The sequence below is a fragment of the Ranitomeya variabilis genome, chromosome 5, assembly GCF_051348905.1.
Source record: "Ranitomeya variabilis isolate aRanVar5 chromosome 5, aRanVar5.hap1, whole genome shotgun sequence".
Lineage (NCBI taxonomy): Eukaryota > Metazoa > Chordata > Amphibia > Anura > Dendrobatidae > Ranitomeya > Ranitomeya variabilis.
In genome coordinates this window covers 278,666,482-278,810,660 of record NC_135236.1, presented here as the reverse complement: position 1 = coordinate 278,810,660, position 144,179 = coordinate 278,666,482, and positions in this window count along the sequence as shown.

Here is a 144,179-nt window from a genome sequence, read left to right as displayed (position 1 = left end):
GGTTATATGGAGTTGGATATCGGGACTGTTCTGCAAAACAGAAGACATTATGAACTTTCCTTTGTTTGGGAGCTGAACTGAAAGAAGGAGGAATTCTTGGGGGGACGTTCTTCATATATAAATTTTAAATTATATTTTTTTGTTATTTTCACTGGTTTTTAATTTATGTTGCTATTTATACACTTCACTGTAACTTAATGGATTGTTGCTTTTTTTAACATATTTTCCAGATTAATGTCTGGATATTTATTATAGTCACTTATGCACTTTATTATATGGACTTATATGTGCCATATGCTTGGCTTTATGCACCTTTATAATAGACGTATAGGTCACGTTTGTATGTTTATCATTATCCCTAGTTGGCACTTAGTGACCTTCTCTAGACTGTATATCTAGATTTTGGTTTATTTTGCACTTGGTTTATTTCATTATATTTACCTTTAAGGACTTTTAATTATACCGGGCAGTCAATGACGTTAGAGGTATTGGTCGCCCGTATTTACCTTTTAGTATAGATGCACGTCTCTGATATGATTTCTCCCTGATCCCTGTTGGGGTTAGTTCTAAGGTTTATATTCTGACACATAGTCATACCCTCAAAATTGTATCAAGGTATATGAATTGCTGATTTAATTTAGGTGCGGGATTATGCCTGAGAATAAGCCTGGATATCCCGGTGAATGTGTGCCCTATATGCGCACGCGTAATACTTATTCGGATTTCCATGGCAACAGTACCATGGATCTGTGGACACTAGACGCTTACCGCACGCAGGCGCATTGGCTTTTGGGTACTTCCGGGTCGGGCAGCATAGACTTCCGGGTATTTTGGCACAAGCAGTGCGCATGCGCTATTCCGCGTACCCGACACTGCTTAATCTCCATGGCGTCTACACGGTGTGCGGTGCGGATGTATACTGGTACCACAGGCGGTTTTCCGCCCACACACGTGCCGCACAATCACGCCATTGGAGATTGCACTATTTTATGTGTGGGATGCAGATGCGCATGCGCCAATTAAAACCTTATGTCCAACTCCCTATAAATGGTGCAGCTGCAACTAAACACCTCTATTATCTCCCCTTTGAGAAAGCCATCGTGCGAAACGCGCGCCAGGGGTAGTGGGAAGGCAACACACAGACCGTGACCAACTATGGGTAAGTTTTCATTGGGTGGAAGCTATTGGTTATACTAATTCATGGTTATGGAGTACACGGAGAGGGCTATGTTCCCTTTGAGACTTTTTCCCTATATTTAATATATTGTATCATACCATCACAGACTCATCCAGGTCAGATTCGGTAGTGTGTCCTATCTCTTAGTGTACTGGTTGTTTTCCTCCTGTCCGCATGCTGGAATTCTGTTTCATGTATTCTGCCATGCTGTTGTATTTTACTTACACTATATATTTGTTGTATTTTTCAATAAAATTCATTGTTTTCTTTATGATATTGAGTATCTATATTCCTTTAGTTCGCTAGTATATGAGATGTTCCCTTGGGAGTGATGCTCCTTTAGATCTATTTTTGATATTGGGAGAGTTTTTTTGGATGATTTAACATGCTCTCGGCCATTTATAGATGCTTATTGATTATTGTATGTATCAATACAATCATCAAGAATATTATTTAAAGTGCAAGTAGTGACAACAAACCACTAAAAATAACAACAATGATTAACCCCCCTCCTCTCTTTTTTTCTTTTTTCTTTCTTCTTCTTTTTCGATGTTCAAAAGAATAGGAGCGCCACAATTGAACAAGAAAACGGTCCGTGTCCAATCATCCGTCGATGTCCTTTCCAAATGGGGAAAACGACAAGCAGGAACGCCATGAAGGAAAAAGGTAACTAAATATAAATAATAATCAAAATACAAAAAAATTAAAAACCAGTAAAGACACACAAACAACACTAATTTAAAAAGGAGAAATCAGATTTAAATCTACAAGAAGGAACTAAAACTCAGATGTTCATTTAGGCCCGCTGGAGCGATCGTATTTAGTACCGCTATCCAGCGGCATTCTCTTTGGGCCAGCTTCTGTTTTGCATCCCCACCTCTAATGCCCACCCTAATCCTATCAATACCCCAGGCTTTCAATTCCTTGGGGTCACATTTATGATATTTATGGAAATGTCTGGGTATAGGTTTCAGACTACTGACGTCTTTCACTTCACGTGCCGCTTGTATGTCTCTCACATGTTCGCGTATGCGAACACGCAGCTCTCTTGACGTCAACCCCACATAAATGAGTCTACACGTGCAGGTGGCGTAATAGACAACATGAGTTGTACTACATGTGATGTATTCATTTATTCGGAAATTACGCCTACCATCCGATGATTCGAATGTAAATGCTCTGACCAGATTCTTACAGGCTAGGCAGTCTCCACAAGGGAAGAAACCATTTCTTGGTTTGCCTGCCTGAAATGGGGATGGTGACTTGGCCATGTAATGACTGTGCACAAGTATGTCTCTGACATTATTACTCCTGCGCGCAGTCATACGGGGTTGGTCGGACAAGGCCTTTCCCAGAAGGTAATCAGTGGTTAAAATTTGCCAATGTTTTTTAAGGATACACCGCATCTCATTCCATTTATGGTTATACGTGGATATAAACCTTGGTTGGTCATCCACACCATTTCTCTGCGTCTTACTCCTCACAGCAAGGAGGTCATTCCTGCTGGACCTTTTTGCCCTCAGATAACCCTTTTTGATTGTTCGACCACTATACCCACGCTGTCGGAAACGCTCCCCAAGGTCCACAGCCTGTCTCTCAAACAAGGTGTCAGAGGCACAGATCCTCCGAGCCCGAAGGAACTGTCCTATGGGGATAGCCTTGATTGTGGAGGGTGGATGGGACGAGGTTGAATGCAACAGTGCATTAACAGATGTTTTCTTCCGGTACATGTCCGTATAGATATATCCATTTTCTTGTACTTTTAATGTTATATCCAAAAAAGAGATCTCACTGTCATGAAAAGTGTAGGTGAGCCTGATGTTGGAGTCATTGTTGTTCAATCCCGACATAAAAGTATGTAGTTCCAGGACAGGGCCATGCCAGATGAACAGGACGTCATCTGTATATCTGAACCACCCCAAAATTTGGGGGGCGGACTGTGCGCCACCCTGAAACAACTCACGCTCCCAGAATCCGAGAAATAAATTTGCGTAGGACGGCGCACAGGCCGCCCCCATGGCAGTGCCCTGTCTCTGGAGAAAAAAAACGATCCTTAAAAACAAAAAAATTGTGTGTCAGGATGAACTCCAGTAACTCCAACACAAGCTCACGTACATCCGGATCCAAATTGCTGGATTCTAAAAAGAATCTTGCAGCCCTCATCCCATCCACATGGCGGATGCTGGTATACAAAGATTCAACATCCGCCGTGACCAAAATCATGTCCTTCTCCACAACCGGGCCATCCACCCGTCTCAGGACGTCCGTTGTGTCCCTGACATAGGAGGGCAAAGTCTCAACCTGTGGTTTTAAATAGTACTCGATGAACTTACAACTTGCATCGCAAAGCCCTCCTATGCCAGAGACAATCGGACGTCCTGGGGGGGAGAGAGGATCTTTGTGGACCTTGGGGAGTAAATAAAAAGTGGGTATCACTGGATACTGGACCAGTAAACCACCCAGAGTCTTTTTATTGATGATCCCCCTTTCAAAAGCCATCTCCAATATGTTTTGTAATTGGATCTGGAATCTCGGAAGGTGGTTCTGTAGTAGTGGGGTATATGTGTCTCGATTCCTAAGCTGTCTAAAAGATGTGGGATGATGTGGTTATAAAACCAGCGGATAAAGGGGGAAATGTGGTCATCTGGCCTGTGGAGAGGTACGAGAAGGAAGCTTTTAGACAGCTTAGGAATCGAGACACATATACCCAACTACTACAGAACCCCCTTCCGAGATTCCAGATCCAATTACAAAACATATTGGAGATGGCTTTTGAAAGGGGGATGATCAATAAAAAGACTCTGGGTGGTTTACTGGTCCAGTATCCAGTGATACCCACTTTTTATTTACTCCCCAAGGTCCACAAAGATCCTCTCTTCCCCCCAGGACGTCCGATTGTCTCTGGCATAGGAGGGCTTTGCGATGCAAGTTGTAAGTTCATCGAGTACTATTTAAAACCACAGGTTGAGACTTTGCCCTCCTATGTCAGGGACACGACGGACGTCCTGAGACGGGTGGATGGCCTGGTTGTGGAGAAGGACATGATTTTGGTCACGGCGGATGTTGAATCTTTGTATACCAGCATCCGCCATGTGGATGGGATGAGGACTGCAAGATTTTTTTTAGAATCCAGCAATTTGGATCCGGATGTACGTGAGCTTGTGTTGGAGTTACTAGAGTTCATCCTGACACACAATTTTTTTGTTTTTAAGGATCGTTTTTTTCTCCAGAGACAGGGCACTGCCATGGGGGCGGCCTGTGCGCCGTCCTACGCAAATTTATTTCTCGGATTCTGGGAGCGTGAGTTGTTTCAGGGTGGCGCACAGTCTGCCCCCCAAATTTTGGGGTGGTTCAGATATACAGATGACGTCCTGTTCATCTGGCATGGCCCTGTCCTGGAACTACATACTTTTATGTCGGGATTGAACAACAATGACTCCAACATCAGGCTCACCTACACTTTTCATGACAGTGAGATCTCTTTTTTGGATATAACATTAAAAGTACAAGAAAATGGATATATCTATACGGACATGTACCGGAAGAAAACATCTGTTAATGCACTGTTGCATTCAACCTCGTCCCATCCACCCTCCACAATCAAGGCTATCCCCATAGGACAGTTCCTTCGGGCTCGGAGGATCTGTGCCTCTGACACCTTGTTTGAGAGACAGGCTGTGGACCTTGGGGAGCGTTTCCGACAGCGTGGGTATAGTGGTCGAACAATCAAAAAGGGTTATCTGAGGGCAAAAAGGTCCAGCAGGAATGACCTCCTTGCTGTGAGGAGTAAGACGCAGAGAAATGGTGTGGATGACCAACCAAGGTTTATATCCACGTATAACCATAAATGGAATGAGATGCGGTGTATCCTTAAAAAACATTGGCAAATTTTAACCACTGATCCCCTTCTGGGAAAGGCCTTGTCCGACCAACCCCGTATGACTGCGCGCAGGAGTAATAATGTCAGAGACATACTTGTGCACAGTCATTACGTGGCCAAGTCACCATCCCCATTTCAGGCAGGCAAACCAAGAAATGGTTTCTTCCCTTGTGGAGACTGCCTAGCCTGTAAGAATCTGGTCAGAGCATTTACATTCGAATCATCGGATGGTAGGCGTAATTTCCGAATAAATGAATACATCACATGTAGTACAACTCATGTTGTCTATTACGCCACCTGCACGTGTAGACTCATTTATGTGGGGTTGACGTCAAGAGAGCTGCGTGTTCGCATACGCGAACATGTGAGAGACATACAAGCGGCACGTGAAGTGAAAGACGTCAGTAGTCTGAAACCTATACCCAGACATTTCCATAAATATCATAAATGTGACCCCAAGGAATTGAAAGCTGGGGTATTGATAGGATTAGGGTGGGCATTAGAGGTGGGGATGCAAAACAGAAGCTGGCCCAAAGAGAATGCCGCTGGATAGCGGTACTAAATACGATCGCTCCAGCGGGCCTAAATGAACATCTGAGTTTTAGTTCCTTCTTGTAGATTTAAATCTGATTTCTCCTTTTTAAATTAGTGTTGTTTGTGTGTCTTTACTGGTTTTTAATTTTTTTGTATTTTGATTATTATTTATATTTAGTTACCTTTTTCCTTCATGGCGTTCCTGCTTGTCGTTTTCCCCATTTGGAAAGGACATCGACGGATGATTGGACACGGACCGTTTTCTTGTTCAATTGTGGCGCTCCTATTCTTTTGAACATCGAAAAAAAAGAAGAAAGAAAAAAGAAAAAAAGAGAGGAGGGGGGTTAATTATTGTTGTTATTTTTAGTGGTTTGTTGTCACTACTTGCACTTTAAATAATATTCTTGATGATTGTATTGAAATAGCTTTTTGGTAATAATTGTTACCTTTTTATGTATAGCTATTTTTATAGGTTTACATAGTAATAGGTTTACACGGTATCCGTTTTTTTGCATGGTATTTATTGCACTTTTTTCGTGATTGGATTAGCTATTGCTTTGTGGATTCACATGTTTTGTGTGTTTTTTCTATGCTTCTTTCACATTTTTTTACTTTTATACATTTATATATATTTTATTATATATTTTTATATGGTGGGATGAGCCGCCCTTACACTGTCTTTTTTGGTTTCATATGTTTTATGATAGGTTGAATCTGGCCTTTTATATGCACTTAATTAATATAATATATGTATATTTAGGTTTTTACTATTTATTAATCTTTAAATAAGTCTTCTCTCTTTTGTAAGTATTGAGCGCATTAGCAATAGAATGGTGTTTTTTGAGTCCTGTCTTTATATTAGATGTCTTATAATATTCTACCTTTTTATACTTCCTCCCCCTTCTTTTTCCATCTAAATGGTTTTACCGGGTGGATTGTGCGATGGTAATGGGGAGGTTTTTTGACAAATGAGAATCTACTTAGCTGGGTCCACTGTGCGCATGCTCGGCGTTGTTTTTGGTCCCGGGGCATTATGGGCGGCGCCCGTGGATGACGCCTGCGGTTCAGTGATGTCAGTGCGACGGCGCTCTGGACCGCGGCGCCATCTTGGATGCCGCCTGTGATGCGGTGCCTGGCTTAATGACGCCTGAGCATGCGCCGGTACAGGTGGACCGGAGCGTTCCATTATTGGGGTTAGGATAAATAGCAGCGCCGGACACTAGACAGCACCGCCCCCTGACGAAGCCGACACGAAACGCGCGTTGGGGCAACGGTGCTGTCCAGGTCTGACGCCATTCCTGTGGTAAGTGCATGGGGTCGGGTTTTTTGATTATTCAGCACTTGAGTGTCAGCCTATGTACAGGGCTGCACGGTCTGTTACATACGATCCAACATATGTCCCTGTGCGTTGGTACAAATTTTGCATTATGCACGTGACTTGTTATTTATATATGGCGTTGGCAATGGACAGCACCGGCCGTCTGGTCTGTGCTACCCAACTTAATTGAATTTATGTAATATGTATTTATGTGTTGTGATTTGTTTGCTCTTGTCATCTGTGTTATTTATTTAATAAAATTCGGTAGATTTTTCTTGGACATATACTCCAATTTCCTTTTTTTGGTCTGTTTAGCAGAGGTGAGAGAAGATTTAAAAGCGAGTGTTGCTTGTCTGAATACAGTGAAGTCATCTTGCGAGTGTGTTTTCTTCCAACGCCGCTCCGCAACCCTGGACACTTGCTGGAGCTTTTTAGTGGTGTTACTGTGCCAAGGTTGTCTATTGATACGTCACACTCTGCCATGGATGAGAGGGGCAACCGTGTCAATAGCTGATGCAAGAGTGGCATTGTAGAAAGCAGTGGCAGTGTCTGTGTCATGGAGTGAGGATATGGATGCCAGTGGTAGGATGGAGTCAGAGAGTGTGTGGGTGTCTAGATGTGCAAGGTTTCTGTAGGGGTGTGCATGTTGCTGGACATGGATGACCGGTGAGGAGGACAGGGATGAGAATGTGAGCAGATGGTGGTCGGATAGAGGGAGAGGTGTCATGATCTCAATGGCAAGAGATCATAGCATCAGCATATATAGGAACTAGCCCTTGGAAGATGGAAACTGAGCTGACCATGAACTAAACCTAACGCACAACTAGCAGTGGCCGGGTAGCATGCCTACGTTGATTCTAGATGCCCAGCACCAGCCGGAGGACTAAATAAAGCTAGCAGAGGAAAATATTAGTCCTAGCTCACCTCTAGAGAAATACCCCGAAAGGAGACAGAGGCCCCCCACATGTATTGGCGGTGAATCAAGATGAAATAACAAACGTAGTATGAAAATAGGTTTAGCAAATTTGAGGTCCACTTACTACATAGCAGAAGACAGAAAGGACACTTTCATGGTCAGCTGAAAACCCTATCAAAACACCATCCAGAAATTACTTTAAAACTCTGGCATTAACTCATAACACCAGAGTGGCAATTCCTGTTCACAAGAGCTTTCCAGACACAGTAACGAAACTACAGCTGTGAACTGGAACAAAAATGCAAAAACAAACATGGACAAGAGTCCAACTTATCTAGTAGTTGTCTAGGAGCAGGAACAAGCACAGAGAGGCTTCTGATAACATTGTTGACCGGCAAGCAACTAACAGAGCAGCAAGGTTATATAGCGACTCCCACATCTTGATGGGAACAGGTGAACAGAGAAGATGAAGACACCAGTTCAATTCCACCAGTGGCCACCGGGGGAGCCCAGAATCCAAATTCACAACAGTACCCCCCCCTCAAGGAGGGGGCACCGAACCCTCACCAGAACCACCAGGGCGATCAGGATGGGCCCTATAAAAGGCACGAACCAGATCAGAGGCATGAACATCAGATGCATTCACCCAAGAATTATCCTCCTGGCCGTATCCCTTCCACTTGACCAGATACTGGAGTCTCCGTCTGGAAACACGAGAGTCTAAGATTTTCTCCACCACGTACTCCAACTCACCCTCAACCAACACCGGAGCAGGAGGCTCAACGGAAGGCACAACCGGTACCTCATACCTGCGCAATAATGACCGATGAAAAACGTTATGAATAGAAAAGGATGCAGGGAGGTCCAAACGGAAGGAAACAGGGTTAAGAATCTCCAATATCTTATATGGGCCGATGAACCGAGGCTTAAACTTAGGAGAAGAGACCCTCATAGGGACAAAACGAGAAGACAACCACACCAAATCCCCAACACAAAGCCGAGGACCAACACGACGGTGGCGGTTGGCAAAAAGCTGAGTCTTCTCCTGGGACAACCTCAAATTGTCCACCACCTGCCCCCAGATCTGATGCAATCTCTCCACCACAGCATCCACTCCAGGACAATCCGAAGATTCCACCTGACCAGAGGAAAATCGAGGATGAAACCCCGAATTACAGAAAAACGGGGACACCAAAGTGGCAGAGCTGGCCCGATTATTGAGAGCAAACTCCGCCAATGGCAAAAAAGCAACCCAATCATCCTGGTCAGCAGACACAAAACACCTCAGATATGTCTCCAGGGTCTGATTAATCCGCTCGGTCTGGCCATTCGTCTGAGGATGGAAAGCGGACGAAAAAGATAAATCTATGCCCATCCTAGCACAGAATGCCCGCCAAAATCTAGACACGAATTGGGTCCCTCTGTCAGAAACGATATTCTCAGGAATACCATGCAAACGAACAACATTTTGAAAAAACAGAGGAACCAACTCGGAAGAAGAAGGCAACTTGGGCAGAGGAACCAAATGGACCATCTTAGAGAAACGGTCACACACCACCCAGATGACAGACATCTTCTGAGAAACAGGCAGATCCGAAATAAAATCCATCGAGATGTGCGTCCAAGGCCTCTTAGGAATAGGCAAGGGCAACAACAATCCACTAGCCCGAGAACAACAAGGCTTGGCCCGAGCACAAACGTCACAAGACTGCACAAAGCCTCGCACATCTCGTGACAGGGAAGGCCACCAGAAGGACCTTGCCACCAAATCCCTGGAACCAAAAATGCCAGGATGACCTGCCAACGCAGAAGAATGAACCTCAGAGATGACTCTACTGGTCCAATCATCAGGAACAAACAGTTTATCAGGTGGGCAACGATCAGGTCTATCCGCCTGAAACTCCTGCAAGGCCCGCCGCAGGTCTGGAGAAACGGCTGACAATACCACTCCATCCTTAAGGATACCTGTGGGCTCAGAGTTACCAGGCGAGTCAGGCTCAAAACTCCTAGAAAGGGCATCCGTCTTAACATTCTTAGAACCCGGTAGGTATGACACCACAAAATTAAACCGAGAGAAAAATAATGACCAGCGCGCCTGTCTAGGATTCAGGCGCCTGGCGGTCTCAAGATAAATCAAATTTTTGTGGTCAGTCAATACCACCACCTGATGTCTGGCCCCCTCAAGCCAATGGCGCCACTCCTCAAAAGCCCACTTCATGGCCAAAAGCTCCCGATTCCCAACATCATAATTCCGCTCAGCGGGCGAAAATTTACGGGAAAAGAAGGCACAAGGCCTCATCACGGAGCAGTCAGAACTTTTCTGCGACAACACTGCCCCAGCTCCGATCTCAGAAGCGTCGACCTCAACCTGAAAAGGTAGAGCAACATCAGGCTGCCGCAACACAGGGGCAGAGGAAAAACGGCGCTTAAGCTCCCGAAAGGCCTCCACAGCATCAGGGGACCAATCAGCAACATCAGCACCCTTCTTAGTCAAATCGGTCAATGGCTTAGCAATATCCGAAAAACCAGCAATAAATCGACGATAAAAGTTAGCAAAGCCCAAAAATTTCTGAAGACTCTTAAGAGAAGAGGGCTGCGTCCAATCACAAATAGCTTGAACCTTGACAGGATCCATTTCAATGGAAGAGGGGGAAAAATATATCCCAAAAAGGAAATCCTCTGTACCCCAAAAACACACTTAGAACCCTTCACACACAAAGAATTAGACCGCAAAACCTGAAAAACCCTCCTGACTTGCTGGACATGAGAGTCCCAGTCATCCGAAAAAATCAGAATATCATCCAGATACACAATCATAAATTTATCCAAATAATCGCGAAAAATATCATGCATAAAGGACTGGAAAACTGACGGAGCATTTGAAAGACCAAAAGGCATCACTAAATACTCAAAGTGGCCCTCGGGCGTATTAAATGCGGTTTTCCACTCATCCCCCTGCCTGATTCGCACCAAATTATACGCCCCACGAAGGTCAATCTTAGAGAACCACTTGGCCCCCTTTATGCGAGCAAACAAATCAGTCAGCAACGGCAATGGGTATTGATATTTAACAGTGATTTTATTCAAAAGCCGATAATCAATACATGGTCTCAAAGAGCCGTCTTTTTTTGACACAAAGAAAAAACCGGCTCCTAAGGGAGATGACGATGGACGAATATGTCCCTTTTCCAAGGACTCCTTTATATATTCACGCATAGCAGCATGTTCAGGCACAGACAGATTAAATAAACGACCCTTTGGGTATTTACTACCCGGGATTAAATCTATGGCACAATCGCACTCTCGGTGAGGAGGTAACGAACCAAGCTTGGATTCTTCAAAGACGTCACCATAGTCAGACAGGAACTCAGGAATTTCAGAGGGAATAGATGATGAAATGGAAACCACAGGTACATCCCCATGAGCCCCCTTACATCCCCAGCTCAACACAGACATAGCTTTCCAGTCGAGGACTGGGTTGTGAGATTGCAGCCAAGGCAATCCTAGCACCAAATCATCATGTAGATTATACAGCACCAGAAAGCGAATAATCTCCTGGTGATCGGGATTAATACGCATAGTTACTTGTGTCCAGTATTGTGGTTTATTATTAGCCAATGGGGTGGAGTCAATCCCCTTCAGAGGAATGGGAGTCTCCAAAGGCTCTAAATCATACCCACAGCGTTTGGCAAAGGACCAATCCATAAGACTCAAAGCGGCGCCAGAGTCGACATAGGCGTCCGTGGTAATAGATGACAAAGAGCAAATCAGGGTCACAGATAGAATAAACTTAGACGGTAAGGTGCAAATGGAAACAGATTTACCAAGCTTTTTAGTGCGCTTAGAGCATGCTGATATAACATGAGTAGAATCACCACAATAGAAACACAACCCATTTTTCCGTCTAAAATTCTGCCGCTCGCTTCGGGACAGAATTCTATCACACTGCATACTCTCTGGCGATTTCTCAGTGGACACCGCCAGATGGTGCACTGGTTTGCGCTCCCGCAAACGCCTATCGATCTGAATAGCCATTGTCATGGACTCATTCAGACCCGCAGGCACAGGGAACCCCACCATAACGTCCTTAATGGCATCAGAGAGACCCTCTCTGAAAGTCGCCGCCAGGGCGCACTCATTCCACTGAGTAAGCACAGACCATTTACGGAATCTTTGGCAGTAAATTTCCGCTTCATCTTGCCCCTGAGATAGGGACATCAAAGTTTTTTCTGCCTGAAGCTCCAAATGAGGTTCGTCATAAAGCAACCCCAAGGCCAGAAAAAACGCATCCACATTGAGCAACGCAGGATCCCCTGGTGTCAATGAAAAAGCCCAGTCTTGAGGGTCGCCCCGGAGCAAGGAAATCACAATCCTGACCTGCTGTGCAGGATCTCCGGCAGAGCGAGATTTCAGGGACAAAAATAATTTGCAATTATTTCGAAAATTCTGAAACCCAGATCTATTCCCCGAGAAAAATTCCGGCAAAGGAATTCTCGGCTCAGATACAGGTGCATGACAAACAAAATCTTGCAAATTTTGTACCTTCGTGGCGAGATTATTCAAACCTGCAGTTACACTCTGAAGATCCATTGCAAACAGGTGGACACAGAGCCATTCAAAGGAGAGAAAAAAAAAAAAAAAAATTTCAGCAGACTACTTATTACTCTCCTTTCTCAGCCAAGGATTTTAACCCTTTAGTGGGCCGGTCAAACTGTCATGATCTCAATGGCAAGAGATCATAGCATCAGCATATATAGGAACTAGCCCTTGGAAGATGGAAACTGAGCTGACCATGAACTAAACCTAACGCACAACTAGCAGTGGCCGGGTAGCATGCCTACGTTGATTCTAGATGCCCAGCACCAGCCGGAGGACTAAATAAAGCTAGCAGAGGAAAATATTAGTCCTAGCTCACCTCTAGAGAAATACCCCGAAAGGAGACAGAGGCCCCCCACATGTATTGGCGGTGAATCAAGATGAAATAACAAACGTAGTATGAAAATAGGTTTAGCAAATTTGAGGTCCACTTACTACATAGCAGAAGACAGAAAGGACACTTTCATGGTCAGCTGAAAACCCTATCAAAACACCATCCAGAAATTACTTTAAAACTCTGGCATTAACTCATAACACCAGAGTGGCAATTCCTGTTCACAAGAGCTTTCCAGACACAGTAACGAAACTACAGCTGTGAACTGGAACAAAAATGCAAAAACAAACATGGACAAGAGTCCAACTTATCTAGTAGTTGTCTAGGAGCAGGAACAAGCACAGAGAGGCTTCTGATAACATTGTTGACCGGCAAGCAACTAACAGAGCAGCAAGGTTATATAGCGACTCCCACATCTTGATGGGAACAGGTGAACAGAGAAGATGAAGACACCAGTTCAATTCCACCAGTGGCCACCGGGGGAGCCCAGAATCCAAATTCACAACAGAGAGGGGAGGTGGTGAAGTTAGATAGAGAGCAGAGACAGGTGAATACCAGGCCTAGTGTATGCCCGTCTGTGTGGGTGGCTGTGGAGGACTGTTGAGTAAGTCCAAAGGATGAGGTAAGGGACAGAAGTTTGGAGGCTGTTGACTGAAGGGTATCAATGGGGATGTTGAAGTCACCCATGATGATGGTGAGAATATCAGCAGAGAGAAAGTGAAGAAGCCAGGTGGAGAATTGGTCAATAAAGGCAGTGGCTGGGCCTGGAGGTCGGTAGATGACGGCCACTTGGAGGCTGGAGGGAGAGTAGATGCGGACACGGTCTGTTACATACGACCCAACATATGTCCCTGTGCCTTGGTACAAATTTTGCATTATGCACGTGACTTGTTATTTATATATGGCGTTGGCAATGGACAGCACCGGCCGTCTGGTCTGTGCCTCCCCCCTTAATTGAATTTATGTAATACAGGTCCTTCTCAAAAAATTAGCATATAGTGTTAAATTTCATTATTTACCATAATGTAATGATTACAATTAAACTTTCATATATTATAGATTCATTATCCACCAACTGAAATTTGTCAGGTCTTTTATTGTTTTAATACTGATGATTTTGGCATACAACTCCTGATAACCCAAAAAACCTGTCTCAATAAATTAGCATATTTCACCCGACCAATCAAATAAAAGTGTTTTTTAATACCAAACAAAAAAAACATCAAATAATAATGTTCAGTTATGCACTCAATACTTGGTCGGGAATCCTTTGGCAGAAATGACTGCTTCAATGCGGCGTGGCATGGAGGCAATCAGCCTGTGACACTGCTGAGATGTTATGGAGGCCCAGGATGCTTCAATAGCGGCCTTAAGCTCATCCAGAGTGTTGGGTCTTGCGTCTCTCAACTCTCTCTTCACAATATCCCACAGATTCTCTATGGGGTTCAGGTCAGGAGAGTTGGCAGGCCAATTGAGCACAGTAATACCAAGGTCAGTAAACCATTTACCAGTGGTTTTGGCACTGTGAGCAGGTGCCAGGTCGTGCTGAAAAATGAAATCTTCATCTCCATAAAGCATTTCAGCCGAAGGAAGCATGAAGTGCTCCAAAATCTCCTGATAGCTAGCTGCATTGACCCTGCCCTTGATGAAACACAGTGGACCAACACCAGCAGCTGACATGGCACCCCACACCATCACTGACTGTGGGTACTTGACACTGGACTTCAGGCATTTTGGCATTTCCTTCTCCCCAGTCTTCCTCCAGACTCTGGCACCTTGATTTCCGAATGACATGCAAAATTTGCTTTCATCAGAAAAAAGTACTTGGGACCACTTAGCAACAGTCCAGTGCTGCTTCTCTGTAGCCCATTTCCTGCACACGCCTGTGCACGGTGGCTCTGGATGTTTCCACACCAGACTCAGTCCACTGCTTCCTCAGGTTCCCCAAGGTCTGGAATCGGTCCTTCTCCACAATCTTCCTCAGGGTCCGGTCACCTCTTCTCGTTGTACAGCGTTTTCTGCCACATTGTTTCCTTCCAACAGACTTACCATTGAGGTGCCTTGATACAGCACTCTGGGAACAGCCTATTTGTTGAGAAATTTCTTTCTGGGTCTTACCCTCTTGCTTGAGGGTGCCTTCTTGACATCTGTCAGGTCGCTAGTCTTACCCATGATGGGGGTTTTGAGTAATGAACCAGGCAGGGAGTTTTTAAAAGCCTCAGGTATCTTTTGCATGTGTTTAGAGTTAATTAGTTGATTCAGAAGATTAGGGTAATAGGTCATTTAGAGAACCTTTTCTTGATATGCTAATTTATTGAGACAGGTTTTTTGGGTTATCAGGAGTTGTATGCCAAAATCATCAGTATTAAAACAATAAAAGACCTGACAAATTTCAGTTGGTGGATAATGAATCTATAATATATGAAAGTTTAATTGTAATCATTACATTATGGTAAATAATGAAATTTAACACTATATGCTAATTTTTTGAGAAGGACCTGTATGTATTTATGTGTTGTGATTTGTTTGCTCTTGTCATCTGTGTTATTTATTTAATAAAATTCGGTAGATTTTTCTTGGACATATACTCCAATTTCCTTTTTTTGGTCTATAATGTGGTAGGAGTGTCCTCTTTTCAATCATTGGTGTTCCTCCCTACTTATATGCTCCCCCACTGGGGTTGTGAGCAATGTGGGTGAACTATAAACGGTTACTTTTCTTCTTGGGTTTGTTCTATTATATTATCCTCTGCTAAACAGGCCTACTTCACAACCCTCATATCTTCCCTATCCTACAACCCCAAACAGTTATTCAAAACCTTTAACTCCCTTCTCCGACCCCCACTGCCCCCTCCAACCTCCCTCATCTCTGCTGAGGACTTTGCCACACACTTTAAAAATAAGATCGACCAGACAAGGCAAGTCTTTATTGTTCAACCACCACAACCCCTTTGTATACCAGACCAATGCCCAAACCCCATAACCTCCCTATCCAACATCACTGAAGGGGGGTTTAATTGTCTCCTCTCCATATCGCAACTCACCACCTGTGCGCTCGACCCCATCCCATCCCACCTCCTCCCCAACCTTACCTCCACACTTATCCCATCCCTAACCCACCTGTTCAACCTATCACTAACTTCTGGCACCTTCCCTTCTGCGTTCAAACATGCCACAATCACGCCTATCCTTAAAAAGCCAACCCTCGATCCAACTGCTATGTCCAGCTATTGCCCAATATCGCTGCTCCCATTTGCTTCCAAACTCCTGGAGCAGCACGTCCACGCTGAACTTTCCTCCCACCTCTCATCTAACTTGTTGTTCGACAATCTACAACCTGGTTTCCGCTCCCATCACTCAACTGAGACTGCCCTGACCAAAATCACTAATGACCTACTTACCGCCAAAGCTACTGGACAATACTCTGTACTCCTCCTTCTAGACCTGTCATCTGCTTTCGACACAGTTGACCACTGCCTCCTACTACAGATCCTCTCCTCCTTTGGCATCAAAGACCTCGCCCTATCCTGGATCGCCTCGTACCTTTCCAACCGCACATTCAACATCTCCCACTCCCACACTACCTCCTCATCCCACCCTCTCTCTGTTGGAGTCCCCCAAGGCTCTGTTCTAGGGCCCCTACTCTTCTCAATCTATACACTTGGCTTGGGACAACTCATAAAGTCCCATGGATTCCAGTACCACCTCTATGCTGATGACACTCAGATCTACCTCTCTGGCTCAGACATCACCGCTCTGCTGTCCAGAATCCCAGAGTGCCTATCAGCCATATCCTCCTTCTTCTCCTCTCGCTTCCTCAAACTCAATGTGGACAAATCTGAACTCATCATCTTTCCTCCATCCCACAGATCTTCTTTACCTGACCTATCTATCGCAATCAATGACATCACGCTTTCCCCCGTACCGGAAGTCCGCTGCCTCGGAGTAACCTTCGACTCTACCCTGTCCTTCAAACCGCACATCCAAGCTCTTTCTACCTCCTGTCACCTCCAGCTCAAAAGTATCTCCAGAATTCATCCTTTCCTCAACCTTCAATATACTAAAATGCTTGTGCATGCCCTCATCATCTCCTGCCTTGATTACTGCAACATCCTTTTCTGCAGCCTCCCTGCTAACACCCTTGCACCTCTCCAGTCCATCCTTAACTCTGCTACCCGACTAATCCATCTCTCTCCTCGCTACTCCTCCGCTTCCCCCTTGTGCAAATCTCTTCACTGGCTCCCATTCCCTCAGCATATCCAGTTAAAATTACTAATACTGACCTACAAAGCCATCCATAACCTGTCTCCTCCATATATCTCTGAACTAATCTCCCGATATCTTCCCTCACCTAATCTCCGGTCCTCCCAAGACCTCCTTCTCTCCTCCACACTTATTTGCTCCTCATCCAATCACCTCCAAGACTTCTCCCGAATATCCCCCATCCTCTGGAACTCTCTGCCCAAACATGTCCGACTGTCAACCACATTTGGACCATTCAGATGGAACCTGAAAACTCATCTCTTCAGGAAAGCCTACAGCCTGCACTGACCCCGCTGCCTCCTCATCACTACCGAAGCTACCGCCTCACCAACATCGGAGCTCCTGCAACCCCCAACCTACCATCTCTTTCCCCATAATCCTGCAGAATGTAAGCCCGCAAGGGCAGGGTCCTCGCCCCTCTGTATCAGTCTGTCATTGTTAGTTTGTTTACTGTAAGTGATATCTGTAACTTGTATGTAACCCCTTCTCATATACAGCACCATGGAATCAATGGTGCTATATAAATAAATAATAATAATAATAATAATAGGGGGCGAGAAGAGGAGGTGGTACGGAGACGGTGAGTGGGAGACACTGAATGTTGCATCTCCTCGTACTTAACAGACAAGACAAAGGGCCAAGTCGGTAATGTCAACAGATCAGAAAGTCTGTAGTAAGAGAGAATAGTCCACTGTGTCAAAGACAGATGTCAGGTCCTGCAGAAGGAGGAGGACAAACCCGCGTCATTTTCATTTGGTGGTTAGTAGGTCATTGGTGACTTTAGTCAGGGCAGTTTAAGTGGAATGGTGTGATCTGAAGCCAGATTGTAAGCGGTCAAAGAGGAAGCAAGAGGAGAGATGGGAGGACAGTTCAAAATGGATGTTTTGTTCCAGTAGTTTGGACTAGGGTTGAGCGACTTTTATTTTTATAGGATCGGGTCGGGTTTCACGAAACCCGACTTTCTCAAAAGTCGGGTCGAGTGAAATTGGCCGATCCTATAAAAAAGTCGGGGTTGGGGTCGGCCGAAACACGAAACCCAATGCAGTGCAATGGGATACTATGGTTCCCAGGGTCTGAAGGAGAGGAAACTCTCCTTCAGGCCCTGGGATCCATATTAATGTGTAAAATAAAGAATCAAAATAAAAAATATTGATATACTCACCATCGGATGCACCCTGGTACTAAACGGCAGCCTTCCTTCCTAAGGATGAGCGCGTGAATGACCTGCGCCTGCAGGGCGCGTCCGAGGGTGAATATATTCCTATTAGGTATATACTCACCCTCGGACGCGCCCTGCTTCTTTCCGGCAGCCTTCCTTCCTAAGAATGAGCGCGTGAAGGACCTTAGATGACGTCGCGGCTTGTGATTGGTCGCGTGACCGCCCATGTGACCGCTTGCGACTAGGGTTGAGCGAAACGGGTCGGCAATTTTCAGAAGTCGCCGACTTTTGGCAAAGTCGGGTTTCATGAAATGGAATTCCGATACCGATTCCCGATATGTTTAAGATATCGGGAATTGGTATCGGAATTCAGATTTAAGTGTAAAATAAAGAATTAAAATAAAAAATATCGCCATACTTACCATCTGATGCGCCCTGGTACTAAGCGGGAACCTTCCTTCCTTAGAATCAGCCTTCCAGGACCTTGCGGTGACGTCGCGGTGACGTCGCGGCTTGTGATTGGTCGCGCGACCGCCCATGTGACCGCTCGCGCGACCAATCAAAAGCCGCGACGTCACCGTGACGTCACCGAAGGTCCTGGAAGGGCTGATTCTTAGGAAGGAAGGCTGCCGGAAAGAAGCAGGGCGCGTCCGAGGGTGAGTATATACCTAATAGGAATATACTCACCCTCGGCTTCTTTCCGGCAGCCTTCCTTCCTAAGAATCAGCCCTTCCAGGACCTTCGGTGATGTCGCGGCTTGTGATTGGTCGCGCGAGCGGTCACATGGGCGGCCGCGCGACCAATCACAAGCCGCGACGTCACCGCGACGTCACCGCAAGGTCCTGGAAGGCTGATTCTAAGGAAGGAAGGTTCCCACTTAGTACCAGGGCGCATCAGATGGTAAGTATGGCGATATTTTTTATTTTAATTCTTTATTTTACACTTAAATATGGATCCCAGGGCCTGAGGGAGAGTTTCCGCTCCTTCAGACCCTGGGAACCATTGGAAACCCAATGCACTGCATTGGGTTTCGAGTTTCGGCCGACCCCGACCCCGACTTTTTTATAGGATCGGCCGATTTCACTCGACCCGACTTTTGAAAAAGTCACGTTTCGTGAAACCCGACCCGATCCTATAAATGTAAAGGTTGCTCAACCCTACTTGCGACCAATCACAAGCCGCGACGTCACCGCAGGTCATTCACGCGCTCATCCTTAGGAAGGAAGGCTGCTGTTTAGTACCAGGGCGCGTCCGAGGGTGAGTATATCAATATTTTTTATTTTGATTCTTTATTTAACACTTAAATATGGATTCCGATACCGATTCCCGATATCGCAAACATATCGGAACTCGGTATCGGAATTCGATACCAGATTCAGAAGATCGCTGACCTCATGGCTGACCCTACACAGGGGTCGGGTCGGGTTTCATGAAACCCAACTTTGCCAAAAGTCGGCGACTTCTGAAAATGTCCGACCCGTTTCACTCAACCCTAGTTTGGACGCATAGGGGAGAAATGCTATGGGGCGATAGCAAGACACAGAGGATGGGTCAAGGGTGGGCTTTTTGAGGATGAGGTTGATAGAGGTATGTTTCAATCAGGATGGAAGAAACCATTTGTCAGTGACAGGTTGAAGAGGTGGGTTACGCTTGTGATGAAGATTGTGGTAAAGTTTGAATGAGGTGGGACGTTATTGTGTCAAGTTCACAGGTGGTGAGGCAAAGTGTTGAGATGAGAGGAGAGGGAGGTGGTGCTGGTGGATGCAAGAGAGAATTGAAAGTATTGAATAGCTGTTTAGGGTTGTGAGACAGGTATGATATGAGGGATGAGGAGTCAGTTTGTTTTGTTGCAGTGAGCAATTGCACAGCATTTTTACAACTCCTGTTACTGGACGGGCAACTCTGCTCCCTTCCTTTGGCAGCCATACAGCTGTACACTTGGTAGATGAGAGTCAGAAATAACATGAGCTCCATTAGATGGCAAGCACTGCATCAAGTGGCCTCTGCTTCTCTTCCTCCACCTCAACATCACACACAGTACAGTCCTCAGTGGTGGCATTCCAATTACCCTTTTTCACCCCCACATGACAACTCTCCAAGCATCCAACTGACTGTTGGGAACCAGAGATGGCTGAGTTTGCAGATCTATTCACATATTGTATGCCATGGGCAAAGGAAGTGTACTCTAAAGATTCACAGAGTCAAGTGGAGGAAATCATCTGCACCAATATCCAAATTTTTTTTCTGTTTAATTCATGACAAAGTTTTGTCAAAGCATAAACTACACCCTCTTCAACAGACGTTAACCCCTTTGGGTGAAGGTTATCCATTTGTGATGAAACTCATATACTTGAGGCGCCCGTGGACTATACTGTGCTGTCAAAGCAGGAAGAGGATGAGGGTGACTCTCAGGGTGAGGAGTGGGAGAACAGAGTGGATGGCGATGAGGTAGTAGATCACACTTGGTGTAAACCAAGAGGCATTCAGCTGAGTAGCTCAGCAGAGGAGGAGGAGGAGAAAGATGAGGACGTTACATAGACATATTATGCAACCACGACAACCAATACATCCTGAGCCCCAACTCCACAGCCCAGCTGTCTGTAGACAGCAGCTTTCGCAGTTCTGCAGTTGCCTATCTTGGGTCTTTTTTTCAGACTGGCAAAATTCTACAAAATCACGTTAGCTGTCAACTTTTTTAAAAAAATGACCTAGTAGAGTAAAAAAAATGAAATAACTTCAGTACTACATGCATGAACTGGCACATGTGCGATCAACATGCTTTAATCTGGAAATGTCACGTGTGCTAAAATGCAGACTAGTGGGCATTGCCAACCACCATCCAACCCACCAACCACATCATCTGATTCTTCCTCCTCCCTCACTGTGACAAGTGTTGTCACACATGTCTCTGGCTGAAGAACCTCCACTTGTTTACCCCCTACAGTTGGGGTGACTGAGAGCCTGTCAGCTGATATGGAATTATTATTATTATTATTATTATTATTTATTTATTTATATAGCACCATTGATTCCATGGTGCTGTACATGAGAAGGGGTTACATACAAATTACAGATATCACGTACATTAAGCAAACTAACAATTACAGACTGATACAGAGGGGCGAGGTCCCTGCCTTTGCAAGCTTATATTCTACAGGATGGTGGGGAAGGAGACAATAGGTTAAGGGTTGCAGCAGCTCTGGTGTTGGTGATGCGGTAGCGATAGTGGCGAGGAGGCATTGGGGTCAGTGCAGGCTGTAAGCTTTCCTGAAGAGGTGGGTTTTCAGTTTCCGTCTGAAGGATCCGAATGTGGTTGATAGTCAGACGTGTTGGGGCAAATTCAAAGGAATGGGGATATTCAGGAGAAATCTTGGAGGCAGTTGGGTGAGGAGCTAATAAGTGTGGAGGAGAGAAGGAGGTCTTGGGAGGACCTGAGATTACATGAGGGAAGATATAGGGAGATTAGTTCAGAGATATGGAGGAGACAGGTTATGGATGGCTTTGTAGGTCAGTATTAGTAATTTGAACTGGATACGCTGAGGGAATGAGAGCCAGTGAAGAGATTTGCAGAGGGGGGAAGTTGAGAAGTAGCGAGGAGAGACATGAATTAGTCGGGCAGCAGAGTTAAGGATGGACTGGAGAGATGCAAGGGTGTTAGCAGGGAGGCCACAGAAAAGGATGTTGCAGTAGTCGAGGCGGAAGATGATGAAGGCATGCACAAGCATTTTAGTATATTGAGGGTTGAGGAAAGGACAGATTCTGGAGGCAACAGGAGGTGGAAAGAGTTTGGATATGCGGTTTGAAGGACAGGTCAGAGTCAGGTCAGAGTCATGGGATACTCCGATGCAGTGGACTTCCGGTAGGGGGGAAAGTGTGATGTCGTTAATTGCAATAGATAGGTCAAGTAAGGTAAATCTATTAGATGGAAGAAAGATAATGAGTTCAGATTTGTCCACATTGAGTTTGAGGAAGCGAGAGGAGAAGAAGGAGGATATGGCTGATTGACACTACAGGATTCTGGACAGCAGAGAGGTGACATCTGGGCCAGAGAGGTAGATCTGAGTGTCATCAGCATAAAGGTTGTTCTGGAATCCATGGGACTTTATGAGTTGTCCCATGCCAAGTGTATAGATTGCTCAGTAAGGGTCATTGAACAGAGCCTTGTGGGACTCCAACAGATAGAGGGTGGGATGAGGAGGTAGTGTGGGAGTAGGAGACACTGAATGTGCTTTTGGAAAGGTATGAGGAGATCCAGGATAGGGTGAGGTCTTTTGATGCCAAAAGAAGAGAGTATCTGTAGTTGGAGGCAGTGGTCAACTGTGTCAAATGCAGAGGACAGGTCTAGGAGGAGGATTATAGAGTATTGTCCGTTAGCTTGGACATACCTGCTGTTTTTTACTCATCTTACATACCAAGCACACCCCAGCTTTCTCAATCCACTGTAACATCCCCGCCTGCACCTCTATCACAGTCCAATAGCTTTTCATGTTCACCCCACTTCACCATGTGTCAGCACAGCAGCAAACCCTCATTTGTGCAGTTGTGCTCACATAAAAAATTCTTTCCTCCTACACATGGCAAAGCTAACAGCTTAATCTACACCATCTTCAATCTACTAATAATTTCCTTTATTTATGTATCACAAACACAATCTGCATAGCTTTACAAGTCAGCAGTTCATATAAAACAGTTGAAATTACTAAGTTTAAGATAATCAAACAATTAAAGCAAAATAATGATGACCCTGCTCTTCAGAGCTTACAATCTACAATGAGGTGGGGGTGACACAAAGCACAGGTACTTATTTACAATGATGGTACAACCATCTTGAGGAATGGGGCATAGATAAAGACAGCATGAGCCTTTTCGGTACATTTGAGTTTGATGGCAAATTATGTTCAGAAAAATAGAGAATAGGCATTATACTGTATATAAAATTACTTTGATTAGGGAACATTATAGGCTGCCCTAAACAGGTGGGTTCATATGGAGCACTTAAAAATGTCTAAGTTGTGGTTATACTCCTAATTTCATGGGGGATAAAGGGTAAGAGGTGAATCATCTAAATAGGAGATTGAACTGAACCGGACAAATTAGAGATCAGGGATATGTGTCTCAGAGTTTGAAAGTTGTGAGAAGCCACAAGAATTGGCTAGAGATAGAATTTGGGATGCAGTTGGGGAGGTGGAGCTGTTGAAGTCTCCCAGGATAAGGGTTGTCAATTCTGAAGACATGAAGTGTGGACACAAAGCATAAAAGTGGTCAAGAAAGTGGGTGGGTCAGCCTGGGGGTCCATATATGACTGCGACTAGAATGGCGTTCAATCAGCCTGTATTTATGTATTGGGTTAAAAGCAGGATTGGTGTTGGCAGTGAGGAGTCTAGGGTTATCGTGGAGTTAGCGGTGATCGTGCGGCAGGATATACACATATTCCATTTGTTCTAATCTGGACGTCGATAAGCCGTACACTCACTATTACTTTTCTGAGAACTAATTCTTAAGAACAACCTGCGGCCTCCTCGGATGATTCGTCACCCAATCGTGACATTGTCTGGATAATAGATGCCAGCTGAGAGCTATTCACTTCAAAGATCACAGCACTTGTTTCTGTATGACTCATGACCTGTGACTATTGTATGGCCACTCCAATCTGCCGAAATGAAGTCATTCCACCTTATGGTCACAGATGTTTTCTGAAGGCTGATGGCCGTCGCAGTCCCCCCAGTACCAGTTGCCCAGTCACCATTACTTCTCTAAGAAAGATGTGCTTGCGCTACAGAAACAAGTCGCAGACAACATCACCCGTTTCCTGAAAAATTCGATGTCTGTCAGGGTGCATTTCAACAATGACACCTGGACAAGCAAGCATGGACAGGGGAATTACATCTCGATGACTGGGAACTGGGTGACTCTGGTGGCTGTAGGAGCAGTCGGGGAAGGGGCTACTCCACAAGTCTTGCAATCCCCAAGGCTCACAGGGCACTTGGGGGTGGAGAAATAAACCACTACACACCATAAGATGGATAACTAAACTACTAGACAACAGGGGTTGGAGAACTAAACTACTAAACAGCTTGTGTTGGAGAACTAAACTAGTACAAACCAGCGGATGGAGAACTAAGGCAGTAGACACCAATGTGTCTCTAGACAGCAAGTCTTGAAATCTCCAGGGCTTGTGGAACAAACCTCTGTATGTAACAGTTCCTGCAGTGCTTCTGCCTCCTCCACCTCCTCTAGGGCCTCCACCTGCGCCCTCAACCCCTGGATTAATTAAACACACATTCCAACACTGCAGCAAGAATCCCTCCCCCACCTCTGTACTGCACAACCAGGGCTCACTGTAATCAGGCAGTGTTTACAAGAATATACATTAGAGTTCGCAGTCATACAGAGCAACAGTTGTGGACAGCTATCATGCCGATTTGGATCAATGGCTGTGTACACTGAAATTTGAGCCAGGGAAGGCAGTGTGTGATAGTGGTGCAAACTTGGTGGCAGCCCTATGCCGGGCCAACCTTACACACTGTCACTAACGTGGTTTGTGGAACCACTGTGCCACCCACCGCGGAGAGCCTGGGGGACGTGCCTAAGTGACCACCAGACTGTTGACTAGAGCCTCTGATGGCGAGGTTAGTCTTGGCTCACGATGAATGCCAAGTGCCACTCCAGGCACAGCAGCTGGACCCAGAAGGACAGACTGGATGGAGCAGCAGGTAGAGTTTGCATCAGAGTGCAGTAGGCAGAGTTCGTATCAGAGTGCAACAAACAGACTTCGTATCAGAGTGCAGCAGACACTGTTCGTATCAGAGTGCAGCAGGCACAGTTTGTATCAGAGTGCAGCAGGCAGAGTCTGCATTAGAGTACAGCACACAGGATATGCACCAGAGTGCAGCAGGGACTGGTATGCAACCTTACACAACATAGACACCTCCCCAGTGGGGAAGAAGCAATATATGCATAATGTCCCACAGCCATTAGCTAGGGAGGAAATAGTAAGCTCAAGTGCTGGCCCTTAAAGAGGGTGGGAGTGCACATATGTCCTAAAGACATGGCTGAGGGCCTGCTGGAAGCATGCAGAGTATGGGGAAGGGAAAACTGACTGCATCACGGGTGAGTGAAGTGACACGCCGGAGACCCTGTCTGTCAGAGCAGAGATCTGGCGTGGTGCTAACACACACATGCCTTTCATGGCTTGCATCCTCAACCTGATGGCACAGCAATTCCTTCGCTTCTGTCTCAGCCTGGATGCACTGCTGCAGAAACCAATATCGTGCTGACTTCCACCATTCCACTTCAGTTGGTATAGAGATATGTTGGACTACCAGTTAACTGGTTGATATACGATATGACCACACTGTGGAATTAAACTCCGTGCACGATGCAGCAACTCTGGCAGCAGCACCGAGACCTGGTGCAGTATTACATTTTTCATAGCCTGGCACAATGCAGAATAGACGTGATGCAATTCACACTTGTGTAGTTGAAACAGATGAAGAACCTCTGCATCCTTCTGCACATTTTCTTAATGGCTACTAAGATGGTTAGCGATGATGTTGCCGTCTTCAGTATTCCTATTACTGTCATCTACATGCTGGAGCACACTTTAAAAAGTGTGGGTGAGAAGGTGGTGGTTGTCCTAGGGGAAAAGAAAGAAGCAGAGGAGGATACCTTAAGGGTTAACAATATCTATAAGTTCAGGTCTATTGCCTCACAGAAGTTTGCCATGGAAGGAACAAATTGAGAGGGACCATAAAAAGGACGAGAAGGAAAAGGTAATGGACGCGCAACAGTTAAGAAAACAAGACGATAATGATTCCCTCTATGTTGTCCGTGGTTGCCAGAAGGGGATGGAGGAAGATAGCTTGAGTGTTATCCCGCCACCTACACACTGTAGAGTTAGAACTCATGAAAGAGACCGGCCCATGAGTGCCTTCTTTCAGCATTATCTGCAACATGATGGACTAGATGGACTTAAAGTCTTCCTTCAACCTTAATAACTATGTTACTATGATTGTTACCCATATACTTATGATTCTAAATAGTGCTGACTACTGGGTTGCCAGTGTTCTCTATCCACAATACAAAAGTAAATTTTGCCAGTTGCTTCCCCCATGGAAAGGGACGCACCCTTGCTGCAGTATCAAAACATGCTGGATGACAATCTTGACAGTGGTTTTCCCCAACAGTGATTGGTCTCACCAGCTGCCTGTCATGGCTGCCGCGACCAATCAGCGACGGCCACAGTCCGATTAGACCCTCCCTACTCCCCTGCAGTGCCCAGCGCCCGCTCCATACTCGCCGCAGTCATGGCTCACACAGGGTTAATGCCAGCGGTAACGGACCGCGTTATGCCGCGGGTAACTCACTCCGTTACCGCCGCTATTTACCCTGTGTGACCAAGTTTTTACTATTGAGGCTGCCTATGCAGCCTCAATAGTAAAAACATCTAATGTTATAAATAAAAAAAAAATAAAAAATCATTATATACTCACCTTCCGCCGCCTTTCCCGCTCCTCGCGACGCTCCGGTGACCGGTACATGCAAGCAGCAGATTCCGGTGCTAAGGATGGTGTGCGACAAGGACCTGCCATGACTTCACGTGTTGTGAAATTGGATTTTGGGCTCCCCCGGTGGCCACTGGTGGAATTGAACTGGTGTGCATCATCCCCTCTGTTCACCTGTTTCCATCAGGATGTGGGAGTCGCTATTTAACCTTGCTCCTCTGTCACTTCCATGCCGGTCAACATTGTAATCAGAAGCCTTTCTGTGCATGTTCCTGCTTCTAGACAACTCCCAGCTAAGTTGGACTTTAGTCCTCGTTTGTTTTTGCATTTTGTTCCAGTTCACAGCTGTAGTTTCGTTTCTGTGTCTGGAAAGCTCTTGTGATCTGAAATTGCCACTCTGATGTTATGAGTTAATACTAGAGTCTTAAAGTAATTTCAGGATGGTATTTTGATAGGGTTTTCAGCTGACCATGAAAGTGCCCTTTCTGTCTTCCTGCTATCTAGTAAGCGGACCTCAATTTTGCTAAACCTATTTTCATACTACGTTTGTCATTTTCATCTAAAATCACCGCCAATATATGTGGGGGCCTCTGTCTGCCTATCGGGGAAATTTCTCTAGAGGTGAGCCAGGACTATATTTTCCTCTGCCAGGATTAGTTAGTCCTCCGGCCGGCGCTGGGCGTCTAGGGATAAAAACGTAGGCAACGCTACCCGGCTACTGTTAGTTGTGCGGCAGGTTTAGTTCATGGTCAGTTTAGTTTCCATCCTTCCAAGAGCTAGTACTTATGTTTGCCGGGCTATGTTCTCTTGCCATTGAGAACCATAACAGTTTGACCGGCCAAAAAGGGTTAAATTAATTGACAGAGAAAGGAGAGAAAAGAGAAGTCTGCTGAAGATTTTTTTTTTTTTTTTCCCCTTCCCTTCAGTTCTGAGTGTGCTTGTAATTGAATCTCTTGCAAGTCTGCCTATATTGCAGCCTTTCTCTCTCGCTCTCTCCTTCTAATCCTGGAATGGCTCTGTGTTCACCTGTTTAAAATGGATATTCAGAGTTTAGCTGCAGGTTTGAATAATCTCACCACGAAAGTTCAAAATTTACAAGATTTTGTTGTTCATGTTCCTATATCTGAACCTAGAATTCCTTTGCCTGAATTTTTCTCGGGGAATAGATCTTGCTTTCAAAATTTCAAAAATAATTGCAAGTTGTTTTTGTCCCTGAAATCTCGCTCTGCTGGAGATCCTGCTCAGCAGGTCAGGATTGTGATTTCCTTGCTCCGGGGCGACCCTCAGGATTGGGCTTTTGCATTGGCTCCAGGGGATCCTGCGTTGCTCAATGTGGATGCGTTTTTTCTGGCCTTGGGGTTGCTTTATGAGGAACCTCAGTTAGAGCTTCAGGCGGAAAAGGCCTTGATGTCCCTATCTCAGGGGCAAGACGAAGCTGAAATATACTGCCAGAAATTCCGTAAATGGGCTGTGCTTACTCAGTGGAATGAGTGCGCCCTGGCGGCGAATTTCAGAGAGGGTCTCTCTGATGCCATTAAGGATGTTATGGTGGGGTTCCCTGTGCCTGCGGGTCTGAATGAGTCCATGACAATGGCTATCCAGATCGATAGGCGTCTGCGGGAGCGCAAACCTGTGCACCATTTGGCGGTGTCTACTGAGAAGACGCCAGAGAATATGCAATGTGATAGAATTCTGTCCAGAAGTGAACGGCAGAATTTAAGATGAAAAAATGGGTTGTGCTTCTATTGCGGTGATTCAACTCATGTTATATAAGCATGCTCTAAGCGTACTAAGAAGCTTGATAAGTCTGTTTCAATTGGCACTTTACAGTCTAAGTTTATTCTATCTGTGACCCTGATTTGTTCTTTATCATCTATTACCGCGGATGCCTATGTCGACTCTGGCGCCGCTTTGAGTCTTATGGATTGGTCCTTTGCCAAACGCTGTGGGTATGATTTGGAGCCTCTTGAAACTCCTATACCCCTGAAGGGGATTGACTCCACCCCATTGGCTAGTAATAAACCACAATACTGGACACAAGTAACTATGCAGATTAATCCGGATCATCAGGAGATTATTCGCTTTCTTGTGCTGTATAACCTACATGATGTGTTGGTGCTTGGATTGCCATGGCTGCAATCTCATAACCCAGTCCTTGACTGGAAAGCTATGTCTGTGTTAAGCTGGGGATGTAAGGGGACGCATGGGGACGTACCTGTGGTTTCCATTTCATCATCTATTCCCTCTGAGATTCCTGAATTCTTGACTGAATATCGTGACGTTTTTGAAGAACCTAAGCTTGGTTCATTACCTCCGCACCGGGAGTGCGATTGTGCCATAGATTTGATTCCGGGTAGTAAATACCCTAAGGGTCGTTTATTTAATCTGTCTGTGCCTGAACATGCTGCTATGCGAGAATATATAAAGGAGTCCTTGGAAAAGGGACATATTCGTCCTTCGTCATCTCCCTTAGGAGACGGTTTTTTCTTTGTGGCTAAGAAAGATGGCTCTTTGAGACCGTGTATTGATTATCGGCTTTTGAATAAAATCACGGTTAAATATCAATATCCGTTGCCACTGCTGACTGATTTGTTTGCTCGCATAAAGGGGGCCAAGTGGTTCTCTAAGATAGATCTCCGTGGGGCGTATAATTTGGTGCGAATTAAGCAGGGGGATGAGTGGAAGACCGCATTTAATACGCCCGAGGGCCACTTTGAGTATTTGGTGATGCCTTTTGGTCTTTCAAATGCCCCTTCAGTCTTTCAGTCCTTTATGCATGACATTTTCCGTGATTATTTGGATAAATTTATGATTGTGTATCTGGATGATATTTAGATTTTTTCGGATGACTGGGACTCTCATGTCCAGCAGGTCAGGAGGGTTTTTCAGGTTTTGCGGTCTAATTCCTTGTGTGTGAAGGGTTCTAAGTGCGTTTTTGGGGTTCAAAAGATTTCCTTTTTGGGATATATTTTTTCCCCCTCTTCCATCGAGATGGATCCTGTCAAGGTTCAGGCTATTTGTGATTGGACGCAACCCTCTTCTCTTAAGAGTCTTCAGAAATTTTTGGGCTTTGCTAACTTTTATCGTCGATTTATTGCTGGTTTTTCTGATGTTGTTAAACCATTGACTGATTTGACTAAGAAGGGTGCTGATGTTGCTGATTGGTCCCCTGCTGCTGTGGAGGCCTTTCGGGAGCTTAAGCGCCGCTTTTCTTCCGCCCCTGTGTTGCGTCAGCCTGATGTTGCTCTTCCTTTTCAGGTTGAGGTCGACGCTTCTGAAATCGGAGCTGGGGCGGTTTTGTCGCAGAGAAGTTCCGATTGCTCCGTGATGAGACCTTGTGCTTTTTTCTCACGTAAATTTTCGCCCGCCGAGCGGAATTATGATGTTGGGAATCGGGAGCTTTTGGCCATGAAGTGGGCTTTTGAGGAGTGGCGTCATTGGCTTGAGGGGGCTAGACATCAGGTGGTGGTGTTGACTGACCACAAAAATCTGATTTATCTTGAGTCCGCCAGACGCCTGAATCCTAGACAGGCGCGCTGGTCGTTGTTTTTCTCTCGGTTTAATTTTGTGGTGTCCTACCTGCCGGGTTCTAAGAATGTTAAGGCGGATGCCCTTTCTAGGAGTTTTGAGCCTGACTCCCCTGGTAACTCTGAACCTACAGGTATCCTTAAGGATGGAGTGATATTGTCTGCCGTTTCTCCAGACCTGCGGCGGGCCTTGCAGGAGTTTCAGGCGGATAGACCTGATCGTTGCCCACCTGGTAGACTGTTTGTTCCTGATGATTGGACCAGTAAAGTCATTTCTGCGGTTCATTCTTCTGCGTTGACAGGTCATCCTGGAATCTTTGGTACCAGTGATTTGGTGGCAAGGTCCTTCTGGTGGCCTTCCCTGTCTCGAGATGTGCGAGGCTTTGTGCAGTCTTGTGACGTTTGTGCTCGGGCCAAGCCTTGTTGTTCTCGGGCTAGTGGATTGTTGTTGCCCTTGCCTATCCCGAAGAGGCCCTGGACGCACATCTCGATGGATTTTATTTCGGATCTTCCTGTTTCTCAGAAGATGTCTGTCATCTGGGTGGTGTGTGACCGTTTCTCTAAGATGGTCCATTTGGTTCCCCTGCCTAAGTTGCCTTCTTCTTCCGAGTTGGTTCCTCTGTTTTTTCAAAATGTGGTCCGTTTGCATGGTATTCCGGAGAATATCGTTTCTGACAGAGGAACCCAATTCGTGTCTAGATTTTGGCGAGCATTCTGTGCTAGGATGGGCATAGATTTGTCTTTCTCGTCTGCTTTCCATCCTCAGACAAATGGCCAGACCGAGCGGACGAATCAGACCTTGGAGACATATTTGAGGTGTTTTGTGTCTGCAGATCAGGATGATTGGGTTGCTTTTTTGCCTTTAGCGGAGTTTGCCCTCAATAATTGGGCCAGCTCTGCCACCTTGGTGTCTCCTTTTTTCTGTAATTCGGGGTTTCATCCTCGATTTTCTTCTGGTCAGGTGGAATCTTCGGATTGTCCTGGAGTGGATGCTGTGGTGGTTGCATCAGATTTGGGGGCAGGTAGTGGACAATTTGAAGTTGTCCCAGGAGAAGACTCAGCTTTTTGCCAACCGCCGGCGTCGGGTTGGTCCTCGGCTTTGTGTTGGGGACTTGGTGTGGTTGTCTTCTCGTTTTGTCCCTATGAGGGTTTCTTCTCCTAAGTTTAAGCCTCGGTTCATCGGCCCGTACAAGATATTGGAGATTCTTAACCCTGTGTCCTTCCGTTTGGACCTCCCTGCATCTTTTTCTATTCATAATGTTTTTCATCGGTCATTGTTGCGCAGGTATGAGGTACCGGTTGTGCCTTCCGTTGAGCCTCCTGCTCCGGTGTTGGTTGAGGGCGAGTTGGAGTATGTTGTGGAAAAAATCTTGGACTCCCGTGTTTCCAGACGGAAACTCCAGTATCTGGTCAAATGGAAGGGATACGGTCAGGAGGATAATTCTTGGGTGACTGCCTCTGATGTTCATGCCTCCGATCTGGTCCGTGCCTTTCATGGGGCTCATCCTGATCGCCCTGGTGGTTCTGGTGAGGGTTCGGTGCCCCCTCCTTGAGGGGGGGGGTACTGTTGTGAAATTGGATTTTGGGCTCCCCCGGTGGCCACTGGTGGAATTGAACTGGTGTGCATCATCCCCTCTGTTCACCTGTTTCCATCAGGATGTGGGAGTCGCTATTTAACCTTGCTCCTCTGTCACTTCCATGCCGGTCAACATTGTAATCAGAAGCCTTTCTGTGCATGTTCCTGCTGCTAGACAACTCCCAGCTAAGTTGGACTTTAGTCCTCGTTTGTTTTTGCATTTTGTTCCAGTTCACAGCTGTAGTTTCGTTTCTGTGTCTGGAAAGCTCTTGTGATCTGAAATTGCCACTCTGATGTTATGAGTTAATACTAGAGTCTTAAAGTAATTTCAGGATGGTATTTTGATAGGGTTTTCAGCTGACCATGAAAGTGCCCTTTCTGTCTTCCTGCTATCTAGTAAGCGGACCTCAATTTTGCTAAACCTATTTTCATACTACGTTTGTCATTTTCATCTAAAATCACCGCCAATATATGTGGGGGCCTCTGTCTGCCTATCGGGGAAATTTCTCTAGAGGTGAGCCAGGACTATATTTTCCTCTGCCAGGATTAGTTAGTCCTCCGGCCGGCGCTCGGCGTCTAGGGATAAAAACGTAGGCAACGCTACCCGGCTACTGTTAGTTGTGCGGCAGGTTTAGTTCATGGTCAGTTTAGTTTCCATCCTTCCAAGAGCTAGTACTTATGTTTGCCGGGCTATGTTCTCTTGCCATTGAGAACCATAACAGTCACGGTCATGTGACCGCGACGTCATCACACCCTGGGACCGGAAGCTGCCGCCTGCACCGCACGCAGGTGACAGAATTACAAGGGTACCCTCGGAAGGTGAGTATATGTTTATTTTTTATTTTTTAACCTGTGACATACGTGGCTCTGTGCTGTATACTACGTCGCTATGCAATATACTACGTGGCTCTGTGGTGTATACTACGTAACTAGGGAACATACTACGTCACTGGGCAATATACTACGTGACTTGGCAATATACTACGTGGCTGGGCAATATACTACGTCACTGGGCAATATACTACGTCACTGGGCAATATACTAAGTAACTAGGCAATATACTACGTGGCTCTGTGCTGTATACTACATCGCTGTGCAATATACTACGTGGCTCTGTGCTGTATACTACATCACTGGGCAATATACTACGTAACTGGGCAATATACTACGTGGCTGGGCAATATACTATGTCACTGGGCAATATACTACGTAACTGGGCAATATACTACGTCACTGGGCAATATACTAAGTAACTGGGCAATATACTACGTGGCTCTGTGCTGTATACTACATCGCTGTGCAATATACTACGTGGCTCTGTGCTGTATACTACGTCACTGGGCAATATACTATGTAACTGGGCAATATACTACGTGGCTGGGCAATATACTATGTCACTGGGCAATATACTACGTAACTGGGCAATATATTGTCACTGCACAATATACTATGTCACTGGGCAATATACTACGTCACTGGGCAATATACTATGTAACTGGGCAATATACTATGTGGCTGGGCAATATACTACGTGGCTGGGCAATACACTACGTCACTGGGCAATATACTACGTCACTGGGCAATATACTACATCACTGGGCAATATACTATGTCACTGGGCAATATACTACGTCACTGGGCAATATACTATGTAACTGGGCAATATACTATGTGGCTGGGCAATATACTACGTGGCTGGGCAATATATTACGTGGACATGCATATTCTAGAATACCCGATGCGTTAGAATCGGGCCACCATCTAGTAAGTGATAACCCCCCCCAAATTGAAAGTGATGCTCAGCCACACTCAGGTGGCACACATATCAGTTTCGTAGATTACTGTTGTCCGAAAAATGTAAAGGTAGTAACATGAGTGGAGGGCTGCCGATATTGGAGACCTACTGCTACAGGCAAGACACATAAAGGAGACCCAACGTGGAGTCCACACATTTACAAAATATTATTTGCACACACCCACAAAGTGACATCAATTTCACCACAGTAGAAATAGTTTAATAGGAACCGACAGGCCTTCCACTACATCCAACCCAGCAAATGAACCAGGAGTGTTCACATTTTAAAAACTTAGTGGCAGACACCAACAAAGTGGCATCAATTTTAACACAGTACAAATATTATAATAGGGACCTACAAGTCTTCCACTGCAACAACCCAACAGATGGACACCCAAGCAGGATTGTTGACATTTTCACAAATTAGTGTTAACATCTCCAGTAGCAGCAACAGCAACAGCAAGCACATAAGCACGACTAAAGATATTAGAGACTGCAATTACACCAGAACAAAACTACAACATCCAGTAACAGAAGTTGTCAATTGTCTTTGGATAGTATGTCACATTCACTAGTGTTTTCAGAAACATAAACACCTACCCCACATACACCTTGAACACCAAGCCTAATCCCCCTTTCACTACGACCTTGCTTTTTCCCAGTCATGTTGCTCAGATAGTGTGCTAGGAGCACACCATTAGCAACTAAAAAATAGATTTTTTTACACTGCACAACCTCTGCACACAGCTGAATTTCAGGGGCACAAAATTAGAAGGTGAAATATGGCATGATTTATCATGTTACTCACAGAAGAAAGAAATGTTTCAGTGTGGACGAGACCTGTATGACAAAGAAGAGCTACTCCAAAAAATTTCAGAGAGATTTCCCCTACTGTATGAAATTAGTAATAGATTTTTTTTCTGGTGTGGATGAGGCCTGTATACCACTGACTACATGTGCCAAACAATTTGTATGTAAGATGTCCCCTACTGTATTACGTTAGTAACAGAATAATTTTGGGGGCTTGTCGATGAGGCCTGTATAACATAGACTAGATGCTCAAAACAATTTCAAACTGAGATCTCTTCTACTGAATCATGTTAGCAACATAAACAAAATTATTTTTAGTGTACATGCTGCTCATAACATGCAGGTTTGCTGCAGAAAATGTCGTTACATGAACTGATTAGGAAAAGGGCCATAACAACGGTGGGAATGAGATCGGACAACAGGATCAATAACAGGGTGGCTATGGGAGGCACGAGATCCAGGATCCAACCTACAATGATTGCTCATTTACCTAACACCAATTACCAGAGAACGTTTGATTCTCATCAGAAGATAGGTGTAACAGATGCACGTCTCAAGCTAGGCAGTAAAGATGCCACATTTACCTAGTGAAAAAATAAGATTAAGTATGCTATACTCATGCATGGAGCACAATAGAAGCAGTGCACAACACACTTGTAGGACATGTGCTTTAATGGCTTTGTCTCTGGACCTCAGTAATGGCAAATAAAATGCTGGAAGGTAAGTTTAACAACCACACTGGACACTAGCTAGCTACACTATCTGAAGACTGCTATGCAACCACCTAGATAACTAGCTAAAATCTTGCTGCTATCAGTGCCAACATCAGGATCACAGGCTGTTACAGTGTCAAAATGGCACTATTTATATGGAGAGGGTCATGTGATTTCAGCAGCCAATTACACAAGCCGTTGTGTTAGGACTTTGTGGGTGTTTCCTGCACCCTGATTGGCTAGCCGCAATGTGCACACATAAAGCTACATAAAAAAATACTGTTAACAAGAATGCCATTCCTCTGAGCGCTGCAAACCCCCTCCCCTCATCAAACACAAGCCAAACGCTCATGATACACCACTATTATGGTTTCTAAAGTGCTGAAAATACTTTTGTGGCAACGCAAATATTTTCCTGCACTTTTTACCGAATGTTACCGATTTTATAAAATGTTGCTCTTTTTTTCGATCACGAATCCGAATGTGCCATATTTGTGCAGAATTCATGTTTGGAGATCGTTTTCTGAACAAATTCGCTCATCGCTATTCCACAGGTCAACGCTCTGGATATTTGTTTGGCCTCTGGAGCCTACGTTATTGCCATTTCCATCGGGCTGCTTTTGCCTTACATTGAGGATCAGGTGACTGCGGAGGTGAATCCTAATGGGTTGAGACATCATATCTGTGAAGTCCGATGTTGAGGATCCAGAAGCCCCTAGTTAAAAAGGGGGTACTGTCACGATTCATTTTTGGATTTGTGGCAACTCTGGCTCTGCTATAATTTAAATGTAGTTTTTTTCTTTTCAGGCCAGCAAAGGTTAATGTCAGTTTCCTTGCTGGCAGCTGCTTTGCTGCTAGTTAGCTGATGTGGTTGGTGACCACTTCCACCATTTTTTAAAAAGTCACGTGATGCATCAGATAACTGTCGGTGATAGAGTAATCTATGATGATCAGCAGGAGTAAAGAGCTCTCTGGTTTCAGTGATGAATCTGCTGTTTTCATGGAGTTCATGGTTCTGGTGCCTTATTCTCTGCTGTGTGGTGCTTTACAGCAGGGACAATGTTATGTACTGCTTTCCCTTTTTCTGTTTCTCTTGTTGTTGTCCCTCTTCCTGTGTTGTTCACCATCTGCAGCGGTGATGCTAGCATCCTTGCTGGCCAGTGCACTAGGCAGGGATTAGTGAGGTGACAATCAGGGACTAGGCACGTGATGACGGTGGGGAGAAGGACCCCCTTAGGGCATTAGGGGAGTTGAGGGACAGGCTCAGGTTGTAGTTCCCTATGGTTAGGGCCTTCCTCACCCCATTCCATCCCGTTTTTGGTACTTGTTCTGTCGTGTGCTGGACCAAACTGTGTCGGTTGTAACAGGGGACATGACTGTAGAAAGATTTGTGAGTGAGCTTCAACTCCTATACTAATTGCTGTCTATATTTGTGCAAATGTAATTAGGCTGGGTGTTTGACATTTTAGAATTAGTAGCCTGTCTGTGTGCTTGGTGTTTTATTGTTTGGATGGTGGGGTTTATGAAGAGATGTCATTTCCTGTCTGTTTCTTCCGACCTACCCATTTTCTTGTTTTACGGTGCAACTGCTTATTTGCTATGTATTTGATATTTTACTTGATTAATTGATTTATGCATCATTGAATCTCTTATTTATCTATTTTCTTCTTTTTTAACATATGCTATCTTGTAATTTTGAGAACATCATGAAGGGCAATTATTCAACCATTGTTTGCTAAAGGTTTCATCCACAGGAGTCATTTTTCTCTCCTGAGTGTTAAAGGACAGTCCTTCCTGAGTTGGAGGCTATGATCCTTTTAAAGAAATTTGCTTGATTTCTTCTTTAAATTTATATTTCAGGCCAATAAAAAATACATACATTAAAAAAGTTATAATCAAAGTTTATTTAAATGAAAACAGCTTGGTTTAGGATGCTGCTTTTGAGGAGTTAATATAGAATATGGCGGGAGGTTATGTTGGGCTCATTTTAATTAATAGTATCTGTTAAACAATGGAGGTGAATGGGTTGAGTGATGGTGGCTCACCAACAGCTGATTGGTGTGGTTCTACATGCAGTACCCGGCCACATCTACTATTCTGTTGATGGGGCTGTGCTCTAAGCTCGTAACTGAGCAGTTCCAGCCTCCGCCGACACCGGGAAAAGTTGATTGGTGAGGGTCCCAGATATCCTAAGAATAGGCCATCAATGTTAAAGTCCTATACAACCCCTTTGTTTGCTGTCTGCTAGTGACTGAATGCCAAGCAGCTGGGGGATCTGATGGTATCTGTGAATCTCAGAAAATATTTACCTAGCATTTTACCTGAGTCTTAGGGCCCCTTCACACTGGTCGATTCTGCTATGATTACGACGCATTTGCGTCATATTCGACATCGCAGTACGAGCTCGTAGCCAGCGGTCACACTCTACGATGTTAACGCTTTTTCTGACGTAGTTGCGATGTGAACGTCACGCGTCGCAATCGTACGCTACCCTTCACACCGCCATAGTCCTACGACTCCGAGCGTGACGTATTACCAGCATGGGCGTGCTAAAACGTCACGCCCAATCAGGAGACAGGTATGCGGAAGCCCAACCCACGTAGTCGCATTACGAGCTCGTATGACCGCCGTCACATACTACGATTTCGACCGCCACAGCGAGACATTTACGACGAAAGAAAGTTCTGCTCTTTCTTTCACATCGTACGATGCTGGGCTGCGTCGCAAATCGTAACACCATGTCACACTTTGCAACCTCGGAACGAGGACGGATAAACGTCACAAATCGAACGCTCGTTCAGACTTTGATTGCACAGTGTGAAGGGGCCCTTAATGTGATTGTCATAGCGGTTTAACCCCTGAACGACTGCTGATATGCATAAAAACGGTGGTCATTATGGGTACTTATTCTCTCATTGCCATTTTAAAAATAATGGGAATAACGGAATAGTGCTGCTGAGCTGCTGCAATTCCCACTGGTTGTCAGCTGTACATGATAGCTGACACCCTGCAGTATCGGACCCCCCTTAGTAACCATCGTACCTCCAAAATGAGAATCACGGATCCCGATGATTACAATGGTACTCTGAAGTCATATGATTGTGGCTGTGTCAGTCAGTCACTGACAGTATGAGACAAGTGATCAAAATTAAAATTATCAAAATTAAAATTATACATGTCCCACAGTGGGAATATATAAAAAGTGAAAAAGGGGTAAAATAAAACATGTAAAAAGTTTTGCCACTCGAAACGCAGGGTTTGTGATAGAGCAAAAATAAACAAGTATTGATGTACTCAGGAGAAAATACACATCAAATTTTAGGGTCCATTTTTTCCTGCTACCCTTGTGAAAATAAAAAAATTGAGGCTAAAATAAAAAATTTTATGGGTAAAATGTGATTTATTTATTTTCACAGCTCTACGTTATAAACGTCTGTCAAGCACCTGGAAGTTCAACATGTTCACTACACATCTAGATACATCTAGATAAATTACTGAAGGGGCATAGTTTCCAAAATGGTGTTACTTGTGGGGGGGTTTCCACTGTTTAGACACATTGGTTGCTCTCCAAATGCGACATGGCATCCACTTTCAATTCCAGCCATTTTTGTCTTCAAAAAGTCGAACAGTGCTACCTCCCTTACGAGACATGCTGTGCGCCCAAACAGTGGATTTTCCTCACATATTGGGAATCGGCATACTCAGGCGAAATTGCACAACAAAATTTTGGGGTCTAGTTTTCTTGTAACCTTTGTGAAAATAACAAATTTGGAGTTAAAGTAAAAAAAATATTGAAAAAAGTTCATTGTTCATTTTTTTCTTTCCACAGTGCTTTCACTCCTGTGAAGCATCGGAAAGGTTACAAAACTTCTTGAATGTGGTTTTGAGTAGAGATGAGCAAACCTTCCAAGGTTCGGTTCGGTTAGCCAAACAATCCGAAGTTCGCCGAATGTACCCCCGAACCCCATTAAATTCTATGGGAGGCAAAACCAAATGCGTAGACAACACCTTAAGGGGTGACAAAAAGCTTTACAAACAGCTCAAATTAGGGGCAGATAGCTGAAAGTGGAATCAACTGACCCACAGTAGAAATTTGCTAATGGCACAGCAGCAGTCAGCATGAGCCACGCATGAGGTGTCAGGGTCTGGGCCAGCATTTACAGCTTTAAATTGAAGTTTCAATTAAGACCTGGTAGCTAAAGAAGCAGTCTAAGCCTTCTTTTCAGGAAGCCCTGATACCTCTTGCAGCAGCTCATTTTTTTTTCCAGCCACACTCAGGTGGCACAGACATCAGTTTCATAGTGTACTATTGGTAGAAAATGTAGGGAAATTAACATAGGAAGTTGTCTGATCAATTGACCCACAGCAGAACATTTTATAATGGCACAACAGCAGTCAGCCATGGGCTGTGCATGAGGTATTAGGGTCTGGGCCAGCATTTAGAGCTTTGAATTGAAGTTTCAATTAAGACCTGGTGGTAAAGGGAATGGTGTAAGTGTTCTTTGCTGGGAGCCCTGATACCTCATGACACAGTTCAAGTTTCATTTTCCCCCAGCCACACTCAGGTGGCACAAACATAAGTTTCATAGAATATTATTCATAGAAAAATATAAGGATTTTAACACAGGTAGTTGAGTGAAAGTAAGTGCAGGCTTGCTGGTCTTAGAGCCCTACTGCTAAAGGCAACACATGTGAAGGAGACCCAGCTTGGATCCTCCATATTTAAAAAAAATTATTATCACAGACCAGAAAAAGTATAATGTGCCTCTAACACACATTCCACTACAAGAAACCCACCAGATGGATAACCAACGTGAAGTTTCAACATTTCAAAAAATTATTGTCACACACCAGTAAAGTGGCATCAATTTCCACAGAATAGAAACAGTATAATAGGCCTCTGACTCCCCTTCGACTACAGACAACCCATCTGATAGAGACCCAACTTTGAGTTTCCACATTTCAAAAAAATTGTATGTAATATCAGCAGCAGTAGCAAGAGAAGGCACAGAAGACACCACAAAGATGGCACAGACGGCAATAGCGAGAGATCAATGCATGACAATGAAAACAACACTATTGCCTAGTCTGCCCATTTTGTGACTGGGGTGCAGAAGTCAATAAATGTTCATGACTTGATAATTTTGATGAATTTTAGGTGGTCTGCACATTCTGTGTATGCGCATCTCCATCTGTACGCAACTAGCAGCGCTGAAGACACGTTCTAAAAGAACGCTGGCTGCCAGGCATGACAAAACCTTCAAGGCATAATGGGTAAACTCAGGCCACTCTTCCATTTTTTAAGATCAAAATGCAGAAATGTCTAAATTCCCCCTGATGGCATTGATATTGAGCTTGAGATACTCCTGCATCATCCTCTCCAGTCATTCACAAGGTGTCAGACTTGTACTCTGCTCTGCTGATACATGGGCTAGTCTAAAAAATTTGTGAAATAACAAACAGAAATTGTTTATGCCTCTTACACTGCTGCTGCTGTTTTTGCGGTGAGACCTTCACATTCTTGGGGTTGGACATCTAGAACTGCGATACACACTGGGCGCCTCACTGCTGTCTTGGGAAAACCACTCTTAAGATTGTCTACATGCATGTTTTGATACTCCAGCATGAGCACATCCATTTTCAGGGGGGTGAAGCAAAATTTACTTTTGCACCGTGGATCTAACAGAGTGGCAATCCAGTGGTCAGCACTATTTCTAACCATAAAAATATGAGCATCATTTTGAAGATAGTGCAGCAAGAAGGTGCTCATGTGTCAGCCACTTCCATGAGGTTCAAGTCCTTAGTGTGTTGGTGGCAGAGTAACAGTCAAGGATGCTTCCTCCATTATTTACCGCCAATCACAGACAACAGACATCTCCTGACTGTCGCAAGCCAATCACCTCTTCCTCCTCATCCTCAATTTGGTCCGCAGCTCTATCACCTTCACTAACAATTTGTCTGATACCTTGAGCCTCCCTTGATCGCTGTAATCCACCCTTCCATGGCACCCTCCTGTGCACCGACAGTCTGCAACTTAGAAATATTGTTATCCCTTCCACATCCTCCTCTGCTTTCACCTATTCCTTTGGGACCACCACCTCATCTTTCAGATTATTCAAAGAGTGCTTCAGAATGTAGATGACCGGAATAGTGATGTTGATGATGGCATCTTCAGCGCTAACCACCTTAGTAGCTGTTTTCAAACTGTGCAGAAGTCAAACATCTGTGCCCACTCCGCAAGTGTGATTTGATTTGCAACACATCTTTACTGCGTTGGCCCATGCTATTTAAAAGGATATACTGCACAAGGGCTCATCACTGCTACCACAGATGTTGCCACATGTGCAGAGTGGAATTCTACTATATTGGAACATCACAAATCAAACGGTTAACCGGTAGGACAAAATACCTCTGTAGTGATGCAAGTCAATGACTGGCGGGGTTCAATCATCAGAAGTGAGCACATAGCAACCATGCTTTCCACTGCAGAGCATCCAGGCCAGGATAGTGGTGGAAAAATTGCTGTACTACTAGGTTGAGAATGTGATCCATACAAGGTACATGTGTGAGATTGCCCCGGGGCAGGGCACCTCCAGATTTGCACCGCTATCGCACCTGGCTTTACCCGGCTCCAAATTCATTGCTCAAACTCGGCCTGGATATCTGTCCACCACTCTTGGACTGAGATCTTCAAGGCATATTCATTTTAACAGTACCTGATTTCGGTAAGCCCTGGCTGCACAGTACATAGGTGTGGGGGTTCTCTCTGCACTGTTGGGACGCGTGTCTCATTAAGGGGAAGGTTCAGGGCACAGGTGGAGGCCCTAGAGGAGGTGGAGGAGCCAGAAGAAGTAGAGACAGAATTAGATAGATTTTTCCTGCAAGCCTTCAGGATTTCAAGACTTATGGAGAAGCCCCTTGACCACCTGCCCCCACATCCATCAGAGTCATCCAGTGCCCAGACAGCTAGATATATCACCCCTGGCCATGTTTGCTCATCCAGGTGCCAGTGATGTTGATGATTTTTTCAGGGAATGGGTGATGTTGTCTGCAACATTGTGGTGTAGCACAAGCACAGCTTTCTTAGAGAAGTAAAGGCAACTGGGCAATTGGTACTGGGGGACTGCAAATGCATCAATGTTCGGAAACCGTCTGTATACACCAGGCAGAAAGGCAGCATTTCTGTGGCCAACAGATTGGAGATGGTGGAGTTCATGCTCTTAGCTTTGCCATGTGTAGGAAGATACATTCTTTTATGTGACCACAACTGCTTGACCAAGGGATGGCTGCTGTGCTGAGAGCGTGGAGTAGGGTGAACAGGATAAACTGCTGGACTGTGAGTGTGGTGCAGGTGTAAATATTATGCAGAAATGTACACACATTAAGTTATTAAAGAAAAAATAAATAAATAAAAAGAGCACTCTGCAGCTACTCTGACCTAGACACACCTCTTCCCTCTTTAAAAAACATTCCCCCTCTCGTCATACAGCACCATTAGCCTAGACAAAGTCAAAACAAAACTGTTAGTGGAAACACAATCATTTACTGATCTTTGACTGAATTTGGCCAACTTGTGTGTGATGCTTGTGTGTGAAAACACGAATCCGATTGTGATAGTTTCATGCCGAATTTGAGATTGGTGAAAGTTTTCCGAACAAGTTCACTCATCTCTAGTTTTGAGCACTTTGAGCGGTGCAGTTTTTAGAATGGTGTCTATTTGGGTATTTTCTGTCATATAGGCCCCCCAAAGTCACTTCAAATGTGGTGTTGTCCCTAAAAAAATAGTTTTGTAAATTTTGCTGGAAAAATGAGAAATTGCTGATCAACCTTTAAATCTTCTAACTTCTGTGATGCAGTGACCCCTGTTACAGGTAGGGGGTGCTGCTTGGTGTCCCCAGAATACGCATGGAGACGTATTGAGGCCATAGGAATGCATGGCAGTCACAGGCATAACTATGGTGATGAGACAAAGTCCTACATTATTGTGAATGGCCGGTATGTGTGTCGCAGAGGAAGATACTCTGCATGGTCAGCCTGAAGTAAGGTTGTTCTGGGACCTGTAGTCCTACAAGTAATTGTGTTGTTGTAGAGGGAGGCTGGCAAGGCAAGTGCTGAGAGCTGGGCGGGTCGAACTAGCCACACACACACCAGCCACCTATGGGAGTAGTTCCAAGTATGTAATGTGACCAGGGTGTGGGTCACATGGTTCCTGTGTATGGACCTGAATGGATCTTAGCTGGAAGGTCTTGTGAAAGGAAAGGCCTGGGTGTTGGGAGGTCCAGAGTGGGGACCGGATTCCTGAATAGCACCTGGTGAGGCCATGATCCTGAGTGGCCTAGGTGTTGGGAGGTCCAGAGTGGGGACCGATCCCTGAAGAGCATGAGGTGAGGCCAAGGACTTGCAGAGCCGGTGACGGCTACTGTGTTGGGGAAGCTACTGTCCTTCGATGAGTCTGGAACCGACTGGGGTATGCCTGTCAGGCAAGTTGGTGATCCCCGTAAGGCAGCTTTCCCAGGGAGAGAGGACTGACAAGGAGTCAGCAGGTGGAGCAGGAGCTCCCGTAAGGTACCTACACCGACTGTTGGTGCTTATTATGTTCTATGAACTGTGCGGTCACTCACGGCGTCTGGTCAGAGGAGGACCAGCGTGTTTGGGTGCCACAGACTGATGATGTGAAACTTAATGTCATGTCCTGATACAGTGTGTAATGGACTGTTCATTGTACGGTTTATGACTCTTTAATAAACCGCATAGACTGTTATGTGCAAAAAGTATTCCTGTGTACTTTGAATCCCGTTGCTAAGCGAGTATTCCCCAACCAGTTAGTGAGTGCTATCTCACACTTTCTAAAAAATATATATATTTTTTCAAAACTGATGCATATGTAAAGTAGATATGTGGGAAATGTAACTAATTAGCTATTTTGTGTGACATAACTTTCTAATTTAAGGGCATAAGAGTTACAATTGGAAAATTGCATCTTTTTTTAATTTTCGCCAAATTTCCATTATTTTCACACATAAACACAAGTGATATCGAAAAATGTTACAAGTATTATGAAGTACAATACGTCATGAGAAAATATTCTCAGAATCAGTGGGATCCGTTAAAGTGTTCCATTGTTATTACCAGACAAAGTGACACTGGTCAGATTTCAAAAATTTGGTCTGGTCATTAAGATCAAAATTGGCTCGGTCACTAAGGGGTTAAATAAAGTCATTTGACACCAAAATAATATGTTGTGTATTTCATTCTTTTTGGATCATAGGTGTTAGGGGTCGAGTTCCCGCCTCTGCACAGGGGGAATCTCGGGCCATCTCTGCTGCGGTCTCCCATTCTTCTCCTGCCGCAGCGGAGACGTCGGTCCCAGCGTCTTGCTCAGTCCCACTCTGTACAAAGAGTTACTGCTGCTTTTCCTGCTTCTGCCATTGAAGTCAGTGCTCGGCAGCGGTGAGCAGACGCTTCTGGGACTAAGTCCTGCTTTTCTCGTTCTGAGCATGCCCTGAGTAAGATCTCTCAGTGGGGATCGAGGGTCACATGGTCAGACACTGCCGCTAAGTCCATTGGTCCTTTCAGGAAGGTCCTGTAGGTGCTAGGACTAAGTCCTGCTCTGCACACACTGAGCATGCCCAGGGCAAGATCTCTCAGTGGAGATCTAGGGTCACATGCTCAGATATGGCAGTCTCTCATTGGTCCTTCTAGGAAGGTCTTTTACTTGCTGCAGCTATATAAGGCTCGCATGGCCGCACGGCCATGCGCTAGTATCAAATCTGTTATGTGCATGCGCCAGTGTGGTCACATTTATGTGTGTTCAGGGACTCGGCTGAAATAAGCCCCTAGAATGCCGGCACCTCCGGCGAGGAGATTGTGTGCGTGGATTTAGGGCCCCGGCTGAAATAAGCCCCTAGAATAGCGGCTCCTCCGGTGAGGAGATTGTATGTTTGCATGACCACAGACTGCCTTCAACTCGGCAGTTAGCTGTGAACTCTTGTGGGGTTAACAGGGCACAGCGTCTTGTTTCCGTGCGACTCTGTGAAGTAACAGAGTTCGCTTAAACCGCCATATAGTGCCATCATTTGCTAGCAGCAGGTTCCTCCTGCACGGTGGACCCCGGGCTGCGAACGCACCAATAAAAACATCTATATTTAATCAGTGCATTCCGCTAGCCCTAACAATAGGTAATTTATATTACATTATAAACGTAGTGTAACGGACGTAGTGTATATGGACTTTTCCAAAGCTTTTGATGCGGTGCCACACAAAAGGTTGTTACATAAAATGAGAGTAATGGGGATAGGGGAAAATATGTGTAAGTGGGTTGAGAGCTGGCTCAGGGATAGGAAACAAAGGGTGGTTATTAATGGAGCACACTCGGACTGGGTTGCGGTTAGCAGTGGGGTACCACAGGGGTCGGTATTGGGCCCTCTTCTTTTTAACATATTTATTAATGACCTTGTAGGGGGCATTCAGAGTAGAATTTCAATATTTGCAGATGACACTAAACCCTGCAGGGTAATCAATACAGGGGAGGACAATTTTATATTACAGGATGATTTATGTAAACTAGAAGCTTGGGCTGATAAATGGCAAATGAGCTTTAATGGGGATAAATGTAAGGTCATGCACTTGGGTAGAAGTAATAAGATGTATAACTATGTGCTTAATTCTAAAACTCTGGGCAAAACCGTCAATGAAAAAGACCTGGGTATATGGGTGGATGACAAACTCATATTCAGTGGCCAGTGTCAGGCAGCTGCTACAAAGGCAAATAAAATAATGGGATGTATTAAAAGAGGCATAGATGCTCATGAGGAGAACATAATTTTACCTCTATACAAGTCACTAGTTCGACCACACTTACAATACTGTGCACAGTTCTGGTCTCCGGTGTATAAGAAAGACATAGCTGAACTGGAGCGGGTGCAGAGAAGAGCGACCAAGGTTATTAGAGGACTGGGGGGTCTGCAATACCAAGATAGGTTATTACACTTGGGGCTATTTAGTTTGGAAAAACGAAGACTAAGGGGTGATCTTATTTTAATGTATAAATATATGAGGGGACAGTACAAAGACCTTTCTGATGATCTTTTTAATCATAGACCTGAGACAGGGACAAGGGGGCATCCTCTACGTCTGGAGGAAAAAAGGTTTAAGCATAATAACAGACGCGGATTCTTTACTGTAAGAGCAGTGAGACTATGGAACTCTCTGCCGTATGATGTTGTAATGAGTGATTCATTAATTAAATTTAAGAGGGGAATGGATGCCTTTCTGGAAAAGTATAATGTTACAGGGTATATACACTAGATTCCTTGATAAGGCGTTGATCCAGGGAACTAGTCTGATTGCCGTATGTGGAGTCGGGAAGGAATTTTTTTCCCCATGGTGGAGTTACTCTTTGCCACATGGTTTTTTTTTTGCCTTCCTCTGGATCAACATGTTAGGGCATGTTAGGTTAGGCTATGGGTTGAACTAGATGGACTTACAGTATTCCTTCAACCTTAATAACTATGTAACTATGTAACTATATCATGTACTAATGAGTCAAGGTCTATCCAATATCCAGTAATCATGTCATGAAACAAGTCAGGAAGTCATACTACTGTGTGAAAATCAAAGAGTTGTAATGCAAACTTGATCAAAGCAGGACAGCACAGTCACGCCACATGTAAAAAAAATAATGTAGGCCAATGAAGTTAGGAGTACATTATTTCCTTATCCTTAACAGAGACAGAGAGTGGAAAATTAGTAATATTTGGCAATATTACATTGCAAGTTAGAAAGCTATTTTGATTGATAACATTTAGTTGCATAATTTCTAAACTGGAGGGGTGCCTCCTCACAACCTCAGATGCTGAAGAGTCAATTCACCAAATCAAAGGCCCTTCTGATGAAACGGACTTTTCCTCTGAATTGAATGAATACTAAGTAACATATGTTGTATTGGTAGTTATGGCTTTTTTTAAAAAAAAATGTTTTAATACAAAAGGACTGTGAAGCAACAACAAAAAATACACAAAGTTTTCCTGTAACACAAAATAAAGTTACCGGTTGCTGAATTATTGGCTGTCACTTTTCTGTCTAATGCTGGAAATACTGAGCTATGTTGACTGGAATAAAAAATTTTCTATGTGTCCTTTGTGAGGAAATCAATCTTGGAGGCAGACTGGTTCATGTCTTCACACGACATGCTGTTTCAGGATTTATTCTGATTCTTGGAAACACGACGGTCAGCTTAACTCAAAACTGTACTTGTGATCAGCTAAAGGTTAGAAAGTTAAAGAATAACGGTTTCGCCATTTTGCATGTCATTTCATTACTGGTTTAGTAATTCTATGAAAGTAGCTTGATTGTATGAGCTTCCACGTTTTACTGTTTCTTTTTTTTATGCAGCTACACATAATCCTTGAATAAACCTTCATACATTATTATTGATGTAAAAATTTCTGCTATATGTCAGCCAGCAGGCACAGTAGTTTGTAGAAATAGCTGTGTACTGTTTAATATTTTGTAGGTTGCACCAAAGGCAGAAATGTGCTTTATGAAACTATAAATATCCCAGTTTGTTTGGAGATGTTATGATAGACTTTTTGTAAAATATACCTCCTCTTGCACTCCATTTCACAGCTTACATATATACCATATATACTCGAGTATAAGCCGACCCGAGTCTCAGCCGACCCCCCTAATTTTGCCACAAAAACTGGGAAAACTTAATGACTTGAGTATAAGCCTAGGGAGGGAAATGCAGCAGCTACTGGTAAATTTCAAAAATAAAAACTGATACCAATAAAAGTAAAATTAATTGAGACATCAGTAGGTTAAGTGTTTTTGAATATCCATATTTTATCGGGAGCCCCATATAATGCTCCATACAGTTCATCATGGGCCCCATAAGATGCTTCATACAAAATACACCCCATAAGATGCTCCATATAAAAATATGCCCAATATTAAAATGTGCCCCATATAATGCTGCATAAATGTTAATAATGGCCCCATAAGATGCTCCATAGAAACATTTGCCCCATACTGTGCTGCATAAAGGTTGATGGCCCCATAAGATGCTCCATAGATTATGCCCCATAAGATGCTCCATAGATTATGCCCCATAAGATGCTCCTTAGATTATGCCCCATAAGATGCTCCTTAGATTATGCCCCATAAGATGCTCCATAGATTATGCCCCATAAGATGCTCCACACATTATGCCCCATAAGATGCTCCATAGAAACATTTGCCCCATACTGTGCTGCATAAAGTTTGATGGCCCCATAAGATGCTCCATAGATTATGCCCCATAAGATGTTCCTTAGATTATGCCCCATAAGATGCTCCATAGATTATGCCCCATAAGATGCTCCACACATTATGCCCCATAAGATGCTCCATAGATTATGCCCCATAAAATGCACCATACATTATGCCTCATAAGATGCTCCATAGATTATGCCCCATAAAATGCTCCACACATTATGCCCCATAAGATGCTCCATAGATTGTGCCCCATACATTATTCCCCATTAGATGCTCCATACACTATGCCCCATAAGATGCTCCATACATTAAGCACCATAAGATGCTCCACACATTATGCCCCATAAGATGCTCCACACATTATGCCCCATATGCTGTTGCTGCGATTAAAATAAAAAAATCACCTACTCACCTGTCGTCGCTCAGGCCCCCGGCACTTGCGATATTCACCTTCCCCGTTCCACCGCTGCGCGCCGCTCTGTCTTCCATCCTCCACAGTGACTGTTCAGGTAGGGGGTGGCACGCACACTAACTACGTCATCGCGCCCTCTGACCTGAACAGTCACAGCCAGAGGGCAGACGACAGAGCGGCGCGCAGCGGTGGAACGGGGTCAAGTGAATATCGCGCAATGCTCACCTTCCCCGTCATACTCACCTGCTCCCGGTGACCTCCCTGGTAGCATCTCACTGTCAGATGGTCTCCGGGAGCCGGAGGCATCTTCCTCTGTTCAGCGGTCACGTACCGCTCATTAAAGTAATGAATATGCGTCCATATTCATTACTTTAATGAGCGGTACCACGTGACCGCTGAACACAGGAAGAGCTGCCCAGAGACAATCGGACATGCAGGGACCGTGCCAGGAGCAGGTGAGTATGTGACAGTCCCTGCTCCCCCTCCCCCGCCGACCCCCTGGGGCAACAACTCGAGTATAAGCCGAGAGGGGCACTTTCAGCCAAAAAAAGTGGGCTGAAAATCTTAGCTTACACTCAAGTATATACGGTAATTCAATTTGTTAATAGGGGAGTGGTAAATAAATTGCCTTATTGATCCTGTACTCTTCCTGATTTGCATGTGATATTATAGTCTAAAAATGCCTTTGCAGTACTTGCATGAAATGCTGCAGGTTTTAGGCTGAAATTTCCTAGATTTCCTTACTGTTTCAAAGTGGGGTTGTTCTGGCAATTTACTTTCTCGCATGGTGGCTCAGTGGTTAGCACTGCAGCCTTGCAATGTTGGGGTCCTGGGTTCAAATCCCACCAAGGACAACATATGAAAGGAGTTTGTATGTTCTCCCCCTGTTCGCATGGGTTTCATCCAACACTCCAAAGACATACTGATAGCGAGTTTAAATTGTGAGCTCTAATGGGGAGAGCAATGACTATATACAGGTGCTTCTCACAAAATTAGAAGGTTGCATGTGCACCTTTTTCTACCACATTTTTTCTTTCCACTCAACTATCCATCAATATGCTTGGATACAGCACTTTGTGAACAGTCTCTCTAGCAATGCCCTTTTTTGGCTTACCCTCCTTGTGGAGTGTGTCAATGACTGCCTTCTGGACATCTGTGAAGTCAGCAGTCTTCCCCATGATTGTGGAGCCTACTGACATAGACTAAGGTTCCTTTTTAAACATTTAGGAATTTTGTGAGAAGCACCTTTATGTAAAGCATTTAACCCCTTTCTGACATCAGACATACTATCCCGTCGAGGTGGGGTGGGCCCGTGTGACCACCAACGGGATAGTACATCCAGTGCGATCGACCGCGTTCATGGGGGGAGCGCGGCCGATCGCAGCCGGGTGTCAGCTAACTATCACAGCTGACATCAGGCACTATGTTCCAGGAGCGGTCACGGACCGCCCCCGGCACATTAATCCCCGGCACACTGCGATCAAACATGATCGCAGTGTTCCGGCAGTGTAGGGAAGCATCGCGCAGGGAGGGGGCTCCCTGTGGGCTTCCCTGAGACCCCCGAAGCAACGCTATGTAATCGCATTGCTCCGAGGGTCTCTTACCTCCTCCTCCCTGCAGCAGGCCCGGATCCAAGATGGCCGCGGCATCCGGTTCCAGCAGGGAGGTGGCTTCACTGCACCTGCTCAGAGCAGGCGCCGGGAAGCCTCCTGGAGTTGTGCACTTCAGATCGGCGATCTTATACTATAACATCATTGGGGCAATGTTAGAGTGTAAAAAAAAAAAATTCACATGTGTAAAAAAAAAAAAATTCCAAAAAAAAAATGCAAAAAAAAATATATATATTGTTCCTACAAATACATTTCATTATCTAAATAAAAAAAATAAAAATAAAAGTACACATATTTAGTATCTCCACGTCCGTAGCGACCCGACCTATAAAACTGTCCCACAAGTTAACCCCTTCAGTGAACGCCGTAAAAAAAAACGAGGCAAAAAACAACGCTTTATTATCATACCGCCAAATAAAAAGTGGAATAACACGCGATCAAAAAGACGGATATAAATAACCATGGTACCGCTGAAAACGTCATCTTGTCCTGCAAAAAACAAGCCATGATATAGCATCATCAAAGAAAAAATAAAAAAATTATAGTCCTCAGAATAAAGTGATGCAAAAATAATTATTTTTTCTATAAAATAGTTTTTATCGTATAAAAGCACCAAAACATAAAAAAATGATATAAATGAGGTATCGTTGTAATCGTACTGACCCGAAGAATAAAACTGCTTTATGCATTTTACCAAACGCGGAACGGTATAAACGCCTCCTCCAAAAGAAATTCCTGAATAGCTGGTTTTTGGTCATTCTGCCTCACAAAAATTGGAATAAAAAGCGATCAAAAAATGTCACGTGCCCGAAAATGTTACAAATAAAAATGGCAAATCATCTCGCAAAAAACAAGACCTCACATGACTCTGTGGACCAAAATATGGAAAAATTATAGCTCTCAAAATGTGGTAACGCAAAAAATATTCTTTGCAATAAAAAGCGTCTTTCAGTGTGTGATGGCTGCCAATCATAAAAATTCGCTAAAAAACCCACTATAAAAGAAAATAAAACCCCCCTTCATCACCCCCTTAGTAAGCGAAAAATTTTAAAAGTCAAAAAAATGTATTCATTTCCATTTTCCCATTAGGGTTAGGGCTAGGGTTAGGGTTAGGGCTAGGGTTAGGGTTAGGGCTAGGGTTAGGGCTAGGGTTAGGGTTAGGGTTAGGGCTAGGGTTAGGGTTAGAGCTAGTGTTAGGGCTAGGGTTAGGGTTAGGGCTAGGGTTAAGGCTACAGTTAGGGTTGGGGATAAAGTTAGGGTTAGGTTGGGGCTAAAGTTAGGGTTACGGTTTGGATTACATATACAGTTGGGATTAGGGTTGGGATTAGAGTTAGGGGTGTGTCAGGATTAGGGGTGTGGTTAGGGTTACCTTTGGGATTAGGGTTAGGGATGTGTTTGGATTAGGGTTTCAGTTATAATTGGGGGGTGTTCACTGTTTAGGCACATCAGGGGCTCTCCAAACGCGACATGGCATCCGATCTCAATTCCAGCCAATTCTGCGTTGAAAAAGTAAAACAGTGCTCCTTCCCTTCCGAGGTCTCCCGTGCACCCAAACAGGGGTTTACCCCAACATATGGGGTATCAGCATACTCAGGACACATTGGACAACAACTTTTAAAGTCCAATTTCTTCTCTTACCCTTGGGAAAATAAAAAATTGGGGGCGAAAATATCATTTTTGTGAAAAAATATGATTTTTTTATTTTTATGGCTCTGCATTATAAACTTCTGTGAAGCACTTGGTGGATCAAAGTGCTCACCACACACCTAGATAAGTTCCTTAGGGGGTCTACTTTTCAAAATGGTGTCACTTGGGGGGTTTCAATGTTCAGGCACATCAGTGGCTCTCCAAACACAACATGGCGTCCCATCTCAATTCCAGCCAATTTTGCATTGAAAAGTCAAACGGCGCTCCTTCCCTTCCGAGCTCTCCCATGCGCCCAAACAGTGGTTTACCCCCACATATTGGGTATCAGCGTACTCAGGACAAATTGTACAACAACTTTTAAAGTCCAATTTCTTCTCTTACCCTTGGGAAAATAAAAAATTGGGGGCGAAAAATCATTTTTGTGAAAAAATATGATTTTTTTAATTTTATGGCTCTGCATTATAAGCTTCTGTGAATCACTTAATGGGTCAAAGTGCTCACCACACATCTGGATAAGTTCCTTAGGGGGTCTACTTTCCAAAATGATGTCACTTATGGGGGTTTCAATGTTTAGGCACATCAGGGGCTCTCCAAACGCGACATGGCATCCGATCTCAATTCCAGCCAATTCTGCGTTGAAAAAGTAAAACAGTGCTCCTTCCCTTCCGAGGTCTCCCGTGCACCCAAACAGGGGTTTACCCCAACATATGGGGTATCAACATACTCAGGACACATTGGACAACAACTTTTCGGGTCCAATTTCTCCTGTTACCCTTGGGAAAATACAAAACTGGGGGCTAAAAAATAATTTTTGTGGAAAAAAAAGATTTTTTATTTTCACGGCTCTGCGTTATAAACTGTAGTGAAACACTTGGGGGTTCAAAGTTCTCACAACACATCTAGATAAGTTCCTTGAGGGGTCTAGTTTCCAATATGGGGTCACTTGTGGGGGGTTTCTACTGCTAAGGTACATTAGGGGCTCTGCAAATGCAATGTGATGCCTGCAGACCAATCCATCTAAGTCTGCATTCCAAATGACGCTCCTTCCCTTCCGAGCTCTGCCATGCGCTCAAACGGTGGTTCCCCCCACATATGGTGTATCAGCATACTCAGGACAAATTGGACAACAACTTATGGGGTCTAATTTTAACTGTTTCTCTTGCAAAAATACAAAACTGGGGGCTAAAAAATAATTTTTGTGGAAAAAAAAGGATTTTTTATTTTCATGGCTCTGCGTTATAAACTGTAGTGAAACACTTGGGGGTTCAAAGTTCTCACAAAACATCTAGATAAGTTCCTTGCGGGGTCTATTTTCCAATATGGGGTCACTTGTGGGGGGTTTCTACTGTTTAGGTACATTAGGGGCTCTGCAAATGCAATGTGACGCCTGCAGACCAATCCATCTAAGTCTGCATTCCAAATGACGCTCCTTCCCTTCCAAGCTCTGCCATGCGCTCAAACGGTGGTTCCCCCACACATATGGGGTATCAGGGTACTCAGGACAAATTGGACAACAACTTTTGGGGTCTAATTTTAACTGTTACCCTTGGAAAAATACAAAACTGGGGGCTAAAAAATAATTTTTGTGGAAAAAAAATATTTTTATTTTCACGGCTCTGCGTTATGAACTATAGTGAAACACTTGGGGGTTGAAAGCTCTCACAACACATCTAGATGAGTTCCTTAGGGAGTCTACTTTCCAAAATGGTTTCACTTGGGGGGGGTTTCAATGTATAGGCACATCAGTGGCTCTCCAAACGCAACATGGCGTCCCATCTCAATTCCTGTCAATTTTGCATTGAAACGTCAAATGGCGCTACTTCCCTTCCGAGCTCTCCCATGCGCCCAAACAGTGGTTTACCCCCATATATGGGGTATCAGTTTACTCAGGACAAATTGAAAAACAACTTTTGGAGTCCAATTTCTTCACTTACCCTTGGGAAAATAAAAAATTGGGGGCGAAAATATCATTTTTGTGAAAAAATATGATTTTTTTATTTTTACGGCTCTGCATTATAAACTTCTGTGAAGCACTTGGTGGATCAAAGTGCTCACCACACACCTAGATAAGTTCCTTAGGGGGTCTACTTTTCAAAATGGTGTCACTTGGGGGGTTTCAATGTTCAGGCACATCAGTGGCTCTCCAAACACAACATGGCGTCCCATCTCAATTCCAGCCAATTTTGCATTGAAAAGTCAAACGGCGCTCCTTCCCTTCCGAGCTCTCCCATGCGCCCAAACAGTGGTTTACCCCCACATATTGGGTATCAGCGTACTCAGGACAAATTGTACAACAACTTTTAAAGTCCAATTTCTTCTCTTACCCTTGGGAAAATAAAAAATTGGGGGCGAAAAATCATTTTTGTGAAAAAATATGATTTTTTTAATTTTATGGCTCTGCATTATAAGCTTCTGTGAATCACTTAATGGGTCAAAGTGCTCACCACACATCTGGATAAGTTCCTTAGGGGGTCTACTTTCCAAAATGATGTCACTTGTGGGGGTTTCAATGTTTAGGCACATCAGGGGCTCTCCAAACGCGACATGGCATCCGATCTCAATTCCAGCCAATTCTGCGTTGAAAAAGTAAAACAGTGCTCCTTCCCTTCCGAGGTCTCCCGTGCACCCAAACAGGGGTTTACCCCAACATATGGGGTATCAACATACTCAGGACACATTGGACAACAACTTTTCGGGTCCAATTTCTCCTGTTACCCTTGGGAAAATACAAAACTGGGGGCTAAAAAATAATTTTTGTGGAAAAAAAAGATTTTTTATTTTCACGGCTCTGCGTTATAAACTGTAGTGAAACACTTGGGGGTTCAAAGTTCTCACAACACATCTAGATAAGTTCCTTGAGGGGTCTAGTTTCCAATATGGGGTCACTTGTGGGGGGTTTCTACTGTTTAGGTACATTAGGGGCTCTGCAAATGCAATGTGACGCCTGCAGACCAATCCATCTAAGTCTGCATTCCAAATGACGCTCCTTCCCTTCCAAGCTCTGCCATGTGCTCAAACGGTGGTTCCCCCACACATATGGGGTATCAGGGTACTCAGAACAAATTGGACAACAACTTTTGGGGTCTAATTTTAACTGTTACCCTTGGAAAAATACAAAACTGGGGGCTAAAAAATAATTTTTGTGGAAAAAAAATATTTTTATTTTCACGGCTCTGCGTTATGAACTATAGTGAAACACTTGGGGGTTGAAAGCTCTCACAACACATCTAGATGAGTTCCTTAGGGGGTCTACTTTCCAAAATGGTTTCACTTGTGGGGGGTTTCAATGTTTAGGCACATCAGTGGCTCTCCAAACGCAACATGGCGTCCCATCTCAATTCCTGTCAATTTTGCATTGAAACGTCAAATGGCGCTACTTCCCTTCCGAGCTCTCCCATGCGCCCAAACAGTGGTTTACCCCCACATATGGGGTATCAGCGTACTCAGGACAAATTGTACAACAACTTTTGGAGTCCAATTTCTTCTCTTACCCTTGGGAAAATAAAAAATTGGGGGCGAAAAATCATTTTTGTGAAAAAATATGATTTTTTTATTTTTATGGCTCTGCATTATAAGCTTCTGTGAATCACTTAATGGGTCAAAGTGCTCACCACACATCTGGATAAGTTCCTTAGGGGGTCTACTTTCCAAAATGATGTCACTTGTGGGGGTTTCAATGTTTAGGCACATCAGGGGCTCTCCAAACGCGACATGGCATCCGATCTCAATTCCAGCCAATTCTGCGTTGAAAAAGTAAAACAGTGCTCCTTCCCTTCCGAGGTCTCCCGTGCACCCAAACAGGGGTTTACCCCAACATATGGGGTATCAACATACTCAGGACACATTGGACAACAACTTTTCGGGTCCAATTTCTCCTGTTACCCTTGGGAAAATACAAAACTGGGGGCTAAAAAATAATTTTTGTGGAAAAAAAAGATTTTTTATTTTAACGGCTCTGCGTTATAAACTGTAGTGAAACACTTGGGGGTTCAAAGTTCTCACAACACATCTAGATAAGTTCCTTGAGGGGTCTAGTTTCCAATATGGGGTCACTTGTGGGGGGTTTCTACTGCTAAGGTACATTAGGGGCTCTGCAAATGCAATGTGATGCCTGCAGACCAATCCATCTAAGTCTGCATTCCAAATGACGCTCCTTCCCTTCCGAGCTCTGCCATGCGCTCAAACGGTGGTTCCCCCCACATATGGTGTATCAGCATACTCAGGACAAATTGGACAACAACTTATGGGGTCTAATTTTAACTGTTTCTCTTGAAAAATACAAAACTGGGGGCTAAAAAATAATTTTTGTGGAAAAAAAAGGATTTTTTATTTTCACGGCTCTGCGTTATAAACTGTAGTGAAACACTTGGGGGTTCAAAGTTCTCACAACACATCTAGATAAGTTCCTTGGGGGGTCTAGTTTCCAATATGGGGTCACTTGTTGGGGGTTTCTACTGTTTAGGTACATTAGGGGCTCTGCAAATGCAATGTGACGCCTGCAGACCAATCCATCTAAGTCTGCATTCCAAATGACGCTCCTTCCCTTCCAAGCTCTGCCATGCGCTCAAACGGTGGTTCCCCCACACATATGGGGTATCAGGGTACTCAGGACAAATTGGACAACAACTTTTGGGGTCTAATTTTAACTGTTACCCTTGGAAAAATACAAAACTGGGGGCTAAAAAATAATTTTTGTGGAAAAAAAATATTTTTATTTTCACGGCTCTGCGTTATGAACTATAGTGAAACACTTGGGGGTTGAAAGCTCTCACAACACATCTAGATGAGTTCCTTAGGGAGTCTACTTTCCAAAATGGTTTCACTTGGGGGGGGTTTCAATGTTTAGGCACATCAGTGGCTCTCCAAACGCAACATGGCGTCCCATCTCAATTCCTGTCAATTTTGCATTGAAACGTCAAATGGCGCTACTTCCCTTCCGAGCTCTCCCATGCGCCCAAACAGTGGTTTACCCCCACATATGGGGTATCAGTTTACTCAGGACAAATTGAAAAACAACTTTTGGAGTCCAATTTCTTCTCTTACCCTTGGGAAAATAAAAAATTGGGGGCGAAAATATCATTTTTGTGAAAAAATATGATTTTTTTATTTTTACGGCTCTGCATTATAAACTTCTGTGAAGCACTTGGTGGATCAAAGTGCTCACCACACACCTAGATAAGTTCCTTAGGGGGTCTACTTTTCAAAATGGTGTCACTTGGGGGGTTTCAATGTTCAGACACATCAGTGGCTCTCCAAACACAACATGGCGTCCCATCTCAATTCCAGCCAATTTTGCATTGAAAAGTCAAACGGCGCTCCTTCCCTTCCGAGCTCTCCCATGCGCCCAAACAGTGGTTTACCCCCACATATTGGGTATCAGCGTACTCAGGACAAATTGTACAACAACTTTTAAAGTCCAATTTCTTCTCTTACCCTTGGGAAAATAAAAAATTGGGGGCGAAAAATCATTTTTGTGAAAAAATATGATTTTTTTAATTTTATGGCTCTGCATTATAAGCTTCTGTGAATCACTTAATGGGTCAAAGTGCTCACCACACATCTGGATAAGTTCCTTAGGGGGTCTACTTTCCAAAATGATGTCACTTGTGGGGGTTTCAATGTTTAGGCACATCAGGGGCTCTCCAAACGCGACATGGCATCCGATCTCAATTCCAGCCAATTCTGCGTTGAAAAAGTAAAACAGTGCTCCTTCCCTTCCGAGGTCTCCCGTGCACCCAAACAGGGGTTTACCCCAACATATGGGGTATCAACATACTCAGGACACATTGGACAACAACTTTTCGGGTCCAATTTCTCCTGTTACCCTTGGGAAAATACAAAACTGGGGGCTAAAAAATAATTTTTGTGGAAAAAAAAGATTTTTTATTTTCACGGCTCTGCGTTATAAACTGTAGTGAAACACTTGGGGGTTCAAAGTTCTCACAACACATCTAGATAAGTTCCTTGAGGGGTCTAGTTTCCAATATGGGGTCACTTGTGGGGGGTTTCTACTGTTTAGGTACATTAGGGGCTCTGCAAATGCAATGTGACGCCTGCAGACCAATCCATCTAAGTCTGCATTCCAAATGACGCTCCTTCCCTTCCAAGCTCTGCCATGTGCTCAAACGGTGGTTCCCCCACACATATGGGGTATCAGGGTACTCAGAACAAATTGGACAACAACTTTTGGGGTCTAATTTTAACTGTTACCCTTGGAAAAATACAAAACTGGGGGCTAAAAAATAATTTTTGTGGAAAAAAAATATTTTTATTTTCACGGCTCTGCGTTATGAACTATAGTGAAACACTTGGGGGTTGAAAGCTCTCACAACACATCTAGATGAGTTCCTTAGGGGGTCTACTTTCCAAAATGGTTTCACTTGTGGGGGGTTTCAATGTTTAGGCACATCAGTGGCTCTCCAAACGCAACATGGCGTCCCATCTCAATTCCTGTCAATTTTGCATTGAAACGTCAAATGGCGCTACTTCCCTTCCGAGCTCTCCCATGCGCCCAAACAGTGGTTTACCCCCACATATGGGGTATCAGCGTACTCAGGACAAATTGTACAACAACTTTTGGAGTCCAATTTCTTCTCTTACCCTTGGGAAAATAAAAAATTGGGGGCGAAAAATCATTTTTGTGAAAAAATATGATTTTTTTATTTTTATGGCTCTGCATTATAAGCTTCTGTGAATCACTTAATGGGTCAAAGTGCTCACCACACATCTGGATAAGTTCCTTAGGGGGTCTACTTTCCAAAATGATGTCACTTGTGGGGGTTTCAATGTTTAGGCACATCAGGGGCTCTCCAAACGCGACATGGCATCCGATCTCAATTCCAGCCAATTCTGCGTTGAAAAAGTAAAACAGTGCTCCTTCCTTTCCGAGGTCTCCCGTGCACCCAAACAGGGGTTTACCCCAACATATGGGGTATCAACATACTCAGGACACATTGGACAACAACTTTTCGGGTCCAATTTCTCCTGTTACCCTTGGGAAAATACAAAACTGGGGGCTAAAAAATAATTTTTGTGGAAAAAAAAGATTTTTTATTTTCACGGCTCTGCGTTATAAACTGTACTGAAACACTTGGGGGTTCAAAGTTCTCACAACACATCTAGATAAGTTCCTTGAGGGGTCTAGTTTCCAATATGGGGTCACTTGTGGGGGGTTTCTACTGTTTAGGTACATTAGGGGCTCTGCAAATGCAATGTGACGCCTGCAGACCAATCCATCTAAGTCTGCATTCCAAATGACGCTCCTTCCCTTCCAAGCTCTGCCATGCGCTCAAACGGTGGTTCCCCCACACATATGGGGTATCAGGGTACTCAGGACAAATTGGACAACAACTTTTGGGGTCTAATTTTAACTGTTACCCTTGGAAAAATACAAAACTGGGGGCTAAAAAATAATTTTTGTGGAAAAAAAATATTTTTATTTTCACGGCTCTGCGTTATGAACTATAGTGAAACACTTGGGGGTTGAAAGCTCTCACAACACATCTAGATGAGTTCCTTAGGGAGTCTACTTTCCAAAATGGTTTCACTTGGGGGGGGTTTCAATGTTTAGGCACATCAGTGGCTCTCCAAACGCAACATGGCGTCCCATCTCAATTCCTGTCAATTTTGCATTGAAACGTCAAATGGCGCTACTTCCCTTCCGAGCTCTCCCATGCGCCCAAACAGTGGTTTACCCCCACATATGGGGTATCAGCGTACTCAGGACAAATTGTACAACAACTTTTGGAGTCCAATTTCTTCTCTTACCCTTGGGAAAATAAAAAATTGGGGGCGAAAAATCATTTTTGTGAAAAAATATGATTTTTTTATTTTTATGGCTCTGCATTATAAGCTTCTGTGAATCACTTAATGGGTCAAAGTGCTCACCACACATCTGGATAAGTTCCTTAGGGGGTCTACTTTCCAAAATGATGTCACTTGTGGGGGTTTCAATGTTTAGGCACATCAGGGGCTCTCCAAACGCGACATGGCATCCGATCTCAATTCCAGCCAATTCTGCGTTGAAAAAGTAAAACAGTGCTCCTTCCCTTCCGAGGTCTCCCGTGCACCCAAACAGGGGTTTACCCCAACATATGGGGTATCAACATACTCAGGACACATTGGACAACAACTTTTCGGGTCCAATTTCTCCTGTTACCCTTGGGAAAATACAAAACTGGGGGCTAAAAAATAATTTTTGTGGAAAAAAAAGATTTTTTATTTTCACGGCTCTGCGTTATAAACTGTAGTGAAACACTTGGGGGTTCAAAGTTCTCACAACACATCTAGATAAGTTCCTTGAGGGGTCTAGTTTCCAATATGGGGTCACTTGTGGGGGGTTTCTACTGCTAAGGTACATTAGGGGCTCTGCAAATGCAATGTGATGCCTGCAGACCAATCCATCTAAGTCTGCATTCCAAATGACGCTCCTTCCCTTCCGAGCTCTGCCATGCGCTCAAACGGTGGTTCCCCCCACATATGGTGTATCAGCATACTCAGGACAAATTGGACAACAACTTATGGGGTCTAATTTTAACTGTTTCTCTTGAAAAATACAAAACTGGGGGCTAAAAAATAATTTTTGTGGAAAAAAAGGATTTTTTATTTTCACGGCTCTGCGTTATAAACTGTAGTGAAACACTTGGGGGTTCAAAGTTCTCACAACACATCTAGATAAGTTCCTTGGGGGGTCTAGTTTCCAATATGGGGTCACTTGTTGGGGGTTTCTACTGTTTAGGTACATTAGGGGCTCTGCAAATGCAATGTGACGCCTGCAGACCAATCCATCTAAGTCTGCATTCCAAATGACGCTCCTTCCCTTCCAAGCTCTGCCATGTGCTCAAACGGTGGTTCCCCCACACATATGGGGTATCAGGGTACTCAGGACAAATTGGACAACTTTTGGGGTCTAATTTTAACTGTTACCCTTGGAAAAATACAAAACTGGGGGCTAAAAAATAATTTTTGTGGAAAAAAAATATTTTTATTTTCACGGCTCTGCGTTATGAACTATAGTGAAACACTTGGGGGTTGAAAGCTCTCACAACACATCTAGATGAGTTCCTTAGGGGGTCTACTTTCCAAAATGGTTTCACTTGTGGGGGGTTTCAATGTTTAGGCACATCAGTGGCTCTCCAAACGCAACATGGCGTCCCATCTCAATTCCTGTCAATTTTGCATTGAAACGTCAAATGGCGCTACTTCCCTTCCGAGCTCTCCCATGCGCCCAAACAGTGGTTTACCCCCACATATGGGGTATCAGCGTACTCAGGACAAATTGTACAACAACTTTTGGAGTCCAATTTCTTCTCTTACCCTTGGGAAAATAAAAAATTGGGGGCGAAAAATCATTTTTGTGAAAAAATATGATTTTTTTATTTTTATGGCTCTGCATTATAAGCTTCTGTGAATCACTTAATGGGTCAAAGTGCTCACCACACATCTGGATAAGTTCCTTAGGGGGTCTACTTTCCAAAATGATGTCACTTGTGGGGGTTTCAATGTTTAGGCACATCAGGGGCTCTCCAAACGCAACATGGCATCCCATCTCAATTCCAGTCAATTTTGCATTGAAAAGTCAAATGGTGCTCCTTCGCTTCCAAGCTCTCCCATGCACCCAAACAGTGGTTTACCCCCACATATGGGGTATCGACGTGCTCAGGACAAATTGTGCAACAACTTTTGGGGTCAATTTTTTCCTGTTACCCTTGGTAAAATAAAACAAATTAGAGCTGAAGTAAATTTTTTGTGAAAAAAAGTTAAATGTTCATTTTTATTTAAACATTCCAAAATTTCCTGTGAAACACCTGAAGGGTTAATAAACTTCTTGAATGTGGTTTTGAGTACCTTGAGGGGTGAAGTTTTTAGAATGGTGTCACACTTGGTTATTTTCTATCATATAGACCCCTCAAAATGACTTAAAATGAGATGTGGTCCCTAAAAAAATGGTGTAAAAATGAGAAATTGCGTGTCAAATTTTAACCCTTATAACTCCCTAACAAAAAAAATTTTGGTTCCACAATTATGCTGATGTAAAGTAGACATGTGGGAAATGTTATTTACTAAGTATTTTGTGTGACATATCTTTGTGATTTTATTGCATAAAAATTCAAAGTTGGAAAATTGCAACATTTTCAAAATTTTCGCCAAATTTCCATTTTTTCACAAATAAACGCAGGTAATATCAAAGAAATGTTATCACTATCATGAAGTAAAATATGTCACGAGAAAAGAATGTCAGAATCACCAGGATCCGTTGAAGTGTTCCAGAGTTAAAACCTCATAAAGGGACAGTGGTCAGAATTGTAAAAATTGGCCCGGTCATTAACGTGCAAACCACCCTTGGGGGTAAAGGGGTTAATCTTAATGATGCCAGATGTATATTTAGACTATTGCTCATATAAACATTGACTCTTGAATTGATGTTTGTGAATGGTTGAATGGCCATTATTTACTGATTATATCAGCTCCTACAGTTTATTGTGCTGCCATCCTTGGAGGGCAGGGATGCAGGGTTATTGAACAATTGATGTTTGCAAATATGTTGATTACCCATAGTATAAGTCCATGTAGCTTGTTGGCCTGCAACAATGAAGGAAAAACTATGAAAATTGATTAAATACTCAACAATGAGAGTATTGTTTCAGTATTTAATGAAAGTTTTTCATTATATGTGTGGCTATCATACCCCAAGACGAACCCCCGTTATTCCCATGGGGGGGGAAACGCATTGGGCACTGTTTTGGCATGTTGCTACTTAGGAATAGATCCTAACTGGGGCCAGAAATTTTGATGGGGATCCCTGCTAGTCTTTAATTGATTTTTCGCACTGTGCACTTTTTTGCTATATTAGTCCCATTATGGAAGATGTCTGACTGGGACACAGATAGTTGGGGATCCCTATGTTGTTTATGCCATTGAGACAATGATATATGATTATTGCATCCTGTCTACCCGCATCTATTATTGAGTTATCTGTCCTAACTAGGGTCGGTCATTTTTAATGTTGAGCATTCCGATACCGCAAGTATCGGGTATCGGCCGATACTTGCGGTATCGGAATTCCGATACCGAGATCCGATACTTTTGTGGTATCGGGAATCAGAATCGGAAGTTCCCAGTGTATGGTTCCCAGGGTCTGAAGGAGAGGAAACTCTCCTTCAGGCCCTGGGATCCATATCCATGTAAAAAATAAAGAATTAAAATAAAAAATAGGGATATACTCACCCTCTGACGTGCCCTGGTAGTAACCGGCAGCCTGCTTTGCTTAAAATGAGCGCGTTCAGCACCTTCCATGATGTCACGGCTTCTGATTGGTCGCGTGCCGCTCATGTGACCACCACGCGACCAATCACAAGCCGTGACGTCATTCTCAGGTCCTGAATTCCTAATTCTAGGAATTTAGGACCTGAGAATGACGTCACGGCTTGTGATTGGTCGCCTGGCGGTCACATGAGCGGCACGTGACCAATCAGAAGCCATGACGTCATGGAAGGCCCTAAACGCGCTCATTTTAAGCAAAGAAGGCTGCCGGTTAACAGCGGTGAGGTGCAGGGGCCTCCGGAGAGGTGAGTATATCAATATTTTTTATTTTAATTCTTTATTTTACACATTAATATGGATCCCAGGGCCTGAAGGAGAGTTTCCTCTCCTTCAGACCCTGGGAGCCATCAGGATACCTTCCGATACTTGGTGTCCCATTGACTTGTATTGGTATCGGGTATCAGTATCGGCGATATCTGATACTTTTCGGGTATCGGCCGATACTATCCGATACCGATACTTTCAAGTATAGGACGGTATCGCTCAACACTAGTCATTTTCATAAATCGGTGACTTTTAGGCAAAGTCGGGTTTCATGAAACCCGAACCGATCCTAGTGTGGGATCGGCCATGCGGTACACGATCAGAGCGCCAAAGTCGCGTTTCATATGACGCTGTCACCACCGTTTTTATCCAATGAAGGAGGACGCAGAGTGTGGGCAGCGTGAGGACATAGGTCTCGGTCCCCACCATCTTAGAGAAGGGCATGGCAGTGATTGGCTTGCTGTCTGTGGCATCACAGGGGCTATAAAGGGGCGAGCACGCCGACTGCCATCTTACTTCTGCCGATCTGAGCATAGGGAGAGGTGTTGCTGCAGTTAGTCAGAAGCAGGGACAGAGTTAGGGAGGAAATATAAACCCCCAAACCGCTTGTGCTGGAGCGATTTTCACTGTCCCACACCACCTTTTTGTGCAGGGACAGTGGAGGTCATATTGTAGTGCAGCAGCTGCATAGCTGTGTGCACGGTGCTGTGCAAACCATCTGCTTTTTTAAAAGCAAAATTCCTGTTGCTCCTTTCTGCACAGTTACCTATCTTGTTTATTTGTCCACATTTTTATGTTCAGCAGTCCTTTTTATTGCTGCCATACTTGTCCTGAGCTCATTGTAGGGAGCTTCCTATTTTTTTTTTTTTTTAATAATTATTCCAGCCACTTTCTGGCACGTTCATAGTGTTGTGTTATACCACTGGGCCAGAGTTGTGGTTCTGTGTCTCCCCCCAAAAAAAAGGGAGATTAGAATTTGCACACAGTGTATATTCTGCTGTACTGCTAGTGTGTCGTATATATCAGGCAGCCACTTTCTGCCACGTTCATAGTTTACTGTTATACCACAGGGCCAGAGTTGGGGTTCTGTGTCTTCCCCCCCAAAAAAAGGGAGATTAAAATTCGCACACAGTGTATATTCTGCTGTACTGCTAGTGTGTCATATATATCAGGCATCCACTTTCTGCCACGTTCATAGTTTACTGTTATACCACAGGGCCAGAGTTGGGGTTCTGTGTCTTCCCCCCCAAAAAAAGGGAGATTAAAATTCGCACACAGTGTATATTCTGCTGTACTGCTAGTGTGTCGTATATATCAGGCAGCCACTTTCTGCCACGTTCATAGTTTACTGTTATACCACAGGGCCAGAGTTGAGGTTCTGTGTCTTCCCCCCCAAAAAAAGGGAGATTAAAATTTGCACACAGTGTATATTCTGCTGTACTGCTAGTGTGTCGTATATATCAGGCAGCCACTTTCTGCCGCGTTCATAGTTTACTGTTATACCACAGGGCCAGAGTTGTGGTTCTGTGTCTTCCCCCCCAAAAAAAGGGAGATTAAAATTCACACACAGTGTATATTCTGCTGTACTGCTAGTGTGTCGTATATATCAGGCAGCCACTTCCTGCCGCGTTCATAGTTTACTGTTATACCACAGGGCCAGAGTTGGGGTTCTGTGTCTTCCCCCCCCAAAAAAGGGAGATTAAAATTCGCACACAGTGTATATTCTGCTGTACTGCTAGTGTGTCGTATATATCAGGCAGCCACTTTCTGCTGCATTCATAGTTTACTGTTATACCACAGGGCCAGAGTTGGGGTTCTGTGTCTTCCCCTCCAAAAAAAGGGAGATTAAAATTCGCACACAGTGTATATTCTGCTGTACTGCTAGTGTCGTATATATCAGGCAGCCACTTTCTGCCACGTTCATAGTTTACTGTTATACCACAGGGCCAGAGTTGGGGTTCTGTGTCTTCCCCCCCAATAAAAGGGAGATTAAAATTCGCACACAGTGTATATTCTGCTGTACTGCTAGTGTGTCCTATATATCAGGCAGCCACTTTCTGCCACGTTCATAGTTTACTGTTATACCACAGGGCCAGAGTTGGGGTTCTGTGTCTCCCCCCCCAAAATGAGGAAGTCTGGTGGAAGAGGGCATGGGCGGGGGTTGTCAGCTGGTACTGATGGTGGTGCTGCATCTGGTGGTAGTGGCAAAAGCACAGTAGCACCTAACGCTGGAGGTGTTGAGCCTGCGTCATCGTCTGGCTACACAAGGCCTGAAAGGCTCCCTTACCTGGGAGTAGGAAAACAGCCTTTAAAGCCGGAGCAGCAGGAAAAAGTTTTGGCTTTCCTTGCTGACTCAGCCTCTAGCTCTTTGGCCTCCTCTTCCCAAAGTTCAAAATGTCACACTAGCCAGTCGTCAGTGGATGCTCCCGGTCAGGAACAAGACGTTTCCTTGTGTCCTTCTCCCAAACCAAAAGTGAAGGATGCGTCAGGTGACACTACACGTTACTCCATGGAACTCTTTCCACATACCGTGCCTGGGTTAGAAAGGGAAATTGTACCCTGCCCATTACAAGAAGAATCGGACATGGAGTGCACTGATGCACAGCCACAGCAAGATTATGATGCTGTTCCATTGAGTCAGATCACTACATTGCCCTCACAGTTTGCTGAGCCAGAATCTGTCCCTGATGAGACTATAGTGCCCTGTCCCAAACGCTATAGCACCTTACACGGTGACACTGAGGAAGGTGCACATGACATTGAGGAGGAGGAGGTGATAGATGACCCAGTTGTTGACCCAGATTGGCAGCCATTGGGGGAAGAGGGTGGCGCTGCCACTAGCTCAGAAGCGGAGGAGGGTTATCCGCAGCAGCACCAATCTACATCGCAACAGCTGTCATCTGGCAGGCCTGTATCAGGCAAAAAACGTTTGACAAAACCAGTTTTAGGACAGCGTGGCCATCCTGTGAAAGTTGCACAGCGTGCAATGCCTGAAAAGGAATTCCATAGTGGGAAGAGTGCAGTGTGGCATTTTTTTGACCAAGATCCCAATGATCAGTCAAAAGTGATCTGTAAAAAAGGCTAAAAGACCTTTAGCAGAGGGAAGATTCTTAACAATTTAAATACAACGTGCATGCGTAGACATTTAAACAGCATGCACTTGCAAGCCTGCACTAACTACCTAACGTCACGTACCGTTGGTGCACCAGGTCTGAATGAAGGTAGTCAGCACCGCAACATTGCTTCCCTCACTGTAAGCCCACCGGTTAGGACACCAGCAGCAGCAAATGTGGAGGGATCGTCGCTAGGCCAAAGCAGTCAGGGAGTCAGAAGGTTATTGGTAGGAAGCACTGTATGTAGGCCAACATCACCAACTCACTCTCAATCTGCCATGTCCACAACCACCACCACCGCTAGTTCCACCATAGGCAGCTCTCCAGTCCAGCTCACCCTAGAAGAGACTCTTGTTAGGAAACGAAAGTACTCATCCTGTCATCCGCATACACAGGGTTTGAACGCCCACATTGCCAGACTTATCTCGTTAGAGATGATGCCCTACCGGTTGGTTGAAAGCGACACTTTCAAAGCCCTGATGGCCTACGCAGTACCACGCTATGACCTACCCAGTCGCCACTTCTTTGCGAGAAAAGCCATCCCAGCCCTCCACCAGCATGTCAAAGACCGCATTGTCCATGCACTGAGGCAGTCTGTCAGTGGGAAGGTGCACCTCACAACAGATGCATGGACCAGTAGGCATGGCCAGGGACGTTACGTGTCCATCACGGCGCACTGGGTTAATGTCGTGGATTCAGGGTCCACAGGGGACAGCAATAGTGGGACAGTTCTGCCTAGCCCACGATCTAGTAAACAGTTGGCTGTAGACGTTCGCCACCCCACCTCCTCCTCCTCCTCCTCCAGAAGCGAAAGCTCGTCCACAGAGCGCTGTTGCATGACCACTCCTTCTGCAGCTGCCATTGTTGCACACGAGGTGTCCCATTACGGAACAGCTAGTGGGAAGCGTCAGCAGGCCGTGTTTGAAATGAAGTGTTTGGGCGACAACAGACACACTGTGGAAGTTCTGGCCGAGTTCTTGCAGCAAGAAACTCAGTCATGGCTGGGCAGTGTACATCTTGAGGCAGGCAAGGTAGTCAGTGATAATGGAAGGAATTTTATGGCTGCCATAGCCCTTTCACAACTCAAACACATACCTTGCCTGGCTCACACTTTGAACCTGGTGGTGCAGTGCTTTCTTAAAAATTATCTGGAGTTACCAGCCCTGCTCCTGAAGGTGCGAAGACTTTGCTCGCACATCCGCCGGTCGCCCGTACACTCCAGCCGTATGCTGAACCATCAGCGATCGCTCAATCTTCCACAGCACCGCCTAATTATCGACGTTGCAACAAGGTGGAACTCCACACTGCACATGCTTCAGAGGCTGTGTGAACAGAGGCGTGCTGTTATGTATTTGTGGGAGGATATGCATACACGGGCAGGCAGTTGGATGGCAGACATGGAGTTGTCTGGTGAGCAGTGGTCCAAGCTACAAGACCTCTGTCAAGTCCTTCAGTGTTTCGAGGAATGCACATGGCATGAGCATCCCACTTATGCGTCTGCTGATGCAAAGTTTGACGCACATCAAGGAGCTGGCGTCTGAAGCCGAGGAGGAGGGAATCCTTGATGACAGTCAGCCATTGTCTGGTCAGGGAACTGTCCATGACGAGGTGGTGGTCGAAGAGGATGAGGAGGAGGATGATGGGGATGACTATGTATGGGAGGAGGATGCTTCTCAGGGGCCACTTGAAACTGGTGGCGTTGCAAGGTCAGGTACAGGTTTCTTGCGGGACACTTGTGATGTGGATTTCCAAGAAAGTGCTCCTCAACCCAGCAGGAACAGTGAATTGACACCAGGAACATTGGCCCACATGGCTGAGTATGCCTTGCGTATTCTAAAAAGGGACCCCCGCATTGTCAAAATGATGACCGATGACGATTACTGGTTGGCCTGCCTCCTGGATCCACGCTATAAAGGGAAAATGCAAAACATCGTGCCACATGAGAACCTTGAGCAAATATTGGCTACCAAACAAGCAACTCTTGTAGACCGTTTGGTTCAGGCATTCCCAGCACACAGAGGCGGTGATGGTCCTCACACTTGCCGTAGGGGGCAACATGACAGAGGTACTAGAGGTGCCGAAATCCGAAGTGGCGTTGGACAGAGGGGTTTTATGACAAGGTTGTGGAGTGATTTTTCAATGACCGCTGACACAACAGGGACTGCTGCATCTATTCAAAGTGACAGGAGACAGCATTTATCCAGTATGGTTACAAACTATTTTTCATCCCTTATCGATGTTCTCCCTCACAGGTCATTCCCCTTTGATTACTGGGCATCTAAACTAGACACCTGGCCTGAATTGGCAGAATATGCATTACAGGAGCTCGCTTGCCCTGCTGCCAGTGTGCTTTCAGAAGGAGTCTTCAGTGCTGCTGGTTCAATACTGACCGAAAAAAGGACACGTCTGGCTACCCAAAATGTAGATGATCTAACCTTCATTAAAATGAACCAATCATGGATTGCCAATTCTTTTGCCCCACCTTCCCCTGCTGACATGTAGCTTGGGTGATAAATGACTCGCTTTTGCCCTCCTCTTACTGACTTTGCCAATTCCTCCATTTGCAGCTGCTGAATGTCCACCATAGGCCAATTTTATACTTCCCTAAATGGGCTGACTCCCTACACAGGACCATGGTCACCACTTGGCGCAAGCACCCGTTCAAGTGCCGTTTGCCTGGACAGGTGGGTGCGCCAGCTCTACCTCTACTAAACAAAGCTGAGTTTGAATCTACAGGCTTTCGGCCTGTATCAACAATATGAAACTGCATTTGGCCTGGTTCTTGGTTTGGGCCTAGTGACGTCTGCTGCTGCCTCTTGGTTTCCTCAAATAAACAAAGCTGAGTTTGAATCTACAGGCTTTCGGCCTCTATCAACAATATGAAACTGCATTTGGCCTGGTTCTTGGTTTGGGCCTAGTGACGTCTGCTGCTGCCTCTTGGTTTCCTCAAAGAAACAAAGCTGAGTTTGAATCTACAGGCTTTCGGCCTCTATCAACAATATGAAACTACATTTGGCCTGGTTCTCGGTTTGGGCCTAGTGACGTCTGCTGCTGCCTCTTGGTTTCCTCAAAGAAACAAAGCTGAGTTTGAATCTACAGGCTTTCGGCCTCTATCAACAATATGAAACTGCATTTGGCCTGGTTCTTGGTTTGGGCCTAGTGACGTCTGCTGCTGCCTCTTGGTTTCCTCAAATAAACAAAGCTGAGTTTGAATCTACAGGCTTTCGGCCTGTATCAACAATATGAAACTGCATTTGGCCTGGTTCTTGGTTTGGGCCTAGTGACGTCTGCTGCTGCCTCTTGGTTTCCTCAAAGAAACAAAGCTGAGTTTGAATCTACAGGCTTTCGGCCTGTATCAACAATATGAAACTGCATTTGGCCTGGTTCTTGGTTTGGGCCTAGTGACGTCTGCTGCTGCCTCTTGGTTTCCTCAAAGAAACAAAGCTGAGTTTGAATCTACAGGCTTTCAGCCTCTATCAACAATATGAAACTGCATTTGGCTTGGTTCTCGGTTTGGGCCTAGTGACGTCTGCTGCTGCCTCTTGGTTTCCTCAAAGAAACAAAGCTGAGTTTGAATCTACAGGCTTTTGGCCTCTATCAACAATATGAAACTGCACTTGGCCTGGTTCTTGGTTTGGGCCTAGTGACATCTGCTGCTGCCTCTTGGTTTCCTCAAAGAAACAAAGCTGAGTTTGAATCTACAGGCTTTCGGCCTCTATCAACAATATGAAACTACATTTGGCCTGGTTCTTGGTTTGGGCCTAGTGACGTCTGCTGCTTCCTCTTGGTTTCCTCAAAGAAACAAAGCTGAGTTTGAATCTACAGGCTCTCGGCCTCTATCAACAATATGAAACTGCATTTGGCCAGGTTCTTGGTTTGGGCCTAGTGACGTCTTCTGCTGCCTCTTGGTTTCCTCAAAGAAACAAAGCTGAGTTTGAATCTACAGGCTTTCAGCCTGTATCAACAATATGAAACTGCATTTGGCCTGGTTCTTGGTTTGGGCCTAGTGACGTCTGCTGCTGCCTCTTGGTTTCCTCAAAGAAACAAAGCTGAGTTTGAATCTACAGGCTTTCGGCCTGTATCAACAATATGATACTGCATTTGGCCTGGTTCTTGGTTTGGGCCTAGTGACGTCTGCTGCTGCCTCTTGGTTTCCTCAAAGAAACAAAGCTGAGTTTGAATCTACAGGCTTTCGGCCTGTATCAACAATATGAAACTGCATTTGGCCTGGTTCTTGGTTTGGGCCTAGTGACGTCTGCTGCTGCCTCTTGGTTTCCTCAAAGAAACAAAGCTGAGTTTGAATCTACAGGCTTTCGGCCTGTATTGAGAATTTGAAACTGTATTTGGCCTACTAGTTTGGTTGGGCCCTACTAACGGTGTCTGCTGCTGCTTGTTGTTGTCCTCCACTGAACAAAGCAATGCTGCCTGTTTACTCCTGTTACCAATTTTTTTCTGCTTTTAGCCTCCTTTTTTTATTTTGGGCCTATATCTGTGTTTCCTCTTCATCCTGCCTATTACCCAGCCACTGCTTGATGGGTCTGCTGGTACATTGACCCAGACCACTACATTCCCCTTGCACTCTACACAGCCAGAATCTGACCCTGCTGAAAGTCAGGTCCCCCTTCCCGCATACTATACCACCTTACACGTGGACAAAGAGGAAGGTGCATATGAAAGTGCAGGTTCCTTCATCAGGTGGGGGGGCATACTCGTTGGCGACGTCACTGTCACAGGGGCCATCATAGTACGCAAAAGTGTCACTGCCGGTGGGAGGCGCCCCCGCTGTCAAACACAATGCCGTACTTTGAGGGGCCCTGTGCCTGTGACAATGCGAACGAGTATGCCCCCCCTGCTTGCTCAGGATCACAGCACTTGCAAAGTTGAAATACTTACCTCTCCCTGCTCCACCGCCGTGACGTATTCCACATTTCCTGGGCCCAAGAAAAAATTGAGCCAGCCCTCCCCCCCCCCACAACTTTAACCAAATGACCCCCAATTTTCAATACCTAACTATTATTATAAGGTTAATTAAGATTGACAAGCTTAAGTAACAATAATTGATGTTTTTGACATTAAAATGGGCTCTGTAGGTGTTTTCCTGTCCTCCACTCACTGCCGACTTTTATTCCCCATTGACTTGCATTGGGTTTTGTGTTTCAGTCGGCCCCCGACTTTTCGCAATGATCGGCCGATTTCGCCCGACTTGACTTTTGACAAAGTCCTGAAAAAGTCCTGAAAAAGTAAAAGTCGCTCAACCCTAGTCCTAACCTTTTTTATTAAGGGTAATTTGTCTGTAAGGGATGCTTTCTGATGCTATTGACAACAATAGGCTAAAAAATTATACATTGAAATAGTCTATTTGGATGATAACTGTTGATATTCTGAAGGTAATTAGAGATATAAAGTGCTTTGCAAAAGTATTCGGCTCTCTGGAACTTTTCAACCTTTTCTTACATATCACGCTTCAAACATAAAGATACCAAATGTAAATTTTTGGTGAAGAATCAACAACAAGTTGGACACAATTGTGAAGTTGAACAAAATTTATTGGTTATTTTAAATTTTTGTGGAAATTCAAAAACTGAAAAGTGGGGCATACAATATTATTCGGCCCCTTTACTTTCAGTGCAGCAAACTCACTCCAGAAGTTCATTGTGGATCTCTGAATGATCCAATGTTGTCCTAAATGCCTAATGATGATAAATATAATCCACCTGTGTGTAATCAATCCTCCGTATAAATGCACCTGCTCTGTGATAACCTCAGGGTTCTGTTTGAAGCACAGAGAGCATCATGAAGACCAAGGAACACAACAGGCAGGTCCGTGATACTGTTGTGGAGAAGTTTAAAGCTGGATTTGGACACAAAATGATTTCCAAAACTTTAAACATCCCAAGGAGCACTGTGCAAGCAATCATATTGAAATGGAAGGAGTATCATACCACTGCAAATCTACCAAGGACCATTCTTGAAGAAAACCTGTTGGAGTCTGCAAAAGACCTGAGACTGGGATGGTGATTTGTCTTCCAACAAGACAATAATCCCAAACATAAAGAAAAATCTACAATGGAATGGTTCACAAATAAACGTATCCAGGTGCTACAATGGCCAAGTCAAAGTCCAGACCTTAATCCAATCGAGAATCTGTGGAAAGAGCTGAAAACTGCTGTTCACAAAGAATCTCCATCAAACCTCACTGAGCTCGTGCTGTTTGCCAAGGAAGAATAGGCAAGAATTTCAGTCTCTCAATGTACAAAACTGATAGAGACATACCACAAGAGATTTGCAGCTGTAATCACAGCAAAAGGTGGTGCAACAAAGTATTAAGTTAAAGGGGCCGAATAATATTGCACGCCTCACTTTTCAGTTTTTGAATTTCCACAAAAATTTAAAATAACCAATAATTTTCTTTCAACTTCACAATTGTGTTCCACTTATTGTTGATTCTTCACCAAGATTTTACATTTGGTATCTTTATGTTTGAAGTGTGATATGTGGGACAAGATTGAAAAGTTCCAGAGAGCCGAATACTTTCGCAAGGCACTGTAGCTATTACCTCTTTGCATCCTTTCATATTTTTGTATATATATATTTTTTTAAATTTTCCTTTTTAACTCTTTTTGGTTGTTTTAACACCGGTAATGGGGTGTATTGGGACACTCTTTTTTTCTCTATTATAGGGATTTCTAGGGACATCAGGGTTAGCCATTGAGGAGTGGGGGTGCCTACCGCAAAAACTTAGGGTGCCAACCTCCACTACCAGGCAGAGTTCAGTACAGTGACCCTGTAGGGCTTACTCGGACACATTGTATAATTATCTTTAATTCCCTAATTAATACTTATGCCCTGTACATATTAGACATTCAGAGAAGCCAGGTTTGGACCCTCTATTCACCTGGCCCCATTGAGATGTTTGGGGAGCCTCCGGTAACCTGACCCCATGGAGATGTTCAGAGAAGCCAGGTTGGAACAATCAGGTCATTTGACCATGTACCTCAATGGACTGTCAGCTTCCTAAACTTGTCATTACCTGCTCTCTGTGGGTGCCTACCAAAAACGGGATGCCACTGGTAGGGGTGTTTGTCCCTGGAAGCCCCAAAAATGCAGCTGCTCTAATCCCGGCGAGCCAGTGGAATGTTCAATATGTTACTGTCTATTGGTGGTTCAATAAATTATTGCCATCCTGTTTTACCCACACTCTGTACTGTCTAAGGGGTATTCTGCCCACAGTAAAGGAGAGCAGGCATTCAGCAGGAGAAGCCCTGGTCCATGCTGTTTTTCTTAAGACAGCTGGGCCAGTGGATGAGAGTACCCACTGACCGTTGTGTATCCCCAATAAGATATCCCAATAAATAATAGATGAGATGTATCATCTTTAGATAAAGTACAGTAATGATATTTTGGGTGAAAGTAGGTGGAGGAATGATTTACCACTCAGGGATAGTAGTAGGATGCAGGTGTACACAGTTGTCAGATAAATAACTGACAAGGAAGGAGGCAATGAGATTGGTGGTTCACAACTTTACATGAAGGATTGAGTAGTCTTGAACAAAGGTACCACCACTTTACAACAATTGGTTTATACTTGCAACATTTCATTTATATTTTCCATCAATTTAGAGAGACTTCTGATAGACTATTGTTATATCCCTTCACAGTACCTTCATTGCTCTGCAGCAGTCTATGTGATACTACCTTAATACTAATCACTGCCCCTCTTTTGGTCACTTTTCTGTGGAAGAAATATCCTGCAGTTACTTATCCGGCACTTTGCACACGCTTGTGACGTATCGAAATCACAGTCGCCCACACACAAGCATCAGTCCCTTAGCCATTTTTGGCAAGGCTTCTAGTAAGCAGCACTTTATAACATAATATAATATTGCACAATGGAGGTATGGTAGCTATGGATTGACATCTAATATTAATCAAATAATTTTTTAACTGATTGGGTGGTATTTCCGCAAGAGTAGAGTCAACATTAATCCATAGCTACCACTAAAGAACATACCAGTCCACAACTTTGCAATGTTTGAACATTTTTGTAAGGGGGGGTGATTCATTTTAACCCTCTTACAATCTGAAGACTAGAGAAAGCAACAGGCACATATACAACCATGTTGTCACGTCCTCGGATACTTACCTTCCTTCTCCCATCCCTCGGCGCGCTTCCGACTCTGTCCCTCGCCGCTCCTCCTCTGTCTTCTCCAGATCTTGGCACGTCGTCACTTCGCGCCTGCGTGGTCATGACTCCTCCGCTGCTGGGTTACCTGGGAGTTCGTGACTCGATGGCTCCGCCCCAACATGGCGGCGCCTATCAGGTATTTCTTCCGGGCGTCTTCCTAGGTAAGATGCCTGTGCTTCTGTGGTGATACGCTGCATTTCCTGCCAGCGCTCTCTTTGGTCCTAAGGCCCCCTGTGTCTCTGCCGTGCCTGCCCTGTGTCTCTGTCGTGCTTGACCGGTGTCTCAACCGTGCCTGTCAGGCATCTAGTCTTGTCTCCCAGTCTCCATTATTTTTTGTCTCCTTTTTTGCAGCATCGTATTGATCCTTGTCCGGTTCTGGGGTTTCCATCAGCGTCCATATTCCCAGTTTTCCCTGCATCGGTCCGTTCCTTTCAGTCCTCTGTCTCTTTTCTTCTCCAGCCTGTAGTCACCCCTTTGGCTCTAGGAGTTGTGTCTCCATCCCCCTTGGGCCTGCTCCTAAAGCTCCCTGTATAGGGGGTGGTTCCATCTGGCTGCTTGACCTCGGGGGCTCTAGAGCAATGACCCAGAGGGTCCACTCTCAGGTTCTTACTCTGAATCCTAATAGTAAGCACAGGCCATGGACCCCGCTGGAGCTTCTGCTGCCAAGAAAGAGCTGGTCTTTTTACGGGAGAATCAGACCCGTATCATGTGCTTCATGAAAACGACGGACACCCGAATCTCCTCGCTTCAGTCTTCGGATCCTGGGAATGCTTCTCAGCTAGCTGGCCTACAGCAGGAGTTGGCTCAGCAGCGTGACACCCAGGCTCATATTCTTACTTATATGGCCTCGGTGGATGAACGGTTGCTCTCTGTGCAGTCGGCCACTTCTACATCTGCCTCAGTTTCTGCCCCCCAGCCTCCTCCCCGTTTGGCTAAACCGCCTAGGTACAATGGTGATCCAAAACTGTGTCGGGGTTTTCTAAATCAATGTCGCCTCCATTTTGAACTCATGCCCTAGCAATACCCTACTGATCGGGCAAAAGTAGCCTTTTTGATTTTCCATCTGGAGGGGGACGCCTTGGCATGGGTTAATCCTCTCTGGGAGTGAGACGATCCCGTGGTCTCCCAGTTGTCTGCATATTTGGAAACTTTTCGTCCTGTTTTTTGATGAAGCGGGGTCCCTCTGGGAGTATAAAGGGCGAACTTGCAGGTCGTGACACCCCAACTGTATTGGAGGATTTGATTTCTCTGGCTACCTGTATTGATCTTCGTTTCCAGGAGCGTGCTTTGGAGAGGAGACTTCTTCGCCCTCCACCTTCCACTCGTAGACCGTCCAGTCCTAGACCTTGAACATCCTCCATGGCATCTGCTCCTGAACCGATGCGAGTCGACCGTCTCAGGCTGTCAGAACAATGACGTAAGGAAAGACGCACTCAAGGGCTTTGCTTCTATTGCGGAAGTGCCTCCCATATGCTACGAGCTTGTCCTGAATGTCCAGAAAACTTCTCCGCCTAGGTCAGGAAAGAGAGGCCTCCCTAGGTGTATGTGATACTTCTCAACCTCTTACTTTATCTGTCTTATTGCATGTTGGTGGTAAAGCTTTTTCACTAGCTGCTTATGTAGATTCGGGCGCTGCGGGGAATTTTATTAGGCTCAAAGAGGTCATTAAATTTCTGTTCCTGTGAGGTCCTTGGAAAATCCTCGAATCCTCGCATTCGTAGATGATAAACCTTTACAGGAGACCATTACTCAAGTTACACACGAGGTGGAGCTTCAAGTAGGGGCTTTGCATAGGGAGAAAATTACATTTTATGTTTCAGCTGGTCTTTCTCATCCAGTACTTCTTGGTCTTCCTTGGTTGCGGATCCACGAGCCCTCTTTAGATTGGCATAATGGTAATATTTTGCGCTAGGGAGAGTTCTGCAGAGAGTTGTCTTCTGCTGGTGCATCCAGTAGGTGCTTCTTCTCTTTCTCCTTTCTCTTCTGGATTGCCCTGCGTCTACAGTTCTTTCTCAGAAGCTTTTGACAAAAGGGAGGTTGAGAGTCTTCCTCTGCACCGACTCTACGGCTGCTCCATTGATCTCATTCCTGGGGCTACTCCTCCTAGAGGAAGTATCTACCCCCTCTCGCCTACAGAGACATAAGCCATGTCGGAATATGTTCAAGAGAATCTTGCCAAGGGTTTCATTTGGAAGTCCTCTTCTCCTGCCGGAGCAGGTTTCTTCTTTGTAAAGAAAAGGATGGCTCTCTTCATCCTTGTATTGATTACAGCGGCCTAAACAACATTACAGTGAAGAACAAATACCCGCTGCCACTTATTCCTGAGCTCTTCGATCGCTTGAGGGGAGCGCAGATATTTACCAAGCATGATCTGCGTGGAGCTTATAATCTAGTTCAAATTCATGCTGGGGATGAGTGGAAGACCGCATTCAATACTCATGATTCACTATGAGTATTTAGTTATGCCATTTGGCCTCTACAACGCTCCTGCGGTATTCCAAGAGTTCGTAAATGATGTATTCTGGGATTGCCTCTACTCCAGTATCATGGTTTATCTAGACGACATTCTCATCTTTTCTCCAAATCTTTCCCCCCATAGACGTGACGTTCGTCAAGTTTTGCAACAACTAAGAGAATCATCTTTTCGCTAAGATCGAGAAGTGCGTCTTCGAGCAGTCCTCTCTGCCCTTCCTTGCTTTCATTGTCTCAAAGTCCGGTCTGGAGATGGATCCCGAGAAGGTATCTGCTGTTCTTAACTGGCTTCGTCCTCTTGGAATAAAAGCAATCCAACATTTTCTTGGCTTTGACAATTACTATATGACAGTTCATCCCTCATTTTTCTTCGATTGCCAAGCCAATTTCTGCTCTTGTTCGCAAAGGAGTCAACTCCAATTGTTGGTCCTCTGAAGCAGAAGATGCTTTCCCGACTCTGAAGCAAAAGTTCACTGCGGCTCCTGTGCTTCATCGCCCAGATGCTAATAGGCCATTTATCCTCGAGGTCGACGCATCATCCATTGGAGCTGGTGCCGTCCTTTTGCAAAGATCTTCCTCTAGTCAATTAGTTACTTGTGGCTTCTTCTCCAAAGCCTTCACCTCTCCTGAAAGAAATCATTCCATTGGAGATAATGAATTACTAGCTATTAAGTAAGATTTAGAGGAGTGGCATTACCTTCTTGAAGAAGCCATTCATCATTTCATCATATACACGTATCACAAGAATTTAGCCTATCTTCAGTCAGCACAAAGGCTTAATCCACGGCAAGCTAGGTGGTCTTTGTTCTTCGGACGGTAATAAGAACGTCAAGGCAGATGCTCTTTCCAGATCTTTTCTGCCAATGGACGTTGAGGAGAGTCCAAAACATATCATCGATCCAGCTAGGATCATCACCCTAGCTCCCCTGAGGGTGACCTCTCCACCACCTGGCAAGACGTTAGTTTTGGATCATGACAGATAGTTTTGCATTGGGGACATTCCTCCAAGACTGCAGGACATGTTGGAGTCAAGAAGACACTCTCTCTTATCTCTCGCCATTATTGGTGGCCGTCCCTTTGTCTAGACATCTCGGAGTTTATTGCTTCTTGTCCATCCTGTGCCAAAAACAAGGTCCCCAGACAACTACCATCCGGACTTCTGCATCCACTGCCTGTGCCTTCTGTCCCTTGGAGTCATATTGCTATGGACTTCGTTACTGATTTGCCTCGTTCTTCGAATTGTACTGTCATCTTGGTAATCGTGGATCGGTTCTCCAATATGGCAGACTTTGTTTCTTTGCCAGGACTGCCTTCCGCTCCTGAATTGTCGAGAATCTTTTTACATCATGTCTTCCGGCTTCATGGCTTCCTATAACATATTGTGTCTGACCAAGGCGCCCAATTCTGTTGTGAATTCCGTTCTCGGACTCCCTCCTGTGGTCATGAATGGTACTTTGGTTAGTTCTGCTCTTGGACTCCCTCTGGTGGCTTTGAGCGGAACTGCTGGTCACTGAGGTTGGCTTTGTCAGCTGCTCTCGTTTATTGCTATGCTAGCTTCCCTATTTAACTCCACTCAGATCGTTACTTCATGCCAGCTGCCAATGGTTCAGTATTGGTTCAGATCTCTCTTGGACTTCTCTGAGGACCTGTCTACTCCAGCAGAAGCTAAGTCTTTGCTAGTTCATTTTTTGTTACTGCTTCCTGAATATATTTCTTAGTACTGCTATTTCTTGTCCAGCTTGCTATCATGACATTCCCTTGCTAGCTGGAAGCTCTGGGGTGCAGAGTGGCACCTCCACACTGTGAGTCGGTGTGGGGAGTCTTTTTGCTTACTCTGCATGGTTTTTTGTAGTCTTTTGTGCTGACCGCATAGTTCACTTTTCTATCCTCTGACTAAGTAGTTAAGTCTGGCCTCCTTTGCTAAAACCTGTTTCATTCCTGTGTTTGTGACTTTCCTCTTAACTCACAGTCAATACATGTGGGGGGCTGCCTATACCTTTGGGGAATTTCTCTGAGGCAAGGTTAGGCTTCTATTTCTATCTTTAGGGGTAGTTAGCTCTTAGGCTGTGAAGAGGCGTCTAGGGAGAGTTATATACGCTCCACGGCTATTTCTAGTGTGTGTGTGATAGGCGTAGTGTTTGCGGTCAGCAGAGTTCCCACTTTCCCAGAGCTTGTTCCGATTACTAGTTTACTCATCAGGTCATTCCGGGGGCTCCTAACCACCAGGTCCATAATAGTACAGCTGGCCTTCAAAGTGTTAATGCATCTCAAAAGAGGGATAAGAGAAGTTCTGAACCCATTTTTTTTCTTTGCAGTGTGTTTTGTCTCTCTTTTCCCCTTAATCTCTGGGTGGTTCAGGACTCAGGTGTAGATATGGATATTCAAGGTCTGTCCTCTTGTGTGGATCATCTCTCTGCAAGAGTACAAAGCATTCAAGATTATGTAGTTCAGAATCCGATGTTAGAGCCTAGAATTCCAATTCCTGATTTGTTTTCTGGGGATAGATCTAAGTTTCTGAATTTCAAAAATAATTGTAAACTGTTTCTTGCTTTGAAACCCCGCTCCTCTGGTGACCCCATTCAGCAAGTAAAAATTATTATTTCTTTGTTGCGTGGCGACCCTCAAGACTGGGCATTCTCCCTTGCGCCAGGAGATCCTGCATTGCTTAATGTAGATGCGTTTTTTCTGGCGCTTGGATTGCTTTATGACGAACCGAATTCAGTGGATCAGGCAGAGAAAATCTTGCTAGCTTTGTGTCAGGGTCAGGATGAAGTGGAGATATATTGTCAGAAGTTTAGAAGATGGTCTGTGCTTACTCAATGGAATGAGTGTGCCCTGGCAGCAATTTTTAGAAAGGGTCTTTCTGAAGCCCTTAAGGATGTTATGGTGGTATTCCCCATGCCTGCTGGTCTGAATGAATCAATGTCCTTGGCCATCCAAATTGATCGGTGCTTGCGTGAGCGCAAAATTGTGCACCATTTGGCGGTGTCCTCTGAGCAGAGGCCTGAGCTTATGCAATGTGATAGAACTTTGACCAGAACTGAACGGCAAGAACAAAGACGTCAGAATAGGCTGTGTTTTTACTGTGGTGACCCCACTCATGCTATCTCTGATTGTCCTAAGCGCACTAAGCGGTTCGCTAGGTCTGTCACCATTGGTACTGTACAGCCTAAATTTCTTTTGTCTGTTACTCTGATTTGCTCTTTATCATCCTACTCGGTTATGGCATTTGTGGATTCAGGCGCTGCCCTGAATTTGATGGACTTGGAGTTTGCCAGGCGCTGTGGTTTTTTCTTGGAGCCTTTGCAGTATCCTATTCCATTAAGGGGAATTGATGCCACGCCGTTGGCCAAGAATAAACCTCAGTACTGGACTCAGTTGACCATGTGCATGGCTCCTGCACATCAGGAAGATATTCGCTTTTTGGTGTTGCATAATTTGCATGATGTGGTCGTGTTGGGTTTGCCTTGGCTACAGGTTCATAATCCAGTATTGGATTGGAAATCAATGTCTGTGTCTAGTTGGGGTTGTCAAGGGGTACATGGCGATGTTCCGTTGGTGTCAATTTCTGCTTCCACTCCTTCTGAGGTCCCTGAGTTTCTGTCGGATTACCAGGATGTATTTGATGAGCCCAAATCCAGTGTCCTACCCCCTCATAGGGATTGTGATTGTGCTATAAATTTGATTCCTGGTAGTAAGTTTCCTAAGGGCCGACTTTTCAATTTATCTGTGCCAGAGCACGCCGCTATGTGGAGTTATATAAAGGAGTCCTTGGAGAAAGGGCATATTCGCCCGTCTTCATCACCGTTGGGAGCAGGGTTCTTTTTTGTGGCCAAGAAGGATGGTTCTCTGAGACCCTGTATAGATTACCGCCTTCTCAATAAGATCACGGTCAAATTTCAGTACCCTTTGCCTCTGCTGTCTGATTTGTTTGCTCGGATTAAGGGGGCTAGTTGGTTCACCAAGATAGATCTTCGAGGGGCGTATAACCTTGTGCGTATTAAACAGGGCGATGAATGGAAAACAGCATTTAATATGCCCGAGGGCCATTTTGAGTACCTGGTAATGCCATTCGGGCTTTCAAATGCTCCATCTGTGTTTCAGTCCTTTATGCATGACGTCTTCCGAAAGTATCTGGATAGATTCATGATTGTATATTTGGATGATATTTTGGTCTTTTCGGATGATTGGGAGTCTCATGTGAAACAGGTCAGAATGGTATTCCAGGTCCTTCGTGCTAATTCCTTGTTTGTGAAGGGGTCTAAATGTCTCTTCGGAGTTCAGAAGGTTTCCTTTTTGGGCTTCATTTTTTCCTCTTCTACTATCGAGATTGACCCTGTTAAAGTTCAGGCCATTTATAATTGGACTCAACCTACATCTGTGAAGAGCCTCCAGAAATTCCTGGGCTTTGCTAATTTTTACCGTCGCTTCATCGCTAATTTTTCTAGTGTGGTTAAACCTTTGACTGATTTGACAAAGAAAGGTGCTGATGTGGTGAATTGGTCCTCTGCGGCCGTTGAGGCTTTTCAGGAGCTGAAACGTCGTTTTTCTTTGGCCCCTGTGTTGCGTCAGCCAGATGTTTCGCTCCCTTTTCAGGTCGAGGTTGATGCTTCTGAGATTGGAGCAGGGGCTGTTTTGTCTCAAAGAAGTTCTGATGGCTCTGTGATGAAGCCATGTGCCTTCTTTTCTAGAAAGTTTTTGCCTGCTGAGCGTAATTATGATGTTGGCAATCGGGAGTTGCTAGCTATGAAGTGGGCATTCGAGGAGTGGCGACATTGGCTTCAGGGAGCCAAGCACCGCGTGGTGGTCTTGACGGATCACAAAAATCTGACTTATCTCGAGTCTGCCAAGCGGTTGAATCCTAGACAGGCTCGATGGTCGCTGTTTTTCTCCCGTTTCAATTTTGTAGTCTCATACCTTCCAGGTTCTAAGAATGTGAAGGCGGATGCCCTTTCTAGGAGTTTTGTGCCTGATTCTCCGGGAGTCCCTGAGCTGGCTGGTATTCTCAAAGAGGGGGTAATTCTGTCTGCCATCTCCCCTGATTTGCGGCGGGTGCTGCAGGAGTTTCAGGCTGATAGACCTGACCGTTGTCCAGCGGAGAAACTATTTGTCCCTGATAGATGGACTAGCAGAGTTATTTCTGAGGTTCATTGCTCAGTGTTGGCTGGTCATCCTGGGATTTTTGGGACCAGAGATTTGGTGGCTAGGTCCTTTTGGTGGCCTTCCTTGTCTCGGGATGTGCGTTCTTTTGTGCAGTCCTGTGGGACTTGTGCTCGGGCTAAGCCCTGCTGTTCTCGTGCCAGTGGGTTGCTTTTGCCCTTGCCAGTCTCGAAAAGGCCTTGGACGCATGTTTCCATGGATTTTATTTCAGATCTTCCTGTCTCTCAGAGGATGTCTGTCATCTGGGTGGTTTGTGATCGCTTTTCTAAGATGGTCCATTTGGTACCCTTGCCTAAATTACCTTCCTCCTCTGATTTGGTGCCATTATTTTTTCAACATGTGGTTCGTTTGCATGGCATTCCGGAGAACATTGTGTCGGACACAGGTTCCCAGTTTGTCTCTAGGTTTTGGCGGTCCTTTTGTGCTAAGATGGGCATTGATTTGTCTTTTTCTTCGGCTTTCCATCCTCAAACAAATGGTCAAACCGAACGAACCAACCAGACTTTGGAAACCTATCTGAGATGCTTTGTTTCTGCTGATCAGGATGATTGGGTGACCTTCTTGCCATTGGCTGAGTTCGCCCTTAATAATCGGGCTAGTTCGGCTACTTTGGTTTCGCCTTTTTTTTGCAATTCTGGTTTTCTTCCTCGTTTTTCTTCGGGGCAGGTTGAGCCTTCTGACTGTCCTGGTGTGGATTCTGTGGTGGACAGGTTGCAGCAAATTTGGACTCACGTAGTGGACAATCTGACGTTGTCCCAGGAGAAGGCTCAACGTTTCGCTAACCGCCGTCGTTGTGTTGGTCCCCGACTTCGTGTTGGGGATTTGGTTTGGTTGTCTTCTCGTTATGTTCCTATGAAGGTTTCTTCTCCTAAGTTTAAGCCTCGTTTCATTGGTCCTTATAAGATTTCTGAAATTCTCAACCCTGTGTCATTTCGTTTGGTCCTTCCAGCTTCTTTTGCCATCCATAATGTGTTCCATAGGTCGTTGTTGCGGAGGTACGTGGCGCCTATGGTTCCCTCCGTTGATCCTCCTGCCCCGGTGTTGGTTGAGGGGGAGTTGGAGTATGTGGTGGAAAAAATTTTGGATTCTCGTATTTCGAGACGGAAGCTTCAGTACCTGGTTAAGTGGAAGGGCTATGGTCAGGAGGATAATTCCTGGGTTGTTGCCTCCGATGTCCACGCTGCCGATTTAGTTCGTGCCTTTCATTTGGCTCATCCTGATCGGCCTGGGGGCCCTGGTGAGGGTTCGGTGACCCCTCCTCAAGGGGGGGTACTGTTGTGAATTCCGTTCTCGGACTCCCTCCTGTGGTCATGAATGGTACTTTGGTTAGTTCTGCTCTTGGACTCCCTCTGGTGGCTTTGAGCGGAACTGCTGGTCACTGAGGTTGGCTTTGTCAGCTGCTCTCGTTTATTGCTATGCTAGCTTCCCTATTTAACTCCACTTAGATCGTTACTTCATGCCAGCTGCCAATGGTTCAGTATTGGTTCAGATCTCTCTTGGACTTCTCTGAGGACCTGTCTACTCCAGCAGAAGCTAAGTCTTTGCTAGTTCATTTTTTGTTACTGCTTCCTGAATATATTTCTTAGTACTGCTATTTCTTGTCCAGCTTGCTATCATGATATTATTCCCTTGCTAGCTGGAAGCTCTGGGGTGCAGAGTGGCACCTCCACACCATGAGTCGGTGTGGGAAGTCTTTTTGCTTACTCTGCGTGGTTTTTTGTAGTCTTTTGTGCTGACCGCATAGTTCACTTTTCTATCCTCTGACTAAGTAGTTAAGTCTGGCCTCCTTTGCTAAAACCTGTTTCATTCCTGTGTTTGTGACTTTCCTCTTAACTCACAGTCAATACATGTGGGGGGCTGCCTATACCTTTGGGGAATTTCTCTGAGGCAAGGTTAGGCTTCTATTTCTATCTTTAGGGGTAGTTAGCTCTTAGGCTGTGAAGAGGCGTCTAGGGAGAGTTATATACGCTCCACGGCTATTTCTAGTGTGTGTGTGATAGGCGTAGTGTTTGCGGTCAGCAGAGTTCCCACTTTCCCAGAGCTTGTTCCGATTACTAGTTTACTCATCAGGTCATTCCGGGTGCTCCTAACCACCAGGTCCATAACACAATTCACCTCCCATTTTTGGAGAGCTCTTTGCGGATTAATGAAGATCGACCTGGATTTCTCTTCCGCTTATCATCCACAATCCAACGGCCAAGTGGATCGAGTCAATCAAGTGCTAACTTCCTACCTTTGGCATTTCTCCAATGCTCACCAGGATGATTGGGTCTCTCTTCTCCCATGGGCTGAATTCGCTTATAACAATCACCCTAGTGAATCTTCTTCCAAGTCTCCCTTCTTTGTAGTCTTTGAGCAACATCCTAGTGTTCCTCTTCCTGTTTCTCTTACCTCGGATGTACCGGCAGCGGATTTCTTGTCCTTGGAATTCTCTAAAGTCTGGAGGGAGACTAAAGAGACTCTTGAAAGGGCTAGTTGCAGGATGAAGAGGTATGCCGATAAAAAGCGCCTGGACGCTCTTCCATATTATCCCGGTGATAAGGTTTGGCTCTCTTCAAGTTATATCAAATTTAAGATTCCCTCTCACAAATTAGGTTCTCATTACATTGGTCCCTTTCACATCTTAAGTCGCATCAATGACGTATCCTACAAGTTGAGATTAACTACCTTGCTATGAATCCCCAATGCCTTCCATGTGTCACTTCTCAAACCTGCAGTGGTTAATCATTTTCACTCTTCTCCCTCTCATTCTCCTCAACCCACCACTTCTGATGGTGTCTTTAATGTTAAAGATATTCTTGCCAAAAAAACTATTAGGGGAGAACCTTTTTTTGATTGATTCGGAGGTATTCGGTCCTGAGGAGAGATCGTGGGAGCCCCGAGAGAACATCAATGATCCTCTTATCATGAGGAGATTTCTCTCTTGCACTAAAAAGAGGGGGAGTAAGAGGGTGGGTACTGTCATGTCCTCTGATACTTACCTTCCTTCTCCCATCCCTCGGCGTGCTTCTGACTCGGTCCCTCATCGCTCCTCCTCTGTCTTCTCTGGATCTCGGCACCTCTTCACTTCGCGCATGCGCGGTCGCGCCTCCTTCACCGCTGGGTTCCCAGGGAGGTCGTGACTCGATGGCTCCACCACAACATGGCGGCACCCATCAGGTATTTCTTCCCGGCATCTTCCTACATAAGACATCTGTGCTTCTGTTGTGATACCCTGCATTTCCTGCCAGCGCTCCCTTTGGTCCTAAGTCCCCCTGTGTCTCTGCCGTGCCTGCCCTGTGTCTCTGTAAAGGCACAGATGATTGGCCTCGGGGAAACCAAAACATCCAACACCGTGGAGACACCATCACGTGTTTCTAAACGCAGTGATCCAGAACACTGCCCCCATCCCTTATGGGAAATATGCAAATGCATGTAGAGTAGCTGCAGAGACACCATCACGTGTTTCTCAACGCAAGCAGTGAATAGCCAGGCCTTTCCCTGGGAAGGAACAACCACAGGAAGGGCAGCATCCAATAAAGGAATACATCCAATACAGGAAAACCACCTATGCCAAGCATGGTATCCATCCACAGACAGCGGTTTCGGGTTTTTTGCCCCTCATCAGTGTGGAGTAGGAATCTGGCTATTAGGAGCAGTGCCTAGTAAAAGGCTGTAAAGGCACAGATGATTGGCCTCGGGGAGACCAAAACATCCAACACCACGGAGACACCATCACGTGTTTCTCAACGCAAGCAGTGAATAGCCAGGCCTTTCCCCGGGAAGGAACAACCATGGGAAGGGCAGCATCCAATAAAGGAATACATCCAGGGATGGGGGCAGAGTTCTGGATCACTGCGTTGAGAAACATATGATGGTGTCTTCACGGTGTTGGATGTTTTGGTCTCCCCGAGGCCAATCATCTGTGCCTTTACAGCCTTTTACTAGGCACTGTTCCTAATAGCCAGATTCCTACTCCACACTGATGAGGGGCAAAAACCCCGAAACAGCTGTCTGTGGATGGATACCATGCTTGGCATAGGTGGTTTTCCTGTATTGGATGTATTCCTTTATTGGATGCTGCCCTTCCCGTGGTTGTTCCTTCCCAGGGAAAGGCCTGGCTATTCACTGCTTGCGTTGAGAAACACGTGATGGTGTCTCTGCAGCTACTCTACATGCATTTGCATATTTCCCATAAGGGATGGGGGCAGTGTTCTGGATCACTGCGTTGAGAAACACGTGATGGTGTCTCCGCAGTGTTGGATGTTTTGGTCTCCCCGAGGCCAATCATCTGTGCCTTTACAGCCTTTTACTAGGCACTGCTCCTAATAGCCAGATTCCTACTCCACACTGATGAGGGGCAAAAACCCCGAAACAGCTGTCTGTGGATGGATACCATGCTTGGCATAGGTGGTTTTCCTGTATTGGATGTATTCCTTTATTGGATGCTGCCCTTCCCGTGGTTGTTACTTCCCGGGGAAAGGCCTGGCTATTCACTGCTTGCGTTGAGAAACACGTGATGGTGTCTCCGCAGCTACTCTATATGCCCTGTGTCTCTGTCATGCTTGCCCGGTGTCTCAACTGTGCCTGTCAGGCATCTAGTCTTGTCTCCCAGTCTCCATTATTTTTTGTCTCCCTTTTTGCAGCACGTTATTGATCCTTGTCTGGTTCTGGGGTTTCCATCAGCGTCCATATTCCCAGTTTTCCCTGCATCGGTCCGTTCCTTTCAGTCCTCTGTCTCTTTCTTCTCCAGCCTGTAATTGCCCCTTTGGCTTTAGCAGTTGTGTCTCCATCCCCCACGGGCCTGCTCCTAATGCTCCCTGTATAGGGGGTGGTTCCATCTGGCCGCTAGCCCTCGGGGGCTCTAGAGCCACGATTCAGAGGGTCCACTCTCAGGTTCTTATTCTGAATCCTAATACATGTCTTTATTCATTTGTTCCCAGGAGCAGTTAACTACAGGTAATATTACTAGCCTAGAAATTAACCAGTGAATCTCCATTTGCTCAGTACATCGTCTTAAAGCAGTGGGTCCTCACCGATCACAAATTTATAAAAATTCTGTGCATATTATACAAATGTCTAAAATAAGAAAATCCTTTAAATAAATGTCTGCTCTTTTCCTCCCGATTCATCAAGATTTGAGTTTTGTACACCAATGTTGATGAACAGTATGCTGGAGTAAGATTAATCAAATTCATTAAGAGGTCTTATGAAGAATATTGGAGATAGAATACAAGTGATTGACATGAAATTATATTTGGTTTCAGATTATAAAACCCCCTTCCTCTGTGGAGCTGTAACAGTGCACCTAGTTCAGCAGAGGGTCAAGCCTTAAAAGGCTGAGATTGATTGATCTTACTCTGTGAGCCAGCTAAGCTTAGGACAAAAAGGCGTGATTGCAATATGGATACCATGCGGTATAACTGCTTTGTTCAGACAGCCAGGATTTTATAAGCAGAATATGGACTTGTCATACATCATAGCCACACACTGGTTACATTTTTGAGATCTCTGGATTGGGTAAAAATGCCTTCCAGGGTTTCAATCCACTCCAGCACCCCAGGGTGGGGTGATTCGTAGAATGGCTAGTAGGAGCCAGGAACCAAAGCTGTTATTGGTCTCAATGTGTAGCAGGGGCCTGGCCGTCTCCGATGACGTAAAAGCCATCTTCTTAAGACCATCCATTAAGGAGTTATGACTCATCTTAGTTTTTGGAGTTATCAGCTGCTAGAGGCTAGGGAAGGGGATTTAGGTTAGGAGATTAGGAGGGAAGTGACCCAAAGGGTTAAATGCTCATTTTCTGGGGAGGTTTCAAAGACACTCATGTAGAGAGAAGTCAAGGAATACAGGGGACCACTAGCCTCTTATGTGGCAACCCCTCCCCCACAAGCCAGGCCTTTCATCTGACTGGTAACTGATTCTTATACTCTGCATGCTTTATCCTACAACTATTGTATTTGCATATGTGACCATTGTATATGTATAACCATTGTGTATATAGTGTATTGTCTAGGGTTGAGCGACTTTAACTTTTTTAGGATCGAGTCGGGTTTCGCGAAACCCGACTTTGTCATAAGTCGAGTCGAGTGAAATCGGCCGATTATCGCGCAAAGTCGGGGATCGACCGAAACACGAAACCCAATGCAAGTCAATGGGGAAACTCATCCTCTTCTTCTTCCTCTTCTCCCCCCTGTGACGCCGCAGAAAGCAAGCCGGAACCTATGTCATCACGCTGCCCACACTCCTTCATTGGCTGAAAAAATGGCGGGGAAAGCATCATATGAAACGCGACTTTGGCGCGAAGATTGCCGACCGCATGGCCGATCCCACAGTGGGATCGGGTCGGGTTTCATGAAACCTGATTTTGCTGAAAGTCGGCGATTTTTGAAAATGTCCGATCCGTTTCGCTCAACCCTAGTATTGTCTTTCCATGCAGCTGGTGCTGGTTTCTGGACCAATATAATAACACTAGATTGTGGCCCGATTCTAACGCATCGGGTATTCTAGAATATGCATGTCCCCGTAGTATATGGACAATGATGATTCCAGAATTTTCGGCAGACTGTGTCCGTCGCTGATTGGTCGAGGCAACGTTTATGACATCATCGTCGCCATGGCAACCATTATGACATCTACGTCGATACTGTGCCCGTCGCTGATTGGTCGAGGCCTGGCGGCCTCGACCAATCAGAGACGCGGGATTTCCAGGACAGACAGAAAAACCCTTAATCAATTATATATATAGATTAACGGACTGGCCTTATTTATAAAGAGTAAGTAGTGGCAGTTCTAATGGGCTGACCAGGCTCTCTTTCACTGGTGCTAGTGAAAGGGGCCTCTCAGCCTTTTGGGGTTGTGAGCGAGTGAGGTGCCACATCAGTGACTGGGTGGGAAACATCCTTTAACTCACCGTGCCTCCCTGGGCCCATGTGGACAAGGGGTGTCTGTGTAAAACTGTACCAAGCTGACCTTATACTCTAGTGCAGAACATCACATTGGTGTAAGAGAGGAGACCCCATTACATGATCCTTCTGACGTAATTGTGATGTCACGTGGGATGGTGAGGTGCAGGTTCGTCACAGACCTGGGCTTGTAAATTAAATTTGTGCATTTTTAAGCTGCTATGTGCCACTGCAAAAATATATACCCCAGTCAAAAGTACATTATGATGAATTTATCGGTCGCTCCCATTCAAACTAAGATCCACCTACTTTTTGAAAATCTGTCCAGGACAGAAGTGTTTCAAAATTCACAAACTTTTTGCGCAACTATGAGCTGCACAAAAATTTGACAACATTTCAAACAGTGTTATGCCAGACTGCTAGAGAAACTGTGATGAACTGGGGCCTAAGTTTCTGCCTGTTTATGGCAGATGTTTACTTTTTGGTCATGTAGCTTACTTCTCCTAAGTGCTTTGCCATAGCTCCCAGGCAGAGCAGTGCAGAGAATGGAAAGGTCTGAAGTGCCATTATTATGCTAGCATGTAGGCAGCCAAGCAATAAGCTCACTTGAATTTTTTTTATATATTCCCTATACTATAACTGGGATATTGACCTGGGTAATCCCTCTGGCAAAAGACATACCTCCATACATGTAAATAATTAAATTAACTACATTACATAGCCCAGCTTTGTGGAAAATATAATAGCAGCATGAAGGGTCCATTAATGATATACACACAAACTACATCTGTTGATACCTATCCTTGACAACTGTACATAAAATATGTCTAGCTTTATGGCTATATGTAGTTTCATGGCTACGTGAGAAAAACTAGGTAATATCACTGGCAGCTGTATTGTAAGTATGGCTATTTTTAATGCATTGACTCTACAGAAAAGATTGTTATATATTGATTTACAGATTATTTGATAGAATTATTTTCCAGATTTTTCATTTTACAACTTGAAATAGTATGCTTGCTTAAAAAATATTGCTTTACATCTTCAACCTTCAATTCACTTTGTATCTTTAGTATTCCAAAATATAATTTTATATTGCAAGTTACTAAATAAAAATATGGTACATAATACAGATTAAAATGGTTGCATTCTTCCAATACACAATTAATTTATTTTGTAGGCACATTGTATAGAGATGAGCAAATCTACTGATATTCGAATTTGCCTGCTTTGGCAAATTTTTCCAAAATATTTGCTTTTCAACCAATAATTTTGCAGCATATCTCAATACAGAAAGCCTTTTTTATAGCCTGGAAAAAAATGTACATAACAGTCAAAGGTCTCCTAGGACTGAAATTAACTCCTTTTTAGTTCTTCAATGCTAACACAGCCTAAGTAATTTCCAAGTGATCTCAATGTATATGAATAGCAACTGGCGCTAACCATAAGCCCATTTAACAACACTGCAGAGACAAACTTTTTTGGCTACTTATATTGTATCATCAAGCAGCAAAAACAGGACTTGAAAATCCTCCAAAAAATTGAAAAACCACCAGAAAAAAGGCAGAGATGTTTACCTGCCCAGGCCTCCAGACAGGATGCAGTGTACCCAGTTGGCACAAGTGCAAAATTGCCGATGAGACAACCACTCACAGCCTGCCAATCCATGGAGAGGGTGGCTGTTTGGCATATTAATGCACAAAGAAGGTCTGTATGCGGCACTGTTCACACACAGGTGATGCAGAGCATCTGGCTTACAGCCTATTGGTAATGCCCATAAAATTAGATTAGGCGGGCTGCCCAGTTCTATCCAAAATGCATCCCATGTGAACAGACACCACAGTTTACAGAGCCCAATGGGCCTAACTGCATGCTGAAAAATAAAGTGCAAAAAACACATACAAAAATATGTGAGGCATTAATTGATATTATGGCCGAAATATGCAACCCACGTAACGGGTCCTCATGCTTGCGAGTCCTATCACTAATTCTATCACTAAGCAGCAAAAAGAGGACTTGAAAATCCTCCAAAAAATTGAAAAACCACCAGAAAAAAGCCAGAGATCTTTACCTTCCCAGTCTTCCAGACAAATACACTAACAGGATGCAGTGGACCCATTTAACACAGGTGCAAAAATGCGGATGAGACAACCACTCACAGCCTGCCAATCCATGGAGGGGGTGGTTGTTTGGCATAGTAATGCACAAAGAAGGTCTGTATGCGGCGCTGTTCACACACAGGTGGCTTACGGTTACAGCCTATTGGTAATACCCATACTATTCGATCAGGCGGGCTGCCCAGTGCTATCCAAAATGCATCCCATGTGAACAGACAACACAGTTTACAGAGTCAAATGGGCCCAACTGCACCCTGAAAAATAAAGTGCAAATAACACATATAAAAATATGTGAGGTATTCTGTATGTCACATAACCCTGCCCTTGTTTTATGTGAATAGGAATAAAGAATTTAGATTTTATCTGTCGTAGTTGGATTCACCTCCTTCTTAAAGTGTACAAGTTAGGCGTTTGGCAGAACCCCAAATCCGTGCTCCAACGTCCTGAATACAAGGAATTCATGTTAACCCCTTTACCCCCAAGGTTGGTTTGCACGTTAATGACCGGGCCAATTTTTACAATTCTGACTACTGTCCCTTTATGAGGTTATAACTCTGGAACGCTTCAACGAATCTTGGCAATTCTGACATTGTTTTCTCGTGACATATTGTACTTCATGATAGTGGTAAAATTTATTCGATATAACTTGCGTTTATTTGGGAAAAAAACTGGAAATTTGGCTAAAATTTTGAAAATTTTGCAGTTTTTTTAAATTTGAATTTTTATGCCCTTAAATCACAGAGATATGTCACACAAAATACTTAATAGGTAACATTTCCCACATGTCTACTTTACATCAGCACAATTTAGGAACCAACATATTTTTTTGTTAGGGAGTTATAAGGGTTAAAAGTTGCCTGCAATTTCTCATTTTTGCAACACCATTTTTTTTAGGGACCACATCTCATTTGAAGTCATTTTAAGGGGTCTATATGATAGAAAATAAACAAGCGTGACACCATTCTAAAAACTGCACCCCTCAAGGTGCTCAAAACCACATTCAAGAAATGTATTAACTTCAGCTGTTTCACAGGAATTTTGGAATGTTAGAACAAATTGGAGCTGAATTAAATTTTTTGTGTAAAAAAGTTAAATGTTAATTTTTATTTAATTTTACCAAGGGTAACAGGAGAAAATGGACCACAAAAGTTGTTGTACAATTTGTGCTGAGTACGCTGATACCCGATATGTGGGGGTAAACCACTGTTTGGGTGCACCGCAGAGCTCGGAAGGGAAGGAGCTCCATGTTGCGTTTGGAGAGCCCCTGATGTGCCTAAACATTGAAACCCCCCACAAGTGACACCATTTTGGAAAGTAGACCACCTAAGGAACTTATCTAGATGTGTGGTGAGCACTTTGACCCACCAAGTGCTTCACAGAAGTTTATAATGCAGAGCTGTAAAAATAAAAAATCATATTTTTTCACAAAAATTATCTTTTCGCACCCAATTTTTTATTTTCCCAAGGGTAAGAGAAGAAATTGGACCACAAAAGTTGTTGCGCAATTTGTCCTGAGTACGTCGATACCCCATATGTGGGGGTAAATGACTTTTTGGGCGCATAGCAGAGCTCGGAAGGGAAGGAGCGCCATTTGACTTTTCAATGCAAAATTGACTGGAATTAAGATGGGACGCCATGTTGCATTTGGAGATCCCCTGATGTGCCTAAACATTGAAACCCCCCACAAGTGACACCATTTTGGAAAGTAGACCCCTTAAGGAACTTATCTAGATGTGTGGTGAGCACTTTGACCCAACAAGTGCTTCACAGAAGTTTATAATGCAGAGCCGTAAAAATAAAAAATCATATTTTTTCACAAAAATTATTTTTTGCCCCCAATTTTTTATTTTCCCAAGGGTAAGAGAAGAAATTAGACCACAAAAATTGTTGTGCAATTTGTCCTGAGTACGCTGATACCCCATATGTTGGGGTAAACGACTGTTTGGGCGCATGGCAGAGCTCGTAAGGGAAGGAGCGCCATTTGACTTTTCAATGCAAAATTGAGATGGGACGCCATGTCGCGTTTGGAGAGCCCCTGATGTGCCTAAACATTAAACCCCCCCACAAGTGACACCATTTTGGAAAGTAGACCCCCTAAGGAACTTATCTAGAAGTGTTTTGAGAGATTTGATCCCCCAAATGTTTCACTACAGTTTATAACGCAGAGCCGTGAAAATAAAAATTCTTTTTTTTTTTTCACAAAAATGATTTTTTAGCTCCCAGTTTTGTATTTTCCCAAGGGTAACAGGAGAAATTGGACCCCAAAAGTTGTTGTCAAATTTGTCCTGAGTAAGCTGATACCCCATATGTGGGAGGGAACCACTGTTTGGGCGCATGGCAGAGCTCGGAAGGGAAGGAGCGCCATTTGTAATACAGACTTAGATGGATTGGTCTGCAGGCATCACGTTGCATTTGCAGAGCCCCTGATGTACCCAAACAGTAGAAACACCCAAAAGTGACCCCATATTGGAAACTAGACCTCCCAAGGAACTTATTTAGATGTGTTGTGAGAACTTTGAACCCCCAAGTGTTTCACTACAGTTTACAACGCAGAGCCGTGAAAATAAAAAATCCTTTTTTTTTCCCACAAAAATTATATTTAGCCCCCCAAATTTATATTTTCCCAATGGTAACAAGAGAACTTTGACCCCAAAAGTTGTTGTACAATTTGTCCCGAGTACGCTGATGCCCCATATGTTGGGGTAAACCCCTGTTTGGGCGCACGGGAAAGCTCGGAAGGGAAGGAGCACTGTTTTACTTTTTCAATGCAGAATTGGCTGGAATTGAGATCGGACGCCATGTCGCGTTTGGAGAGCCCCTGATGTGCCTAAACAAAGGAAACTCCCCAATTCTAACTGAAACCCTAATCCAAACACACCCCTAACCCTAATCCCAACGGTAACCCTAACCACACCCCTAACCGTGACACACCCCTAACTCTAATCCCAACCCTAATCCCAACTGTAAATGTAATCCAAACCCTAACCCTAACTTTAGCCCTAACCCTAACCCTAGCCCTAACCCTAACCCTAACCCTAGCCCTAACCCTAGCCCTAACCCTAACACTAATGGGAAAATGGAAATAAATACATTTTTTTAATTTTATTATTTTTCCCTAACTAAGGGGGTGATGAAGGGGGGTTTGATTTACTTTTATAGCATTTTTTATAGCGGATTTTTATGATTGGCAGCCGTCACACACTAAAAGATGCTTTTTATAGCAAAAAGTTTTTGCGTCTCCACATTTTGAGACCTATAATTTTTCCATATTTTGGTCCACAGAGTAATGTGAGGTCTTGTTTTTTGTGGGATGAGTTGTCATTTTTATTGGTAACATTTTCGGACACGTGACTTTTTATTCCGATTTTTGTGAGGCAGAATGACAAAAAAAACAGCTATTCATGAATTTCTTTTGGGGGAGGCGTTTATACCGTTCCATGTTTGGTAAAATTGATAAAGCAGTTTTATTCTTCGGTCAGTACGATTACAGCGATACCTCATTTATATCATTTTTTTATGCTTTGTCGCATTTATACGATAAAAACTATTTTATAGAATAAATAATTATTTTGGCATCGCTTTATTCTGAGGACTATAACTTTTTTATTTTTTCTTTGATGATGCTGTATGGCAGCTCGTTTTTTGCGGGACAAGATGATGTTTTCAGCGGTACCATGGTTATTTATATCCGTCTTTTTGATCGCGTGTTATTCCAGTTTTTGTTCGGCGGTATGAGAATAAAGCGTTGTTTTTGCCTCGTTTTTTTTTTTTTCCTACGGTGTTCACTGAAGGGGTTAAATACTGATATAGTTTTATAGGTGGGTTCGTTACGGACGCGGCGATACTAAATATGTGTACTTTTATTGTTTTTTTTTATTTAGATAAAGAAATGTATTTATGGGAATAATATATATATTTTTTTTCTTTATTTAGGAATTTTTTTTTTTTTACACATGTGGAATTTTTTTTTTTTAACTTTTTTACTTTGTCCCGGAGGGGACATCACAGATTGCTGATCTGACAGTTTGCACAGCACTCTGTCAGATCACCGATCTGCCTCACAGCACTGCAGGCTTACCAAGCGCCTGCTCTGAGCAGGCACTTGGTAAGCCACCTCCTATAGAGCTGGCACCCACAATCAATCACGGCAACACTTAGTGTGAGCCCATGCGATCGAGAAGTATTATTATGGTGGACTGTGGGAATGCAACTTCCGCAGCGCTGTACATATATGGCTCATGTTGCGAAGGGGATAATAATGTCACCATTATATACCCCTTTATTTAATGCCCCCATTCTAGACCCATTTATTTAATAATGTCCCCATTTTGGGGCCCTTCACCTCAGGTAGTTGAGCTGGCACAACACTGGAAATAACATAGACAACTTGCTCTGAAAGCTGCTCACATGACTCCACCTCCAGAAACCCTTAGCAAGAGCTGAACCATGAATTGGAAAGAAAAAAGGCAATGTCATCCGGAGCACTGTAAAGGAAGAGATGAGCATGTCCTGGTAGATTATTATTATTATTATTTATTGTTATAGCGCCATTTATTCCATGGCGCTTTACAAGTGAGGAGGGGTATACATAATAAAAACAAGTACAATAATCTTGAACAATACAAGTCATAACTGGTACAGTAGGAGAGAGGACCCTGCCCGCAAAGGCTCACAATCTACAATTGATACTCTTTATTCCACTATGCCTTTCAGGGACAGTCCTCCCCCTTCATTAGGTGTATACAGTCCCTGTAACACATAGTGGAAGAGTATAAATCACCATCATCTTTGTCATCCACTAGCACTGTTTGTCCTACACAGACTATGCCTTTGCCACCTTCTCCATCAGACCTAAAATATCTGTCCCTTATTATTTGTTGAGGAAATATGCAAACAAACCCAGTTATTCACAAACTAAACTCTCGCCTTGTCAAGTTGCTAGTGGTGCAGTCACTGACATAAGACTCTGTGGAGGTAGCTGCCTTTCGAGAATGATGGTGTGCACTTGATCTAAATGGTAGATGCCCAGCCCCCATTATTTCTTGCCAAAAGGGATAATGACTTTCTGCTCTCATATGCAGAGGCCACTTGCTTGACAAGTCTTTGAGCTCCAAAATGCATTGCATAGTAGACACTTGGAGAAGCAAACTGTAAGCAAGGACAATACATGAGGTTCACCAGAACAGGGAATGAAGCCTCAGCAATGGGAGCTATGTCTGTTTCCACTGCCAGCAGAAATTGCTCAACAGACGTGACTCCATCCAACAGCCTACATGGATCAGAATAGATTTCACACACTGACACCATTTATTTTGCTTTCCTGCTGTTTTACAGCTTGAAAGCATGGGGAACAAAAGCTATATAGCAAACGAGTTACTGCTGTGCAACAAGCAGCAACTTGTATGATAGCTCGTTTCCTGTGAACTGCAGCTGAGTAGCAATATCCAGAACATTTTGTCTACCTTATGGTCGGGCAAAGTAACTTAAACTCCTTGTATAGGAAACATCTTGAATACAATAGTGCAATATTTCTTTCACAAATATTTCTGCTTGATGAGGTTAGTGGCTATGATGACCAGTACAGTGTCTGCTTATTCAACTGTTCATACATTCGAAAGCACACTCTTCTGGCTGTTCAAAGATATAACAGTCACCAGAATGCAGCCTGATTTGCGGTGTTGCAACTCACTGGAATTCAGTGCTGTATATGTTGGAGCTTCTGTAAGAGCTGATGCCCACGGGCTGCGGCATTTGATAGGCTGGTGGCCTTTCAATGTTACTGCCATGTGATGTCAGCAAACAGCCTGTCACAGAGTGCTCAGTCACAGCTGCAGTTGGTGGCCATTTTAATGAATATATATGAATATAAAGAAGAAAGGGAATGCCAGGCGAGTGCAGGAAGGTGAAAATAATCTTTTTTTCTTTCCCACTTTGGATTTGGGCAGAGTAGTGGACACAAGGGCTTACATTAGGGGCATAGAATGGGGGGAAACATAGTGGCCTAGGACTGGGTGGCATAGGGGCTTAGGATGCAGATATTATTAACAAAAGGGGCCCAGTATAGGGACCCTATTAAAACGGACATAGGGGCCCAGGATAGGTGCAAAATAGGGGCCCCGGATGGGGCAACACAGGTGCCTAGGATGGTGACATTAAATAAAGAGGCCTAGTCTGAGAGACACTATTAAATAAAGGGGTCGGAATGGGACATTAAATAATGGAGCCCAGGATGGGAATATTAATAAATGGGCCCAAGATGGGGACATTATTAAATAGCAGGGTAGTGGACATAGGGGGTGACATAGGGGCTCAAGATTCTTCTTCCTTACTAGCAAAATTAGGACAAAGGGTGATAAACTGCCCCCCTGGTTAACAACTGTAGTGTGTGAAGATTTGAAAAAAATGCAATTATTCAGGTGCTCTGCTGTCATTGTAGTGTCTCACAGATCAATGAATTTACAGTCACAATATCTATATATGTATAGCAACTCCCGATCTCACTTATCTTTGGATTATTCACAGACTGACTTCCACTATCATAATTTTCAATGTGATTCAACATGCAGTAGTACAACACAATCCGATTTTGACTTTTTTCTGCTCCTATATACATAGTTACATAGTTATTAAGGTTGAAGGAAGACTTTAAGTCCATCTAGTTCAACCCATAGCCTAACCTAACATGCCCTAACATGTTGATCCAGGGATATATGGAATATGCTGTGTGTTTCGAAATTCTATCCCTGCATTGTGAAAGCATCAAATGGCGTTCCTTGGCCTGACCTTGTCCTTTATACCTACTTAGATAGCATAACCCTGATTGGCTGCACTAAACATGATATGATGGTTTTAAGGCATTATGTGGAAGCTTGCTTGGCTGCGCCTGAAGTTATTAGCCCACTCTGTGATTCTTTAGGACTGTGTGAAATGATGCATTTCTTTTTTTTTAGAGGAAATCAACCCTAATCAAATCCCAAATGGATTATTTGATAATCTCCAGCAGCGGACAAACCATTTAATATATATTGGACATCATTTAAATGGTCACGGTCAACCTGCATATGTTTGCTTACCATTTTTTACCCCTTCTTGATTATAGGCTATAGTCCAGGGCTAGAAAAATATACAGTACTTACCAAACAAGATTGGGATTACTTTCTAAAGATGTGATGTCAAAACTAGCTCTTGCAAAACCACAGGATGGGCCACAAAAATCAGTACCATTTTCGTTGTGTGGTTTTACAGGACAATAAATATTGGCAATATGTTGTTTTGCTGATACGTGCTGCAATTTTTCTGTTCATGGATGTTTTGTGTTCATTGTGTTATCATGGATGTATAAAACATCAATGTACATTCAATTCATTATGCGTCCCCGGAAGAAGCAAGTGGCGAAACGTGCGTTGTGGCAAAACGTGCGTTGGGGCAAGGAGAACGCCGATTCATCCAGGTTTTCTGCTCCTGTCCTACTGTGGTCCAATTTAATAAGTATTTTAGGACTTATGACATCTATGTTAAGGTTTGTTTAGCATTATTTATGCCTATATATGGTTTTCTAAATAATGACATCCCTTATGAATGTTTAGAGGTATGTTTTTAAACCTTTTGCAATAACCACAGGGGAGGCCATTTGATACTTATCAGATTAATGCTCTATTTTACCTGCATGTTTGTAATGTTCTCTTCTCATTCATATAGCAATATAGCCTTAAAACTATTCTAGGTGGTGTAGTAGTCCTCCTGACTAGGTACGCTGTGAATTTTAGTTATAATTTTTATAGAATTAATAAAGATTTATTGAATTTTAATTAGTATTTATCATGTTGTGCCATTGACCTATTTATATTGAACACATTGTTGATAATTAAGCTTTACATTTGCATGCCTGGGCCTAGGCGAGGTAAGTCCGATAGTTTCTATCTCGTGAGGTCAAATTGTTGCTGGCACACTGGCTCTCATAATTTGACCAAACTAAACTAACTACTGCAATTCTATAAGGATAGTGTACTGCATATAGCAGTAATGCAATTGAAAATGCACATATTTAGAGTGCACATTTACTTTTTCATGCTCAGAATGCGGTTGTATTTGTTTGTATTAGGCCTTCTTCACACGTCCGTTTTGCATATCCATATGTGGTCCATTTTTTAAGGACGTCAAATATGGACATACGAACACCCATTGTATTCAATGGTGGTGTGCACATGTCAAGTTTTTCACATTAACCATGTGTTCGTGTGAAAAACCTGCAGACATGTTAGTTATTTTCGCGGACAAAATGCTTCCTGCACACGTGCACACTGATGACACACGGATGTCATCTGTGTATCATCAGTGTGACATGTACCAACAAAACTCAGTGATCTTCTTGAGGTCACCGCAGTTCATCTGGCCACTCAGAGAGAAGTGTTGGAATGCAGCTTCAATGACCGGTGGTGACCTCTATGACATCACCGCCCATCAGTGAATCTTCGTTCGCAGCATCTCATTGTATCCTGCTCTTTTGCCTGGATGGTTGAAAAGAAAAGAGGTGGAGGAGTAAAAGGAGGAGGAGGCACAAATATAGGCATGTCATGCCCTTCTAAAATCAAGAAACGCTGGAGTAAAAATCTAAAATCAGCCTACCAACACCCAGATGTCGTGACAAAAAAATTTAAAAAATAAATATCTTTAGGTAGAATGGCGGGTCCATTCAGAACACTTTCCTTAGAAGACATGGTATCCCAGTTGGGAGTCGTGCCTAAAAAGGAACCCAATACATTCAGACTAATCCACCATTTCAGAGTCGTGCCAAAAAAGGAACCCAATACATTCAGACTAATTCACCATTTGTCATATCCAAGGGGCAGGTCAGTAAACGACAACATCGACGCGGAACCAAGTACAGTACTATATACTGTACCTCCTTTGACGAGGCAATCAGGCGGGTCAAGAAGTTGGGAAAAGGCACCCTATTGGCCATAATAGTCATTAAGGGGGCGTTCCGGTTACTACCTGTGCCTCAGAATAGTGTCTGCCTATTGGGCTGCTTCTGTGAAGGAGCATACTACATAGATCGCTGTTTGCCCATGGGGTGCTCCATATCCTGCTCACTATTTGAGGCATTTACTTGCTTCCTAAAATGGGTTGTCATGGACGTTTCTAAGGGGGCACATATTATCCATTACCTCTACGACTTCTTATGTCTGGGCCCAAAAGATTCGCCACAGTTTGAATACACGCGTAGTCCACCTGTGAGAAGGAGAGAGCTGGAGGGAGAGTGGACACCCCAGAGCCGAGGGGTTAGATTGAGAAAGGAAGAAGGCGGTGAAGCTTGCTTCATGGGTGAGGTACTCTGCTGAGTAGCATACACTGCTACCAGGCCCAAAGTATTGCCTGGGCTAGATGCAGTTAAAAATTAGTAATTAGATAAACAGGCGGTGTAGCTTGCTTCATGGGTGGGGTACTCTGCTGAGTAGCAAACACTGCTATTAGGCCCAAATGGATTTCCTGGACTAGATGCAGTAAAAAATTAGTAATTAGATCTACAGGTGGTGTAGCTTGCTTCATGGGTGGGGTACTCTGTTGAGTAGCAGACACTGCTATTAGGCCCAAAGTATTGCCTGGGCTAGATGCAGTTAAAAATTAGTAATTAGATAAACAGGCGGTGTAGCTTGCTTCATGGGTGGGGTACTCTGCTGAGTAGCAGACACTGCTACTAGGCCCAAAGTATTGCCTGGGCAAGATGCAGTTAAAAATTAGTAATTAGATCTACAGGCGGTGTAGCTTGCTTCATGGGTGGGGTAATCTGCTCAGTAACAGACACTGCTACTAGGCCCAAAAGGATTTCCTGGGCTAGATGCAGTTTAAAATTAGTAATTTCATGGGTGGGCTACTCTGCTGACTAGCAGATACTGAAGCTTTGGAGCAGACCTCTGAATCCCAGGCCATAGTATGAATAAACAGCTCTGCAGACTCAACCACCTGTGTTACCCCAAGCCATAGTGCATGTAGTTTCTAAAGTTTAAAAGGGGGGGAGCGACCCCACCCACCTGGAATTGACCATGCCAACGTCATGTAAAACACAGCAAGGGGACTCCAAAAGGTGTCTCCATTTTTTCCAAAAATTGGGCCACAGACACCACTTAAGTGGTATCAATTTCCCCAGAGTTTCTTAAAATAGTTGGTGAGGTGATTTTCAAAAATTATCAAGCTTTTAGTCTCCCCAGGATGACACAGGCATAGAAAAGTATTTGCGGATCCAGGATTTGGTTATCTTGATGAACGTTATTCTGTCTACATTCTCACTGGACAGCCGTGTGCGCTTATCTGTCAGCACACCACCAGCAGCGCTGAACACACACCCAGAGAGAATGCTGGCTGCGGGTGTCATGTCGGACGCTGTTCAGACCAGGTCGTTCAACAGACAGTGGTAATTCCGCTTTTGACCACTATTTGCTCATTGGCCTCGGCTAGGTTTTGCCCAGCTGTTCCAGGGTTAATTTACCTGATCCTCGGATTGGAAGCTGGACCATGCCCATGGCCTTTAAATAGTTCTCCGGATCATTGGGCGTCGCCGATTATAGCTTCTGTCTTGCGTTGTTATCTCGGTCTGGAGTGGAGAGCTGGTTGTTGGAGAATCATTGCTGGTGGTGTATTTTCCTTTGTCTTATTTACTCCTTCCTATATTTTAACAAGAACACGGAGGAAAAACGTCCACTTAAACATGTTTAGAAAACAATATTCAAAAGATTTATTAAATTGTAACAATCACATACAAATATAAGTATATAAAATACAAAACATGGGTGTATTGTTAATACAGCCATATGGCAGAAGACACAGAAAGGAGAAAACGTGGCAATGACCAGGTAAGAGGGGGAGTACACAAATATACCTTTGGGGTGGCAGCATCAATTCAAATATAAGAAAACATATGCGACCATGACCATGTACAATCACTATATCCAACTCACGTGGCTAGATCACCCAAAATACATAGTCACATATTCATATATACATGCATACGCTGCTTACCCATTGTCAATCAGGTATGGCCTCCCCACCTCACTCGGTCCCCCCGGACGCGCGTTTCGCGTAGCTTTTTCAACAGGGTGTTTTTCACCCTGTTGAAAAAGCTACGCGAAACGCGCGTCCGGGGACCCAAGTGAGGTGGGGAGGCCATACCTGATTGACAATGGGTAAGCAGCGTATGCATGTATATATGAATATGTGACTATGTATTTTGGGTGATCTAGCCACGTGAGTTGGATATAGTGATTGTACATGGTCATGGTCGCATATGTTTTCTTATATTTGAATTGATGCTGCCACCCCAAAGGTATATTTGTGTACTCCCCCTCTTACCTGGTCATTGCCACGTTTTCTCCTTTCTGTGTCTTCTGCCATATGGCTGTATTAACAATACACCCATGTTTTGTATTTTATATACTTATATCTGTATGTGATTGTTACAATTTAATAAATCTTTTGAATATTGTTTTCTAAACATGTTTAAGTGGACGTTTTTCCTCCGTGTTCTTGTTAATTTATTGGTTTGGAGTAGTCCCAAAAGGGCACCTGAGGAGTGCCTAGAGAGAGTTGGTATCTACCGCTCACCTATACAAAGCATATTGGTGCTTCATGACTGTAATACTAAATATCCTTCCTATATTTGTGTTTATTTTGCCCTGCACATTTATAGTGTATTCCTGAATGACTGTGGCGTGGTGTATATTTTCCTTTATCCTTGTCTGTGCTAACTGTGGGTATTGGTGTATTACATTCACTGAGTGGAGGGCGGAGGTTTTCAGCTTAGGGTTGTAACAGGAGGCAGGGTGAGGTTCGAGGCCTGGACATGCACACCATCAGTGTAAACTTTAGGTAGAGGGTCAGTCAGCATTTCCCTAGTCTGAGGGAAATTGCAGGGGCCCGGGTTATTAGCTCTCACCCACCTAGTCTCCCCGTGACATTATAATCGGCCCAACAACAACAACAAAAAAAAGGGGTTTCTTTTTTTTGTGTTTTGTCATGGATCCCATGACTTCCATAATCCGCCAGTTGGAGACGCTGTCCCTACAGGTCACGCAGTTGAGGGGGGCAGTACAGCAACAGGGACTAGCAGTATCTAATGTGCAAACTAGAGCGACAGAAAGAGTTACTGAGCCTAAATTTCCTTTGCCTGAAAATTTTGCTGGGGAACGCAGTAAATTTGTTTCTTTTCGTGAAGCTTGCAAACTATATTTCTGTATGCGCCCGATCTCCTCGGGTAATGAGGCTCAGCGTGTGGGCCTGGTGTTGTCATTGTTAAGCGGGGATCCCCAAGCATGGGCGTTTTCTTTGCCATCTGATTCTGCTGCATTTGACTCTGTGGAGAGTTTTTTTTCTTCTCTTGGGAAAATCTATGATGAACCTGACAGAATGGCTCTGGCAGAATCTAAGATACGCTCCATTCACCAGGGGGAGCGAGTAGCAGAGGATTACTGTTCTGAATTCCGCCGCTGGGCGATCGATACCCAATGGAATGATCCAGCATTGCGGAGTCAGTTTATTCATGGGGTTTCTGGAAGGGTTAAAAAAGCCCTTCTGATTTACGAGACTCCTGCTTCTCTAGATTCCGCTATGAGCCTGGTTGTCCGCATTGATCGCCGTCTGCGTCAGGGGGAGCATGAGACACTGCCTGTGGATGAAGGTTTAGGTTCACGTGAGGTTGCTGCAGGTGAGCCCATGGAGCCTATGCAAATCGCAGGGGTGTCACATGTAAAGCGTCGAGCCCCAGAGATCAGGAAGCAGGGAGCCTGTTTTTACTGTGGTAAAATTGGTCATTTTATTATTATTTAAGAAAAACGCAACGGCGGAAAACTTCTAAGCTCAGATGGTGTGGAGGAGACCAATCTGAGCTTATGTATATCCTCCATGGTGGTTACTCAATGCATGCTCCCTGCTAAGGTTTTTATCGCTGGCAGTGAGCTGCCAATTACTGTTTTTGTGGATAGTGGTTCAGCCACAAATCTCATTGATGAGGAGTTTGCGCGCACAGCAGGTTTTAGAATTGAAAAACTGTCTCATCCTATCCGTGTGGTCACCCCATCAATGCTGCTCCTCTCTCTCAGGGGGAGATTACTGAATTTGTTGCTGAGGTGAAACTCCACATTGGGGTTCTACATTCCGAGCGGGTTACATGTAAGGTGCTCAGGAATCTTCCTGCTCAGGTGGTTTTGGGTTTTCCTTGGTTGTCCATGCACAACCCGGTAATTGACTGGAAAACTCAGGACATAATTCAGTGGAGCGAGTTCTGCCAGGAGAATTGCCTGGCTACATGTGTGGCTGCGGTGACTTCAAGCGTTCCGGAGTCACTTCTGGATTTTGTGGATGTGTTCTCTGAGAAGGGTTGCTCAGAGTTGCCGCCACATCGTCCCTATGACTGTTCTATCAGGTTTAAACCAGGGGCCAAGTTGCCTAAAGCAAGGATGTTTAACATCTCCGGTCCGGAGAGACAAGCGTTAAAAGATTATATTGCTGAAAGCTTGAGCAAAGGGCACATCAGGCCGTCATCCTCGCCGGTGGCAGCAGGGTTCTTCTTCATGAAGAAGAAAGATGGCGGATTACGCCCGTGTTTGGATTTCAGGGAGTTGAACCAGATTACGGTTCATGATCCATACCCGATGCCACTGATACCAGATTTGTTCAACCAGGTGGCGGGTGCTAAGTGGTTTACCAAGCTTGACCTCAGGGGGGCGTACAACCTCATAAGAGTCCGTCAAGGTGATGAGTGGAAGATGGCTTTTAATACCCCTGAGGGTCATTTTGAAAATTTGGTGATGCCTTTTGGGTTGACTAAGGCACCTGCAGTGTTCCAACATTTCATCAATGATGTGTTCTTGCATGTTTTGGGGAAATTCGTTATCGTGTACCTAGATGACATCCTCATATATTCTTGCGACCGTGATGCTCATTTAGATCATGTCAGGCAGGTGTTACAGCTTCTCAGAGAGAATATGTATGCTAAACTTGAGAAATGTGTGTTTTCTGTTCAAGAGTTGCCTTTCTTGGGTTATATTGTGTCTGCTTCTGGTTTTAAAATGGACGCCGCTAAGGTGCAAGCGGTGCTGCATTGGGAACGTCCTGATAACCTGAAAGCACTTCAGCGGTTCCTTGGGTTTTCTAACTACTATAGGAAATTTATCAAGGATTTTTCCATCATTGCTAAACCGCTAACTGACATGACTAAAAAGGGTACCAATTTCTCCGTTTGGCCTGAGGCTGCTGTGCGCGCATTTGAATTTCTTAAGAACAGTTTTGCTTCAGCCCCCATTCTTGTGCAGCCAGACGTATCAAAACTCTTTGTTGTGGAAGTCGATGCGTCTGAGGTTGGTGTGGGGGCGGTACTATCTCAAGGCTCATCTTTGAGTGGTTTGCGACCGTGCGCCTATTTTTCCAAGAAACTGTCGTCCGCCGAACGTAACTACGATATCGGCAACAGGGAGTTGTTGGCAATCAAGTTGGCCTTTGAGGAATGGCGACACTTCTTGGAGGGGTCGGTACATCAGGTTACTGTTATTACCGATCATAAGAATCTGCTGTATTTGGAGTCAGCCAAGCGTCTGTCCCCCAGGCAGGCTCGCTGGGCATTGTTTTTCACGCGGTTGAATTTTGTTGTCACTTACAGACCGGGGTCTAAAAACACTAAGGCGGATGCTCTGTCCAGGTGTTTTCCGGGGGGTGAACCTTGGGAGGATCCAGTACCCATCCTCCAAAAGGGTGTTGTGGTTTCGGCTCTCACTACCGAGGTTGAGGCTGAGATTGCCGAGGTTCAGGAGGAGGTACCATCTGAGCTTCCCATCAACAAATCTTTTGTACCGCTTCATCTCCGCCTAAAGGTTTTGGCGGAGCATCATGATGCTGTCCTGGCTGGCCACCCAGGGGTTAGAGGTACCTTGGAGTTGGTGTCACGTCGGTTTTGGTGGCCCAGGATCCGACAGGATGTGGTCTCATACGTGTCAGCTTGTACCACGTGCGCTAGGGCTAAGATGCCCCGCTCCCGTCCTGTTGGCACACTACTTCCTCCTGAAGTACCTAGTAAGCCATGGACAGAAATCTCCATGGATTTCATCACTGATTTGCCCTCCTCAGCTGGGAACACGGTCATCTTGGTGATTGTTGATAGGTTTTCAAAAATGTTGCACTTTGTGCCTTTGCCTTCGTTGCCTAACGCTAAGACTCTGGCTCAGGTATTTGTGCAGGAGGTGGTCAGACTTCATGGGGTTCCGTCTGACATCGTGTCTGATAGGGGGTCTCAGTTTGTGGCAAAATTTTGGAGAGCATTTTGCTCACGGCTGGGGATCAAGTTGTCTCATTCTTCGATGTTCCATCCTCAGTCAAATGGTCAGACTGAGCGTATAAACCAAAATTTGGAACAGTACTTATGCTGCTTTGTCTCTGATAACCAGGAGGAGTGGTATACCTTTCTTCCTTTGGCTGAGTTTGCCATCAATAATCACCGCCAAGAGTCGTCTGGGGAGTCTCTGTTTTTTTTGTGTTTATGGGCTACATCCTTAATTTTGTACCTTGAGTCAGAGGGGCTCTTCTGGCGTTCCGGAGGAGGATCAGTTAGGAGCACAATTATCATCAGTCTGGAGGAGAGTTAAACAGCGCCTGTTGAGTGTGGGTGCTAGGTACAAATGTGCGGCTGACAGGAGGTGTGTGCCAGGTCCGGACCTGAGTGTGGATGACTGGGTGTGGTTATCCACAAAAACATAAGACTCAAAATACCATCCCTTAAATTGGGTCCACGGTTTATTGGTCCATTTAGGGTCACCGCCGTCATTAACCCAGTAGCATACCGATTGGAGCTCCCTACAGTGTATAAGATACACAACGTGTTTCACAGGTCTCTTCTAAAGAAGGTGGTGGGTTCTGTGGACACGGCGTCTGTTGTGAATTCTGTTCTCGGACTCCTTCCTGTGGTCATGAATGGTACTTTGGTTAGTTCTGCTCTTGGACTCCCTCTGGTGGCTTTGAGCGGAACTGCTGGTCACTGAGGTTGGCTTTGTCAGCTGCTCTCGTTTATTGCTGCTGGCTTCCCTATTTAACTCCACTCAGATCGTTACTTCATGCCAGCTGTCAATGGTTCAGTATTGGTTCAGATCTCTCTTGGACTTCTCTGAGGACCTGTCTACTCCAGCAGAAGCTAAGTCTTTGCTAGTTCATTTTTTGTTACTGCTTCCTGAATATATTTCTTAGTACTGCTATTTCTAGTCCAGCTTGCTATCATGATATTCCCTTGCTAGCTGGAAGCTCTGGGGTGCAGAGTGGCACCTCCACACCGTGAGTCGGTGTGGGGAGTCTTTTTGCTTACTCTGCGTGGTTTTTGTAGTCTTTTGTGCTGACCGCAAAGTTCCCTTTTCTTTCCTCTGTCTAAATTAGTGAAGTCTGGCCTCCTTTGCTAAAACCTGTTTCATTCCTGTGTTTGTGACTTTCCTCTTAACTCACAGTCAATATATGTGGGGGGCTGCCTTTACCTTTGGGGAATTTCTCTGAGGCAAGGTTAGGCTTCTATTTCTCTCTTTAGGGGTAGTTAGCTCTTAGGCTGTGAAGAGGCGTCTAGGGAGAGTTAGGTATGCTCCACGGCTATTTCTAGTGTGTGTGACAGGAGTAGTGTTTGCGGTCAGCAGAGTTCCCACTTTCCCAGAACTTGTTCCGATTTCTAGTTTACTCATCAGGTCATTCCGGGTGCTCCTAACCACCAGGTTCATAACAGTACAGCTGGCCTACAAAGTGTTAATGCATCTCAAAAGAGGGATAAGAGAAGTTCTGAACCCATTTTTTTTTTCTTTGCAGTGTGTTTTGTCTCTCTTTTCCCCTTAATCTCTGGGTGGTTCAGGACTCAGGTGTAGATATGGATATTCAAGGTCTGTCCTCTTGTGTGGATCATCTCACTGCAAGAGTACAAAGCATTCAAGATTATGTAGTTCAGAATCCGATGTTAGAGCCTAGAATTCCAATTCCTGATTTGTTTTCTGGGGATAGATCTAAGTTTCTGAATTTCAAAAATAATTGTAAACTGTTTCTTACTTTGAAACCCCGCTCCTCTGGTGACCCCATTCAGCAAGTAAAAATTATTATTTCTTTGTTGCGTGGCGACCCTCAAGACTGGGCATTCTCCCTTGCGCCAGGAGATCCTGCATTGCTTAATGTAGATGCGTTTTTTCTGGCGCTTGGATTGGTTTATGACGAACCGAATTCAGTGGATCAGGCAGAGAAAATCTTGCTAGCTTTGAGTCAGGGTCAGGATGAAGCGGAGATATATTGTCAGAAGTTTAGAAAATGGTCTGTGCTTACTCAATGGAATGAGTGTGCCCTGGCAGCAATTTTTAGAAAGGGTCTTTCTGAAGCCCTTAAGGATGTTATGGTGGGATTCCCCACGCCTGCTGGTCTGAATGAATCAATGTCCTTGGCTATCCAAATTGATCGGCGTTTGCGTGAGCGCAAAATTGTGCACCATTTGGCGATGTCCTCTGAGCAGAGGCCTGAGCTTATGCAATGTGACAGAACTTTGACCAGAACTGAAAGGCAAGAACACAGATGTCAGAATAGGCTGTGTTTTTACTGTGGTGACCCCACTCATGCTATCTCTGATTGTCCTAAGCGCACTAAGCGGTTCGCTAGGTCTGTCACCATTGGTACTGTACAGCCTAAATTTCTTTTGTCTGTTACTCTGATTTGCTTTTTGTCATCCTACTCGGTTATGGCATTCGTGGATTCAGGCGCTGCCCTGAATTTGATGGACTTGGAGTTTGCCAGGCGCTGTGGTTTTTTCTTGGAGCCTTTGCAGTATCCTATTCCATTAAGGGGAATTGATGCCACGCCGTTGGCCAAGAATAAACCTCAGTACTGGACTCAGTTGACCATGTGCATGGCTCCTGCACATCAGGAAGATATTCGCTTTTTGGTGTTGCATAATTTGCATGATGTGGTCGTGTTGGGTTTGCCTTGGCTACAGGTTCATAATCCAGTATTGGATTGGAAATCAATGTCTGTGTCTAGTTGGGGTTGTCAAGGGGTACATGGCGATGTTCCGTTGGTGTCAATTTCTGCTTCCACTCCTTCTGAAGTCCCTGAGTGTCCTACCCCCTCATAGGGATTGTGATTGTGCTATAAATTTGATTCCTGGTAGTAAGTTTCTTAAGGGCCGACTTTTCAGTTTATCTGTGCCAGAGCACGCCGCTATGCGGAGTTATATAAAGGAGTCCTTGGAGAAAGGGCATATTCGCCCGTCTTCATCACCGTTGGGAGCAGGGTTCTTTTTTGTGGCCAAGAAGGATGGTTCTCTGAGACCCTGTATAGATTACCGCCTTCTCAATAAGATCACGGTCAAATTTCAGTACCCTTTGTCTCTGCTGTCTGATTTGTTTGCTCGGATTAAGGGGGCTAGTTGGTTCACCAAGATAGATCTTCGAGGGGCTTATAACTGAATGGAAAACAGCATTTAATACGCCCGAGGGCCATTTTGAGTACCTGGTAATGCCATTCAAAGGCTTTCAAATGCTCCATCTGTGTTTCAATCCTTTATGCATGACATCTTCTGAAAGTATCTGGATAGATTCATGATTGTATATTTGGATGATATTTTGGTCTTTTCGGATGATTGGGAGTCTCATGTGAAACAGGTCAGAATGGTATTCCAGGTCCTTCGTGCTAATTCCTTGTTTGTGAAGGGGTCTAAATGTCTCTTCGGAGTTCAGAAGGTTTCCTTTTTGGGCTTCATTTTTTCCCCTTCTACTATTGAGATGGACCCTGTTAAAGTTCAGGCCATTTATGATTGGACTCAACCTACATCTGTGAAGAGCCTCCAGAAATTCCTGGGCTTTGCTAATTTTTACCGTCGCTTCATCGCTAATTTTTCTAGTGTGGTTAAACCTTTGACTGATTTGACAAAGAAAGGTGCTGATGTGGTGAATTGGTCCTCTGCGGCCGTTGAGGCTTTTCAGGAGCTGAAACGTCGTTTTTCTTCGGCCCCTGTGTTGCGTCAGCCAGATGTTTCGCTCCCTTTTCAGGTCGAGGTTGATGCTTCTGAGATTGGAGCAGGGGCTGTTTTATCTCAAAGAAGTTCTGATGGCTCTGTGATGAAGCCATGTGCCTTCTTTTCTAGAAAGTTTTCGCCTGCTGAGTGTAATTATGATGTTGGCAATCGGGAGCTGCTAGCTATGAAGTGGGCATTCGAGGAGTGGCGTCATTGGCTTGAGGGAGCCAAGCACCGCGTGGTGGTCTTGACGGATCACAAAAATCTGACTTATCTCGAGTCTGCCAAGCGGTTGAATCCTAGACAGGCTCGATGGTCGCTGTTTTTCTCCCGTTTCGATTTTGTGGTCTCATACCTTCCAAGTTCTAAGAATGTGAAGGCGGATGCCCTTTCTAGGAGTTTTGTGCCTGATTCTCCGGGAGTCCCTGAGCCGGCTGGTATTCTCAAAGAGGGGTTAATTCTGTCTGCCATCTCCCCTGATTTGCGGCGGGTGCTGTAGGAGTTTCAGGCTGATAGACCTGACCGTTGTCCAGCGGAGAAACTGTTTGTCCCTGATAGATGGACTAGCAGAGTTATTTCTGAGGTTCATTGCTCAGTGTTGGCTGGTCATCCTGGGGTTTTTGGGACCAGAGATTTGGTGGCTAGGTCCTTTTGGTGGCTTTCCTTGTCTCGGGATGTGCGTTCTTTTGTGCAGTCCTGTGGGACTTGTGCTCGGGCTAAGCCCTGCTGTTCTCGTGCCAGTGGGTTGCTTTTGCCCTTGCCAGTCCTGAAAAGGCCTTGGACGCATGTTTCCATGGATTTTATTTCAGATCTTCCTGTCTCTCAGAGGATGTCTGTCATCTGGGTGGTTTGTGATCGCTTTTCTAAGATGGTCCATTTGGTACCCTTGCCTAAATTACCTTCCTCCTCTGATTTGGTGCCATTGTTTTTTCAACATGTGGTTCGTTTGCATGGCATTCCGGAGAACATTGTGTCGGACAGAGGTTCCCAGTTTGTCTCTAGGTTTTGGCGGTCCTTTTGTACTAAGATGGGCATTGATTTGTCTTTTTCTTCGGCTTTCCATCCTCAAACAAATGGCCAAACTGAACGAACCAACCAGACTTTGGAAACCTATCTGAGATGCTTTGTTTCTGCTGATCAGGATGATTGGGTGACCTTCTTGCCATTGGCTGAGTTCGCCCTTAATAATCGGGCTAGTTCGGCTACTTTGGTTTCGCCTTTTTTTTGCAATTCTGGTTTTCATCCTAGTTTTTCTTCGGGGCAGGTTGAGCCTTCTGACTGTCCTGGTGTGGATTCTGTGGTGGACAGGTTGCAGCAAATTTGGACTCACGTAGTGGACAATCTCACGTTGTCCCAGGAGAAGGCTCAACGTTCCGCCGTCGTTGTGTTGGTCCCCGACTTCGTGTTGGGGATTTGGTTTGGTTGTCTTCTCGTTATGTTCCTATGAAGGCTTCTTCTCCTAAGTTTAAGCCTCGTTTCATTGGTCCTTATAAGATTTCTGAAATTCTCAACCCTGTGTCATTTCGTTTGGTCCTTCCAGCTTCTTTTGCCATCCATAATGTGTTCCATAGGTCGTTGTTGCGGAGGTACGTGGCGCCTATGGTTCCCTCCGTTGATCCTCCTGCCCCGGTGTTGGTTGAGGGGGAGTTGGAGTATGTGGTGGAAAAAATTTTGGATTCTCGTATTTCGAGACGGAAGCTTCAGTACCTGGTTAAGTGGAAGGGCTATGGTCAGGAGGATAATTCCTGGGTTGTTGCCTCCGATGTCCACGCTGCCGATTTAGTTCTTGCCTTTCATTTGGCTCATCCTGATCGGCCTGGGGGCCCTGGTGAGGGTTCGGTGACCCCTCCTCAAGGGGGGGGTACTGTTGTGAATTCCGTTCTCGGACTCCCTCCTGTGGTCATGAATGGTACTTTGGTTAGTTCTGCTCTTGGACTCCCTCTGGTGGCTTTGAGCGGAACTGCTGGTCACTGAGGTTGGCTTTGTCAGCTGCTCTCGTTTATTGCTGCTGGCTTCCCTATTTAACTCCACTCAGATCGTTACTTCATGCCAGCTGTCAATGGTTCAGTATTGGTTCAGATCTCTCTTGGACTTCTCTGAGGACCTGTCTACTCCAGCAGAAGCTAAGTCTTTGCTAGTTCGTTTTTTGTTACTGCTTCCTGAATATATTTCTTAGTACTATTTCTAGTCCAGCTTGCTATCATGATATTCCCTTGCTAGCTGGAAGCTCTGGGGTGCAGAGTGGCACCTCCACACCGTGAGTCGGTGTGGGGAGTCTTTTTGCTTACTCTGCGTGGTTTTTTGTAGTCTTTTGTGCTGACCGCAAAGTTCCCTTTTCTATCCTCTGTCTAAATTAGTGAAGTCTGGCCTCCTTTGCTAAAACCTGTTTCATTCCTGTGTTTGTGACTTTCCTCTTAACTCACAGTCAATATATGTGGGGGGCTGCCTTTACCTTTGGGGAATTTCTCTGAGGCAAGGTTAGGCTTCTATTTCTCTCTTTAGGGGTAGTTAGCTCTTAGGCTGTGAAGAGGCGTCTAGGGAGAGTTAGGTACGCTCCACGGCAATTTCTAGTGTGTGTGACAGGAGTAGTGTTTGTGGTCAGCAGAGTTCCCACTTTCCCAGAGCTTGTTCCGATTTCTAGTTTACTCATCAGGTCATTCCGGGTGCTCCTAACCACCAGGTTCATAACAGGCGCCTATGCCACCTCCAGTCTTGGTGGATGGTAATTTGGAGTTTGAAGTCTCCAAGGTGGTTGACTCTCGTGTAGTGCATCGTACTTTACAGTACTTGGTACACTGGCGTGGTTATGGGCCTGAGGAGAGGTCCTGAGCACCAGCCTCGGATATTCATGCGGATCGGCTGGTCAGGTTTTTTCATCGTCGCAATCCAGACAAGCCGGGTCCTATAAGCCGTGAGGGCCCTGGGGGCCCTCGTAGAAGGCGGGGTACTGTCATGTCGGATGCTGTTCAGACCAGGTCGTTCGACAGACAGCGGTAATTCCGCTTTTGACCACTATTTGCTCATTGGCGTCAGCTAGGTTTTGTCCAGCTGTTCCAGGGTTAATTTACCTGATCCTCGGATTGGAAGCTGGGCCATGCCCATGGCCGTTAAATAGTTCTCCGGATCATTGGGCGTCGCCGATTATAGCTTCTGTCTTGCTTTGTTATCTCGGTCTGGAGTGGAGAGCTGGTTGTTGGAGAATCGTTGCTGGTGGTGTATTTTCCTTTGTCTTATTTACTCCTTCCTATATTTGTGTTTATTTTGCCCTGCACATTTATAGTGTATTCCTGAGTGACTGCGGCGTGGTGTATATTTTCCTTTATCCTTGTCTGTGCTAACTGTGGGTATTGGTGTATTACATTCACTGGGTGGAGGGCGAAGGTTTTCAGCTTAGGGTTGTAACAGGAGGCAGGGTGAGGTTCGAGGCCTGGACATGCACACCATCAGTGTAAACTTCAGGTAGAGGGTCAGTCAGCATTTCCCTAGTCTGAGAGAAATTGCAGGGGCCCGGGTTATTAGCTCTCACCAACCTAGTCTCCCCGTGACAGCGGGGCACGACAAGATCTCCAAGGTGTGAGTGGCGAGCTTTTTCCAGATTAGAAGCCCAAAATGATCAAAGGTCCAGGTCCACAGTCATGGTATCGATGTTAACTTGGAGTTACTCCTGTACCATTCTCTCTAGGCGTTGGCTATGCATCAGACTTCTTGTCTCCTGTGGCCTTCCAAAGGATGGTCTAAAAAATTGTTGAAACGATTGGAAATAATTCCTGTTACCACCAGATACGATGTTGCTGTTACAGTTTGAGTGATGACTCGACAGTTCCACGGTTTGCAAGTTAGAACTCACAGATTCACTACGTGCATCACTGGTGTTTTGTGGAAAAGCAGATGTAACATTCTGTAACAGTCTCTGCTGATACTCCTGCATGCGTGAATCCCTTTCTATGGCAGGAATTATTTCACCAAATTTACTTTTGTACCGGGGATCTAAGAGTGTGGCAACCCAGTAGTTGGCATTACTTCGGATTCTGACAATCCGAGGGTCATGTTGCAGGTAGTGCAGCAAGAAGGCACTCATGTGTCTTGCGCATCCAGGAGGACCAAGCCCTTGTTGTCTTGGTGGCAGCGAGGTGAGAATCATGCTTCCTTCCTCTGCCCTCTCCCCCCAACCTCGCACAACAGAAGTTTGATCAAGGTCTCCCTCATCTGATGAGTCTTCCATGCCCAGCACCAGTTCGTCCTCCACTTCTTCCTCGGCTCCTGCACCTTCCTCAACAGTTTGGCTGCTACCATGCGCCCTCGGTAATCCCTCTCCCCCACTTTCCAATGCTAGCCACCTTGGTGCTGCCGACCATCTGGACCTTGGGATATTATTCCTTCTGCATACAACTCCTCCTGTTCCTCCTCCTCCTTCTCTTGTCCCACCACCTGACTCCGAATACTGTTTAAGGTGTGCTCCAGCATGTAAATGACTGGAATAGACATGCTGATAATGGCATCGTCAGCACTAAACATCTTCGTCGCTATTTCAAAACTGGGCAGAAGGGTGCATAGGTCCCTGATATGAAACCACTCCTGCAGCGTGATTTGCCCCACCTTGGGATCACATTGGCCAAGGCTATACGTCATAACGTATTGCACCAGGGCTCATCGGTGCTGCCACAGTCGCTGCAACATGTGCAGAGTTGAATTCCACCATGTGGGCACATCGCATTTCAGCCGGTGAACTGGCAGGCCCAACGACTTCTGTAAAGATGTAAGTCATTAAACTGTGGGATGCGAATGGCGGAATGAAGCACACAGGGACCGTGCCCTCTGCAGAAGCCCATCTAGTGCGGGATAGTGGGATAAAAATTGCTGGACAAGCAGAGTCAAAATGTGAGCCATACAAGGCACGTGTGTGACATTGCCCCGGCGAAGGGCCGCACCCAAGTTTGCAGCATTGTCACACACAGCCTTCCCTGGCTGCAGGTTCAGTGGAGACAACCATTGATGGAACTCGGTCTCCAGAGCCGACCATAACTCCTCAGCTGTGTGACTCACATTTCCCAGACATTTCATGGTAAACACTGCCTGATGCCGTTGAGCCCCGCTGACAGCATAGTAAAGAGGTGTGCAGGATTCCTTCTGCGCAGTTAGAATGTGGGTGGCATTACCAGACAGGCTTTGGGTGCAGGTGGAGGACCGAGAGGAGGTTGAGGAGGCAGAAGCAGTGGAGGAACTTAGAGATACAGAGGATCGACGCGCAACTCGTGGAGACATCAAGACTTGGACAGCAGCCCCTTCTCCTGCTGTCACCATAGTTACCCAGTGCCCAGTCACCGACATGTAACTCCCCTTTCCATGTCTACTCGTCCAAGTGTCTGTGGTGAAATGCACCCTGTCAAACACAGAGTTTCTCAAGGAAGCAGCGATGTTGTGTGTGACATGCTGGTGTAGTGCAGGCACAGCTTTCTTTGAGAAGTAGTAGCAACTGGGCATCTGGTACTGGGGCACTGCAACGGACATAAGGTCTTGAAAATCCTCTGTGTCCACCAGGAGGAAAGGCAGCATTTCTGTAGCCAACAGCTTGCAGATGGTGAAATTCAACCTCAGCTTTGTCATGGCTAGGAGGAAATGGTCTTTTACTTGTCCACATCTTAGGGACCGAGGGTTGGCTGCCGTGCTTAGACAGGGTTGAGTAGGGTGTCCCCGGCAAACTGCTAGTCTGTGAGGAAGGTGCAGGGGGAGATATTATGTTGCCTTGATCAAAATGTAGTGGTCTCGATGTCGGAAAGCGCTCAACACCAGCAGGTGTTTCCACTTGCAAATGTACTGACAACCTGCCAATCAAACTGGCTGTTGCGGGTAAAGAGGTGGAGGGTCTGGGTGCAAAACCATGTGCAACTGCTGTCCACACACTACCAAAGGAAACACCTTCACAAAATGACCAAAAAGTATTGTAAGAACACTTGTAATCTTTATTGAAAAACACAATAAAAATATAAATAATAAGGCAGTAGCCACTGATGCAGAAAAAAACAAAGTGGGATCCACACAGGAATCAACCTCAAAAAACAGTGATACAATCGTGATAAACAGGCTGGAAGTAAAGCAATATGCATATAAATACACATAAAGTACAAATAGATATAAGGCCTATAAAAATAGGTATATATATATATATATATATATATATATATATATATATATATATATATATATATATATATATATATATAAAAGCATAAGAAACAGCACCTGAGCGTATCTGAAATTAGTGCAATAAAGTGCAAATGTGAGGTAAAAAACCTTCTATAAAAAGATAGGAATATATATAGCTCTAGAAAAAAGTGCTTAAATATGCATATATATAACGCAATAAAGTGCAAATGTCAAGTAAAACAGCCTGAAACTAAATATACAAATCACTGCATACAGATGGAAAATATCAGTATAGTTACCCAGAGGAGAAACCCAGGGACCCACCACACTAATTTCAGATACGCTCAGGTGCTGTTTCTTATGCTTTTTTTATATATATATATACCTATTTTTATAGGCCTTATATCTATTTGTACTTTATGTGTATTTATATGCATATTGGTTTACTTCCAGCCTGTTTATCACGATTGTATCACTGTTTTTTTATGTTGATTCCTGTGTGGATCCCACTTTGTTTTTTTCTGCATCAGGCTACTGCCTTATTATTTATGTTTTTATTGTGTTTTTCAATAAAGATTACAAGTGTTCTTACAATACTTTTTGGTCATTTTGTGAAGGTGTTTCCTTTGGTAGTGCTATATTGATTTCCTTCATGACCTAGTTAGGGATATTATTTGGTGTTTTTTGCTGTCCACACAGTCACAGAGGATGAAGAGGCCATGGATGCACTTGATGGGGCAGAAGGTCTTTGGCCTGGCCCACTAGGCCGCATTGAATTACTCAAACTGTTCATTTTTTGGCCTCTACTGAGATTTTGGTGACAACTCTTACAGACAACATGAGCTGGGTCATCCTTTGTGATCTCAAAAAATGCCCAGGCTATGAAAGGCTTAGAGCCTATGTGACCTGAAGAGCCACCACGACTTGTGCTCAGAGCCACAGTTGTGGTTGACGATGCAGTTGTTGACGTGCTTCCAGTACTCCATCTCTGTCCAGGATGGCGCAACCTAACCTCGTCATCACTAGCATCTTCCTCCACCTCCTCTGCTGACCTCATGGACTGGCGGACTGTGGGTTGACAGTAAGTGGGGTCACCAACCTCGTCATCATCCCCCTGTGTGTTCTCACACCAGTCATCCTCAGAGCCAACCTCTTCCTGCCCTGACCGAAAAGTCAAGTTTTTGTTCCAATCAGGTATCTCAGTCTCATCATCATCTTCCTCATTGTCTCCACCAACAGGAGTTACAGTTTGGGAACGAGGGTCTACATTATGCTCAGAACCTTCTTCATCTGGGCCTGGATCCGGCACACAAAGATTCTGGGCATCAGTGCAGATCATTTCCTCGTCTGGATTCACAGAAGTTCTCGAGCAGACCTCTGATTCTCAGGCTATAGTATGAGTAAACAACTCTGCAGACTCAACCATCTGTGTTACCCCATACTCAGACGGGCGGCTGGAGACTTGGGAGCTGTGAGGAAGCAAAGGTTAGATGCAGTAAAAAATAATTAGATACATAGGCGGTGTAGCTAGCTTCACAGGCGGGCTACTCCGCTGACGTGCAGACACTGCTACTAGGTTCAAAACAATTTACTGGGTTAGATGCAGTAAAAAATTATTAGATACACAGGCGGTGTAGCTAGCCTCACAGGTGGGCTACTCAGATGACTACCAGACAATGCTACTAGCCCATAAGGATTGGCTGAGCTAGATTACACCAAATGCTGTGACAAACACTTGCACAGCACTGGCACAGACCTGCCTGGCAAAAAGTGCTATGAACTGCTGTAACTTACCCTGAAAAGGAGTGATATTACAACTAGTCCCAACTCCCTAAACCTATCTCTCTCTATCTAACTGCAAATTCGCTCTCAATTAACACTCTTATACTGTATAGCATCCACAGCAGCAGCGGTGCCGTCTGCCACTAAGCTGCAGCAGTGAGGAAATGGCTGGTTCTTATAGGGCAATGTGAAATACACAGCCAATGACACATGCCCTTGCTTGTGTGCATCACATACACTTTGCTGTGTGTGTGTGCACTGCTAATAGGCTTAGAGACTGCACCGCCCCACTGTAAATGCGGGAAAGAAAAAAAAAATGGAGATCGGCATTATTTCGGCACAGATCTATCCCCCGCCCCCCCCCACACACACATACTATACACTGAAACAGTCTATTAACATTGATAAACAGTTTTAATGTGAAAATCAAGTTAGGCTTTTGGTGAACGAACAGTTATCGAACAGAAACTCGAACAGCCGAATTTTAAGCAAATTGTTCGAGTTCGTCGAACGACTCGAACACCACCCAAACAGCTCGATTTGAAATTGGTGAATAGTTCGACTTGAACACCGCTCATCTCTAGATATCACTGAGAAGGATTATGGCATGGGATAGTATGTCGGACAGGTGGTTTATTATTTTTGTTTATTTTATAGGAGACAAGGGCTTCAATGGAATGTGCACAAGGTGAGTACAACTGTGTTTTTTTATTTTTAAATGTGTTAAATATGGTTTTGTATTATTTCAAATAAAGGACTTAATTCTTGCTGTGTGTTGATTTACAAAATTACTATGGGGTTAGTAATGAATAGGCATCTCCATTACTAACTCCTGGGTTTGATGTCACCTCACAATACAAAGGTAACATCAACCCCCTAACCCTATCACCTCACTTGCTACTGCCACAGGGCAAGTGAGAAGAGCGAGGCTAAATGCCAGATTTGGCACATTTTATTGATGTGCCATTTCTGGGGCGGTTGAGGGATGATGTTGGCAGCCTGGGGGTGCAAAATCTCTGACCCCTTCCCAAGCTATTAATATCCACCCACAGCTGTCTGTTTACTTTTTCTGGTTTGAATTTATAGGGAGACCCTACATCAATATTTTTGAGGGTCACCTGTAAATTCACCAGGAAAGGCTAAGCAAACATCTGTGAGCTGTTATCCTCAATAATCAGAACCTCCCACTCCCGTATTCAAGACTTTACACGTGCTGCGCCGATTCTTTGGAATGCACTACCTAGGTTAATACGATTAATCCCCAATCCCCACAGTTTTAAGCGTGCCCTAAAAAAGCATTTGTTCAGACAGGCCTACCGCCTCAATGCATTAACCTAACTATCCCTGTGTGGCCTATTACAAATAGAAAAAAAAAAAAAAACACATAATCAGGTTCCTCGCATCATGTTCTCATACACTTTATGCAGTCAATAGCCTCTGTGTCTGTACTGCTACATACTTAGGCTGTTAACTGGTTCATGCAGCTTTACATGAACGCCCGAGCCTTACACTATGGCTGGTCCAAATAACTAAAGCAATTGTTACCATCCAGCTCTCGTGTCTCCCCTTTTCCTCATAGTTTGTAAGCTTGCGAGCAGGGCCCTCATTCCTCCTGGTATCTATTTTGAACTGTGATTTCTGTTATGCTGTAATGTCTATTGTCTGTACAAGTCCCCTCTATAAGTTATAAAGCGCTGCGGAATATGTTGGCGCTATATAAATAAAAATTATTATTATTATTATTATTATAGCCTGGAAACATTATGGGGTATTGTCCCTTGTCCCAGATTATTAGCAGCAGCCCCCAGATATGGGCTTTACCTTTACTGGTTATCAAAATTGCATGGGAGCCCACACCCTTATTTTATTTAACTATTTATTTTACTCCAGAGGGACACATCTGGGGCTGAATTCAAGATCACAGATCATGTGTTAAACTATTCTAAACCATGTGCACTACTACTTTTTGCTGGAATAGTAAATTTACTAACAAAAGTATCCTGTATCACTATGAATGAGCACTTGTATACATAGGAGTCCACTATCACAGTTCTTCATTGAATTGACTACAATATGCTGGACAAGGAATTTTTTTGTCCTCAACTAAAAATACTATTCAACTTGCAAGGAAAGAGTACACTGCTTTGGTACAATGAAAGCTGAGTTTTGATTAGTTGCTTTGGGCAGCAAAAACAGTTTTACTGTAAGACAGTTTTAATGAGTGAAGCCCAATAATCATTAACCTGTACTAACCACATGGGAAACAGGGCTCTGCCTCTGCTTTTTGTAGACTACCATGTGTAACATCCCGTGTGCTTTCACAGCCAAGGGCTGCATTGCCTTATTGGACTTCAGAGTTGAGCTACAGCCAGAGAGGAAATATGCCACAGATTCTACTGCAAAATGCTGTGCATTTCAAGAATGGTTTATGGGACTTAATAAAGAGAACTTACTCTTTTCTAAACAAGTTGTCCAGCAATAAGCTTTTTTGCTTTTATTTAGACTTTATTACTAGAGATGAGCAGATCTAACAAAATTCAAATTAGCCAGAACCAGTGATTTTACTAAGAAATTTGATTAGCAGCAAATTTATTCTCTTCTTACCGCTGCCATGGACAGACAGCCCGAAAAGTGCTGACTTAGAGAATGCTTTGTAAAGTTGCGGTGCATGTCCCAAAGTCTTAATGTCACTGCAACCTTTTGACTTGCATGTGAAGAGATGTCCTGGGCCAAGTCATACACTGCTCAAAAAAATAAAGGGAACACTAAAATCCCACATCCTAGATATCACTGAATGAAATATTCCAGTTGTAAATCCTTATTCATTACATAGTGGAATGTGTTGAGAACAAAAAAACCTAAAAAATATCAAAGTAAATCAAAACTAATATCCCACGGAGGTCTGGAGTTGGAATGATGCTCAAAATCAAAGTGGAAAATGAAGTTACAGGCTGATCCAACTTCAGTGGAAATGCCTCAAGACCAGGAAATGATGCTCAGTAGTGAGTGGCCTCCACGTGCCTATATGACCTCCCTACAATGCTCCTGATGAGGCAGCGCATGATCTCCTGAGGGATCTACTCCCAGACCTGGACTAAAGCATCCGCCAACTTCTGGAGAGTCTGTAGTGCAACGTGACGTTGGTGGATGGTGCGAGACATTTGTGCAGACACATGCACATTTTTGGCCTGCTGGAGGTCATTTTGTAGGGCTCTGGCAGTACTCCTCCTGTTCCTCCTTGCACAAAGGCTGAGGTAGCAGTCCTGCTGCTGGGTTGATGCCCTCCTCCGGCCCCCTCCACATCTCCTGGTGTACTGGCCTGTCTCCTGGTATCGCCTCCAGCCTCTGGACACTACACTGACAGACACAGCAAACCTTCTTGCCACAGCTCACGTTGATGTGCCATCTTGCATGAGCTGCACTACCTGAGCCACTTGTGTGGGTTGTAGAGTCCATCTCATGCTACCACGAGTGTGAAAGCACAACCAACATTCAAAAGTGACCAAAACATCAGCCAGAAAGCACTGGTACTGAGATGTGGTCTGTGGTCCCCACCTGCAGAACCACTCCACTATTAAGTGTGTCTTGATAATTGCCAATAATTTCCATCTGTTTTCTATTTCTTTTGCACAACAGCATGTGAAATTGATTGTCAAACAGTGTTGCTTCCTAAGTGGACAGTTTGATCTTACAGAAGTTTGATTTACTTGGAGTTATATTCTTTTGTTTAAGCGTTCCCTTTATTTTTTTGAGCAGTGTAGTTATGTAAGGGCAGAGTAGGACAGGGGCCCAACTGTTCAGACACCAGCACAAGGGAAGCTGCATAGATGAGATGCCTAGCTCAAAAAGGGGGGCCAAAGCCCTGTTTGTGCAAACTGCAAAAAAACAAAGAAATGAGCTTGGTGCATAAGTTGGTATACATGCAATTTGTAAGAGCGTGTTCACACTGTGGCCAATACAAAATGCAAGAAAAAAACAGAATGAGCATATACCCTGTAGTGAGTAAATAAGTAAATAGCAATAGTACATGTAAATAACATTGGGCATTTAGTTAACACAATTTTGATCAAAAAAGCATAAAAGCCATCCAACAGCGACAAGGTGTACCCAATCAGGATAATCCTATCCTGTTTTTATTATTAAAAACTTACTTTGTGTCAAGCCGAACTCAACATAGATAAGGGCTCCATTGAGAAAGCACGGATTATAGCCATGCGAATCGCGCATTGGGGTTTATATTCATCCGGCTTTTGACCACTTGAGTCCTCTTCCATTACAGGGTAATATGCTGTGCCACCATTAGCATGTTGTTTTTTCTGATCATTGGAGACATTATACCATACATGTTCCTTAATTGTTGTGGACACTTACTAATCCGTTTACAAGGAGATATCTCACTGGTCAGCTTTTCAGACTTTCCCTTGTTAAAGGTTTCACACACCCCCCCTCATGTTGTTGGGAAATTACAAGTCATAGATGACTCCTGTTTGTCAAATAAGTCTGTTTGTTTTGTGTGTAATTTTTTAGACTTATTGGTTACTTTGCCTATAATAAAATTAGTTTTTTTTACCACTATACTCTGTTTTTCTCCCGAGTCATACGATATTTTGGAGTAGTTTTTTGCGTATGAAACTTGATGGTGCCTAGTCTAACAGATTAATATGCTACTGGGTTGTGCTTTGCCAATAGATAAAGGCAGAGCAGGACAAGGTCCCAACTAACACTCTCCCATGAGAAGCTATACAGTATACTTGAAATGCCTGGCTCAAAAAGGGGGGCCATGACCCTGCTTGTACATTTCCTGTTACACACAAATGTTTGCACAGGACCCATTTTAAAAATGAAAGCATTGATTTTAGCTACATAAACAGGTGCCGAACCCATTCATTTGACAGTGTATTTCTTCTGTAGAATAAAAATTTAATACCATAAATCTTTAAAACCACAGTTAAAAATCTAATTATCCCATAAAAAAAGTAAATATGTGAGAAAATCTATTTTCCATCCTTGACCTTTAATCTAGGATGTGAAAATGCTTAAAATGTATTTTGGAAACTACATGCAGCCTTGAATTTACCTTTGTATCAAACTCACATATACGTAATATATTTACTGTAGCAGTTTTGTTTTGTTCTATTAGACTAGATTGGGCTAAGAATGGTTAATGCTGTTTCAGAGTTTCAGCATATAAGCTTGCCAAAAAGGTATTCATTAGTCTTTTAAACTGTGTCAGCAACTGCTGATGCTACCTCCTAAAAGGCCGAGATAAGAGTGGAGTAAATATAATTTAATGCTCTCCTGGGTCTTTACTCCCCTACTTTGTGATCATTATTATAACAGCGCCATTCTGACTGATCTGCACAAGCCACAGTTTGAGCATTTCAGTAAAACTACATTATGTAGATGTTTGCAGGACACTGACAATGGCACTCTCAGGCCGAGGTTCCTATGTGCCCTTGTCTTATGTATTTGGACAGATGCTGCAGGGGCTCAGAATTGTTCTGCGTCTTCTTGCAAATGGAGAATGGTATATTTATGGGCATTTTCTAGAATGAATAAATAAAGAGCAAGTATCTGAGCCTGGCAAAATGTTTATGTGTTGTCGGATATAAATACTATGGAAGTACAGATTTTCCCTAATCACTGCAATCCAGCAATCGGTGTACATGTTGGAGACAGGCCTATTTTATTTTACTGCCTCAGTGACAGGCCAAAAATATCTGTCTTATCACATTGACTACAGCTAGGAAACATAAAATTTAACCTTTGCACATAATAGAGATATTGGTGTTTAGAGGAAAGTAGAGGATTTGTATTAATATTATGGGCATGATGAATGACAGTATAATAAATGCTAGAATAGAAGAGCAGAGAGACAATGATATGGATAATACTGACATAGATAGATAATTATTGATATCATCATGCTATGTTGATGACAAAGATTACCCCTTCCCACAAACGGACTTAAAGGCAACCTGTCACCTGAATTTGGCGGGACTGGTTTTCGGTCATATGGGCGGTGTTTTCGGGTGTTTGATTCACCCTTTCCTTACCCGCTGGCTGCATGCTGGCCACAATATTGGATTGAAGTTCATTCTCTGTCCTCCGTAGTACATGCCTGCGCAAGGCAATCTTGCCTTGCGCACGCGCAGTATGCTTTGCCCAACTGCGGGCAAAGCTGAAAAGCATTAGTGCGCAGCATGCGCCGGCGCACTATGTCCCGGAACACAGCGAAATACTTCCGGGACATAGTGCGCCGGCGCATACACACTAATGCTTTTCGGCTTTGCCCGCAGTTATTAATATTTCGGCCAGCATGCAGCCAGCGGGTAAGGAAAGGGTGAATCAAACACCCAAAAACTCCGCCCATATAACCGAAAACCGGTCCCGCCAAATTCAGGTGAGAGGTTCCCTTTAACTGTATGTCTATATTAAAGGTCATTTACTAGGGATGAGTGAGCACTAAAATGCTCTGCTACTCGTGGCTCGAACTGAGCAATTCTTAATACTCGCATGCTCATTTCGAGTAAAGAGTATAATGGGAGTTAATGGGAAAACCAAGCTTTTTTCTGGAAGACGCTACAATAGAGGTTTGGGGGCAGTGAAAATGTTCAGATGGATGGGAAAAGTGCTGAATGGAAGCAAAATAGCATGGGGAAAACCCCTGGGAGCATCTCTGACCTCCAGATCACTGCCGAGAACAATGGTGTCACACATTTACTCCATTTTAAGAAGTGAAAATAAAACTTTTCAAACTGACAAGAAATTGCATTTTACAGAAAAAAAATGTTAAGAAACATTTTTTTCCGGTATAATGACTTGTATATAAGGCAAAATTTAAAACGGATTTAACAATTTTAGATTTAGTAAACCAAAATTGATCTTTGTATTTAAAAATAGTGAATTTCAGTTGAATTTATGAAGGAAGAAATAACTGCCTTGAACCTCCAGGTGCTTAACAGAAGTTTATAACGTTGAGCCGTGAAAATAATAAAATCACATTTAGCCCCAAATTTTGCATTTTCATAATATATAGGTAACAGGAGAAATTGCATCTTATAATTTGCAATGCAATTTCTCTTGAGTATGCCAATACCACATATGAGGGAGAAAACTACTGTTTGGGTGCAGAGCGAGGCTTGGAAGGGAAGGAGCATCATTTGACTTTTTGAATGTAAAGGTGCAGTGATCATATTGACACCACATGTGCCTCACAGAATGTTATACCATTGAGTAGTGAAGAAAGAATAAATCACATTTTTTACCACTGAAATGTTGTTTTAGAACCAAGTTTTAATTTTTCTAAGTGCTCAAACTGAAGTCCATTTTTTTCTTAGTTAGACAATACCCTACATGTAATTGGGAAATATTTTACAGGCAAACTGCAAAGCTCAGAAGGCAAGCAGTGCCAAATTTTAATGTTATGGTTTACAAATGCCATGACCCACTGGGAGAGCCCATGAGGTGCCAGAACAGCAGAACCTCCCTTAATTGACCCAATTTTACAAACTACTCTTAATGAATTCATCTAGGCGTGCAGTGATCATATTAACAACACGGGTGTGTCACAGAATTTTATAGCATTGGGCAGTGAAGAAAAAATAACTACATTTTTAACAACAAAATTTTCCTTTTTTTTCAGATTTTACATTTTCGCACAAGAAGTAGGTAAAAATGACACCATAATTTGTCCCACAATTTCTACTGAAAGTGGCAATACTCAATATGTGGCTATACAGTACTACTTAGCCATACGAGAGACTCGGGAGGAGCAGAGCGCAGATTTTCCTAGAGCAGTTTACGGACTCCATATACAGAGTCCCTAATTGCTAGAAGAGCAGAATCCCCCCTCAAGTGACCCCATTTTGAAAATTATAACCCTTTGGGAATTTATCTACAGTAGTAGTGATGATTTTTATTCCATGGGTATTTTCCAGAAACAAGCAGCAATGAATGTTGCCAAGTGAAAAGTGTAAACTGCCATTGTAGCGACTAGAGATGAGCCACCTCCCTAGTGTTCGGGTTTGGTTCGGTTCAGTTCGTCGAACAGGGAGATGTTCGCCGAACTGTTCGTCGAACTGTTCGATGAACACCGTCGAACCCTATTGAAACCAATGGCAGGCAAACACAAACACATACAAACACATGGAAAACATATAGAAAACACCTTAAAAGGTGTCCAAAAGCTGACAAACTGCTCAGAAGACACAACAAACACATGGAAAAGTCACAACTACACATAGTCATGTGAAAAGAAAAGAGGTGGAGGAGTAAAAGGAGGAGGAGACACAGATATAGGCATTTCATGCCCTTCTAAGGTTAAGGAAGGCTGGAGTAAAAATCTAAACTCACTCTACCAACACCCAGACGTCTTGACAAAAAACAAAAATATATTTAGGTAGAATGGCGACGGGTCCATTCAGAACACTTTCCTTAGAAGACGTAGTGGTACCCCTGTTGGGAGTTGTGCCAAAAAATGAACCCAATACATTCAGACTAATCCACCATTTGTCATATCCAAGGGGCAGGTCAGTAAACGACAACATCGACGCGGAACCAAGTACAGTGCTGTGTACTGTACCTCCTTTGACGAGGCAATCAGGTGGGTCAAGAGGTTGGTAAGGGGCACCCTAATGGCCAAAACAGACATTGAGGGGGCATTCCGGTTACTACCTGTGCCTCCGAATAGTGTCCTCCCATTGGGCTGCTTCTGAGAAGGAGCATACTACATAGATCGCTGTTTGCCCATGGGGTGCTCCATATCCTGCTCACTATTTGAGGTGTTTAGTTGCTTCCTCGAATGTGTCGTCATGGACGTTTGTAAGGCGGCATATATTATCCATTACCTCGATGACTTCTTATGCCTGGGCCCAAAAGATTCGCCACAGTGAGAAAACACGCGGTAGTTCACCTGTGAGGAGAGAGCTGGAGGGAGAGTGGACACCCCAGAGCCGAGGGGTTAGATTGAGAAAGAAAGAAGGCGGTGTAGCATGCTTCATGGGTGGGGTACTCTGCTGAGTAGCAGAAATGCTACTAGGCCCAAAAGGATTTCCTTGGCCAAATGCCATTAAAAAATAGTAGTTAGGTAAACAGGCGGTGTAGCTTGCTTCATAGGTGGGGTACTCTGCTGAGTAGCACAAAATGCTATTAAGTACAAAACGATTTCCTGGGCTAGATGCAGTAAAAAATTAGTAATTAGATCAACAGGCGATGTAGCTTGCTTCATGGGTGGGGTACGCTGCTGAGTAGCACTAAATTCTACTAGGCCCAAAAGGATTTCCTGGGCTAGATGCCGTTACAAAATATTAGTTAGGTAAACAGGTGGTGTAGCTTGCTTCATGGGTGGGGTACGCTGCTGAGTTGCGCCAAATTCTACTAGGCCCAAAAGGATTTCTGTTGTGATCCGCTTTTTGGGCTCCCCTGGTGGTGGCTGGTGGTACTGGAGGCTTGTGTGTGCTTTTCTCCCTCAGCTCACCTGTTTCCATCAGTTTTGGGAGTTCCCTATTTAGCCTTGCTCTCCAGTCACTTCCTTGCCGGTCATCATTGTAACCTGAGTCATTCAGTTGCATGTTCCTGCTACTAGTCTGCTGATCAGCTAAGTGGACTCTTGTCCTTTTTGTTTTGTATTTTTTGTCCAGTTTACAGTTTTGTCATTCCCTGTTACTGGAAGCTCTTGTGGACTGAAATTGCCACTCCTGTGTCATGAGTTGACACAGGAGTCTTAAAGTAATCTCAGGATGGGTTTTTGAAAGGGTTTTTCAGCTGACCGTGAAGTCCTCTTTTGTATCCTTCCTCTATCTAGTAAGTGGACCTCGCTTTGCTAAATCTACCTTCATACTGTGTATGTCTTTTCCTCTGAACTCACCGTTAATATATGTGGGGGCTACTATCATCTTTGGGGAATTTCACTAGACGTAAGCCAGGTCTGTTCCTTCCTCTTCCAGGCGTAGTTAGTTCTCCGGCTGGCGCGTGGCATTTAGGCAGCCGTAGGAATGCTCCCTGGCTACTGTTAGTTGTGTGGTAGATTTAGGTCACGGTCAGCTTGAGTTTCCATCACCCGAGAGCTAGTCTGTTATTTTGTGCTTCTGATGTTCCCATGCCATTGGGGAATCATGACAGATTTCCTGGGCTAGATGCCATTACAAAATAGTAGTTAGGTAAACAGGTGGTGTAGCTTGCTTTATGGGTGGGGTACGCTGCTAAGTTGCACCAAATTCTACTAGGCCCAAAAGGATTTCCTGGGCTAGATGCCATTACAAAATAGTAGTTAGGTAAACAGGTGGTGTAGCTTGCTTTATGGGTGGGGTACGCTGCTAAGTTGCACCAAATTCTACTAGGCCCAAAAGGATTTCCTGGGCTAGATGCCGTTACAAAATAGTGGTTAGGTAAACAGGCGGTGTAGGTTGCTTCATGGGTGGGGTACGCTGCTGAGTATCACTAAATTCTACTAGGCCCAAAAGGATTTCCTGGGCTAGATGCCGTTACAAAATAGTAGTTAGGTAAATAGGCGGTGTAAATTGCTTCATGGGTGGGGTATGCTGCTGAGTAGCACTAAATTCTACTAGGCACAAAAGGATTTCCTGGGCTAGATGCCGTTACAAAATAGTAGTTAGGTAATCAAGAGGTGTAGGTTGCTTCATGGGTGGGGTACACTGCTGAGTAGCACCAAATTCTACTAGGCCCAAAAGGATTTCCTGGGCTAGATGCCGTTACAAAATAGAAGTTAGGTAAACAGTCGGTGTAGCTTGCTTCATGGGTGGGGTACGCTGCTGAGTAGCACTAAATTCTACTAGGCCCAAAAGGATTTCCAGGGCTAGATGCCGTTACAAAATAGTAGTTAGGTAAACAGGTGGTGTAGTTTGCTTCATGGGTGGGGTACACTGCTGATTTGCACCAAATTCTACTAGACCCAAAAGGATTTCCTGGGCTAGATGCCGTTACAAAATAGTAGTTAGGTAAACAGGTGGAGTAGCTTGCTTCATGGGTGGGGTACGCTGCTGAGTTGCACCAAATTCTACTAGGCCCAAAAGGATTTCCTGGGCTAGATGCCATTACAAAATAGTAGGTAAACAGGCTGTGTAGCTTGCTTCATGGGTGTGGTCCACTGCCGAGTAGCACTAAATTCTACGAGGCCCAAAAGGATTTTGAGGGCTAGATGCCGTTACAAAATAGTAGTTAGGTAAACAGGTGGTGTAGCTTGCTTCATGGGTGAAGTACGCTGCTGAGTAGCACCAAATTCTGCTAGGCCCCCAAAAATTTCCTGGGCCAGATGCTGTTAAAAATAGTACTTAGGTAAACAGGCGGTGGGTGGCTGGGCTACTCTGCTGACTAGCAGACACTAAAGCTTTGGAGCAGACCTCTGAATCCCAGGCCATAGTATGAGTAAACAACTCTACAGACGACCCCACCCACCTGGAATTGACGATGGCAACGCCCTGTAAAACTCAGCAAGGAGACTAAATCAAAGAGTCTCCATTTTTTCCAAAAATTCGGCCACAGACACCACTTAAGTGGCATCAATTTCGCCAGAGTTTTTTAAAACGGTTGGTGAGGTGATTTTCAAAAATCATCAAGCTTTTAGTCTCTCCAAGATGACACAGGGGTAGAAAAGTCCTTGCGGATCCAGGATTTGTTCATCTTGATGAACGTTAGTCTGTCTACATTGTCACTGAACAGCCGCGTGCGCTTATCTGTCAGCACACCACCAGCAACGCTGAACACACGTTCAGAGAGAACGCTGGCTGCGGGGCACGACAAGATCTCCAAGGCGTGAGTGGCAAGCTCAGGCCATTTTTCAAGATTGGAAGCCCAAAATGAGCAAGGGTCCAGTTCCACAGTCATGGCATCGATGTTAACTTGGAGATACTCTTGTACCATCCTCTCTAGGCGTTGGCTGTGCGTCAGACTTCTTGTCTCCTGCAGCCTTGCAAAGGATGGTCTAAAAAAATCTTGAAACGATTGGAAAAAATTGCTGTTACTACCAGATACGATGTTACTGTTACGGTTTGAGTGATGACTCGATAGTCCCACGGTTGGCAAGTTAGAACTCAGAGATTCACTACGTGCACCACTGGTGTTTTGTGGAAAAGCAGATGTTAGATTCTGTAACACTCTCTGCTGATACTCCTGCATGCGTTAATCCCTTTCTATGGCAGGAATTATTTCACCAAATTTACTTTTGTACCGGGGATCTAAGAGTGTGGCAACCCAGTAGTTGGCATTACTTCGGATTCTGACAATCCGAGGGTCATGTTGCAGGTAGTGCAGCAAGAAGGCACTCATGTGTCTTGCACATCCAGGAGGACCAAGTCCTTGTTGTCTTGGTGGTGGCGAGGTGAGAATCATGCTTCCATCGTCTGCCCTCTCCCCCCAACCTCGCACAACAGAAATTTGATCAAGGTCTCCCTCATCTGATGAGTCTTCCATGCCCAGCGCCAGTTTGTCCTCCACTTCTTCCTCGCCTCCTGCACCTTCCTCAACAGTTTGGCTGCTACCATGCGCTCTCGGTAATCCCTCTTCCCTAGCCTCCAATTCCAGCAGCCTTGGTGCTGCCAACCTTCTTGACCTTGGAGATATGATCCCTTCCGCATACGACTCCTCCTGTTCCTCCTCCTCCTCCTCTTGTTCCACCACCTGACTCTGAACACTGTGTAAGGTGTGCTCCAGCATGTAAATCACCGGAATGGTCATGCTGATAATGGCATCGTCAGCACTAAACATCTTTGTTGCTATTTCAAAACTGTGCAGAAGGGTGCGTAGCTCCCTGATTTTAGACCACTCCTGCAGCATGATTAGCCCCACCTCTTGATCTCGTTGGCCCAGGCTATACGTCATAACATATTGCACCAGGGCACGTCAGTGCTGCCACAGTCACTGCAACATGTGCAGAGTTGAATTCCACCGTGTGGGCACATCGCATTTCAGCCGGTGAACTGGCAGGCCCAACGACTTCTGTAGAGATGCAAGTCGTCGAGCTGCTGGATGCGAACGGCGGAAGTGAGCACACAGTGACCATGCCCTCTGCAGAAGCGCATCCAGTCCGGGATAGTGGGATAAAAATTGTTGGACAACCAGGTTCAAAATGTTAGCCATACAAGGCACGTGTGTGACATTGCCCCGGCGTAGGGCCACACCCAGGTTTGCAGCATTGTCGCACACGGCCTTCCCTGGCTGCAGGTTGAGTGGAGACAACCATTGATGGAACTCGGTCTCCAGAGCTGACCACAACTCCTCAGCTGTGTGCCTCACATTTCCCAGACATTTCAATGTAAACACTGCCTGATGCCATTGAGCCCTGGTGACAGCATAGTGAGGAGGTGTACAGGACTCCTTCTGCACAGTTACAATGCTCAGACAGGCTTTGGATGCAGGTGGAGGACCGAGAGGAGGTTGAGGAGGCAGAAGCAGTGGAGGAACTTCTAGATACAGAGGATCGACGAGCAACTCATGGGGACGGCAAGACTTGGACAGCAGCCCCTTCTCCTGATGTCGCCGTAGTTACCCAGTGCCCAGTCACTGACATGTAACGCCCCTGTCCATGTCTACTCGTCCAAGTGTCTGTGGTGAAATGCACCCTGTCACACACAGAGTTTCTCAAGGAAGCAGTGATGTTGTGTGCGACATGCTGGTGTAGAGCAGGCACAGCTTTCTTTGAGAAGTAGTGGCGACTGGGCATCTGGTACTGGGGCACTGCGATGAACATAAGGTCTCGAAAATCCTCTGTGTCCACCAGGCGGAAAGGCAGCATTTCTGTAGCCAACAGCTTGCAGATGGAGAAATTCAACCTCTTAGCTTTGTCATGGCTAGGAGGAAATGGTCTTTTACTTGTCCACATCTGAGGGACTGAGGGCTGGCTGCCGTGCTTAGATGGAGTTGAGTAGGATGTCCCCGGCAAACTGCTGGTCTGTGAGGAAGGTGCAGGCGGAGATGTTATGTTACCTTGATCAAAATGTGGTGTCGATGTCGGAGAGCGCTCAACACCAGCAGGTGTTTCCACTTTCAAATGTCCTGACGACCTGCCAGTCACACTGGCTGTTGCAGGTAAAGAGGTGGAAGGTCTGCTTCCAAAAATATGTGCGACTGCTGTCCCCACAGTCACAGAGGATGAAGAGGACGCGGATGCACTTGATGGGGCAGACGGTGGTTGACCCGGCCCACTAGGCCGCATTGTAGCACAGTGAGCTTCCCACTGCAACTTATGCCTCATATTTTTTGGCCTCTACTGAGATTTTGTTGTCAAATCTTACAGAAAACATGAGTTGGGTCATCCTTTGTGATGTCAAAAAATGCCCAGGCTATGCAAGGCTTAGAGCCCGTGCGACCTGAAGAGCCACCACGACTTCTGGTCTGAGGCACAATTGGGTTTGAGGATGCAGTTGTTGACGTGCATCCAGTACTCTGTCTCTGTCCAGGAAGGCGCACTGTTACCTCAACGTCAGACTCATCACTAGCATCCTCCTCCACCTCCTCTGCTGACCTCATGGACTGGCGGACTGGGGGTTGACAGTAAGTGGGGTCTACAACCTCATCATTATCATCCTGTGTGTTCTCACAACCATCGTCCTCAGAGCCAACCTCTTCCTGCCCCGACCGAAAAGTCAAGTTTTCGTTCCAATCAGGTATCTGAGTCTCATCATCATCTTCCTCATTGTCTCCACCAACAGGAGTTACAGTTTTGGAACGAGGGTCTACATTATACTCAGAACCTTCTTCATCTGGGCCTGGATCCGACTCACAAAGATTCTGGGCATCATTGCAGATCATTTCCTCTTCTGGATTCACAGAAGCTCTGGAGCAGACCTCTGATTCCCAGGCTATAGTATGCATAAACAGCTCTACAGACTCAACCATGTGTGCTTCCCCATGCTCAGACGGTCAGCTGGAGACTTGGGAGCTGTGAGGAAGCAAGTGCGATTGGGGTGACAACTCTGAGGACTGGAGTAGTTGTGATGTTGAAGTTGACATGGAGGAGAGCCCACTTAAATGAGCACTTGATATCCATTCAAGCATCTGCTGTTTTTGTGCCTCATCTGGAATTTTTGGCGATGCTTGTAGTGATGGTCGTAAGAAAGGGATTATATCAGATTGTCCACGAAAAGAAGTAGACATCTTACTTTGGCTGGAAGATGGTCTTTCTTCTGCAGATGTTACTGTTGCTTTACCACCTACCCCACGGACACAACCTTTTTTTCCCTTTCCAACATGCCTATTCCCCTTTCCACCAGCAGCAGGCCTTTTGCCACTCATTTTAAGGCTTAATTGGCAACTCTGTATCTAAAGTTGTTAGCACAACAACCAATGGATGAAAACTGAGCAGAACTGAGTGGCCAAACTGTAGTACTAGGCCCAAAACTATCACCTGGATTAGATGCAGTGAAAATAGAGATACACAGGCGGTGTAGCTAGCTTCACAGGCGGGCTACTCTGCTGACGTGCAGACAATGCTACTAGGCCCAAAACTATCAACTGGATTAGATGCAGTGAAAATAGAGATACACGGGCGGTATAGTTTGTTTCACAGGTGGGCTACTCTGCTGACGTGCAGACAATGCTACTAGGCCCAAAACTATCAACTGGATTAGATGCAGTGAAAATAGAGATACACAGGCGGTATAGTTTGTTTCACAGGCGGACTACTCTGCTGACGTGCAGACACTGCTACTAAGCCCAAAACCCCCAAACGATTTACTGGGTTAGATGCTGTAAAAATTGAGATACACAGGTGATGTAGCTAGCTTCACAGGCGGGCTACTCTGCTGATGTGCAGACAATGCTACTAGGCCCAAAACTATTGCTGCCATATTGTTACTCTTGGGAAGCACAGCCTGAGACCGGGTTTCATATGGAGACACACTATGATTAGAACTACACACATGAAAAAAATTGTTGACACCTTTCTGGATAAGTAAGAACATTCCAGGATGGTCAGTAAAATAACTTGAATCTGACAAAAGTAATTTTCAATTTGAATTTACTGAATATCAACTAATGAAAATCAGACATTGCTTTTGAAATGTAGTTTGAAAGAAAATTGTAAAAAAAATCTAACTAATAAAACTGGCCTGGGCAAAACCAAAGGTACCCTTAATCTAACATTTGTTACATAACCTTGTGAGGCGATCACTGTAAGCAAAAGATTTTTATAATTCTCAATGAGACTTCAGCAGGTGTAGACAGGTATTTTTGCCCACATTTGGGTAGCAATCTGCTCCATCTGTCTCAGGTTTGAAGGTTTTTTCTCCAGAATGCAGGTCTGTTTTTTTTTCACATATATTCAATAGGATTTACTGTAGATCAGTGATCACAGAAGATTCTAATGCTTTGCTCTTAATTATTCTTGGATGTTTTTAGCTGTGGTTTGAGTCATTATCCTCTTGGAGTACCCATGTGACTCAGGCTAAGCTTTCTGGTACTGGGCAGCACATTTTGCTCCAGAATGCCTTGATAGTTTTGAAATTTCATTGTATTCCGCACATATTCATAACACCCTGAGTCAGGTGCAGCAAAGCAAGCACAAAACATGACCAAGTTCCTTCGTGTTTCACAGTAGGTTCAATATTCTTTCTTTGTATGTTTTTGTATTTATGAACATAGAGCTGATGTGACTTGCCAAAAACCTCCCTCTCTCTCTCATCTGTCCAAATGACATTCTCCAATAAACTTTGTTGCTTGTCAATAAGCATTTTGGCAAATTCTTGTCTTGCTTTTATATGCATTGCTTTCAACAGTGATTTCTTCCTCAGTCTTCTTCCATGAAGTTCACTTTAGCAAAAACAGCGATGGATGATGTGATCTGACACTGATGTATCTTGACATTGAAATTTACATCTAATCTCCAGAAATGTTCTGGGCTCTTTTGTTACCATTTGTATTATCCGGCTCTTCAATTTATTATTAATTTTACAGACCACGTCCAGCGAGGTTGTATACAGTTCCATAGACCACTTTTGAATAATATGTGCAACTGTAGTAACAAGAACTTCAAGCTGTTTGAAGATGGTCTTATTGCCCTTACCTTTAAGATGTTTCTCTTTCATTTTTTTCCCAATCTCCTGAGACAATTCTCTCCTTAGCTTAATTTGGTTCATGTTCAGTGTAGTACACACCATAAAACTCAACAGCACTGTCACAATTTTTTACCCTTTAAATAGGCAATCTAATAGCAAGTTTCTGGAAACATATTGTTAGGGTTGGCTGATTGCACTAAATAAATATAAGCAATAAAGTGTAATCGCAACCCCGGGTCCACTGTGCAGAGATGGAAAACTGCAGCTAGTGAACTATGGTGGAAGCGCAGCAGCAAGCGATTGCTCGTGCACACTGAGTTAAGGCCACACAGTGTGAACGGAATGCAGAGTACCCTGCTCTCTTAATTACCAGAGCTGTACTGAACAGAAAATTACTAAGTGCAGTGCCCTGTTAAACGTCACAGGACTAAAGCATATGGATAGAACCAGCACTGCAACTGAATCGTTTTAATCGCACACGAGAATGAAACAGATGCTGCGTATAATACCCTGACTAGGGTTGAGCTGACTCTGAGACTCTACTGTGCTAACTGCACTCATGTAGGAAACAGATGCTAAGCCAAGCAGCTAATTGCCACCACTATTATGATCTGGTGGCCTAGGTGGCCTAGGAGCAGCATGAGACGTACCCTGGAGAAGGTGGAACCTGTACTGACCGCAGACCCTGAACTTAACACCGCAACTAGAAGTAGCCGTGGAATGTACCTATCACTCCCTAGACATCTCGACACAGCCGGAGGACTAATTACCCCTAGAGATAGAAAAGGGGAAACTATCTTGCCTCAGAGAAAATCCCCAAAGGATAGACAGCCCCCCACAAATATTGACTGTGAGGGGAGAGGGAAAAAACATACACAGACTGAAATCAGAATTTAGCAAAGGAGGCCACTTCTAGCTAAATAGAAAGGATAGGACAGAGTACTATGCGGTCAGTATTAAAACACTAGAAAATATCCACCACAGAAAATACAAAATCTCCACATCTAACTAAAGATATGGAGGGTATATATGCATCTCCAGAGATACCAGCTTGGCTAAACAAATCCTTATACAGACCAAGCTGGACAAGACAAAAATGTGGAAAAGAACTGAACAATAAGGGCCAGAACTTATCTTTGTTGAAATGAACAGCAAAGCAGGAGAGACCAGGCAGGGATGTGAATCCTCCAGGAACAATGGACAACTGGCACTGACTAAAGGGTCAAGCAAGACTAAATAGCCCAGTCAGATTTGCAAAAAGTGGACACACCTGATGAATGCTGCGATCCAGAGACAGCAGCGCTACCACTTATAACCACCGGAGGGAGCCCAAGAGCAGAATTCACAACAGTACCCCCCCCTTGAGGAGGGGTCACCGAACCCTCACCAGAGCCCCCAGGCCGATCCGGATGAGCCAAATGAAAGGCACGAACCAAATCCTCAGCATGAACATCGGAGGCATCAACCCAAGAATTATCCTCCTGGCCATAACCCTTCCATTTGATAAGATACTGAAGCTTCCGCCTCGAAAAACGAGAATCCAAAATCTTCTCAACCACATACTCCAACTCCCCATCAATCAACACCGGGGCAGGAGGATCAACAGAGGGACCATGGGCACCACATATTTCCGCAACAAAGTTCTATGAAAAACATTATGGATGGAAAAAGAGGCTGGAAGGGCCAAACGAAAAGACACTGGATTGATAATCTCAGAAATCCTATAAGGGCCAATAAACCGAGGCTTGAACTTAGGGGAAGAAACCTTCATAGGAACATGACAGGAAGACAACCAGACCAAATCCCCAACCCGAAGCCGGGAACCAACACACCGACGATGGTTAGCAAAACGCTGAGCCCCCTCCTGAGACAACACAAAATTGTCAACAACATGAGCCCAAATTTGCTGCAACCTGTCAACCACAGAGTCCACCCCAGGACAATCAGAAGGCTCAACCTGCCCTGAAGAAAAACGAGGATAAAAACCAGAGTTACAAAAGAAGGGTGAAACCAAGGTAGCAGAACTAGCCCGATTATTAAGGGCAAACTTGGCCAATGGCAAGAAAGCCACCCAATCATCCTGATCAGCAGACACAAAGCATCTCAAATAAGTTTCCAAAGTCTGATAAGTTCGCTCGGTTTGGCCATTTGTCTGAGGATGAAATGCAGAAGAAAAAGACAAATCAATGCCCAGCCTAGCACAAAAGGCCCACCAAAACCTAGAAACAAACTGGGAACCTCTATCGGACACAATATTCTCCAGAATGCCATGCAAACAAACCACATGCTGAAAAAACAACGTAACCAAATCAGAAGAGGAAGGCAATTTACCACCCAGATAACCGACATCCTCTGGGAAACCGGAAGATCCGAAATAAAATCCATAGAAATATGCGTCCAAGGCCTCTCAGGGACCGGCAAAGGCAAAAGCAACCCACTAGAGCGGGAACAGCAAGGCTTGGCCCGCGCACAAGTCCCACAGGACTGCACAAAAGAACGCACATCCCGTGACAAAGAAGGCCACCAAAAGGACCTACCAACCAAATCTCTGGTACCAAAAATCCCAGGATGACCAGCCAACACAGAACAATGAACCTCAGAAATCACTTTACTAGTCCATCTGTCAAGAACAAACAGTTTCCCCACTGGACAGCGGTCAGGTTTATCAGCCTGAAATTCCTGAAGAACCTGTCGTAAATCAGGGGAGATGGCAGAAAGAATCACCCCTTCCTTCAGAATGCCCACCGGCTCAAAGACCCCAGGAGAATCAGGCAAAAAGCTCCTACAGAGGGCATCAGCCTTAACATTCTTAGAACCCGGAAGATACGAGACCACAAAATCAAAACGGGAGAAAAACAGGGACCATCGGGTCTGTCTAGGATTCAGCCATTTGGCAGACTCGAGGTAAATCAGATTCTTATGATCGGTCAAGACCACAATATGGTGCTTGGCCCCCTCAAGCTAATGTCGCCACTCCTCAAATGCCCACTTCATAGCCAACAACTCACGATTGCTGACATCATAATTGCGTTCCGAAGGCGAAAACTTTCGAGAAAAGAAGGCACACGGTTTCATCAAGGAACCATCAGAATTCCTCTGAAACAAAACGGCCCCTGCCCCAATCTCAGAAGCGTCAACCTCAACCTGAAAAGGAAGAGAAACATCCGGCTGACGCAACACAGGGGCAGAAGTAAATCGGCGTTTAAGCTCCTGAAAGGCAGAAACAGCCGCAGAGGACCAATTCGTCACATCAGCTCCTTTCTTCGTCAAATCGGTCAGGGGTTTAACCACACTGGAGAAGTTGGCAATGAAACGGCGATAAAAATTAGCAAAGCCCAAAAATTTCTGAAGGCTCTTCACGGATGTGGGCTCGATCCAATCATGAATGGACTGAACCTTAACCGGATCAATTTCTATAGATGAGGGAGAAAAAATGAAGTCCAAAAAAGAAACCTTCTGTACTCCAAAGAGGCACTTAGACCCCTTCACAAACAAGGCATTATCACGAAGGATCTGAAATACCATCCTGACTTGTTTCACATGAGACTCCCAATCATCTGAAAAAATCAAAATATCATCCAAATATACAATCATGAATTTATCAAGATAATTCCGAAATATATCATGCATGAAGGACTGAAACACAGATGGAGCATTAGAGAGTCAGAATGGCATCACAAGATATTCAAAATGGCCTTCTGGTGTATTAAACGCAGTTTTCCATTCGTCACCCTGCTTAATACGAACAAGATTATATGCCCCTCGAAGGTCAATCTTAGTAAACCAACTAGCCCCCTTAATCCTAGCAAACAGATCAGAAAGCAAAGGCACCGGGTATTGGAATTTGACTGTGATCTTATTCAAGATAATCAATACAGGGTCTCAAGGAGCCATCCTTCTTGGCAACAAAAAAAAAACTTGCTCCCAATGGTGAAGAAGATGGCCAAATATGCCCTTTCTCCAACGACTCCTTAACATAGCTCCGCATGGCGGTATGTTCTGGCACAGACAGGTTGAAAAGTCGGCCCTTAGGGAACTTACAGCCTGGAATCAAGTCAATAGCACAATCACAGTCCCTATGCGGTGGAAGGGAACTGGACTTGGGCTCATTGAATACATCCTGGAAATCTGACAAAAACTCAGGAATTTCAGAAGAGGGGGAGGAGGCAATTGACATCAAAAGAACGTCACCATGAACCCCCTGACAACCCCAACTAGTCACAGACATAGATTTCCAATCTAATACCGGATTATGCACCTGTAACCATGGGAAACCCAGCACAATAGCATCATGCAAATTATGCAACACCAGAAAACGACAATCTTCCTGATGGGCTGGCGCCATGCACATGGTCAGCTGTGTCCAAAACTGAGGTTTATTTTTAGCCAGGTGTAGCATCAATGCCCCTCAAAGGAATAGGACTCTGCAAAGGCTGCAAGGGGAAACCACAATGTCTGGCAAATTCTAAGTCCATTAAGTTTAGAGCTGCGCCTGAATCCACAAATGCCATGACAGAAAATGACGATAATGAGCAGATCAGGGTCACAGATAACAGAAATTTAGGTTGTACAGTACTGATGGTAACAGAACTAGCGATTCTCTTGGTACGCTTAGGGCAAACAGAAATAACATGAGCAGAATCGCCGCAGTAAAAACACAACCTATTCTGATGTCTGAATCCTTGTCGTTCAGCTCTAGACACAATCCTATCACACTGCATATGCTCAGGACTCCGCTCGGAAGACAATGCCATAGTGTGCACAACTCTGCGCTCGCGCAAGCGCCGATCAATCTGAATGGCCAGAGACATAGAATCACTCAGACCAGCAGGTGTGGGGAACCCCACCATAACATCTTTAACGGATTCAGAAAGACCCTTTCTGAAAATTGCCGCCAAGGCATCCTCACTCCATTTAGTCAGCACAGACCATTTTCTAAATTTCTGGCAATATGATTCTGCCACTTCTTGACCCTGACACAGGGCAAACAAGGTCTTCTCAGCATGATCCACTGAATTAGGTTCATCATACAATAACCCAAGCGCCTGGAAAAAGGTGTCTACATTAAGCAAAGCCGGATTCCCAGGTTCCAGGGCAAATGCCCAATCCTGGGGGTCACCACGCAGCAGAGATATAACAATTTTAACCTGCTGGATGGGATCACCAGAGGAACGGGGTTTCAGAGCAAAAAACAGTTTACAGTTATTTTTAAAGCTCAAAAATTTGGACCTGTCCCCAAAAAACAAATCAGGAGTTGGAATTCTAGGCTCTAAAACCGGAGTCTGAACGATATAATCGGAAATACCCTGTACTCTAGCAGCAAGTTGATCCACACGAGAAGCTAATCCCTGAACATCCATGCCAGCACCAAACTCCTGAGCCACCCAGAGGTAAAGAGGGGAAAAAAAACACAACAGACTACAGAAAAAAAAATGGCTCAGCACTTTCCTTCCCTTCTTCTGTGATGCGGTTAACTCATTGTTGGCCAGTTGTACTGTTATGATCTGGTGGCCTAGGAGCAGCATGAGACGTACCCTGGAGAAGGTGGAACCTGTACTGACCGCAGACCCTGAACTTAACACCGCAACTAGAAGTAGCCGTGGAATGTACCTATCACTCCCTAGACATCTCGACACAGCCGGAGGACTAATTACCCCTAGAGATAGAAAAGAGAAAACTATCTTGCCTCAGAGAAAATCCCCAAAGGATGGACAGCCCCCCACAAATATTGACTGTGAGGGGAGAGGGAAAAAACATACACAGACTGAAATCAGAATTTAGCAAAGGAGGCCACTTCTAGCTAAATAGAAAGGATAGGACAGAGTACTAAGCGGTCAGTATTAAAACAATAGAAAATATCCACCACAGAAAATACAAAATCTCCACATCTAACTAAAGATATGGAGGGTATATCTGCATCTCCAGAGATACCAGCTTGGCTAAACAAATCCTTATACATACCAAGCTGGACAAGACAAAAACATGGAAAAGAACTGAACAATAAGGCCCACAGCATGTGGACTGCAAAAATCAGGGCCAGAACTTATCTTTGTTGAAATGAACAGCAAAGCAGGAGAGACCAGGCAGGGATGTGAATCCTCCAGGAACAATGGACAACTGGCACTGACTAAAGGGTCAAGCAAGACTAAATAGCCCAGTCAGATTTGCAAAAAGTGGACACACCTTATGAATGCTGCGATCCAGAGACAGCAGCGCTACCACTTATAACCACCGGAGGGAGCCCAAGAGCAGAATTCACAACACCCCACTGACTTTAGCTGCCTGCCTAAGTGCACAGTCCCAAAACTAGATGGACACACAACACATGCAGACAGAGTGGTAGAGTCTCCACTCACATAGCCATACATAAATGATACTAGCGCACCTGCGGGCCCCATTGGGAATCTTTTATACAAAAGGCTCCATCCCAAACACTCTCGCCCAGTCGGTCAAGACACCATCTGCGGTCCAATCCGGAGCTTCCACATCACCAGAGCAGGAGACGTCCGACCACCAATAGGAAGACGCCACATCACGGACAGGCTCAATCAAGAAGGTGATTTCTGGACTTAGACTCCAGAGCGTCAGGATTCCGCTGCCTATTGCTGATTGCCATATACTTATACTTGGCTGGAGAGCCAGCAGTAACCAAATGAACACTGTGAGCCTGAGCAAGACACTGGGACTGATGTTTTTGATGTGCAGCACTTGCAGCAGCAGAGTCCAAATGGGAGACCGCAGAGGCAGATAAGGTTTGGGATCTATCCCATTGCAGTGGGAGAATACTGACACCTAACAAATATAAATATAATGCTAATTGTAGGATACATTTTTATTATGTATCTATGGGCAAATTATTTTCAATCTTTTCTAGGGCACCATAATTTTGGTCTAGTCCATTTTCATTATTTATTTATTTTTTTCATTTTGTACAATAAGTTGAAAGCAATGTCTGATTTGTATTAGTTGATATTCAGTTAATTTAAATTGAATATTACTGTTGTCAGTTTTAAGTTATTTCAGTGACAATTGCGGTGTTTTCTTAATAACAGAAGGGTACCAGCAATTTTGTGCATGTGTGAATATACTGCAACACTAAGGAATTGCACTATATAGTAGAAGCAATCAAACTATTGCAGTTTTAAGTCTCTTATGAGGGCTAAAACAGAGGGGAATTAAAAAAAGGTATAAAAAAAGTTAAAATATAAAAATCCTCTTTTTCCCCAATTAAAAATAAAGAAATGTCAAAACAATGAAATTTTTGGTATTGTTGCATTTGTAAAAAGCCTGATGTACCAAAATATAATATTGTCCAACTCATAAACATATTTTAATGAGAAGAAAAAGACTAAAGACAACAAAATTGCTGTTTTTTATTGCCGCTTTTCCCAAAAGTTGCATTAAAAAATGTTCAAAACATCATATGCATCCCAAAATGGTATCAAATAAAATTGGCTTGGCATGCCTAAATAAAGCCCTGACATAGCCCTATTGAGGGAACAATAAAAAAGTTGTAGATCTCCGAAAATGTTGGCACAAATCAATTTAATAAAAAAAGTTCAAAATTGTTTTTGGACACTAAAATGATAAGAAAACCTGTTTGATATCATTGTAATCATACTGTCCTGGAAAATCATGTTCAATAAAATCTGATCGATAAAACAATAAAATAAATAAAAACGAAATAAAACAATGGTGTGATTGCATTTTTCTTTTCATTATTTATCTGACTTGAATTTTTTACCCATGTTCTATACACTGTTAGGGACGGCGGAGCGCACTGAGTAAATATAAATGTTAAATAGGTGCATTCGCAACCCGGGGTCCACCGTGCAGGAGAGAAACCTGCTGCTAGCAAATGGCGGCGCTATATGGCGGTATAAGCAAACTCTGTTACTTCACAGAATCGCAAAGATATGAAAACGCTGTGCTCTGTTAAGCTCATAGAGGATCACAGCTACCTAACTGAGCAAAAGCAAAGAGTGGTCATGCAGTCAGCCTAGCACACGAACAACTCCTCTCCGGTGGAGCCGGAATTCTAGTGGCTATACGCCAGCCCTGAATCCATGCACACAAAACTCCTCACCGGAGGTGCCTGTATTCTAGGGGCTTATTTCAGCCAACCGTGACCACATGCATATATGACCACAAGATAGCAAAGCTCATAACATAGGTTGATACTAGCGCATGGCTGTGCGGCCATGCAAAACTTTAATAGCTGCAGCAGACAAGGACCTTCCTAGTGGTCCAATAGGAGCTGCTACAGGGCTTGTGTGTGTGACCCCCGACCTCCAATGAGAGGTCCTCTTGTGGGCATGCTCAGTGTGTGCAAAGCAGGACTTAGTCCCAGAAAAGCCTGCTCGCCGCTGACCAGTGCTGGCTACAAAAGCAGAGCCTGGAAAGGCAGCAGTAACCCTTTGCACGGTATCAGGCTGAGCGAGATGCTGGAACTGACATCTCTGCTGAGCAGGCTCCACTGTAGAATGGGAGACCGCAGCAGACATGGTTTGAGATTCCCTTTGTGCAGCGGCGGGAACTCGACACCTAACATTACCCCTCCTCCTAGGGCCCCCCTCCATGGGCCTCACTACACTCAAAGGCTGCAATGAGCAGCGGAGCCCAAATGTGCTCCACAGGTTCCCAGGTTCTGTCCTCTGGGCTGTGGCCCTTCCAGTCCACCAGATAGTATTTTTTGCCACGTAC